Genomic DNA, 144179 nt, shown 5'->3' on the forward strand with positions numbered 1-144179 from the left:
CCCGGTCGCAGTTGCAGATGATTGAATTGCGATCCTCCCTACCAAATTCAGTGTCAATCGTCAATTTAGTTTGTTTGTTTGTTGTTTGTATATTTTTTGAAATATTATATATATTTTTATTGAAATAAATAGTAAGAAATAAATTATTGTAGTGACAATTTAAGAGAAATATAAATTGTATTAAAGGAAGAATACAAAATTAAAATTACAACAAAAATAACACAAACGAAAGTTACCATCAAAATAAAAGTGAAAATTTTTTTAATAAATAACTTTTAGAGTAAATTCGTTTATTTTTTTACATATATAGGAAGTTTTTTTTCTGAGTAATTTATAAAATATTAACATTCATATATTTTAAATATTTATTAAAATATTCAATCAAATCCCATCTAATAAATATCTATAAAAATATTTGTGAAACTAACCTAATAAAAATAGGATCATTAAATAATTTAGTGGGATGCATTTTATATAAATATTATAAAAATTCAATTCTAATAAAAAAAATCTTGGATAAGATTAAAATTTATTACTGCTCAGTTCATAAATACTAAATCTAAATACCAGTATGTAATTAATAACAAATCAAATCTACGTTTCTCACTTTCCAAATCAAATCAAATTTAAATATTAACATCTATTAATTAATAAGAAATCAAATCTTCACACTATCCAAATCTCTTCGGTGTTTAATACTCCTATAAAACATTCAAACCACTTCTCATAACATCACAACACAACCTTAACTTCAAAATCAATTCTGTTTCCATCTTTCTCTCCCATTTCTGTTTCAATCTAAATTCAAAATCGTATTCAACAAACACAACATGAGCAACTCGAAAGAAGTTATAATACGCGAGGTGTGGGCATTCAATGTCGATTATGAATTTAGTCTCATTCGCCAAACAATCTGTCAACACCATTTCATCTCAATGGATACGGAATTCCCCGGCGTTATTCATTCGCCTAAAACCGACCGACGTCGTCTCCAAGCCTGTGATCACTATCGTTATTTGAAAGCGAATGTTGACGAGCTTAAGCTCATTCAAGTGGGTCTTACCCTCTCGGATGGAAAGGGAAATCTTCCTGACTTTGGAAGTAACAAGAGCTACATATGGGAATTTAACTTCTGCGACTTTGATGTTAATCGTGATCCCTGCAACGAAGACTCCATTGATATGCTTCGCCGTCAAGGGATTAACTTTGAGCGCAATTTATATCACGGTGTGGATTCAAGGCGTTTCGCTCATCTGATGTTCTCCTCTATACTTGTTTTCAACAAATCAATCACTTGGGTCACGTTTAGTAGTGCTTATGATTTCGGATATCTGGTGAAGATATTGACCCGAATGAATTTACCCAACAAGTTAGAGGATTTTCTAAGTATTGTAGAGGTATTGTTTGGAAAAAGTGTTTATGATATGAAACACATGATGAAGTTCTGCAACTCTCTCTATGGTGGTCTCGAGCGAGTGGCTACGACCCTTAATGTGGGTCGGGCGGTTGGAAAGTCTCACCAAGCTGCATCGGATAGTCTGTTGACGTGGCATGCATTCAACAAAATGATGAAGACTTATTTCAAAAATGATGAAGCTCCCAAGCATGCAGGAGTGTTGTTTGGATTAGAAACTGCTGCTTAGGAATAGAATACAAGAGAATTGTAATGAAAATTGAAGTATATAAAATACTCATTCATTGTATATTTTCATTTCTTGTTTTAAAACTGTTTTACAAAACAATTAATTTTAAAAAAATTTGGATAATATTTGCTTTTAAGAAAATCGATTGTGTTGTTATAACTATCTTCCAATCATGTGTTGGATGACAAGTTCTTCATGGCTAAAGAGTAAATACTACAGCAGTTTAGCAGCTCCTCTGAATTATTTTGCATGACAAAATTTAAAAAACAGAAAACTAACATATGCAATGCCAATTCTGCAATTAGGACTTAATTCATAAATTTTTGAATCGACTGAAATGTATTATCTGCTAAACTTATCTTCCAAGATTCAAGCCACAATTTTTGAATCGACTTAATTCATAAACATATGTAAACTTAATTCAGCAATGAGTCTAAATACAGTGACACAAAATTTATCTTCCAAGATTCAAGCCACAATTGCAACCAACAATGCATATAATGGTAGACATGGCTAACTGGTCACACAAATCTGTTACGTGTATGTTACGCAAATGGTTGATAGGACACATCTTTGAAATAGTGGGAGCTTAAATCCCAGATTTAATTTGGCCATCTGCTTTACTAGATTGTCACAGTGTCTTTACTCATTCTCAAAGAAAAATATTAACCAGAAATGAATGCAAGGGATGTAATTCAAATGTATGGGCAAAGAAGAATTCAATTTAACCTAAAAATGCATGTCATAACCAGATTTAAACAAATCAATGCAAATAACGTAGTCATCAATACGCTCAAAAATTCGACCAACTATATGATGTCAGTGCCATCTGCAATGTGAACATATTCTATGACGCGTAACCGATATTCTAGTCAGCTTGAGTGAACTTAACTACTTTGAATATGAAAATATTATATATATAAATAAGCTAGAAATAGATCCATGATCTCTTTTTACATTTACTGAAATGAGACCACTATGAAATTTAATTACTCAAAGCAAGATGATAAAAAAATTTAATTACTCAAAGCTGAAATTTAAATACTGAGTTCACAAAAGTCTTCTTGTTTGAAAAGAAAGATGATGAAAAAATTTCTGCTTCTGCAGCTGCTTTTGGATTCAGTGGACAGCCAAGTGTAGGTCCTAATACAATATTCGTTACATAATTCATTGCAAAAGGGAATTGCAATTTCCAGTCAGCCAAACCTTTGCTTAACTGACTCGAGAATTCATAGAACAAACTTAAATGTGTATAGCAAGTATGCAGAAGTTAATAACCATATGATTGAATTGTCTCTTAGTTACTAGTAGTCTGTTGGTGCTAACTCACTAGTTTCCATAAAAGTAGAACAATCTCAGCTTCAACTAGTCAAATAAAATCACATTACTTAAAGGAAACACTTAAAGGAAACAACAGATTTTTGAATTTAGATGAGTAAAGCACCTGCTCCATAACGTAAGCTAGAGTGATGCCAATCCAATACTGAGTTAATTTTGGCTCTCCTGAAAAATATCAGTTGAATATCTGAAACATCAACATCGAAAGGCACTGAAACTAGTTGGAATTCAGATCGCGAAAAATTGTATGCCTTGCAGAACCAAGTTGAATTCAGAATGAATACAAGTCTTAAGTTAAATTGTCATCGTTATGCCCTTTCCTTCAGGGGTGTCTGATTGAAAGGGGAATTTTGGAGAGGAGGACTTGTTTTTCTTTCTTAAATTAAGCAAGCTATAAAGTGTTTCTAAAATGTATTCTTTCATTTTTTTTTTAATTTCAAACATATTAAAAATAGACCTAACCCTTCAAAATCTCGCTCCCTATTAAGCATTAGCATATAGAACCAACGTGTTATACTTAGCTTAGTTAATATTCAATTAGTTTTTTCTGTTACTAACTGTTATCTATTTCGGCTACAGTTAATTAGTAACAGTTATATTGGATATTTACAGCTTCCCTTTTGTATGAATTCATCGATCAATAATAGTAACAATTTTCTCCTTTCTTCTTGGAAATACTCTTTCTCTCATTTCAAATCTCTCCATCGATATGTTATCACGAGCTACAAAACTTTGTGTGCCATCTTCTTCTTCGATCGTTCTACTTTTTTTTGCGATTCTTCCTTCCCTTTCAATGGCACTGCAGAATTACTCTAATTTTCCACCAACTCTGTCTTCACCCCAACGAAAGCCCTTCGCTAATTCTTGTATCTCCATCTTTGGACAACAAAAACTATCACACCTGGGCTCGTTCTATGCAGATCGCTCTGATCTCAAAGAACAAGGACAAGTTCATCGATGGCTCGCTTTCAAAACCAGCAAGCACCGATTCTTAACATGGTTCAATGTAACCCGCTGATTCTTGCCTGGATCCATCGCTCCATCTCCGGATCAATCGCTCGCTCTGTCCTTTTGATTGACATTGCAGCGGGGGTTTGGAACAATTTGAATGTTTGATACTCACAGTGACATCTTCCGCTTCTTCGATATCTAAGAAGATTTATACAAATTTCGACAAGGTACCCTGGATGTTTGTGAATATTTTACTCAAATGAAGGTTCTTTCGAATGAACTTGAGAATTATCGTCCCCTTTCTCATTGTACTTGCGCCATTCACTGTTCATTTGGTGCAGTTGCTTCTGCTAAAACCTGCCGTGAACAAGATTACGTAATTAGGTTTTTGAAGGAGCTAAATGAAAAATTCTCACTCAAAGTCACAAATAATGATGATGAAACCTTTTCCCAGCATTGATCAAGCGTTTTCGCTTGTTATTCAACAAGAACGGGAATTGATTGGTAACAATCTTGGCTCTACACCTTATGATTCTAGATATGTCTCATGTGCAAACTTTGGGCTATTGGGTGTGAAATGATAAACTAAGTAATTGGGCCTAATAGTGTGTTAGGAAGAGAAAGGGTGGGGATAACAGTTAGTAAACCGTTTAAGAGAATTATATAGTCAGGGTTTAACCAAAACAAGAAAATAGAAAGTAAGAAAGAGAAGTGAAGTGAAGAAAAAAAAAAAAAGAAAAGATGAAAAGAAGAGAAAGGGAGAAGAGAAGAGGAACCCTAAGAGAAGATTTTATCTAAGATAAGGGTGGGGTTTTTATCTTATTATGGGATATATGATAATGAGTAATGGATAGTAACATGTGTAGGACTTTGGGATGTTCAATTTCTAGGTTTTGACATGTTAGGTTTTGATTTGAACCAATGAAGGTGATTTAATCATGTTTTTATGTTAGTAATTGATGCTATATGTTGAATACATGTTATTATGCTTCTATTCCATGAACTATGGTTGTTTGGATGTGTTTTGGGAAAGAAATTTGTGGGAAAACAGAACAGTCCCATAGTATATTTTTATGGTTTTTCGTGAGCGGGCAAAGCGCGTCTGCTTTGTGAAATTCTATATTTTTAGGAATTGAACTGGATCATGTATGCTATTGATTTATCATGAATTATGGTGAATTTTCTGAAAATGTTTGGATGGCTTTTGAGGCAATTCTTTGTATGAACATAATACTTGAATTTTTGGATATGTATATTATGAATTACAATTAGTTGAAATTAAAATTGTTGAGCTTTGTTTGCTACATGTTAATTGTGGTGTATTAGATTGGTGAATGTCATGTTTTTCATGTGTGATTGAAAACATGTTATGTGTATGTTTATGCAAATGTGAGGTGATTCATATGTGATGAATGGTGTGATATATGCTTGTATAATTAAGATTTAGGGATGGTCTTATTGCATATAATTGTTGGTATTTTGACGTATAGTCATTCAGTGGGAAAGAGGCGATGTCCGTTAGATTAGTGGAAACTAATGACTTGTCTCAAACCTACAGGATTGATTTGAAGCTTTAAAGACGGACTTAATTGGTGCTTATCTGTCTGAGAGGTGGACGCGGTGATACCACTAAGGATAACAATTTGTATCACATGCATATTGCATTGATTCGCATTGGAGTCACGTGTGTCGATCTGAAATGTGTTTTGGCTTGCTCATGTAATATTTGTGTGAATGGTACTTTGGTGATAATTGTGATTCGGTTACTTGTTACTTTAAGTCGTTAAAGTATGTTGTATATGTAAACATGTTAATTGTGTAAAGCACTAGTAGTGTTTAAATGCAAAACCATAATTTTTATGTTCATTAAGTGTCAATTAAAGAGGTAAATGTATATCACCAACCTCTATTTATTTAAGTTTTGGAAAAAACATTTCATTAACAACACAGATACAGTATACTTTTCTTTTCTTTTTCTTTTCCTAATTCATTTTTCAAAGCATATATGTACAATTTTTAGCACTTAAATTTTGCATATTTATTTATTATTTTTACATATAAGATATAGTATTTTAATTAATAAATTATTTCACTTATTTTATTTTTTTAATTAAAAATAAAAATAATTTTACAAAATTATATGTAATATTGCCCCCACTATTCAAATTTTTTAGTTCTGTCCTTGTCGGATGTATGTTGTTATGCATTACTTATTATTATATATTTTTATAATAACATGAATTATCACCCTTCGGTTGAAATGATGTTTCGTACGACATCGCTCAGATACCGAGAGTAAAGGTGCTTGCTTGCAAGGATTTAGTTGTGGAGCTATTGTTTTATTTACCGTTATTTCTAGGTAATGAGTCATGCTCTGGTTATGAACACGGGGATACGTTTGATTCATGTTGTTTGTAGAGATATTTGATACTCACTTTCTATTTTGGGGTATTTGAGATTATGTGATGATTGTCCTTTGGTGCCTATGCTTTTATGCATAACTTTATATTATGAGATTATATTATTGATATCATTTTGAAATGTTTAAATTACCCCGCTATGAAGTGCATATGGAACATAAATTTTAAATGTGCGTTATGAACATGAGATACATATGTGTTGATATGTGTTTATTTTCAATACATGTGAAGCCCTCTTTTGATATGCATGCTATTCTATGATGCATTATATTTTCCATGGGTTTTAGAGGGTGTTACATACTTAAATCCTCTGGTGTAATCGGCTTCGTACGAGCCACGTAAATGTAAACCTCTGGCCTAATTTAAATCCAGATGTACTTAAAGTCTCTAGTGTAATCGGCTTCGGTCGTACCACATAAATGTAAACCTCTGGCCTAATTTAGATCTAGGCGTACTTAAAGCCTCTGGTGTAATCGGCTTTGGCTAACCGGGTAACTTCCCGGCTGTATGGGTATGACTTTACCACTCTGTATCAAACCCATAGGGCTCTGAACATTGATCAACCTTGAGAAAAGCTATGGTATATTCCTTTGATCAATTGGGTAACTATCTGATAATAGGAAGAAGTCATTCCTTTGATCAATTGAGCAACTCCCTGGTCATTGGAAGAAGGCATTTCTATGATCGATTAGGTAACTCCCTAGTCATTAAGAAATAATCGACCCTTGGAATACAAGGTGATAGTCCGGTAGGCGTCGGCCATAAGGGGCTCTATAAACACTTGGCGCATGGGTAACTAAAAACTGGAACATAATCAATCTCAAATGTGTCGACGTGAGTCGGTGAATTTAAACCAACTACTTTGAGATACTCATTGAGGGCGACACCTTAAGCGATTTGCGAATTTAAAGGCATTGTCTCATGGGTATAAGGTTTGCAAGATACTTGAAGGCTTAAAATTAATTGTCCTAGAGCTCGTCCAATAATTGCATAAGCATTTGGTATTGGTGTTTCTGCTACAGTTTTAATAATATCTAACTAACGCTGAAATTCTTATAAAGCCGGAAAGGAAAAAGCGATTGTTATAGTTAAAAAGGGAATTACAAAATGAATCCAGCACGACATTAGAGATTTAGAGATTACAAAACGCATCAGATTGGTGACTAACAAAAGAAAGGATAAAAAGAACTACTCTTCGGGTTTGTCATCTTCACTTTTGTTGGCGTTTTCATCAACAAGGTCCTTCTGAGGCTGCCCGACAAAAGGTCGGCATCGGCTTCTTCCAAGTCTATAAGGCGCCCATCCAGCACCACCTTAAAATAATCCACCTCAGACAAATTCAATTCAGGTTAGAGGCACAACACTTGAGCTTTGGCCCTGTCAAAAGCTTCGTCGCCACTGGAGAGGACGTCAACTATAAATTTCTTGAGAGATTTTTTATCCTCATAATTGAAATCCTTGGCTACCTTCACTTCTTTAGTAAGTTTAAAGATTGTGATTTGGTCCTCTTAGGCCAAGCTTTCTCATTTCTATCTCTCCTCGGCTATAATATGATCCAAGTCGGCCACTTTATCGGAGTAGGCCCTGTTTCAATAGTTTGATTTCCTCCTTAAGTTTGATTTCAGTTTGTTCATAGTCATCCCCGAATTAGAAGAGACCTCTGTTCAAGCTTGATTTTTTTATAAATATTTAATTCGTATAAAAAAATCTTGGATAAGAATAAAATTTGTAACTACTCACTTCATAAATAATAAATCTAAATACCAGTATCTATTTAATTAATAACAAATCAAATCTTATCACTTTCCAAATATCATTCGTATTTAACGTTTGCTTAATTTTATTGGTTTATAATAAATTGTTATAGGTTAAGAATACTAAATATAGAGGGATAAAAGAGACTGGTAGTATATTGTTTTCTTTAGAAACTTTGCTGCTTCTTTTACATATACTACGAAGTGGTATTTATAGTGTCAAGTTTTTAGCATTTATTGTGCATGGCTACTGTGCAAAGTTGAAAAATTTCTATGAATGATAGACATGTACTATTCATTCCTATTTTAAAATAATAATAATAATAATAACAATAATTGTTTATTATTATAACATTCTCCCTTTTGAAATATTTGCCGCAGTGCTCCGTTGAAGTCTTGTTGAAACGAATCCTATGGAAACATAAGTTGTCTCGTTAAAAACCTTATTAGGAAAAACCTATTGGAATAAAAACCTTAGTAAGGGAAAAAGAGTACAACATTATGCTCCCCCTCAACAGAACACATATAGCTCTTCTTTAAAGATCTCGAAGGTGACGCATTCCAATACTTTGTACATGCTTCTTGAAAATTGATGTAGAAAGTGCCTTTGTAAAAAGATCTGTCACGTTATCACTTGAACGAATATACTGAATATCAACATCTTTGTTTCTTTCCAGTTCTTGTGTGAATGAGAAAAACTTTGGAGGGATATGCTTGGTTCTGTCACTTTTTATGTAACCTTCTTTCATCCGGGTAACACATGCCGCATTGTCTTCATACAAAATTGTGGGATTATTATCAATTGGTAAACCAGACGCTCCCTGGATATGTTGAGTTACTGATCATAACCATCTACACTCTTTGCTTGCTTCATGAAGGGGAATTACTTCTGCATGATTTGAAGAAGTTGCTACAATAGTTTGCTTTTGAGATCTCCATGATATTGCAGTATTGCCATATGTGAATATATATCCAGTTTGTGATTTAGCATTATGTGGGTCTGACAAATATCTTGCATCTGCATAACCAAGCAAAATTGGTTTTGTATTGTTAGAATAAAATAAACCAAGATCAGATGTACCTCGAAGATATCGAAATATATGCTTTATTCCTTTCCAATGTCTTTTAGTAGGGCATGAACTAAATTTTGCTAGTAAATTCACTGCAAAAGCTATATCGGATCTTGTATAGTTAGCAAGGTACATGAGTGCCCCAATGGCATTGAGGTATGGAACTTCTGCGCCAAGATCCTCTTCATTACTTTCCTTAGGCCTAAAATAATCCTTTTCAATATTAAGGGTTCTACCCATCATTGGACTACTCAAAGGATTTGCCTTGTTCATGTTGAACCTTCTCAATACCCTTTTTGTATAATTTGATTGGTGTACTAATATACCATTTTTAGTGTACTCAATCTGTAAACCAAGGCAGAATCTGGTTTTTCCCAAATCTTTCATTTCAAATTCTTTCTTTAAATAATTTCTTGCTTCTTTGATTTCTTTATTAGTCCCAATGATATTTAAATCATCAACATAAACAACAATTATTACAAATCCGGATATTGTTTTTCTTATAAAAACACAAGGACAAATAGGATTATCCTCATAGCCTTCTTTAAGTAAATATTCACTTAGTCTATTGTACCACATGTGTAACACCCGTATATTTTAATTTTTAATTTAAATGGAAATTTAATTAATAATTAGAATTATTGGTGGTTTGTGAGATATTAATTGGGAAAGGATGGTTATGGTGTTGGACCATGTGTGATGCTAAGGAATGAGAGGGTGTTATGTTAGTAAAGGCCCTATTCTAATTAAAAAGTTATTTTATAAAATAATAAGGAATTGAGAATAAGAGAAAGGGATGTGAAAAGAGTTTGGATCACAAAGAACGTGAAAGAGGAGCAATGGAGGGAGAGACCAATCAAGAACTCTTGACTAAGGTAAGGGGGGACTCTTCCGGTTAATTTCTATTATGTGATTATGGGTAATGGGATGGATTAACGTATGATTCGATTCAATTGGGTATATTGGGATTTGATATTATTAGGTATGTTATGATTTGGGATAATTGATGAATTTGTATAGATTGTTGGTTATTGATGTGTTGTTTTGATGTATAATGATGTGTGATGAGAAATTCGATGATTATATGCCTGTATGCGATGTCTGGAATCGTTTTTGGGTGAAAAGGATGTGAAATCGCAGAGTCTGAACGCAGACCCGTAATTCTGCAAAATCGCCAGGTCGCGCCGCGAACCTCTGTTTGCGCCGCGAACCGTTGGGCAGAAAACCAGGAAGTTGTGATACGCTCAGGTCGCGCCGCGTCCATGTGTTGGCGTCGCGAAGGCGTAACTTTTTCTCGTTTCGCGCCGCGAACCCGGTTGGCGCCGCGTGCTGTAGCGATAATTGTCTTCTTTGAAAAATGTAAAAATGTGTAACTTTCAAACCGTAAGTCCGTTTTAAACGCCGTTTTGGACGTCGTTTCTTAAATTGAATGTTCCACCATATAAAATAAATATAACAACAATAACTTGATTTTATTTTGAAAAGTATCGTTTTCTTCAAATCTGGTTTACTCTTGTTTTGCATAGTTGATGAGGTGCAATGATTGTTGTTTGCATAATGGAATATGTGCAATGGTGTGTGTTGTTATAATATGATTTCTCCTTCTTGTTATGCAAAATGGATGTTGTTCATGGTAAATATGGTTATCATGTGTTTTGATGAATGATGATGTAAATGCTCTGTTATTGTTGGGTTGATTTGTTGTACTTGGTACACGATTGTGAGGGGTGCTATTGTTGTTGCACTGTGTGGTGAATGTTTTATCTGTTATGATGTCATGGTTGTAACTGGTACTTGATATACATATATTGTTGATGTAAAATATGTATTTATTTGTAGTTGAGAAATAGCATAACTGTGTGTGGCTATTGATTATCGTGGTGGTTGATGATTATGACATTTGGTTGTTTAATGTTGATGGTGAGCATGTTATGGTTGATACATGCATTTCATAATCATGTTGTGGGTTGTATCCCTTATGGTGGTGGGACAGCGGTAGCTAATTCCCATTGTGTGGAATTGGTGAGAGAAGTAGCCGAATCTTTATGGTGGTGGATCGGTGAGATGGGTTATCCCATGTTTGGTACCACATGCATATAGTTGCATTTGCATTAGGTTGTTGTGTATAATTATAACATGAATGGAAGATTGTCCAATGTTATAATATTTGATGATGGTGTAATTGTTATGGTGTTGTCTTTTGGTAATGTATTCTATTATTGTGTGAATTGATGAATAATGGATGTGAATCTGAATATATGACAAATTGGGTGAATGATATATTATGATGTTTTGTTGCTTATGAATGCATAACATTGATTAATTAAGAATGAGACTCACCCTTACTTGTTGACAATTTTCAGATTAAGGAGTAGCGGCATTAGTGCTCGGTGAGGATGACTCGTAGAGTTTATCCGTTGTTTTGGGTCGTGTTGGTCATGCTCTGATCTTGTAACACTGGGGGACGATAGTTATAGAGATTTATGAGAATTCTCTATTTTATTTGGTGTTGGATTATGGTTCCAATTGGTTTTGTTGATGATGTTCTTTATTCCACTGTGATAAACATAATTGTGTCTTTGGTAAATCGTTTCCTAATAAAGCATGACTTGACCATGATTGGTTTATTTATTTTAAATAATTGTGACACCCTTGTGTTTATGTTTTACTCTGATATATTTATTTAATTTGCCGCGGGGTTTAGAAGGGTGTTACAATAGTGGTATCAGAGCATAGTCGGTCATGTGACCAGAGTCTTGTTGTTAATTTCTCCTTTCGGTATGCGACATGTGTGTGAAACACTGTCGGTACTCAATGTGTCCTAACTGTTTGCCTGCAGAATTGGGATTGAAACTAGTGGGGGAGAAGCTATGCTTCTCGGATATGTCTCAAATACAAGATGTTAGCGTGATGCGGAGGGCAGCAGTACGAGAGTGGGGAGTTATTGTTTTCTGAAGTGAAGGTGACATGGGCTGTAGACTGTGGTTGTTATTTCAGTTAGAGTGCCTCGGAGTAGATGGTGGTTATTTCTGGAAAATGGAATTTTGAAGTTGTGATGCTTCAAGTGCTACTGATGGATTGTGATGTTGTCGTGTGAGTAGCCCAATGTGAAAGGTCGCTGTTGAAGCGGTGATTAAAGGAAGTATTGTTGCAAACCTTGCCGTAGGATTTCTAGTAAGTAATTGTTGTGAAAAACGATACCAATAACAAAGTATAATAGGGAATTAGGGAAGAGAATAAGAACACAATAATTGGTTATAACTGCTATTCTTTTACTTTCTCTTAAAACAAGATTACAAGTTTACAAGAATAACAAATAACCTCTCTCACCCTAAATTAGGATTTGCAGCTTGGCAATGATGAGAGACTAGTATGCTATTTATAATAAAACCTAACATACTAACTAATGGGCTTTTTTAGCAAGGCCCATTACACAAGCCAACTTAATAAACAAGCTAACTTAACAAATTAGGGTTTAAACACTAAAACCTAATTTAACATGCTAACAACCCTAGCATCTTCGACATCTGCATGCTAGACCCATCTTCGACTACAGCATGCACACTTCGACACCAGCATGTGAACAATCCTTCGACTTCATGCTTAACTCTGTCGAACTGTCGAACCAAGAAGCTACCCTTCGACAATACTAGAGTTCGATCCAATATCTCACAAATCTCCACCTTGGACCTAACTCTACAACGTCAAGGAACAGACTAGCTTTCTTCATGCAGTTTTATCAACTGCATACAGTGGAAAAACTTGCAACTCGGCAATGTCTTGGTGATCATATCAGCAGCATTGTCTTCAGTCGAAACCTTTAGCACTTGGACTTCTCCACGCTCGATTACTCCTCTGACGAAATGCAGCCTCACATCAATGTGCTTAGTTCGCTCATGATAGGCTGAATTCTTTGACAGGTGTATTGCACTTTGACTATCACATTTAACAATGATACCTCGACCTTGAAGTTTCAGCTCCTTCGCAAAACCTTCAAGCCACAATGCTTCTTTCACAGCTTCAGTGAGAGCAATATATTCCGCTTCAGTGGTTGATAGAGCAACAACCTTCTGAAGAGTTGCTTTCCAACTAATTGCTGTGCCAAACATAGTGAAAACATATCCAGAAATAGACTTTCTAGAATCCATACAACCTGCATAATCAGAGTCGACATATCCTTCTATTGCTGCTTTACTATTTTCACCCAAGGCTCCACCATAAATTAAGACTCTGTTTAGAGATCCATTTATGTACCTTAGAATCCACTTCAATGCTTGCCAGTGAGCCTTTCCAGGATTCGCCATGTACCTGCTTACAAGACTTACTGCGTATGCTATGTCGGGTCTAGTACAGACCATAGCATACATCAAAGAACCAACTATATTAGCATATGGGATGCTATTCATATAGGCTCTTTCGACATCAGTACTGGGACACTGATCAATACTCAGCTTGAATTGAGGGTTTGTTGGAGTCACAACTGGCTTCGAATTCGACATACCAAACTTTTCAAGAATCTTCCGTAGATATGCCTCTTGAGATAGACATAACTTCGACTTCTTTCTATCTCTTCGAATGTCAATTCCAAGAATCCTGGAAGCAGCTCCCAGATCCTTCATATCGAACTCCTTATTGAGTTCAGCCTTCACCCTCATCACATCTTCAACATTGTTGCTTGCTATGAGAATATCATCCACATAAAGCAACAAAATAACAAATGAATTACCAGGTCGAAATCTGAAGTAAACGCAGTGGTCGAACTGACTTCTAATGAAACTTATGCGTGCCATGAACTTGTCGAATCTCCTATTCCACTGTCAAGGAGATTGTTTCAGCCCATACAAAGATCTCTTTAACTTGCACACATAATCTTCCTTCCCCTTTTCGACATACCCTTCAGGTTGCCTCATCAGGATCGTTTCATCTAGATCACCATACAAGAATGCAGTCTTCACATCCATCTGTTCCAGTTCAAGATCGAACTGTGCCACCATGGCAAGCAACATTCGAATGGACCTATGCTTCACAACAGGAGAAAACACATCATTGAAGTCGACACCTTCTTTCTGAGTGAAACCCCTTGCAACTAACCTTGCCTTGTATCTTTTTGACGTCACTCCTTCAATTCCTTCCTTAACTTTGAAAATCCATTTACAACTGACTAACCTTGCCCCAGCAGGTTTCTTGATCAGTTCCCAAGCATGATTATCATGAAGAGATTTCATCTCATCATCCATGGCCTTCAGCCATTCAGTCTTATTTCGACTCCTCATAACTTCCTTATAGTCTCTAGGTTCTTCGTCTAGAACCTCACTTGCAGAGATTAAGGCATAAGCTATAAGATCTGCATATCCAAGTCTTTGAGGTGGCTTGATGACTCTTCTCGACCTATCTCTCGACAATAGGTAGTCATCGTCAGTTTCCTCAACTTCAGCATCTTCTGCTTCTTCTTCGACTTCATCTGGGATATGCAATTCAGCATCAACATGCTCCACCTCAACAGGAATCTCTACCTGTTCCAGCTCTTCGTCAGATGTTTCTGTACTTCGACCAACATCATTAGTTTTCTTAAAAGCCATTTCAGCTTCATTGAAAACTACATCTCGACTGGTGATACACCTCCTGTGACCTGGCTCTAGGCACCATAGCCTATAAGCTTTGACTCCTTCAGGGTATCCCATGAACATGCATTTCAGAGCTCTAGGTTCGACCTTGTCTTGCCTAATGTGAGCATAGGCTACGCAGCCAAATACTCTCAGTTTGTCGAGATCTGGTGGATGTCCCGACCAAACTTCTTCAGGTGTCTTCATATCTAACGCTGTCGAAGGACATCTGTTTATCAGATATGTTGCTGTCGAAACAGCCTCAGCCCAGAACACCTTTGTTAACCCCGCACTAGTCAACATGCATCTGACTCTCTCCAAAATAGTTCGATTAAACCTTTCAGCCAAACCATTTTGCTGTGGAGTACCTGCAGTAGTTCTATGCCTTGCAATACCAAAGGCAGCACAAAAACTGTCGAATGCCTCATTGCAAAATTCAAGGCCATTGTCGGTTCTCAACCTCTTGACCTTTCTGCCAGTCTGATTTTCAACCAGAGTCTTCCAACTTTTGAAATTCTCAAAAGTTTCATCCTTAGTCTTCTGGATGAATACCCATAATTTTCTGGAATAATCATCTACTATGGATAGAAAATACCTTGCTCCTGAATGTGATGGACACCTTGCAGGCCCCCAAAGATCAGCATGGATGTAATCAAGGGATCCATGTGTTCTTTGTTTGCCTTTGTTGAACTTCACTCTGCAAGATTTTCCAAGTACACAGGGTTCACAAAACTTCAGCTTTTCGACTTTGTCTCCACCAAGCAGATTTTGTTTCCCTAATTCGACCAGACCCCTTTCACTGACATGGCCCAATCTCATGTGCCAGATTTCTGTTTTCGACAAAGGTTTCGTGGATGCAACATTTGTCGAACCACTTACAACTTCAGCCTCAAGGGTATACAAGCCTTGTTTCTTCACGCCTCTCAAGACTTCCTTCGAACCCTTCATGACTCTTAGGATACTTTTCTCTCCTTGGAAAACATATCCTTTCTTGTCGAATTCACCAAGAGAAAGCAGATTTCTCTTCAAATCAGGAACATACCTGACTTCAGTCAACAACCTTATTGACTCATCATGGAGCTTGAATCTCACAGATCCAACACCTGCAATCTTGCAAGCCTTGTTGTTTCCCAGCAATACTGATCCACCATCTTGATCACATAATTCCTCGAACAAGTCTTTGTTTGGAGTCATGTGCCAAGTGCAACCTGAATCCATAATCCACTCCTTCTTAGAGTCACTGCTTGAAACCACAAGAACATCAGATGATTCGAAATCATCTTGAACAATGGCAGCGTTGCCATTATCCTTACCTCCATGATATTTCAAGCGTTCAGGGCACACCTTTCTTGTGTGACCCTCCTTCTTACAATGGTAGCATCGAATGCCAGATGCTTCGCCACTGTAAGTCTTCGACTGGCTTTTGCCTTTCTTCTTGTCGAACTTACCATCCTTTCGTAAGAGTTTTCCTTTAACGGCCAAACCTTCGCCAACAGTCGAAGGTTTATGCTCCTTTCGTTCATTCAAGTCCTTAGAGTACAAGGCTGATTGAACTTCTTCAAACGTCAGGGACTCCCTTCCATACAAGAGAGTTTCTTTGAAGTGAGCATGTGATCGAGGCAAAGAACACAATAGTAACAGCGCTTGATCTTCATCATTGATCTTCACATCAATATTTTCAAGATCAAGAATCAGCTTGTTGAACATATCCAACTGCTCAGCCAATACTTTGTCTTCAATCATCTTGAATGAATACAAAGCTTGCTTCAGGTAGAGTCGATTTACCAGCGATTTGGTCATATACAAACTTTCAAGTTTCACCCATAACCCTGATGCCGTCGTCTCCTTTGATACCTGCCGGAGAACCTTATCACCAAGGCTCAACAAAATTGCGCTGTGTGCTTTCTCGATCATATTCGTCTTCTCCGCTGCCGTCAATTCTGCATTCATGGCTGCCTCTCCCTTCAACGCTTCCAAACAACCCTGCTGAACCAGTAGAGCTTTCATCTTCAAGCGCCACAGACCGAAATCATTCACTCCGGTGAACTTTTCAATCTCATACTTTGTTGAAGGCATCTTCTCCACGCTCACCGCACCAATTTGTTGTGAAAAACGATACCAATAACAAAGTATAATAGGGAATTAGGGAAGAGAATAAGAACACAATAATTGGTTATAACTGCTATTCTTTTACTTTCTCTTAAAACAAGATTACAAGTTTACAAGAATAACAAATAACCTCTCTCACCCTAAATTAGGATTTGCAGCTTGGCAATGATGAGAGACTAGTATGCTATTTATAATAAAACCTAACATACTAACTAATGGGCTTTTTCAGCAAGGCCCATTACACAAGCCAACTTAATAAACAAGCTAATTTAACAAATTAGGGTTTAAACACTAAAACCTAATTTAACATGCTAACAACTCTAGCATCTTCGACATCTGCATGCTAGACCCATCTTCGACTACAGCATGCACACTTCGACACCAGCATGTGAACAATCCTTCGACTTCATGCTTAACTCTGTCGAACTGTCGAACCAAGAAGCTACCCTTCGACAATACTAGAGTTCGATCCAATATCTCACAGTAATTGAGATGATGGTAGAGATTATCGATGTTGTTGAGAATGTTTTGACGTGCGAGTAATGCGAAGAGACGAGTATGATCTCAAGGATAAGAAGGTTGATGATGGCGTACATGAATTTAGTTTCGCGATGTTGCAGAAGACGAAATTTGGCGATGGGATGTGTTGTTCAAATTATAAGAATGTTTGGAAGTGAAGAGATATGATAAGGAGCTGTTTAGGACGTGATTGATTTGAAGATGATGAGTTTAGAGCGGAATTTCCGTAAGAAAAACGCAGGACAGTTGTTGAATCGTTATGAAACTTCGAAAATTCATAACTAGAGTTCTGGACATCCGATTTGAGTTCCGTTTGAAGCGTCGGAAAGCTAACGAGATGAACTTTGTTATAAAAATAGTTGCAGCAGCTGTAACATGATTAATTGTGACAGGATGACGTTGGAAAGAGGTGAAGTTGCGGTTGCTCTTGTTCTTATAACTAGACTTGTTTATTGGTACTGCACGGGATGTCAGTGTCAGTGTCGAACGGATTGAAGGAATAATTAGAAGGTTTGTTGAGAAGTAATTTTAAGAATTGGATGTACCATTCGAAGAGTTTTGGGAATACCGTATAGAGCGTCGCTGCATGATGTCGATGTTGCATTTCGGATAACGATTGGAAAATTCATATCTTGAGTTCCGAGTGTCGGATTAATGTGCCGTTTGAGCCTACGAAGAGGTGAAATTATGTTCTACCTTATGGGAGAGTTATAAATACAATAGATTGATCCTATAAGGAGATATTGTGAAGTCGGTTAAGGAAGTGTGAAACTTGTTGAATAGGAATGCCTACTATCATGATTGTTTGAAACAGAATTGAGTGGAATATGTTGTTGATGAGATTTTCGGTAATAAAGATGGTTTGAATACCGATGGGTTTTAGTGAGAAGTGAATTGGTAGAGAAGATGGAATAAACTTTAGAACTCTTGGAGTCGTATTTGTGATGGCAGAGTAACGATAAGTATAAAAGAAGAATTTTAGAGGATTTCTGACACCTATTGAATATGAGGAAGACTTTGTTGAGATGTCGAGTGGGATGATATTTGGGCATGAAGGATGTCATAGAATTTGGAGTAAAACCACGAGTTACGAGTGTTGTGTTACTGCGTTGCGTAGGAAGTCTTTAAATATGTCGGTGCTAATGGCGAAGGAGTTGGATTTAATGGGACAATTTAGAGACTTGAGTTAGTATGTGAAGGAACTCGCAATAGTGTTAGATTGGGTATGCTAGGAGATTACTAGTGGTATTCTTGACGAGATTAGAGAAGGTCAGAAAGATGATGTTGAGTTGATCGATAGGTTGACTTTGAATTACCAAGGTAAAGGCGTTGAATTCAGAATCGACGGGAATAATATAATGAGGTTGAGTGATTGGATTTGTGTTTCTGATGTTTTGAGCTTCGGAAGAATATTCTAGAAGAAGGACACCGTAGTGAATTATTGAACTATGACGATGTTAATGAGTTTGGGTGCAAACTCGGAAAGGACACTATTATGTAGTAACAACGGTTTATGCTTACATATGGATGACGACTATCTATTGACAAATTGAGGACTTGATCACCCTTAATCTCTTGTTGATAGTAGACGGAATCTTATAAATGAGATGAACTTGTTTTGTTACCTTAATGGTATAAGATGTGATGAGTGTGAAGCCGTGGGAATAATCACTCACTATGTTGTGTGAATTTATGAAGAGGTGGATATGAAAGAGTGCAACATGATGGACAAATGACTTAAGACGGGTAAATCAGAGTCGCACAGCGAAAGTGTGATGTGGAGTAGTGTTATGAGTACTACTGGTGGCAAGTGAGGAATTAATATGTCAGGAGCTTACATAGAGAATATGTGTTGATCTATATGTTGGATTTAGAATCCAGTGGAGGTAAGGATGTCGTGTCGAAGAATTATAACTCTTTTGAATAATTGCCGAGATGATGAATATGTTATTATGGTTGTACGTAGTTAACTAGTATGTATTCGGCGAAGTTAAGATGACGAGTTGATACTATATGATTCTATAATAATTTTGTTTTGTTGTTAAGTTGGTATTGTGGATTCCAGATATAATAAGGAATTATACTCTAAGAAGGATGAGGTTGATTTGATTCTTAGAGAAGAGCGAGACTTAATTTAAATTATTTTGTAAGAAATGGCGTATTGAGGCTGGCGAGTGTGATTACAATTACTTGTGTGTACTTGTTCTGATAGTTAGGATGTTTAAATAGAGGAAGTAAATCAGGAAATTGGTTTTCGCTGGATGCGAGTAAGGATTGCTGAGTAGTGAATTAGTACCATGGATGGTAAAGAATGATTCTTGAACAAATAAGTAAAGAGGGCCAGAGTTGGGCATAACTCGGAAGTCTAATTGGTATAGATGATTGTGATGAGTAATCAGAGTAGTGCGGAAAAAGAGGAATGTAAAGTGTTAGATAATTGATGGTTTGACTTAAGAGGAGTCAAATAATTGGAATCAATAGTATGGGAATATGAGTATTGAGTTTCTTGAAGGAAGCAGTTGGCAAAAAGTGTAAGTATTATTTTATCGCTCAGATGAAAGAGTGTGTCTAAGGTTGGTATATTTGGTAGATGGAATGCATTACTGCATTGTTGATCAAGTGTGATCATACTATGGATTGTGTAATTGTATTACTCAGCTGTTGAGCGTATTGTATAGGTGGTACCTCAATGTTCTGTTGTTGTTAACCTTTTGGAGATATAGCGAGTGGTATCCTTTTGGATGGTCAAATGCGACGTAAGAACTGGGATTTGGATGTATGAAACATGTTTCCTGTTGGTTATGTCAGATGGATTTTGAGGATTGACTAATGGTAATGTTAATTAGGAGTTGGAGAGTCAGGTGAAGGACTCTTGTAAGAGCTGGCTACTTGAGGTATGTTTTCGAGGACGAAAACTCTTTTAGTGGGGGAGAGTTGTAACACCCGTATATTTTAATTTTTAATTTAAATGGAAATTTAATTAATAATTAGAATTATTGGTGGTTTGTGGGATATTAATTGGGAAAGGATGGTTATGGTGTTGGACCATGTGTGATGCTAAGGAATGAGGGGGTGTTATGTTAGTAAAGGCCCTATTCTAATTAAAAAGTTATTTTATAAAATAATAAGGAATTGAGAATAAGAGAAAGGGATGTGAAAAGAGTTTGGAACACGAAGAACGTGAAAGAGGAGCAATGGAGGGAGAGACCAATCAAGAACTCTTGGCTAAGGTAAGGGGGACTCTTCTGGTTAATTTCTATTATGTGATTATGGGTAATGGGATGGATTAACGTATGATTCGATTCAATTGGGTATATTGGGATTTGATATTGTTAGGTATGTTATGATTTGGGATAATTGATGAATTTGTATAAATTGTTGGTTATTGATGTGTTGTTTTGATGTATAATGATGTGTGATGAGAAATTCGATGATTATATGCCTGTATGCGATGTCTGGAATCGTTTTTGGGTGAAAAGGATGTGAAATCGCAGAGTCTGAACGCAGACCCGTAATTCTGCAAAATCGCCAGGTCGCGCCACGAACCTCTGTTTGCGCCGCGAACCGTTGGGCAGAAAACCAGGAAGTTGTGATACGCTCAGGTCGCGCTGTGTCCATGTGTTGGCGCCGCGAAGGCGTAACTTTTTCTCTTTTCGCGCCGCGAACCCGGTTGGCGCCGCGTGCTGTAGCGATAATTGTCTTCTTTGAAAAATGTAAAAATGTGTAACTTTCAAACCGTAAGTCCGTTTTAAACGCCGTTTTGGACGTCGTTCCTTAAATTGAATGTTCCACCATATAAAATAAATATAACAACAATAACTTGATTTTATTTTGAAAAGTATCGTTTTCTTCAAATCTGGTTTACTCTTGTTTTGCATAGTTGATGAGGTGCAATGATTGTTGTTTGCATAATGGAATATGTGCAATGGTGTGTGTTGTTATGATATGATTGCTCCTGCTTGTTATGCAAAATGGATGTTGTTCATGGTAAATATGGTTATCATGTGTTTTGATGAATGATGATGTAAATGCTCTGTTATTGTTGGGTTGATTTATTGTACTTGGTACACGATTGTGAGGGGTGCTATTGTTGTTGCACTGTGTGGTGAATGTTTTATCTGTTATGATGTCATGGTTGTAACTGGTACTTGATATACATATATTGTTGATGTAAAATATGTATTTATTTGTAGTTGAGAAATAGCATAACTGTGTGTGGCTATTGATTATCGTGGTGGTTGATGATTATGACATTTGGTTGTTTAATGTTGATGGTGAGCATGTTATGGTTGATACATGCATTTCATAATCATGTTGTGGGCTGTATCCCTTATGGTGGTGGGACAGCGGTAGCTAATTCCCATTGTGTGGAATTGGTGAGAGAAGTAGCCGAATCTTTATGGTGGTGGATCGGTGAGATGGGTTATCCCATGTTTGGTACCACATGCATATAGTTGAATTTGCATTAGGTTGTTGTGTATAATTATAACATGAATGGAAGATTGTCCAATGTTATAATATTTGATGATGGTGTAATTGTTATGGTGTTGTCTTTTGGTAATGTATTCTATTATTGTGTGAATTGATGAATAATAGATGTGAATCTAAATATATGACAAATTGGGTGAATGATACATTATGATGTTTTGTTGCTTATGAATGCATAACATTGATTAATTGAGAATGAGACTCACCCTTACTTGTTGACAATTTTCAGATTAAGGAGTAGCGGCATTAGTGCTCGGTGAGGATGACTCGTAGAGTTTATCCGTTGTTTTGGGTCGTGTCGGTCATGCTCTGATCTTGTAACACTGGGGGACGATAGTTATAGAGATTTATGAGAATTCTCTATTTTATTTGGTGTTGGATTATGGTTCCAATTGGTTTTGTTGATGATGTTCTTTATTCCACTGTGATAAACATAATTGTGTCTTTGGTAAATCGTTTCCTAATAAAGCATGACTTGACCATGATTGGTTTATTTATTTTAAATAATTGTGACACCCTTGTGTTTATGTTTTACTCTGATATATTTATTTAATTTGCCGCGGGGTTTAGAAGGGTGTTACAACATGCGCCCGAATTGTTTTAACTCATACAATGACCTCTGCAACTTAATTGCATACATTTCTCTAGGTTTTGATGTCTCAGGAATTTTAAATCCTCCTAGGATTTTCATGTATATATTAGTATCAAGTGATCCATATAAATAAGCAGTAACAACATCCATAAGATACATATCAAGATTGTTAAATACTGATAAACCAATTAAATAACGAAAAGTAATGGCATCCATAACAGGAGAATATGTTACCTCATAATCAATTCCCGATCTTTGGTAAAAACCTTGTGCAACGAGACGAGCTTTGTATTTGACAATCTCATTTTTCTCATTTTGTTTTCTTAAAAAAATCCATTTATACCCAACAGGTTTCACACCTTTAGGTATAACCACAATAGAGCCAAATACTTTTCGATTATTAAGAAAATTTAACTCAGTATCTATAGCATCTTTCCAATTTTTCCAATCATGTCTATTTTGACATTCATTCATAGTTCGTGGTTCTGGATCATCATTAATAATTTCACATTGTAATACGGTGAACTGACTTTTTAGAAATGTTGCGGATAGCAAGAGTCGCCACCGACTTTTATTTTATCCAATTGGAAAGGCAAAAAGAACAGGAAAGACCTTTTGAAAGATTTTGAGTTCAGGGGGTAAGTTATACAAAGGGAAGATGTAAGGCACCCTTTGCATCCATGGTTTTCCATGGGCTCTTAATTGCTTAGCTCACTTTTGAATTGTTTGAAATGTTTGAAAAGTGTCGTGTGTGAATAGTAAAAAGATTTCGTTAAGGACTTTAGCTTGTAAATAAGCGTAGCCTTGTTTTGAATAGTTTTGAAAAGGAGGTGTGAAAAGTATTTTGAATTTGTTTGAATTGAGCAAGCAATTAAGAACTACCTACCCTAAATTCGTCTTTCTTGTTCTTTAAGTCTTTCGGACGAAAGGGTCTATCCATACCATGAGAGGGCAGGAAGTCTTTCAATTGGATGTGCGGGTCATCAAAGGGTCATCGAGAATATCGTTCACCACAAGACTATCCCTACCATAAAGAGGGAGGGTAGTCTAAGGGAAGGATATAATAGTCATTTAGGCAACAATAAGGATACCTTAGCATTCGAAGGGACTATCACCATTTTATCGAGGGACGAGATCATATTTATCGTAGGCAACTCGAAGGGACTATGATCTTTTATCGGAGGGACATGGTGACTTTGAATCGAAGGCAGCAAGCTAAGGTATCCCTATATCCAAGGGACTTGACTATTTTATCGAGAAGGCAGCACAAGAGGATGTTACCTTAGAGGTGAGTGTGTGTAGCAATCATGTGGTTAATTCAGATATATTTGATCTTGGATTAGTGAGCTAAGTTCAATTACTTGTTATCACTCCCTATTTACTAACCACGCAGTTAATATATTAACAGAAAATAAATTGCGGAAATTAAATCCTACGCTATTACAGAGCTTCGGGATTAGGGGGTACATAACCAAAAAATTGGGGGATGCAAAATAGAATCCTAATTACTATTACATCACAAAAATTGCAACCTATACACCTTCTAGAATTTAAATGACGGAAAGTAAATTAAATAATTAAATTAATAACGTAATTAAATAAAGGCACAATTTAAATAATGACGGAAATTAAATAAACAGAACTTAAATAGCAAATATTAAATCAAGCAGACAACCATGCGCCAATCATTGAGTATGAGGTGAGAAGAGAAGATCGCGAGGAAATTACGAGTTCAAAAAATAGGGTCAAAAGCCTTATGGCTAAAAATTTAAGGATAAAACCTAAACCTACAGTTTGATCATGGTTTGATAGACAATCCTTACATTACTAATAGTCACATGGTTTATAGTCACATGGTTTATTTAAGGATAAAACCTAAACCTACAGTTTGATCATGGTTTGATAGACAATCCTTACATTACTGATAGTCACATGGTTTATAGTCACATGGTTTATAGTCACATGGTTTATTGATTAAGGCTAAACTTAAAAATGATTACTAAACCCTGATTAAATCAAAAGTTAAGCCTAAATATTTTAATTAAATACAAACCTAAAATTAGTTAAAATTATTAAGCCTAAATTAACATAAAACCCTAATTTAATTAATTATTTAACCTAATTTAAATTAATAAACCTAATTTAAACTAAATTTAATTAAAGTTAATTTACTAACTTAAAAGTTGATTTTATTAATAAATAAATTTGTTATTAAAAAAGGTTAAGTTATATTAAAAAAAGTTTAGTTATTTTTAAAAGGGTTAATTAAAAATTTAATTAAAAAAAGATATAAAACAACAAAAAAAACAAGAAATATATAAAAAACAAATAAAGAACCTGGGCGTGTGATCAGGTGTTGGTGAGTCTTGAAGGTGTATGGTGCACCTGCCTTCTAGTCCTTCTGATCTGGCTTGAGTGGAATTTTGATGGTGACGATCGCGAGTGTATCGTGAGTATCCACTGGCCGGCTACGCTAGATTGGTGATCAAACGAGTGGAAAAAAAAACGTCACGCCTGGGGATCGAGCCCAGATTCCAATGGTTCAGAAGCCCTCACCAATACCAACCCTGCTGTATGTACAACTTGTCAATACATCCATCAACGAAAAATAAAAGGAAATTAATAGCATGAATGAAAAATTCAAAAGCAAAGTCAAGTGTGGGTCCTGGGTAGTGCGCGTGGACCAATGAAAAGAGAGAGAGAGAGAGAGAATTTGCTGAAGTTGACCACCCAATGGGATTAAGAGAGAGGGAGCCATTGACCAACGAGTAGGAAAGGAACGCGTGGAGACCAAGGTCATCGTGACTGTTCATCACCTTCCTCGCAGATTACCTGCGGATTTACTTGTGGGTTTTGTTGCGAAACTTCCTACGAATTTCCCATGAATGCATCTGCACCTTCGAAACCTACGAAATCAAACGTTAAACAAGAGATAAAGCGCCCAGATTGTCTAGACGGAGCCCTGCGACCTTCATGGGGGTATTTATTTCCCTCCAAACGCCCTGCACCATGGTACACGAAGCTTGCACATGCTAGTGCCCTAACAATGGCGATTTATGTTGCACACGTTAAAACTCCTTTCCAACGATTCAAACCTTCCTTAAACAATCCCAGGAACTCAAATACAGCATTAGTTTTCAATAAAATACGTTAACATGCAAAATATGAAAATCAAAACGTGAAGGAATATGATGAACAGAAACGACGTGTTTCAAGAGTCATGAGACATGGTTCTTGCTCCATTCTTACCTTCTATTACCTTGGGAGACGAATGGGATCATTGAAGGGCTTTGAAAACTCTTGGAGTGGTCTATACGAATTCTTCACTTTTCTTGATATTTTTTAAACTTAGAAGCCCTAGCTCTTGGTCTCTCAATCCTATTCTCTTTTGCTTTGTGCTTAACTGAAGAGTATATATAGAGGGTGCATTAGGGTTTGTAAAATATTGGAGAGAGCATGGGATTTGAGTGAAAATTATTTTCTTTGATTCTTGTATAAAATCTTTCCTTTTTTAGATTGAATCTATTTTCCAGCTTTTTCACGTGTTATTTGGCCTCCAATCTTGCTTTAAATTGATGAAAATATTTGGGGAATTAATCATGTGATCTTTTATTGTTAAATTATGATTTTATTTGGTTTATATTGAATTTAAATAAATAAATCCAAAAATAAATGAAATAAAACCATAATATAAATAAAAGTTAGTCCATGGGCCTTTTATGAACTTGTATTCACGTGGGGAACTTGAAATGTTAGGCCCACTACTAAAAAATACAAAATTCCTCACTTAGGCTTTCATGCATTTTCTCAAAATCGACCAACTTGCACAAAGCGTATCTCCCTCATTTTTAATCATATGAAGATGTTGTAGTACTTTTTGGAAAGCCCAAGATGTCTTCTGCAAGCCACTTTGGAACATATTTTTCATTTGGAGATTTTATCTTGATGATATCGCTCCTGACAAAAAACAGCTTTTTTGCAAGCTTCTAGAAGGACCTGTAATATTTTGGACCATATCTCTCAAATGAATCACTTTTAGACTTGTCATGTGAGAGACAAAATTGTATAGAATTCAATTTCCTTCAAAATGAGCTTTGGATGGGAAATTTTTGATGTTCCATGTGGGAGTTATGGCTGGTCAAAGTTCAGTTGACTTTCTCCTATGAAAACCCTAATTTAGAAACTTTTGGAATTGTTGATCTCTGATCTTTCCTTGATGAACCATGATCAATTCTTGATCAAATGGTGAATGATACTTCAATATAAGTATGTTGACCAAAAATCAGGAGTTTTGACTGTACTTTGACTACAGTTGACTTTTAGGTCAAACAGATCGACTGTTGACCATCTGAGTAGTTGACTAATCAACCCTTTGAATTGAGCCCTGAATTTTGTCATGGAGATAGTTTGAAACATCATAAGCCATATGAAATATATTGGAGCCTTTGATTCATTCATTTTCTTCAGAAGAACAAAAAAACCCTAGTTCTTTGAACCTTGCTTAGGAGAGGGTGTTTTTTGAACATTGTGCCTTGATTTGAATTTGAACAAGAGAAATAGTATGGGAAAATTTTGGGGTATGACACACATGCAATGGAAAATGAAAATATTTCATCTATATTCATACCTTTTCGGTTCCATAAATTTCCCGTATCAACATAATTAATTGAAATCTCAAGATCATTTTTATTTCTAGTTTCACTATCAATGATCTCATTTTCATCATCTTGTGCTTCTTCGAGAGCACGCTTTTCAATTTTGGACTTATCATTATCTAGTGTCTTTTCAAGATCACTTTCAATCATATTCTCCTTTTCTATTCCCTTTCTTTTTCGGGGATTTTTGTCTTTGGATCCCATAGGTCGGCCACGTTTCAAGTGTGCCTTAGATGTACTTGCTTCATTATTTTGATTTGAAATCTCAATCTTAGCTGGGACATTTATAGCCGGTACATGTGACTTTGTTACTCTTTTCAAATCAGTAAATGAATCTGGCAATTCATTTGCTAAATCTTGTAAGTGAACAATTTTCTTTACATTTTCTTCCCACGATCTATTATATGGGTCCAAATGTAATAAATGAGGTACATGTCATGTTATGTCATTTTCTGATTTTTTATTCTCTCTCCCTAGAGTTGGAAATATTGTTTTGTCAAAATCAATCAGCAAATCTTGCCTGAAAAACATCACATGTTAAAGGTTCAAGATATCTAATAATAGATGGTGATTCATATCCCACATATATATCTAACCTCCTTTGAGGACTCATCTTTGTTCTTTATGGTGGTGATATTTAGAGCTGTCAAAATGGGCCGAAGCCCATGGGCTGGCCCATCAGGCCCGAAAATAGTTAGGGCTTGGGCCTTAATTTTTTAGTCCATTTACATCCGGGCCTTTTTAAGCCCGACCCTAAAAAGCCCTAAAAAATATGGGTCGGCCCGTATGGGCCATGGGTAGCCCGCGAGCCCGAAAAAAATTAAATTTTTTAATATAACTAGAAATTATCCTTTCCTAATTCATAAAGGTATGCTATAAACAATTTGCGTATTATGTATTTTAATTTATTTTTGGTATTACAAAGGTATAAATATCAAATAAAAGTTGATGGTTTGACTTAATTTCAAACTAAAAGGTTTCATCCTAATATAATTATGTAGATAGTATTGAAAAGATAGCATGATATATTCTAATTAAAAATAAGGTTGAAATGAGATTTAAAAGGTTATGATGTAATTTTTCATGGTAGGATAGAGTTAGTACAAATCAAATATATAACAATTTGCTATAAAATACTATCGTATCAATCAAATTATAATTGTTATAAAATTTTATAACAGTTTGTTGTTATGATTGTTATAAAATTATAATTGTCATGAATATTTATATCTTAAAATTTGTTGGAACAAGTTTATAATTTTGTGTGCAAAATTAAATATAATTTAAGATGTATTTTGAATAATTGAAATTAAGTTAATATGTTATTTTACATTTTAATTGTAACTTATATAGATTATTTAGAAATCGTAATTTTAGATATGAAGATTGATATATATATATATATATATATATATATATATATATATATATATATATATATATATATATATATATATATATATATATATATATATATATTATTGCATGTAAGGGTGATCGCGGTGCGGTTTGGGCGGTTTTGACGAAAAAAATCATCCGAACCGCAAGAGAAAAAATCGTGCGGTTTGGTTTGGTTCGGTTGGCTTTTAAAAAAAATCCGAACCAAACCAAACCAACCTAATGCGGTTTGGTTCGGTGCGGTTGGTTCGGTTTTTTAAAAATATTTTATTGAACCATTCATATACATATAGATGATAACATAACTTTGTATTGAGACATTCATACACTATTAAATAACAACAAAACCCGTCATATTTTGACAATAATTTTCTATTTAATATGTAAAAATTAAATTTGACAAAAGTGGAATAATAAACATAAAATAATAGTATAAAACAATATAAAAATTATTAGAATGAAACAAAAAAATAGAAGATACGAGAGATTAGTGAAGGTGAAAAAGAAAAAACAAAAGAGTTGAGAGATTAGAGATTAGAGAAGAAGATGTGCGATAAAAACGAAACTGAAATAGGGAACATTTGCCTAAAAATGAGAAGGTGAAAAAGAAAGAATACAAGAGAGTATAGATTATAGAAAAAGAGGGAAGATGTATGTGGCAAAGAAGACGCGATAATGCTATTAGAGATTTGAGAAGATCGGGACTAAAATCATGTGTAAGGATGAGAAAATTGTTCGTAACATAAAGTTAAGGTATTATAGATTTAAGTTTGGGTTGAATGTGAGTTAAGTAAAAGTTAGGTTGTAACATAATGCGGTTTGATTCGGTTTGGTTCGGTTTTTAAAATACAAACCGCAAACCAAACCGAACCATGCGGTTTTGTTAAAAGATGACCCAAACTAATCCGAACCAAATGCGGTTTTTTGCGGTTTCGGTTCGGTTTGGTTTGGTTTGCGGTTTTCTATTGGGTTGGTTTGGTTTTGATCGCCTTTATTTGCATGCAATTGTATGGTTATTAAAAAAATAAGGGAAAAATTTTATTTTTTTAGAAATAGGCCCGTTTAGGGCCGAGGCCCATTTAGGCCGGATAGCCCACAACCAGACAGGGCTGGTCCTGGGTAGTAAAAATGGAGTCCATTTAAAAATGGACTTTTTGGGTCCGGCTCTGAAAAGCCCGAGGCCCGCATGGGTCGGCCCGGTTAGGGCCGGGTAGCTCATTTTGACAGCTCTAGTGATATTGGGACATATACTGCACACCCAAAAATCTTTAAATGAGAAATATTTAATTCCATTCCTATTTCAAAATAATAATAATAATTATTATTATTATTATTATTATTATTATTATTATTATTATTATTATTATTTATTTATTATTATAACATTATAGATATACTATTATTAAAAAATAAATTATTGTAGTAAAGAGAGAGCGCTAAATTGTATTAACGTTTCAAACTTTCCAAATCAAATCAAATCTAAATTTAATTAATAAGAAATCAAATCTAAATTGTAATTAATAAGAAATCAAATCTTCACACTATCCCAATCTCTTCGGTGTTTAATACTCCTATAAAACATTCAAACCACTTCTCATAACATCACAACACAACCTTAACTTCAAAATCAATTCTGTTTCCATCTTTCTCTCCCATTTCTGTTTCAATCTAAATTCAAAATCGTATTCAACAAACACAACATGAGCAACTCGAAAGAAGTTATAATACGCGAGGTGTGGGCATTCAATGTCGATTATGAATTTAGTCTCATTCGCCAAACAATCCGTCAACACCATTTCATCTCAATGGATACGGAATTCCCGGGCGTTATTCATTCGTCTAAAATCGACCGACGTTGTCTCCAAGCCTGTGATCACTATCGTTATTTGAAAGCGAATGTTGACGAGCTTAAGCTCATTCAAGTGGGTCTTACCCTCTCAGATGGAAAGGGAAATCTTCCTGACTTTGGAAGTAACAAGAGCTACATATGGGAATTTAACTTCTGCGACTTTGATGTTAATCGTGATCCCTGCAACGAAGACTCCATTGATATGCTTCGCCGTCAAGGGATTAACTTTGAGCGCAATTTATATCACGGTGTGGATTCAAGGCGTTTCGCTCATCTGATGTTCTCCTCTATACTTGTTTTCAACAAATCAATCACTTGGGTCACGTTTAGTAGTGCTTATGATTTCGGATATCTGGTGAAGATATTGACCCGAATGAATTTACCCAACAAGTTAGAGGATTTTCTAAGTATTGTAGAGGTATTGTTTGGAAAAAGTGTTTATGATATGAAACACATGATGAAGTTCTGCAACTCTCTCTATGGTGGTCTCGAGCGAGTGGCTACGACCCTTAATGTGGGTCGGGCGGTTGGAAAGTCTCACCAAGCTGCATCGGATAGTCTGTTGACGTGGCATGCATTCAACAAAATGATGAAGACTTATTTCAAAAATGATGAAGCTCCCAAGCATGCAGGAGTGTTGTTTGGATTAGAAACTGCAGCTTAGGAATAGAATACAAGAGAATCCAAACATGTTTCTAATCTACTTTTCTACTTTTCAATCACACGCTTAAATATAGAGCTTGATTGATTCCTTTCTTAAAAGCTGTAAGGAGTAAATATCAATTTATAATTATTAACCATCTAAAATAAGTATAGAGCTTGTTTGATTCCTTTCTTAAAACCTGATTTTTTAAAAGACAAATTGAAAAGCTTATTTGATTAATTTGTTCATAAAACTATTTTGCAAAACAATTAATTTAATTTAAAAAATCTGGATAATACTTGTTTTTAAAAATAAACAAAAAAACCGATTGTCTTGGTATACTTATCATCCAACAGATAAGTCTGCGTATACAAATTTTGTCATATTTCTTCATGGCTAAATATTAAATACTATACAGCAATTTACCAGCTCTTTTGAATTATTTTGCACGACAAACTTAAAATACAGACAAACTAACATATGTAATGCCAATTCCTCACTAAGGACTTGATTCATGAATCTTTGAATCGATTGAAATTTATTATCTGCTAAACTTAGCAATCTCAGTAATGAGTCTCATGCAGAGTCAAGCCACAATTGCAACCATCAATGTATAAAATGTTAGACATGGCTAATTGGTCACATAAAGCTGTCAAGTATGTTAAACACATGGTTGATATGTCACATCTTTGAAATTATGGGAGCTTTATTCCCAGATTTAATTTGGCCATCTGCTTTACTAGATTGCCGCACGGAAAGCCTCGCTTTGAGTTTATAGAGGACATTATGAACTTCATCAAAATGTGGTTTCGTTGCATTTTTTGTGCTCTCAATCCATTGTTGAACTTTCTTGTATGGGCCAATAATACGATCATGCTCTTTCTGGTCTAAAAGCTGCATCCAAAAAATATGTAATTATCAAACATACTATCAGCATTATGTTTGGATGTCACAATTCTAGCTAAACAGAATTTAATTAGATCAACATTAACTGTAGGAAATATTTCTTCCCGTTAGCCAAACCAAACTCAAATAGACGTGCCAGACTTCCCTTGTGTTTCTCGATTTTTCAACCATACAATGCAAATTGAACAAGAAAGACCTTTACAATTTATTTTCTTTGAATTCAAGGAAAAATCTCAATAAAAATTTCCTTAATGAATCATGGCACGAAGGTATATAGGAAATCCCCAATCCCCAGTTTACCTGTAATTGCATAATTTCACAGACAAGACTGAGATCTGCTATGGAAGGTCGGAAGCTGCCAAGCAAGAACGGTCCGTCACTCTTAAGCCAAATGTTCTCTATTGTGGACAGAGATGATACCAAAACTTTCTCAGCTTCAACAGCTGCTTGTGCATTTAGTGGTAGACCCAATAATGGAGCTAATACAGTATTTAGAACATATCCGGCTAGAGCAAAAACAAGTAGACTGGGTCATGAAAAGAGAGGAAGCAGAAGAAAATTTGCACGTAAAGGAAACAAGTGTCTTCTCTTATTCTCAAAGAAAAATATGAATCAGAAATTAATACAAAGAATGTAATTTAAATGTACATGCAAAGAAGAATGCAACTTAACCTAAAAATACATGGCATTGCCAGATTTATAACCATCAATGTGCTGAAAGAAAGACTCAACTATCCATATGCTGTCAGTGCCATCTGTAATTTGAACATTATCTATGAAGTGTAACCATGATTTTCTAGGTAGCTCGATTGAACATTACTACTTTGAAAATGAAAAGATTAAACTTGAAGTTGATCCTAATAGAAATTGATCCCTAATATATATGTTCACATTATAGAAATTGATCCCTAATATATATGTCCACGTTATAGAAATTGATCCCTAATATATATAAAAAAAAGGCCCCGGAATATAAAGATATCCAGGTCCAGCAATCAAGGAAAACTAGAAATTGATCCCTAATCTCTTCTTACATTTAAAAATTACTGAAAGGAGACCACTATGAAAATTGATTACTGAAAGCAAATAAACAAAAGGGTTATTTTTGTGCTATAACACACCTGCTCCGCGGCGCAAATTCAGGTGATGCCAATCTAACACTGAATGAATTTTAGCTTTCCTTGAAGCATCAGCTGGGTACCTAATGGAATGAGTAGTACAAAAAAATTCAAAAATAGGAGAACGAAGTGTATATCTGCAATGAAGGTGGAACAACATAGTGAAAACAGAAAGAAACCTGCACAATGTAATGACTAACATACACAAAGGTGAAACCTACTGGAGGATGCATGTCTTCTCTTTTAGTGACTATTAAGAGAAAGTGAATCTTACTGTAGGATGCCCATATAAATTAATTAAGTAAATAACATTAGTATCCAGAAAATTCCACTAACCAAGAAAATGCAAAAGTAGAAAGAGATGCAGAAAATTTCCCCGTGAATGTCATTGTGGAAAAGCGACGAGAGACAGGCAGATTCTTGCAAATTTCTTGGTATCAACAGACATTTTGATGGACATGGCGCGAGTATTGTGTCCGAATCGAGGGTGAAACTGACTATAACAACTACCAGAGAGAGATGGAATTCACTCGACTTGGACAACCTAGTGCCACAGCCGCCGAAACTGCCAGATCCTGCCAGTTCCTCGTTGAAGGGTGGATTTTCCTTTCGTTTGGTCGAACCGGCACTGTTAATGCATACTGCTGTCATGCTATGTTTTTGGCTCAAACATACCACTCAAAACAGAGTGTATGACCCATACATGAGTTATCATGTTTCACGCCTTGCTCTGTCATTCTACTTCATGTTATCGTACCCTAGTGGACACTTGTCTTTTCCTTCAATGTCACCTTGAGAACAAGGTGGATCTTTTTGGGGAAGTATTAGACCTTATAAGTTACTAGGAAACAAAAATATGAATGTGGCTGTTCTATTCTATCAAGCAATTACTTTTTTATTAGCAGTTACTGTTTTTAATATTAACCTTTAGTAGCAGTTATTTAGTAGTTATTTGGAATGTGTGAATAAAATGAGGATACCGTAGGTTAGATGGATCATCTGGGAAATTAGAAGAGGATATTTGGAAGGGAGAGACCAAGCTCTCGAATTCTAGAATTCTTGGAGGGGAGAGACCAAGACTCTAGAAAATCTTGGATAGGAATCCTTTATCTTTTATTCTATTTATGTCAAGACTGTGAGTGTTGTGTGCCTTTTTATTGAACTACCTATTCTATCATCAATAACAGTAAAATATTTCTATTATATTTCTCAATTTGGTACCAGTTTCTATCAACGGGTATCAGAGTAGTTCTGATCTGGGGCAAAAAATTCAAAGTAGGGGAAAATGGACATGCTGCAGTTTGACGGCAGCAGTTATGCCTATTGGTGGCCGATTTGCATTGATAAAAGCATTTTGATGTTGTGGAACACCGGAGAGTGAGAAGTTTCCAGAGACGGTGAAAGCCTTGAGAAACCGTGCTCTCATATGGTGGCAGACTGGCAGTGGTGGAGTTAATGCCATCTACAAGCGAGTTGGCGAACGTTTCATGTTGCACTACTTTTGCATTTTAAGAGTATAGAGACCTCCTATATCTGATGAAGAAGAAAAAATTGAACTGGAAATGGAGTTGTCGATGCCTCACACATTCAACCTTCAACAAGACGAAACAAACCAAGGAAAGTTCGCTCTCATGCAGATAACGGAAGAGAGAAACGAGGAAAAGGTAGAAATCGTAAAAGTAGAAGATGCCGAAAATTCCTCGGTGAATGTCATTGTGGAGAAGCAACAAGAGACAAAAGGAGATTTTCGTAAATTGCTTAGTATCAACAGAGACTTTGATTGACATGGTGTGTTTGAATCGACGACTGGACTGTCTCCAAACGTGTCTTTAGTGAAGGGTGAATTATTTATGTTTTAATCAAAATGGCATTATTAATGCCTACTCCTGTCTGTCAAGCTATGTTTTTGGGTCAAACATACCACCCAAAAGGCCAAAACAGTCTGTATGTAGTTATCATGTTTCATGCCTTGCTCTGTCCCTCTACTTCAAGTTGTGGGACCCTGGCGGACGCTTGGGTAACCTTCACCTAGAGGACAAACTTATTCAAAATGTGTATGAGATGAAAGATCAACACTGATTATATCAGTTGTGGGAAAATTACTATCAATTATGAGGCAGTTACTTTATGGGATAGTGACGGCTAGCTAACATGTGTTACTGCTGTGCTAGGGAGAGACATTGAACAGAAGGAGTTCATTGGAAGAATTATTGAATGGTTATTGGGAGAGCCCCCAACTCTAGAACATTTGGGAATGGGAGAGGCCAAGCTCTTGAATCTTGGTGTTTGTGTGTCCTATTGTTTTATATTATTTCCTATAATTATTGTAATGTGTTTATGTGTAATATTCTGGTTTTGAATCATTCTCCAGAATTACTAGCAATAAAGTATTAGTATTGTGCAATTACTTTATGTTCCCCTATCAGTTTCTTTCAGTTGCCCATGTAAATTGAGTAACTAACATTAGTATCCAGAAAATTCCACTAACCAAGATCGTTTTGTGGAGATACAATACACCATTTAGCTAATGAAAGTAATATCAAACACTTGCACAAGCAAATACCCTTCCTAGCATCTATTCATTCACGTGTCTTGAATTCATAAAAACTTAGCAAAAGAGGTAAACTACTAACCAATGGTTTGCAACTCCAGGAAATGCAGAAGCAATATAGATAAGAATTGCATGACTGCAAAGAAGAAAATAACACATAAATTTTAGCACCAAACTAATTATAATACCAGATTAAAATTATAGGAAGCATTTGGAATAACTTATATAATAAAGTTTATTTTTCTTTGTTGATAAGATAAACACTTATATTAGCCTGTGCTTTTCAAAATAAGCACTTAAGAAAAAGCTTGCATAAGCTATTTTTCTAACAAAAAATAAAATTAATTTAATTATTTTTGTGACATAAATTCTTTTCACAAGTTATCTTTAAGAACTTATATAAATAAGCTCAAAAAGTATGAATAATGCTATAATCTGTTTCAATAAGCTATTCTAAACAGTGTTACAAAACTTATGGCATAAGATAAACTCAAATAAGCCAATCCAATAAGACCTTAGGTGCTTCTAAATACTTAAAAGAAATATCAAGTGAGGCATTCATAAATTGTTTTTTTGCTTTTTTTCAATAAGCTCCTTATAATAGATTATCCTTTATAAGCACTTAACTAAACCTAACAGAATAATTATTAGTTAATCTACCTGAGGTAAATACAAAAATCAGAAATACAATAGCAAATGAAATGAAATTTGAATTACAGTAACGGTTCGAAGAATAATTGAAGTACCTCTCGAATAGCTTGTACCTTCCATCAACAATAACAGGAACTTTCTTGAGAGGGTTAATCTCTGAAAGAAAATCAAATCAATTGAACTGATTCCAAATGAAAAACAAACAAGATATTGAAAAATGCGGTGATTAGATATGAATTTGATTACCTTGAAATTCTGGAGATAGATGCTGGCGTTTGGAAAGTTCGATATGGATCTCCTCGAATTCTATCCCATTGACTCTATCGATTGCGAGTTTTTCAGAATCAGATTCAATTAGAGTATGCGTAGAGTGAATGGATTGAAATTGGGAAAAGAGAAGGAAAGTGAAAATACTTGCAAAAGATGAGAATCGCGCGGGATGGCTGGGACATGCGGTCAGCATACACTTTCAGCTTCATTTTTGTTTCTTCGCTACACACTTCACAACTATACACGTCTATTATGTGTTTTTATTCTTCCAAGTAGAAAATAAATTTGTCATATATAGCTCGGATAAAAGATAAGAGTTTTATTAGGCAGTTGAAAGTCAATTAATAGTTTGTTTAATTTTTATGACATGAATCAACTTTTTAATGTGAAGGTTAGGTTGTTGTTTGGAATCGTATGCCTCTACAATGTTAAAATATGTAAGGATTGTTTTATTTCATCTAGATGTAGTGAAAAATAAATAAGAATTTTTACATTTTCGTAAAATGGTGTAGATAGAGAAGTTTGTTCATAAGAGTAGGATTCATTTTGAAACATGGTAGATAGGCACATTTATTAGAAAACATATGGAAATAGACTATTTCAAATAGTAGACACTATGGTTAAGAAGAAGGTTAAATTCATGTGCCAACAAGAAACTAAATGGACAGGGAAAAGGCAAAAGAATTAGACAACCTAGAATTTAAGCTTTAATACATTGGGAAAATTAGAACAAAAATGGAGTAAGGATTATTGTAGACAAAGAGTGGAAACAGGATATTATGGATGTGAAATAGTATGAGATTGAATTGGAGCCTTAAAGTTTGTGTTGGAACAAGACACCTTGAATGTTATTAGTGCTTCTGCATCTCATATTGGGTTAATAAAACACCTTGAGATAAAAAAATTGGAAGATTTAGAAGGCTTATTTTAGGTTATATCTCAAGGAGAAACAATTTTTCTATGAGGGGATTTAAATGGATATATAAGGAGTGTGGCAGGAGGTTTTGAGGATCCGCATGGGAGGTATGGTCTTGGTGACGTAAATGCAGAAGGTAAATTCATCCTTGAAGTTTTTGTCGATTTTGAACCTTATTATAGCTAATAAATAGTTTAGGAAAATAGATGAGCATCTTATCACATATAAAAGTGTGATAATATTTTCTCAGATAGATTTCTTTTTTATTGGGAAGATTTTCTATGAGTGTAAAGTTATATCAGGAGAGAACTTGACTATCCAACATAGAGTATTGGTTATAAATGTAAGAATCAAGAGGAGAGCGGAGATAATAAGTCACATGTGAGCTCCACGGATCAAATGGTGGCATTTGAAGGGTGAAAAACAAGAAAGTTTTCAGCACAATATCTTTAGGGGGTGGGCATCCATAAGTAAATGCAAATGATATGTGGAATAAGATGGCCTAAGAGATTAGAAAACGAGCTAAAGAGACGTTGGGAGAATCAATAGGATTTGGACCTAGGTATAAAGAATCGTGGTGTAGAATGAAAATGTTTAGAGTAAAGTTAAAGTAAAAAATGTCGAAACTTGAGAAAAGTATATGAATGCTGAAAAAAGAGACTAATAAGGAGGCGAGTGAAGAAATGACACAAGCCTTTGACAAAAAATAGCAATCTTTAGAAATCAAAGACGTGGAAAAACCTATATATAGGCTTGCTAAGAGAAGATAAAGAAAAGAAAGAGATTTGGATCAAGTGAAATATTTTAAAGATAAAAGAAGACAAAGTCTTGATTCAGTAAAAGGATATAAAGGATAGATGGAAGACGTATTTCTATCATTTATTTAATGAAATGTATGATATCTCAAAGAATCAAAACTATAATTATTAATGTTGAATTCATAAAGAAGAGATAAAAAAGCATTGAAAAGGATAAGTAACGGTATGACGGTTGGACCAGACAATATACCTATTGAAATGTGGAAAATTCTCAGATATAGAGGCATTTAATAGCTCATCAAACTCTTTAACGAAATTATGAGGTTAATGTAAATGATAGATGAATGGAGAAAAGGCACTTTAGTTTCAATCCATAAGAAAAAAGGGATATACAAATTTATAGGGAGCAAAACTTTAATATCCCCGTGAAGATAATTATTAAGGTCCTCCTCATTGAGCGAATTGATAGGGAGGAGCGCGCCAAGGTAGATAAGGAGCTGAAGGTGAAACTCTCTAAGTATCAAGGTGATCTGGCTAAAAGGCACACTCTAATTCAGATTTGCGAGCAGAGAAAGTGATTCTTTTAGGAAAACTTCAGAAGGCGGATTCTAAATCCCATGAGTTTGGCACTAAAGAGAGGGAATTATGGGAATCCCTGGAGAAGGCCCTCAACGCTCATAAGAGATTAAAGGATGAGGTTTATGTCTTGAAGGAAAATTTGGTGGAGACCTCTGATATCTACTTTGAGAGGGTTAAGGAGCAGATAGCCTTCCTCCACCCTAGTATGGACTTGAGCCTCATGTACATGTTTAAGGTAGTTCATGATGGAAAGTTAGGGGATGTGTCAGCGATCTCTCAATTAGCATTCTCGTCTATCCCGAATATTCAAGTTGAGCCTGAAGGCGACAAGCCATATGGGGATGTCAATATGGTGATGCTTCCACTTGGGATGCTCTTAAAGAGAGCCTGACTCCTAAGGAGAGTCAATGACTAGAAGACTCGCCCTTCCTCTTATTATTAATAGTATTTTTTACCATCTCAGAAACTGCACTCCTGGAAATTTGTCTTAATGGCTTTTTATGTACCCTTGAACATTGCATGTCCTTAAGGGATTTTTAAGTATTATGCCTTTGTCCCTTTGTTATAATTTACTCATGGTTAAGATTTTTATGTTTGGGACCTCTCACCTTACCCTGAGGCGCGATATGTTCTTCCATGGAGCTAGTATTTGTCTCAACTTTTGTCGCAAGGATCCATTTATAGAGTTTTAGCAAGATTAATAGCCTTGGAAGGTGGCAAGAGCTCCCGCGTGAGGGTCCAACATATTAGTAGTCTTAAAAGACAACAAGGACTTTCTTGTAAGGATCTAACATGTTAAATAATCTTAAAAGGCGGGAAGGACTCCCACTTAAGGATTCAGCAAGTTAAGTAGCCTTAAGAGGCAACAAGGACTCCCACATAAGGATCCAACATGTTAAATAGCATTAAAAGGCGACAAGGACTCTCACATAACAATCAAGTATGATAAATAACCTTAAGAGGCAGCAAGGACTCCCACGTAAGGATCCAGCATATTAACTAGCCTTAAGAGGTGGCAAGGAATCCCACATAATAACCAACATGTTAAATATCCTTAAGAGGCACCTAGGACTCCCACGCAAGGATCAAACATGTTAAATAGCCTTGAGAGGTTGCAAGGACTCCCGCGCAAGGATCAAACATGTTAAATAGCCTTGAGAGGCGACCTCGGCCTAGATCTTTTTCTTTTTGAGATCATACGGGTAAACAAGTGAAAATCCAACACTCATATAAATAGAGATGGCCTCGTTAAAAACCAAGTGTTTATACAATAATGTCGAAAAACAGTGTCATCATGAAGAACAAAAATATCCTTATAGACATGGATGATATAATAACTCGCCTAAGCAAATAAACATAAACAAACTAAACTAATGGATGGGGATTTCCCCTGCGGAAAACTTGGCAATTTCTTCTTCTGGATTGGCGAGGATCCCCCGACAGAAGCTTCCTCCAAGTGTTTTATTCTTGCCTTCTGGCTCACTCATACCATAATTTATACATAATTTATACAGAAACTATATACTCATTACTTTTTAATTATTTTTTTCTCACTTTAAAATGTGTGCAGCACTAAAAGAAATATATACAGTATAAACTACAAGATGTAAGAAAACGGTGTACACATAGCATAGCTCTAAAATATAACTCTGCGTATTCCAAAATGTAATTCTTTGCATTCCGAAGATTTTAAAATAAATATAGGCAACCATAACACAATCTCTTATTTTCAAAAAAATAAATAGAAACAAAGAAACACAAAATTGCCTTATGTATTATATTTATTAATTGAAATTTTATTCTAATCCATGAATAGTATTTTTTTTCCTAAACACAAGTAAACAATAATATCATTAGTGCTTACAATGATTGTTTAATATGATTTTCATTTAATTCTTTGCAGCAACTTTTTTTCCTTTTCATTATTTACTTCTTTTAAATATAAAATTGTCACATTTATTTATTAAATTTTAAGTTTTGTTATTTGAACCACTATATTATTTATTCTTATTACTTTTGAAACATTTTTTAATTAAAAAATAAAATATAAAATTAAATACATTGATTATGAATATTTTAAAACATATCATTTATTTAATATATGACGATAATATCTTTATTTAATACATGAGACCAGTGTTTTAAAAATCGGACCGGACCGGCCGGATGGATCGGTCGAATCGGGAACCGGCCAGGTAATCGGTCTGATTCAATAGCTGAATCGGGAATATCTTTGAACCGGTCAAAACTGGTATAAACCGGGAAAAACCGGCAGTTTAAATGCATTTGTTTTTTTTTTTTATTTTTTTTTACTTTAAAAAATTAAAACAATGTCTTTTTGACTATTTTAATGAAAAATTAAAATAAAAAATAAAAAAATAAAACAAAAAATAAAAAATTTGTTCCAGATGCGGTTGATTTTATTACCAATAATTTAGATATTGAAGAAGGAGATCCCAATGTTGAAACAATTTTTTTATTGAAATTAAATTTAATAGACAATGGAATTATTTTGTTATAAATTATTCAATTAGATTATATTGTGATTAAACTTTCGTTTGCAATTATATTTTATAATTATGTTCTATTTTATTGTGTGTGATACTTATGTGTAAAATTTGAATTTAAACTATAAATTTTGTGAATTTATTTATAGTATGATATTTTCAAAAAATTTAAGTGCTAGTTATATTTTGTAGAGACTGAATCATCCGGTTCGACATATTTTATACCTATATAATTTTGTTATAACGACTGGTCTATTCAACCGAGTTATCCTATTTAACCCGGTTTAGTCATGCGGTTCGACTAGTGACTCGGTGGTTCGACCAATAAACCAGTGACCTAGTACCTTCACCGGTTTGATGTCCGGTCCGATTTTTAAAACACTGCATGAGACAATTATGACGTATGAAAAATACAATTTTCTTATAAAAAATTCAAATTTGTCGTTATTTTTATTTATTTTATTTTATTATATATTAAATATTTATAAGAAAGATGGATAAATTCATACTATATTTTTGCATATATAAATTCATAATATATAAATTTTATATTCATATGATATTTTTTACAATTTACTTATCACATTCCATTTTTCAAAAACTTTTTCTTCTAAGTTTTTCAACAATGATTATTTGTCCAAGATTTGTCAGAGATTGCTTATAAAATTTAACTGTGTTTATTTGTCACAGATTTGTCAGAGATTTATTTTCTATTAGATGATAAAATTATATAATATCAATAGAATCCATAAATTTACAATGCAAAAGAATTTAAAAATTATAGGTGTCCAACGGGCCTAACCTATTTTTCGGACGGGCCGACAAAATATTTACTTAAATTGAACAGATATTAGAGATCATATGTTTTAATGAATTATGAATTACTATAGCATATAACTTCTAAATTAGTACACAAATTTAACAAACATAATATTATTCAATTCAATAAATCTAATCAAATTATTAAACCAATATGTTTTTTTGGTGTATTATATGTTTTAATTTATAATATTGGTTAATTAAAATTGTAAAATTAAAATTATAAACAATTATAAAAATTTTAGGCAAGCCAGACGGGCCAAACCTGTTTTTCCACCATATATTTGGTTTAATAGAAATTACCAAATCTATGTATATCCTGACAACTACTACAACTTGATAAATTAAATTAATATTTGTATGACAATCAATATTGATTTTTTTCGGTAGATTTATATAAATTTTTATATACATTTTTTAACCATAACTATATAATATTTATTTAATATTTATATCGATTTTACGCGACCCGTGCGAACGCACGGGTCCTTTACTAGTATTAATAGTCTTAAAAGACAACAAGGACTTTCCTTGTAAGGATCTAACATGTTAAATAATCTTAAAAGGCGGGAAGGACTCCCACTTAAGGATCCAGCAAGTTAAGTAGCCTTAAGAGGCAACAAGGACTCCCACATAAGGATCCAACATGTTAAATAGCATTAAAAGGCGACAAGGACTCTCACATAACAATCAAGTATGATAAATAACCTTAAGAGGCAGCAAGGACTCCCGCGTAAGGATCCAGCATATTAACTAGCCTTAAGAGGTGGCAAGGAGTCCCACATAATAACCAACATGTTAAATATCCTTAAGAGGCACCTAGGACTCCCACGTAAGGATCAAACATGTTAAATAGCCTTGAGAGGTTGCAAGGACTCCCGCGCAAGGATCAAACATGTTAAATGGCCTTGAGAGGCGACCTCGGCCTAGATCTTTTTCTTTTTGAGATCATACGAGTAAACATGTGACAATCCAACACTCATATAAATAGAGATGGGCTCGTTAAAAACCAAGTGTTTATACAATAATGTCGAAAAATAGTGTCATCATGAAGAACAAAAATATCCTTATAGACATGGATGATATAATAACTCGCCTAAGCAAATAAACATAAACAAACTAAACTAATGGATGGGGATTTCCCCTGCGGAAAACTTGGCAATTTCTTCTTCTGGATTGGCGAGGATCCCCCCGACAGAAGCTTCCTCCAAGTGTTTTATTCTTGCCTTCGGGCTCACTTTGCTTGCGCGCACTATTTGACCCTATTTAATTTTAAGTTTTCCATATATCATTTTTTAGGGCTCACATTAATCTTTCTGGGCACACTTGGGGCCCACGGGCATTAAACTTTTTAGGCATAAAAATAGTAAAATTGTATGTAAAAACTAATGCACGCAAAAGCCCGCAAGAAAATGGGTCGGGGCGAACACATTAAAGAGGGCGGGCCTAAAATCTTGTCCCGCCTCGCAAAAAAATGCGGGGCAAAATGGGCTTTTCTCTGCGGACCGGGCTCGTTTTGCCACCCCTTACTAGAGTTGCATCGATGGGTACATCACTTGGTACTTCACGGTGTCACACCCCTACGTGATCTCCGCTGCAGCGGGATCACCACCCAGACCAGCTCATCAGGAGTTCTGCAGAATCATCAGTCTTAGTTGGACCACATTGACGATGTTATTCCTCGATGTTGTGAGATACTTGACATGGCGCGGGAAGACATTGTTGATGGTTTCTTCCCTGAGGGGTCTGATTAAAAGTGTATATTGTATGGTATCATTGGGGTGGCAGATGTGGTATTTTGTATTGTCCACATCGTGCCAGGACAGGTGGGGCACTTGACGGTAGAGACAGAGTAGCCAGCAGATGACGTGGTGGACGCAGAGGAGGAAGATGTTGTCCAACACACACAGTAGTGATGCCTATGATTTATGGATGTATGTATTTTGATTACATTTATGTACTTTATTTTGATTATGTATATGACACTATTTGGATGATTTATACGATGTATTCTTTTGGTGTATTATATTTCATTGCCTTTAAATTGCATTACTTTGATGTTCCATTTTTTTTATAAACATTGAGTTTTGAAGTGAAATGTAGTTGATTTAAAATATAACAGAATATTTCGTAAGTACATCCACGGACCACGCTATTTTTGACACCTTTCTTAGATATATCTACGAAAGATTTTCTGAACTGAATTAATTTGCATTTTTCCAACGTTCACGGTGGTTTTTACACTTCCGTAGATGCACCTCTAGAAAAAAATCAAATTTTATTTTAAAAAATATTTCCTGATATGTATCTATGGAATCATGGGACATAATTATAATTTCGTCATATAGCTAAGAGATTCAACAGGTGGATTGAGATATTGCCAAATTTTTATTAAGAATTTAAATTTAAAATTTATAAAATATGAATCATTAAAAAATTAACTCGTTCTTTTTAAATATATAGACAAAACATTAAAATAGTAAAATCTAATTAAATTAGTATAATTGTTTATATAAAAAATAATAATTGTTTATAGGTCAATTGGACATTAAATTTGATGGAAAACATTGAAATAATTCATAATTTAACATATTTTCTCCATAAAAAAATAATAATGACGTAAGCGGTGATGATGGAATGGAATGGTGAAAAAAAAGAAAAAATGATATACCCATCGAGCACCACCGGTGCACGTGGACACGAGAATAACCGTCCACGCGTAACCGTTATTCTCTTCACATTTACAGCTCTGTCGGTGACACTTCTATTAGATCAGACAACACGTAAGAAGAACGCTATAAATTTCAATATCCATTTTCTTCTCAATTCCCAATGCTTTGTACTTCAACTCGATTCCTCTTTTCAACTACAACAAAACTAGCTTTATCTTCTTCTTCTTCCTTTCACTTTTTCTCCACAACTTATCCATTCTCAGTTTCTTCTCTTCCAAACAAATCTTTTCTTAAACCTAAACCAATTCTTACAACTCCCCTAACCCCTTTGTTCTTCGCTCTCAGAACAAATCACGCCATGGCTTCCCCATCAAACCCCCAATCAATTCACGATTTCACCGTTAAGGTTAATATCTCTTAATCCTCTTCTCCATAAACCTAACAATTACTAGATTCATTCATTCGTTGATTGATTTTTATTTTTATTTTTTTTATGAATTTTGCAGGATGCTAAGGGTAATGATGTTAATCTTGGTCAATACAAAGGAAAGGCCCTTATCATTGTCAATGTTGCCTCACAATGGTATAATTTCATTTGGTTTCAGATCTAATTACTTTTATTTTTTTTCTTTTGTTGTGCTCTTAATTTACTTTTAGTCTAATTTGTTTTATTGTGCTTTGATGCAGTGGCTTGACTAACTCCAATTACACTGAGCTGAGTCAATTGTATGAGAAATACAAACAGAAAGGTTTCTTTTTTGCACTCTATCTTTTAGTTCTTTACCGATGATATCTTTGTTTTGTTCTGTTTGTCATGTTTCTTTCTTGTTGTCCATTTTATTTTTGTGTTATATATAATTCATTGTGCATCATTAAGATAAAAATATTTGTTATGAATTACTTAGGTGCATAAGCTCAGCAACCAAACCAAAATATTAGTCTATTTAGGGGTTGTTTTGATAAATTAAGTCTAAACAACTTTAGAGCCCTTGTGTGCTTATTAATGAATAAGCCATTTATATGTAACAAGGTAAAATTAATTTACTAGATATAACTTATTTTCTTAAGTAATTTTATGGACATGTGTTTCATAAGTTCAAATATGCCCAGGACCTAGGTGGGAGAACCCCTTTTACTTATAAGCCTCATTTTTAAGTGAAATGTCCAAACCCTAACTCAATTGAAGGTCCTTAATATTGGTTATTGTTTTTTACATTCTTTATAAATAATTTTTCACTCTAGATTAATTGGACAACTTGACTATATATACCAAACATTAACAAGATCCCTCTCTTTTCTAAGGTTGAAAGCCACTATATTATTATGGTGTTCTGTTATATTTCTTAATTTCTTTGTTGTCTTTATTCAAGTATTTCTTAATTATTTTGTTGTCTTTATTCAGGTTTGGAAATTCTGGCATTCCCATGCAATCAGTTTGGGGCACAGGAGCCTGGATCTCTTGAAGAGATACAAGACTTTGTCTGTACTCGCTTCAAAGCTGAGTTTCCTGTTTTTGACAAGGTAAAAACTTTGCCCATCTCTTGAATCCATGTTCATAGAAGAAAAGAAATGCTTTCATCATGACATTGGCACCTTCAATACCAACCTTATGGGGTATAGCTCAAATCATGTCTGTGAGGCACATGTGCTTTCTATGAATCTCCAATCTGGCTCCCTTATTCATATTCTGAATTATCACTACATCCTAGAGATAGAACATGTGATTCTTTCTATGATTTCCCAAATCTTTAAACTAGTTTCGGACCTTATATGATGAACTAAGCAGGGATGAATAAATTGGTCCCGGTTGATGTGGTTTCAATTTTCAAACGCTAGAACATGTTTGTGTTGTAGTGTTAAATGCATACTTATATGATGTTTATTTGGTTTTAATTAGGTTGATGTGAATGGTGCTGATGCTGCTCCAATCTACAAGTATCTAAAGTCAAGCAAAGGTGGACTCTTTGGGGACGGTATCAAATGGAACTTCTCCAAGTTCCTTGTTGATAAAAATGGCAATGTTGTAGAACGTTATGCACCCACAACATCACCTCTTAGCATTGAGGTAAGACAATTTGTATGATGCCACATAATATTGCCTAGTAGATGTCATGAATATTTTGCTCCAACTATGTTTCTTTTGTTGATTTCTGCAGAAGGACTTGTTGAAGTTGCTTGATGCATGAAGAGTTATGAATGTTGGAAGCTGGAATAAATGAATATGGATGATGAGTTTACTATTTTGTATGTGAATAAAGGAATGTATTGCATACAGATGTTGGTGCAATTTTCTCCATTTGGTATACTTACTCAAACAGTTGTTATGTATTGCTGATTTTAGTTCTTCTTCATGAGATTGTGTACTTAACTTATTACTAATGTATGAATGTAAAGTTAAGTTCCGTTTGGTCTTACACTATTTGTCTGTTTAAATTGTTGTTTACCGGTTAGATTTGATCAATTTACCCGTGATATGATATGGTAAAATGTGATGTCTGTGGCGTTTGTAAATGCTGAGAGAAAATTTAAATCCCATATCTCTTGAATTTATGTGCTTGATAGTGTATAAGATTCTTACAAATTGGGGGCTTAGGATAAGGTGTTTGAGTTTAAAATTCAAATTGGGATTTAAGACAAAGGGAATTTATTTTTAGACCTCCTGGTCTTAGATATTTCGGGGGAAAATTTCAAAATATTTCCGGAATTCGGAAATACATCATAAATATTATATCTGAAATAATTTTTCGAATGTGCATTTTAGAACAATTATAATTTAAATTTAGGGTTTTTATTTTGGAATTGGAGTTGTATATTCAAATCGTTAAAAATATAAATATAATTATTTTTATTTCATACAATTATTAATTTATTAATATTTATCATTAATTTTAAATTTATGAATGAAAATTAATAGATTAAATTAAAAAAAAATTCCGTAACTTATATAATATTAAAACTCAATTATTATTTATTTTAAGAAAAATATATAATATTAGTCAAGAAAATATTAATAAAATCTTATATTAATAAAATCTTTAATAATATTAAAATATGCATATATATAGTTTTGGTGAAGAAAAAATTATTATAAAAATTATTATTATTATAATAAACAATACTAATATCTATATTTATAGGAATAATAAAAATAATTATTATAAAAACAATAATAATTATAGTAAATAATAATAATAATATTAAAATAAAATGGGAATAATATTAACTATAATATCTCAGTTAGGAATAATATTAAAATCATTATTATTCTTATTATTATTATTATTATTATTATTATAAATATAATAATATAATAATATTTATATTTTTATAAAAATAATAATATTTATTTAATTTTGTTGAAAAATTGATAACAAAATTTATCTCCAAATTCATAAAAAAAAAAAAGTTTTAAAAAAATATGTATAGAATAAAGTGTTTGAATTAGGGTTTAGACTTAGGGGTTTAACTAGTAAAAGTTTAACTTTATGGTTGATGCAATTTCTAAGCATATAGCATTAAAATCCACTTCAAAACTACTCCCTCTCTCGCTGGTCCTTATTATACATCTTTGAGAAAATTTAGTTTGAGATTTATTAGTCTTTATTATACGAGAAAATTTATTTTTTAAGATTTATTAAATAACTAATATTTAAATTAATTATATTTATCTATCAAATAATGAATTTAAAAATTAATTTTTCATTTAAAACTAGACCCAAATTAAAATAGAGGTGAGGAAGGAAGGTAAAATAATAGATTAAAGAAAGTTGATAGTATGGTGTTTGTTCAAGAACTTCCACACAGTTCTACTAAAAAAAGCTAACTTAAAAAAGAGGGAAGTCCACAAACGTGAAACTCTTCAATCCAAGTTTTGGATCATACAATTTTTCAAGGCCAACAAGATTATGGGCATCCAAGTAACAAACTCTACTTAGGAACATAATTGAACTTATCCTGAAACTAGCAAGTAGTTGTCTACAATCAGAGGCAAGAAAATCCAGGTTAACATTAGGAGCAAGCAATACAGTCCACTCCACCGCAACCAAAGTATTAGATTGGTTGGACTTTTGCTAGTGCCTAGTTGCAAACTCCATCTTATGGCCAATGGCCAAAGTTTCTACAACTTCTGTTAGAGGTTGAAATAAAGATAAATTTCAGATGCAAATTCAAAATAAAAACACAAAAATAATTTTTGAAAGTTTGAGAGAAAAGTCATTGTGTTTGCTATGATTCTCAAAATCATATGCATGTTATGGGATGGATTTAGAAAAAGTGATTTATATATGTGTTGGCGTAATTTACGAAGCACACACTCTGACTTGGACCCTACGACACAACACAGATACTCTGACACCGATAATGTCAAAAACATAGGACACCGACACCGCTACAGCCTACGTATAAGATAACATTTTAGTTTCATTTATTCATATATTATTAAAATAGTTAAAAATATTCTAATTATAGTTAACGTCTTAATTCTTTATTGATAAGATTGCTTTACTATATGTTTAACATTTTTAGATGTGTAAGATTTGTCGAAAAAATATACAAATGTGTGTTGAAGTAATTAAAAAAAACAGTTTTTTGCTTGAAATATTTGTCTAAGTTGTCTGACATTATGGTATGAGTGTATACGAGTGTCGGACAGTGATTAAAGGAGTGTCGAAGCAAAGAAAAAAAACCAACTTGTGGACACTTGTCAGCTTTTTTCGACACTTGTTTACTTTTCTGACACATGCCATATTGATGTCATACAAGTGTCGGACACCGCGACACGCTAAATTCTAGAGGTGTATGTGCTTCATAGGGAGTAATACACAAAAATAAGAGAAAAATTCTCACTTGATTCGAGTCAAAAGAAAATTGTATGGTTAGAGTCGAGTGATTAAATGATTTAAATCAAGAATTAAAAACTAAGAAAACTACTTTGTGATTTGAATGAGACTATTTCACGATTCGAGGCATTGATTCAGGTTAAAGAAATCCAAGATTCTATCATAAATACATAATCAAAATTCAAAATTTTTGCATCCAAATTCTTATTTGATTCGAGCAATATTGTGATTTGAATAAGAAATGCAAAAATAGAGAGATAAAATTGTTTTTTTAGATTTAATTTTCTATTAGGCTCACCTTTTATCATGATGTGAATCAGAAATATATAATCAATTTTTGATTTTCACATTCAATTCTTCATTTGAGTAAGTTAATTCTCTCATTTGAATCACGCTTCTAAAAATTTAAATTTTAACAAAAATAAAGTGTTTATTAAATTGAGATTTGACATTATTTGAATCATGTTTTCATGTATTTTTTGATTCAAAATTATGATCAATTGACTAGAACTATATTGCATCTAGGGTCGGTCTTCTGAATTTGGGTGTCTTGGGCGAATCAAAAAAGTGGTGTCCCTATATTTTTTTTAACAATAAATAAATACATAAGGAAAAAGAAATAATTAGATAAAAAACACATTTTGATTTGACATTGTGCAAAAATAATACAAGTATGGATCTTTGAATCAATGTTTATACTACATCAAAATATAAACCACTATAAAGAGACTTATTCTCCTTCTTCTTGATCTGATCTTTTTTCCTATAAAAAATTGATCAAACCTTTAAAATTATTTAAATATCATCCTCTTAGCATTTTTTTGCTGCAGATCATTAATAATTTGGTCATAATGAAGGGACTTATTCTCCTTCTTCTTGATCTGATCTTTTTTCCTATAAAAAATTGATCAAACCTTTAAAATTATTTAAATATCATCCTCTTAGCATTTTTTTGCTGCAGATCATTAATAATTTGATCATAATGAAGGTTCTTTAAAAAATTATTTTCAATTGAAATCAACGCACGACTATTTAATCTATCTTGTGACATAATAGATCTCAAATAAGATTTTAATAATTTTAATTTAGAAAAACTTCATTCATCAGATGCAACGGAATAGTCAATATTATTCTATAAGCTATCCATGCATTAGGAAAACAATTAAAAATCTTTAAAGAACTTAATATCATATAGCTTGATTTTCATTCAAGTGTTAAAACTTCTCTAATAACTTTCAATTCTTCAAACAAAATTTCATCATCAAGATCAACAGCTTAATCCAAATTTGACACGGTTAGAAGATTGCTAACCTATCATATAACATTATCAATAATATAAAATATTCTCTATATCATTATTTTAATTTTAGTGCCTCAATTAAATTCTTTAGTTGTTAAAATTATGGATATATTAATTGATTTTATTTTAGGGGAATTAATTGATCTTACTCTACTCTATATTTTATTTATGGAAAATTACATTCTTTTATTAATTTTGACTTCATAGTGTCCCTATAATTTTGTTTGCCAGTATTTTTTTAAAAAAATTCTAACAAGTTTTTTATTATAGAAAATTTTCTTTTAATATATATAGGAGTCCTGGGCTCCCGCCCCGCAAGTCCATCAGTTTAATTTATGAATGCATTATAAACGATTTAGCACTCAATTCTAAAATACTCTTTTTTTTTTTTTTTTAAAAGCCAATTAAATTAAAATGAACTAACAAGGCAAAAGTCATGCCTTTAGAAGACAATCCAAAAAAAACGTATTGAGTTGTGAAAAAATTGATAGGAGAATTTGAGTATTTAATTTGGTTTGGTTGTTCTAATTCTAAACTCCGATCCTAACAGGACCTAGTCTCTTATTTTGCTGACCTCCATCCACCAGACCACCACAACACTCACCACGCTACACAAGATGACCACCGAAACCAACAAGGACCCAAAATCTGTCTACGATTTCACTCTCAAGGTTGCCTACCTCCTCTATCTATCTCTTTCATTTCCGCTTTCACTTAACTACAACTCTTTGTTTTAAAACAGTTATTGTTGTTTTTTTTACTTGCAGGATGGTAAGGGAAATGATGTAGATCTTGCTACATACAAGGGAAAAGTCCTTCTCATTGTTAATGTTGCTTCCAAATGGTATATTCATTCACTTTTATTCATTTCATTTTAAACCCTCAAATTTGTTGGCGCAACATCGGGGGAGTCGAGTTCGGGAGCATTGATAATCACGGGACATTCCTTCGAGCAATACATCTTTGTGGGAGAGACACCACTTCTCCACCTAAAACCTTAAGGTAATAGGTGAGTGGGTTCTCCCACTTATATATACTCAAGTTACCACACACTTTTCCAATGTGGGACTATTATCCACACTCACACTTGCCCTCCCCCGATGTTGTTCCAACATTTGGTATCATGAGCCTTTGGTTCGAGAAAGGGACCCCCTCCCCCGATGTTGTTCCAACATTTGGTATCATGAGCGGATACAAGTGTATGTGGAAGTGGAGTTTCCACATGGAGGGGGAGCATTGTAGACTCACACTTGAGGGGGAGTGTTTAAGGTTTTAGGTGAGTGGGTTCTCCCACTTATATATGCTCAAGTCACCACACACTTTTCCAATGTGGGACTATTATCCACACCCACACACTTTTCCAATGTGGGACTATTATCCACACTCACACTTGCATTATTCTCAACACTCCCCCGAGTGGGTTCTCCCACTTATATATGCTCAAGTCACCACACACTTTTCCAATGTGGGACTATTATCCACACTCACACTTGCATTATTCTAAACACTCCCCCGAGTGGGTTCTCCCACTTATATATGCTCAAGTCACCACACACTTTTCCAATGTGGGACTATTATCCACACTCACACTTGCATTATTCTCAACAAAATTATACTAATTTCACCACACTAGTTTTCCGAGTTCCTGCGTAACTTTACTATGATTTAACTTTGGAAAAACAAATAGTTACAATTTAGTCGTAACAAATATTTTGTGAGATATTTTTTAGCCACGGTTTAACTATGAAAAATTTTAGTCTCAGTGCGGTTGTCCGCCTTACACACCCTCAAATACAGTCTGATAGGCTCTATATATAATATTAAAACTTTGTTTGTTTTGTATTGATTTGAATGAGGCAGTGGCATGACCAATTCAAATTATGTGGAGTTGAATCAACTGTATGACAAGTACAGACACAAAGGTTTGTTACTATAACACTAAATTCTTGTTTTGAAGAGTGATGGTAACATGTTACATTTATTTCTTTCTCAATGAGATGACTGAATTGGTAACTTAATAATTAGGTTTTGAGATTCTGGCATTTCCAAGTAATCAATTTGGTGAGGAAGAACCTGGAACCAATGATCAAATATTGGACTTCGTCTGCACTCGCTTCAAATCAGAATTCCCCATCTTTGATAAGGTACTTGTTTGGTGAGGAAGAATCTATAACCAATTTGGTATAGAGATGCCTATGTTGAAGATTAAATTAAATACTAGAGAGTAGATATTTTCTGTCTCTGCATTATGTTTGGTCATATGATTTATGCTTTGCATTGTCATCTATCTATTATCAATGTCAATCCTAAGCCCTTCCCTGTGTATGATGATTTATAATAAGTTAATACAAAATACAGGCACATCGACACTTCGACACTAATAACAAATTTAGAAAATAGAATAATTGAGTGTAACCACATGTGTATGTGTCGGACATGGTTTCAATAAAAAAGTGTTGGTGGTGCTACATAGAGCACTAGTAACGAAATCCTTGAACTTCATCCACTTTATAAACTATAGTTCCACTGCTACTATGTGAACAGTAGTGATGAACTTAAAATGTTGCCTGACTAGTTGTTAGTTGGATAAAGATTATAAGATTACTGATATTCTGCATTGACTTCTGCTAAAAACTTTGAATTGAAGAACTGATATTCTGCATTGACTTCTGCTAAATACTTTAAATTAAAGAACTGATATCATTACGCATAACCTTACAAGTTCATCTTCATGGTTGTGCTAGATTGAAGTAAATGGAGAGAACTCTGCTCCCTTGTATAAATTCTTGAAGTCGGGTAAATGGGGAATTTTTGGGGATGATATTCAGTGGAACTTTGCCAAGTTTCTAGTTGACAAGGATGGCCAGGTGGTGGATCGCTATTATCCCACAACCTCTCCTCTTAGCCTTGAGGTACATGGAGTATTATTATTCTAGAAATTCATGTTTCAAATTTTTATATATCAATATCAGTTTATATGGTTTGTGTTGCAGAGAGACATCTCCAAACTACTTGGTGTTGAATGAATGCATACATGAATTCAGCTTGGAAGAGAGGATTTTTGTCTTCTTGAATGTTAAAGCATCACCTTGTTGACTTTATATAATGTTTTCTTTTTGAATTCGTAATGTTTTGTAAAATGGATTGGTTTCTGACAAACTGAACAAGACTTGAATATCCTTGCATTCTTCCTTCCCTTCCCTTTAACTAAGATTTAAGTGCTTTCATAGTAACTTCCATTGTATTCTTCCTCCCCTTTATACTAATTTTGATTAAAAAGAGAAGTTAATAATTAAGACTATAAAATGTCAAAGACTTTCTTGTTTTATTTATAATTTAACTGATCACATAAGGTCTAACCATCTAAAATTTTGATCAATCATATTGAATCGGTACATGTATGTTATTGGCAGTACCTTATAGAAAATGTACAAAAATTATTATCACAATCCACATTGTGTAATTTACCCTCTAATAAATTGTTCTTTGTATCCTTAGAAATATCTTTTCATTCAATCAATATCAAAAAGTTAGACTAGTCATACTTCCCTCTCACTTTAAAAAACCAAAAATTAGGAGAAACTATAGACAAGTGTGATTTTTATGAACAAAGAGTAAAAGTGTTTGAATTGAGCATTTTATCAAGAGATAATAATTTTTTGAAAGAATTGAAAACGACTTGATCAAAATCTATTGTGTGGATGAAAAATATGAAGAATTATTAAAATAATGTATTTTATTCAAATTAAATATAAGAAATTTCAAATTACCTCAAAAAGTAAAGAATTTGAAATTCCTCCTTCACTCTCTATATAATGTAAATATTAAATTTTTTATTATTAATTTTTTAAAATTTGTAAGATGGTCCTCATATTTTATAACAAATTCAAATTCATCCACAAAAATTTCTAAAAATTGCAAAAAGTCCTTAATAATTTTCAAAATTTACAAATTGGTCCTTATTTTTCATTTTTAAAATTTAGCCTGAAATTTTTAAAATTTATGAAAATGATCTTAAAAATTTAACAATGAATCATTTTAATATTTCATCTAAACAAATGAATTTGAAAATGAATAGATTTCAATTAAATCATTTGAGCTATTTAAAATTTTAAATTCCTTAAAATTTATCAATTAGATCATTTAAACACACTCTAATAGTGTGTTTGGACAAAGCATTTTAAGGAGAGAAAGTAATTTTTTGAAGAAATTTAAAATGACTTGAGCAAAATTCATTATTTGGATAAAAAATATAGATAATTGTTAAAATGATATAAATTTATGAAGTATTTTATTCAAGTCAAATTTAAGGAATTTTAAATGACACCAAAAAGTAAGTGTGTTTTGATGAAGCATTTTAAGAAAGGAAAGTAGATTTTTTGAAGAAATTTAAAACGACTGGGGCAAAATCTATTGTTTGGATAAAAAATATAGAGAATTATTAAAATGATGTAAATTTATGAAATATTTTATTTAAGTCAAATTTAAAAAATTCAAATAACACACTCTAAAAAATTTAAAGTTGCTCCATAATTTGAAAGGGTTAAAGATAATTGCATACAAGTTGGATAATTATGGTTCATCCCCACCCAACTATAAGGTGATGCACTATTCAGCACCAAGTTCATAACCACTTTAAATTACAACAAATGGGATGAATCAAGATACTTGCATTAATATATGGTAGGGGTGATGAACCCAACCAATCAAGTATGACAAACAAGTTGGTTTAGAAATTGGATAGAAAGAACATTGTTTTGTTCTCAAATTTCATAGAAGGAACATATCATTAACAGTACTCTAGAGGGTAACACTAAGTAGTAGTAGATGATAAGAAATAGGTATCAAACAAATGCCATAGCCAATCACTATCTGCAGTCACTAAAGTAGGATCTCAGAACTCAATGAACTCAAGACAATGTTGGATGAATCAATAATGGAATCCTAAATGATTCTTTTGTTTCAGCATGTTAGTGGAAACTTGTCACCCTGCAATGGAGATAACAAGCTAAGCCACACAATGCTCACAAACTCAAGCTAATTTACAACAGCATGTATATACAAAACTGCCATCTCTTCAATTTCACCCTCGCGTCAAGTCAATGCCGGTATGTGCGGGCACACTTTTCAGGTCCGATGGTTGTGATCCCGGCCACATGCTTGTTGGTGAAGAGATGTAGTTTTGACCAGGTGGAGCACTGGCTGGAGAACCTAGGTTATCATTATGAGGCTCAGAACTCTCCCCATTGGTAACCGTTCCTTGCTTGGTCTTTACCTTCGAGCCACCACCATATACGAAACTGCACACAACCAACTGCACATCGAGCAATAAAGCACTTAAACATTAGCATCTCTGTCAATAATCCATTCCGTAAGACCTTGCAGTTGTTTCGGCATATTGTTTTAGTATTAACAACATGAATAAGCCATGCAAAAAGAAGAATAACCAATAATTTCGAAGTTCTAGTGTAGATTTTAGACAATCAAGAATGTACCTGCACCGGGCTTCCAGCAATAAGCACAGCAACACTGCCACCAATAACATGACCATCACGGCTAGAAAGAGAAACACTTATGCCACCCGTTCTGTTGGTTGGTCCACCCTCTTCAGCAACCAAATAAGAACCGGATAAGCTTAATATTTGGAATTTTCCCTGCAAAAGATAAAAATGACGGTTCTAAGTAAACCATAAAATCAAATATTGAGCACTTTATGTTGTACAGTAGTAGTTTGTGATTTAACCTCATAAGTTACACCGGCATTGGTAGAAGCGGGCTGTCGTAGAGTAACTTGAGAAGCTATCCCAGTGCCTGACAAGATACACAGAGCCCTTGGTCTCTGCTGTGATAAAGACAATAGTTTTGCTGCAATGTCCTGAAAAACATCAAAATATATCATCAAGGAACATATTGACGTGCAGTGATAGGTATAAAAGTAACTACACTACCCTCGTTATCTATCATCAGTATTGCATGTAATCATCAAAAGATAGAAAATCAAATTGTTTATAACAGGAAGAATATAACAACCTCGCCAGCTGCAATGGTGATAACATGAGGCGAAAAAGCCAACCCTGCGGAACTGGTCATCCAATCACCTACGAAAGTGATGAAGAAGATGTTAATAGTCCCACGTATTTTATGCAAAAATAAATAAATAAATAAATAAAGTTACATGAGTGGAAAAGGGGAAAGGTGCAAAACTTTGTCCAATTTTTTTATGAATTATGGACTGAATTTATCAAAGTTAGCACACAAGTCCAACATCAGAAAACATTATGATGGCAGTTTGTTTCAATACATCTCCCCAAAATCCAATTATTTCATCTATGTTTACTTAGATTTTCAAAGTAGAATTTATTACCAACAAGTAAACCATGAAACACAACAATAACCTGGCTTAGGGTAAACCCGAACATAGAAGAAAATTGTAGCAAATTAAAGGGGAAATAGTCAAAGATAAAATCATAAGTAAAACATATTTCACCATTAATGTGTATAGAACTAGAGATGGAAAAAGTTAGAAGAACACAAAAGAATGCACTTATAACAGATTTTACCGATATAAATACACAAGCCATCACACATCTTTAGTTCTTTAGTAGACAAACATACTAACGACGACGACAATAACAACAACAGCAACAACAACATGACTCTTAACAAGATATTTATCAGATATTTGAATTGCCATAAATGCACTAAAATTATCATTCTCATAAACAAATTGCAAATCCAATCAACAAGAAATTATCAAATATCAAACACAAATATACCTAATGCAGCCAGCTGTTGCTTCCTTCCAGATCCACGAGGCCGTCCTCTACCCCGTTTCTCAGAAGGTGTACCCAAATCTTGAGTGGAATTAGCGGGGGCAGACATTGGAGTCAGTTTCAAAGAAACCGATCCATCAGGTCCATATTTCCTCGGTCTCCCTCTTTTCTTTTTCACAGGCTCAGTCAAAGGCACCCCGGAAGATGCACCAACGCTAACATCATGATTAAAATCAGCCTGAGACTGAGGCTCCGACGAAAACATAGAACTAGTATCACCATTACCACCCTGAGCCCTAACATTTTGCTGACCTATAATACCATTGTTTGGCAAAGCTCTAAATCCAGGAGGTACTTGGAACCCACCAGAGCCAGACCCTGCAGCCTCAACCCCTCCTCTATGCATGTAATACGAACCAGGACCACCAGGGAATGCCATAGCCTCTCTACCATCCATGCATTTACTATGAGAATAGTACCTATGCAATTATGTTAAAACTTAAAACCCTCTTCAATCTTCTAAAACCTAACTTCTTAAATACACGGATAATAAAAAGGGCTAAACTAGATTTACTCCTAATAATGAGGTAAAGACGAAAAAGATTGAATTTTTAACCAAAAATCAACTAAAAATTAGGGGATCTAAATTATAAAACCTAATATCACTACAAATCCAACAACCCCACAAAAATCAAACTTACCCAGAAGAAGGGGAAGAAAAAAAATCGTTTTTTTAGAACTGAAGCATTGCAGCTACAGAAAATCAACTATAGATGTAACTAAAAATGTAGAAAAATCAGAAAACAAAACCCCAGATTTGAAATCTAGGGTTTAGTTGTTAGATAGAGGAATGTAGGAGTAAGAGGAGTTAAAGGGGAACAGAGAAAAAAAAGGAAAAGACAAAGTTTGAGTTTGATTTTGAGTTGGGAAATGGGAAGAGGAAGAAAAAAATTGAATTATAAAAAAAAAAGGGCTTTTTAAAAGGGGTAAGTGAAGTGTATTGTGTGTGAAACAGATGGGTGCAGTTAGAGTAAAAGAGTGTTGCTTTAATGGTTTTTGTTTGTGTTTGAAAGTCACAAGTGAGTAGTCATAACTCACAAGTGAGAATGGAGTGGTGTGGTGTGGTGTGGAAGTATCTTCTGACCAAGAAGGCAGAAGATTTAATTAAGGAGGAAAAAGTAAAGATAGCAACAAAAGAAGACTAGCAGGGACGGCAGAATAGTGGGCAATGGAGGGAAATTGTGGCCTACCAAACTACCAAAATTTATCTCCTTTTCAAAAGTACTATAGGTTTTCAACTTTTTGTTATTTGCATATTTTAGAATTAGGTTATTTGAATATCAAAATTTAGATACCGTATTTGATGCCGTATATCATTCATTCGTATACTATTGTGTTCATCTCTTTTCTACTTTCTAATATGATACATTTGTACGAATTTATTTGACACCTAATTTCGAGTGTAAAAATATCATTTCTTCATATTTTATTTGTGTTGGGAGATAAGTTGGTGTGTAGTATAAATGAGGTGAAATGGAAATTAAGTTACAAGGCTAATTACACTTCAATGGATATCCATGAAAATGAGATGAAATCGAATAAATTTATATTCAATTATTTGAATGAATTCAAAAATAAATAAAATGGAGCAAAATTTGATGGAATGTATTCCATTTTTTTTCCTTATCTTTTTGGACACTCTGATTTGTACATAATGGCAAAAAGTTATTCGATTCCAACACAAAAGACCAAACAATATAATGATATCTTTATTTCGTTGTGCTCAGTTTAATTTTGGTTCATTATGTTCTATTACATTCGTTTATAACATCCAAATATAGTTTTAACTTATATTTAAATGTTTTAAAAAAGAATAGAGTGAAATGGAATAAAGCGGAAAGGACTGATTGAAATAGATATTTCATTTTATTGTTTAGATATTTTAAAATAGAATTAAACAAAATTGTTATTTTATCCAAATCGAAAGGTACAAAAATGAGTGTAAGTGATTAAATTAAATGAAATATATTATGTCATATTCTACTCCATTTAATTATTATTATTATTTTTATCAATTGAAACAATGAAATATAAAATTGTTCTATTTCATTCAATCTCATATCATCATATTCCATCAATCCAAATAATTTTGCACAATAAAATAAAATTTAAATATATGTTGGCTCAACCACCTTTTGCGCTTGACATGTTTTGGGCTATGAATGTGATTACTATTGATTGGATTGGAATTCTCATTGAGATTCTTTTCAACAAGTGCACTATCCTTTATGAACATATTAGAGCTAAGCAAATGCAATGTTTCATGGAGGTCATCAGCAGCTACTTCGGCAACCTCATAAAAGTGTTTGCATAATTTGTCAAACCTGTTCATTTTTGGCTTCAATTCTATTACACCATAACTAGTCATTATAAATGAGTGCTTCCTTTTAATATATTTTTTTCCATCTCATTAAAACGTACTTATCTGGAAGGCTTGTAATCCTCTCCTGACTACACACGGATAACACATGGCAACACACAATATCTCTAAACTCAAACAATGAGCATTCGCATTTGAAATCATGATTTTCCTTATTAAGCACAACTTTTAAGACTCGCTCTTTACGTATCTCTCCAACTAATATCTCCTCCAACACATGATACGTAGCAAAGCAACCTTCCACGCCTTTCAATGAGGTAGAACAATTCATTTTAGATCTGAATTCCACTTGAATTTCCTTGAATTTGGCATGAGTATACTCATTTTGGAATTGCTTCACAATGGTCGAGGTTGACCCATATGGAATTGTTGTACCATCGAATTAAAATCAGCTTCAAATTCCTTTTCGGCCCGACTTCTAAGAGCAATATCATATTGTTTCTAAGGCATGTATGCTCTCACTACGCTACGTAGTTGACATACCAGTCCAAAAATATTTCCTTAACAGGGTTGGTGCCCACCGACGACGCTCAATATACAACCCTCCCAACCAATCATTCTCTTGGAGATTAAATTTTTCTATGAAATAACACCATTTTTGTTCAAAACTATCTGTTATGAATGTATCATAGACCGCTTCTTTCATTGCATACTTGATCCTTTTGTGTTCACCATATCCGCTAAGCTTTTCTGGAATTTTTTTCATTATATGCCATAAACACCACCTATGACGAGTTATATGAAAGACTAACTCAATAGTATTTTTCATAGCCTTACATTGATCGGTCACAATACCCATAGGTGGTTTTTCTAACATACAACGAAGCCATGACTTGAAAAGCCACACAAAATAATCTGTGTCTTCACCTGATAGTAATCCACAACCAAGTAATGTTGATTGACCATGGTGATTCACACCCACAAATGCAGAAAAAGGCATGTCATACTTGTTAGTCAAGTATGTTGTGTCAAAAGTTACAACATCGCCAAAATATTCGTAAGCGGCTTTACTTCTTGCATCCGCCCAAAATACATTCCTCACATGAAAATCAGCATCCAAATATATGTCATAGAAGAAATTTGTATTTTGTTCCCTAATTTTACAAAAATAACTTATGAAAGCCTTACCATCACCTTCTTTTCCAATTGCACGACATTCTTTGTTAATATAATTCCTCACGTCTTTTTCACAAAACGAAATATTTTCATGTCCGCCTGCATCTTTAACTAGCGATTGAAAAGTCTTGTTGATCCTTACTCCCGCATCATCATTGATTTGGATTGTTCTTCTCACGTGTAAGTTCATTTTCTTGTTGGCCTTGAACAATCTTGCTTTCGTAGGGCTAGTTTCATGAGAATGGTTAGATTCAAATTGTGTAATGTACCACAAACCATCTTCTTTCATTTTAACACAAATCTTGGCAGGACAATTTTTTGCTCTAGATGGTAGTGTCTTTAATGTGCATGAAATTTTTGAAACAGTTGACCCCCCTCTTGAACATGAAAGTATTAGGTAGTAGAGCTCCTAGTCGTCTCCCTTTTTCGATGATCTAATCCTCCATGCGAAACCCTTTTTCAAAGCATATTGTTGATAATATGTTTTAACTTCCTCTACACAAGAAAAACACATCCCAATTTCGGGAGCCCAACGTGAATCATCATCATCACCGTCACCGTGATCAACTTCTACATATTCCCTTTGACTATCTCCACAATCTATCAAAATGTTTGAGCTATCCATTACGACACACAAACTGCACATAATTTGCCAATTAGATGCATAATATAAATTTATAACAAAGTTGGTTAATAATGTTCAAAAAGATGGTTAATATTGTGTATAACTTGGTTAATAAACTCCCAGACTTGACTACAAATTTATCACATTCTTTATGATAAAGTTGGTTAATACTGTGACACAAGTTGGTCAATACAGTTCCAAAAATGGTTAATGAACCAACATGAGTAAATACATAAAATCGTTCAACAGTAAATAAACGTGATTAACGATGTGAACAAAGTCGGTGAATAAAGTTTAGAACTTGGTTAATGAACAATCATGAATAAATATGAAATTAATAACGTTATGTACTAATCTTTCATTATAAACAGTACAAATATGATTAAAATGATATTACAAATAAGAATACCTAGAAGCTTAATGACTTAAATCTTCATCTTCATTGCTTAATCATGTCAAAGAAATTTCTTTTTTTCTTCATCTAACATGGATTTGATTGAGTTTGGTTGGAGATGGTAATGAAAAAACTGATGGTAGAAGAAAAATGGCGCATGGAAGAGAAAGTGAAGAAAGTAGGTGTGATATGTGTGGCCCAAAGTGAAGAGAGACAATATAGAAGCATGGTCCACGCATTTCCAAAAAAGAAAAGATGAACATTATTTAATTCATTATTTTTGTATAAATGAACATGGTTTATACGGTGTAGTGTAATAGGCTGGTGTATGCATAGTATTTCTGTTTAGAATTAGAATATTTGAATATCAAAATTTAGATACCGTATATCATTCATTCGTATACTATTGTGTCCATCTCTTTTCTACTTTCTAATATAATACATTTGTACGAATTTATTTGACACCTAATTTCGAGTGTAAAAATATCATTTCTTCATATTTTATTTGTGTTGGGAGATTAGTTGGTGTGTAGTATAAATGAGGTGAAATGGAAATTAAGTTACAAGGCTAATTACACTTCAATGGATATCCATGAAAATTAGATGAAATCGAATAAATTTATATTTAATTATTTGAATGAATTCAAAAATAAATAAAATGGAGCAAAATTTGATGGAATGTATTCCATTTTTTTCTTATCTTTTTGGACTCTCTGATTTGTACATAATGGCAAAAAGTTGTTCGATTCCAACACAAAAGACCAAACAATATAATGATATCTTTATTTCGTTATGCTCAGTTTAATTTTGGAATAGATATTTCATTTTATTGTTTAGATGTTTTAAGATAGAATGAAACAAAATTGTTATTTTATCCAAATCGAAAGGTACAAAAATGAGTGTAAGTGATTGAATTAAATGAAATGTATTCTGTCATATTCTACTCCATTTAATTATTATTTTTATCAATTGAAACAATGAAATATAAAATTGTTCTATTTCATTCAATCTCATATCATCATATTCCATCAATCCAAAAGATTTTGCACAATAAAATAAAATTTAAATATATGTTGGCTTAATCACCTTTTCGGTCTCATATGTTGTACTCGAGATTCATTTTGATCTTATAACTTTAAAATTGAACAATTTGGATACCTTAATTGTTAAAAGTGTATCAAGTTAATCATTTTTAATCAATTCCCTCAAACGAAGATAAAAAAATTCATGTGTAATCAGTTGCATTTTGATTGTTTTTCAAGAGTAGTTTATCTTCAATTCTTAAGTAATTTAATCTCTATTTAGTGCATTTTACTTATGCATCTTTGTTTTTCTTTGTTTCAAATGAAAGAGAACGAGACAAGACAAGTTGAAGTTGAACCAGAATAGAATGCATGAAGACTGCACAAGGAGGAAATTTCTATAGTGAGAACCAAAGGGCATTATGGCCCACCCGTGGCCTGCACTACGACTATAGTGCACCTGGAGTCAGCCTCGAATTCAATTTTTCTCAACTGTAGTTTTTATGCCTTTTCATTTCTCAGTTGTTGCAAATGTTTTCTTTTCAGCTTTAAGACATAATGTAATGCGACTTAATTATTATCTTTACGGATTCATGCCTATATAAAGACTTGTAACATTGTGAAAAAGACACCACCAAGTTATTTTTACATATTAGTCCTCTTAAGCTTTAATTTTTTTTCTTCTGCATTTCACTTTCTTACAAGCTCATTGTTGTTGTTACTGGATAAGTCTCCAAGGAGCAATCTTGTATCGAGTTTTTTCACGACAGTTTCATATTTTATTTCCTTCTTTATATTATAGATATGTTTGTGTTCAATTTTTTTATCGAATTTAATTTAAGTCTAAGCATGTCTGAGTAGAATCCTTTAGGATTTGAGACATGAGAATTGCGCAAATGATAGATCTCATGCAAGTTATCTGATGAATGTTAAATAACGTGAATTTTCATTTTGTTTCAAATTTTCTATTTTAATTGATCAAGCTTGCTACAAAAGTAGGAACGACTTGGGAATTGATTATACACTGAAAGGTTATAATTGATGTTTGACTTAGAAATTTTGGACAATTGAACTAGAGGCTACGAAGTGTCTCAAGGTAAATTGAGAAATGATCTACCATTTTAATAGTTGTATTTTAAAGGATTCTAAGCGAACAAGATATGTTGCAAAAATAGGTAAATCGTTAGTTTAGGACATGATAATGCGCCGATGAAAGAATGCATTACCGATAATTTCTATTATTTTTCTACAAATAAATTTCTCGTTATTAACTGGAATCAAAAGGTGTATGAGTAAGTCTTAGACATGAATTAATTCCTAAATCCTTATTTAAAAACTGATAAAAACAAATTTCAATTATTTGCAAACTAATCTCTAAAACGATAGTCTTAGATAAACTTATGAGTAGTGGAATTTGGTAGTCGATTTGGTCTCTTTTTATTACTTCGATATAGTCGTACGCTTGCGGCGGGTCAAGTTTTTGGCGTCGTTGTCGGGGACCAATTTTGATATTGATATTGATATTCATTATTCCGTCGTCTAGACTAAGACACCTTTTCTTTTTCTATTTTTCTAAATATTTTATCTTTTTCAAATGTATGCGAAGAAAATCGGAGTTTATGGAACCTCATTGAATCGATTAAAGAAATCGAATGCTATTTTTTATAAAAGGTGTCGATTGCAACAAAGATCTTTAGTGATGGATGCACCTGCATCATATTTCCCTTAAAGGATTATGTTATTCCCATGAACAAGGAACCTCATTCGAGCATAGTTTGTTCCATTATATAAGGTAACAACTTCTAGTTAAAGCCTTATTTTCTATCCATGGTACATCAAAACCAGCTTCCGGTTCACTGACAGATCTCAATTTGCATCTGTCTATTTTCATCGAATTCCATGATACTATTAAGATGAAGGAAGTAGACTCAATCACAATTCAATTATGTCTTTTTGTTTTCCTTACGGAATAGAGCCATAGGGTGGCTAGGTTTTCTACCATCAAATTTCATTACGATGTGGAATAAACTAAAAGTTGTGTTCCACGGCTGATACTTTCTGCCAAGCAGAATGACACAAATAAGGAACTAAATATCTTGCTTCTAGCAATCTGATGGTGAATCACTCTTTGAAACTTGGGTGTGATTCCAGGAAATGATTATGTTGTGTCCACACCATGGAATAAAAAAGGGCTTATAGTCCATGTATTTTATAATGATTTTCTCTATTTAACGAGAATGTCGTTAGATGTTGCTTCGGGGGAGGGAGAATTAACGAATAAATATTATGACAAGGTCTATGCCCTTAATGAGGATGAAACATAACTAATAATAGTGAGGAAACGAATATGTTCCTATAGAAAGAGCCCCTCAAAAAGGAGGATTACATGAAGTTAGTGGTTTTGACCAAATTGACGTTAAGGTAGATCCATGATTCAAAAATTTGATTATCTCAACATTGATGTTGTAGCCCTTGCCACCCAAACCTGTGAAATATGTGGAGTAGTTAGTCACATTGGTATTGCATCCCAAGTGGTGACCATGGGAGGAACTAGCCAAAACAATGCTAATTATACTAGCGGTAACCAAAGAGGTAGCCCTTATTCCAACACTTATTACCCTGGATGGAGAGACCACCCCTCTGGGCTTTCAAGGACATATGGGCGCCACTGCTTCCAAAAAGTACAACCTCGAGATGCTAATGGAAGATTTCACTATAGCTTAAACCAAGTAAAATGTGGAATTCAAAAATCAAATCTTGCACACAAATAAAATCCTTAGATGATTGGTGTAACAACCTAGTTTTCGTTTGATTAATTGATTATATTATTTTGAGCATTTATAGGATTATATGTTTTATCTGAAGTAATTGAATAATTGTCTTATGATATGTGGGGTGTAGAGAGAATAATTATAAATAATGGTATTTTATTTTATTAAATAAAATGAAGATAGAAATATAATATTATTATAATTTATTATTTTATTATTTTATTAATAAGGTTAAAATAATAAGAATATAATTAGTTAAAATAGAAAATAAAAGGAGGAAGGGGAATATTGGATTTTTGTGAGTAAGTGATAGGCAAGAGAATAAAAGTGAAATGAATGGAATTGTTTTTAGGGTGAATAAATATAATATTAAGGGAGTTATTCTACTTATACGTAGAATTCTGGGAGAAAAAGAGGAAAATGAAGGTTACGGCAGGAGAGAGTGCAAGAGAAGGCTTGAAGAGAAAAGTTCAAGGTTCAATCAACTTTTGCTGGAAAATTAAGGTAAAGGAGAGAATGGCCTTAATAAAGGGGTAGGGTAAACGAGTCCTTAGCCTCAAATATGGTTGGTATGAATGAGTATGTGTTGTTGTGTTATCATATGAATCTGAAAATTTGCAATTCATTGATGTTATAATCTGTTTTTAATGATGAAATTTGTGTACCATTTACCATGAAATTATACTAGGTATATGTGTTGCTGAATTGGAATGATGAACATGAAATTGTATGGTTTAATTCATGAACATTTGATTAAATTGTCGTTATAGATTTATGTATATGTGTGGTTGTCTATTTTAATTTGTATACCATGGTTGTAATCAAAATTTGGAGGAATGGGATCCAAAAATCGGAGCTTGAAGGTGCTCCATGATAGATAACTTGATTTTTGCCTTTTGGTTCTAGGTGACGGGTTACCAACGTGACGGATAGACCGTCATGCACTTAGAACTGATGACAAGCGATATTCATTGTGGGATTTTCTTTTACAATATATCCTCTTTCTTGAGTGTCATATATAATTCGAAACAAAATTTGTTAGTGTATACACTTCCATAGGTTATGATTTTTATGATTTTTTGTGTGTGCAAATATCATGTGTTTGTGGTGCACTTCATTCTTTGCTCATCAAACATGAAATTCACACATCATTAACCTATTTTTCCTAAGTGTTTCTCTTTTTAAGTTTTCTTTAATTCATAACTTGTTTAGGCATTTCATCGGGCAGTTAACATACATATTTTTAAAACTATGCTCTACAAGTGATAAGTTTATTCAAACTTTCAAAATTTTTAATATGTAACATACTATAAGCATTACCAACTATTGATTTCACATGTATCAAAATTAACAACGTAATTACCAAATATACTCACGTTGTTAAGATGACGAGAAAGTAATTGATGAATGAAATAATATTACCTACTTGCTTGATTTATTTGATGTTTTATGTAAGTAGTTAAAATATAATAATGATATAATATCTACAGATAAGATTAATCCTAGAATCAATTTTGAAAATAAGTGTTTTTTAACAAATTCTTTTTTATAGGGGTTTTCTTGGTGATATATAGAGTTTAAAATAAACTTTGAGCATATGTGCTCAATCTGGTGCTTATAATATTATATTGTACTACTTTTAAACTTATTAATTCTATAGTTCAAACTATTTAAAAACATAAAAAAATATCAAATTATAAGCAAAATTATAAGTAACAAGTACATCATTATAATTATTCGGCATTTTAAAAATGTATAAAATGAACAATGAAATTGAGAAGTTTTCTCAACTTTTTAAACATTTTAATACAAATTTAAGTTTATATTTTTTATTATATTTTTTATTCACGACTGAATATTTACGTATTCATTCTTAATCAGGATTTAATATTGTTTAGTCGTTAATCAAAATAATACATAATTATTCAAATATTTATTATTCATATTTAAAAAAATATGATTCTAAATATTTTTTTTTAAAAATATTACAATTGTAATAAAAACATAATTTCATCTATTTTTTATCAAAATTCATTTTTTTAAAATTAAATTGATTTATATTAACTTAAAGTAAATAATAAAATCTATGCATTTTAAAATAGAATACGAAATACTACTCAAAATGTGTATAAAAATATTAAAGTTTAAATAACAATAATGACTACGTAATTATTTAGTCGTTGATAAAAAAAATAAAATATAAAATATAAACTTAAATTTGTATAAAAATATTTAAAAAGTAGAGAAAACATATCAATTTCACTGTACACTTTATACATTTTTTTTAATTGGATAAATAATAATTATAATAATAATAATATACTCGTTATATATAATTTGATATTTTTTAAATAGTTTGAACTATAAAATTAATAAGTTTATAAGTACTACAAAATAGGTGTGGTCTAAGGCGAGGGCTTAATTAAGTCCCTCACCGGTGAAGCATTGAAATATTACCGTTAGATTTAATCAATGGTTAGATTTATTTGAAAACAAAATAAAAAAAATTTACACATGCCACATAGAATGTTGCCTCTACCTCTTCTCTATATGAGTCTTCTTCCATTCAAAAAAAATCTGCAAAAATATTATTGACTGTAAATTAAAAAAAATATTATTGACTGTAAATTAAAAAAATTACGACAAATTCTTTGGATCATTAATTTATACATATACATACACACCTTCACTAATTTAGATACAAAAATATTAAGCATCCATATACCAATCCAATTTTCCCCATTGCCGACAAGCTTATTACGTAGATATCATAAATGAGCTTAAAGAATGGGATTAAATTGATAATGTCAAGAAGATTTTAGTGAGAATCTTTTGTGAAGAACCAACAACTGAAGTTGAAAGAGAAGAAGTTCGACAAGAAGAAGTCAGAGGTAATGCAGGTTCAAGCAGACCTCAAAGAACTTGACACATGCCTGCAAGATTGTAAGAATGTGTAATTACATTAGATGATGTGGTCGATGTAGATGGTGAGCTGGTACACTATGCTTTCTACGCAGATGTCAAACCCGTCAATGCAGTTGAGGCATTGAAGGATTCAAAGTGAATGAAAGCAATAAATGAGGAATTGAAGTTCGTCTAAGACAACAACACTTGGTCACTTGTCGAATTGCATCAAGGTAAGAAGGTAATTGATTTGAATTGGGTATATCAGATTAAGTGTGATCCCAAAGGAGAACTGAATCGATACAAGGCAAGGCTTATGGCGAAATGATTTCTCAGAAGGATGGATTCGACCTCGATGAAGTTTTTGCACCTGTTACCAGAATCCAAATAATCAGGTTGGTTGTTGGTTTGGCGAACATGAACAATTGGCATATGTGTCAGATGGATGTTAAATGTGCATTCCTGAATGACCCATTAAACGAAGAAGTATATGTTTCACAACTAGTTGGGTTTGTGAAACATGGCAAAGAGAGAAAGGTGTACAAGTTGCATAAAGCCCTGTATGGACTTAACCAAGCTCCAAAAGCTAGTAATAAGAAGATTGAAAGTTTCCTAAGGGAGAAGGTATTTGTGAAGTGCACAATAGTGAATTGCTTATACTATGTCACTATATCGATGACTTGTTGATAACATGTAGCTTCAAGAAAGAGATCGAAGATTTCAAAGGTGATCTTAGCAAGGAGTTCGAAGTGTCTGATCTGGGCGACATTTCATATTTCCTTGGCATGGAATTCTACAAGAGCAATAGAGGCTTGATGATGCATCAAAGAAGATATGCTAGTGAAATTCTCAAGAGATTTGAGATGGGAGAATGCAACTCGACTTCGACATCTGCAGAACAAAGACTACAACTGTCAAAAGAATCAGATAAAGATGATGTCGATCCAACCCACTATAGAAAATTATTAGGTCATCAAGATACCTTTGTCACACAAGGCCCTATCTAGCATACAATGTGGGTATGATGAGTAAATTTATGAGGAAGCCAAAGGTATCCTACCTAGCAGCTACGAAGAGGATACTAAGGTATCTCAAAGGAACTCTCGACTATGTATTTTTTCCTAAAGTTGATGAGAGAAAAGAATGTAAACTAGTGGGTTACACTGACACAAGTTGGTGTAATGATGTTGAGGATTGAAAATCCACACCAGGTTATGTGTTTATGCTAGGTGGAGCACCAATTTCTTGGAGTTCGAGAAGATAACGAGTAGTGACACTATCGTCGTGTGAAGCAGAGTACACAACTATATCTCTATGTGCATATCAAGCAACATGGATGGTGAATCTGGTCGAAGAGATTACATCAGAAGATCATAGAGCAATTACCATGAAGATTGACAGCATGTCAACTATCAATATGGCGAAGAATCTGATAGCACATGACAGAAGCAATCACATCGAAATGAGGCTCCACTATCTTGGAGAGCACGTAGCAAAAGGGAAGATAAATCTAGAACACTGCATAAGTGGGAATCAGATTGCAAATATCATGACGAAGGGTGTTCATGTCGAAGTGTTCAGAAGACTAAGAGTTATGATGAATGTAGATAACTTAGTCACAATGAATTAGGTGGTGTGTTGAGATTGTAATTCCTTGTGTCGAAGAAGGTTGCTCGACAGAAGGAATGTTGTGTCGAAATAGTCTAGTATAGTGTGTGTCGAAATGTTGAAGGAGTTGCCTTAACATAAATTTTGACTTAGGCCTAATTTTGTAATGTTAGTAGAATTAGGTATTCTGGGCTTTTGTAGTTTCGGGCTTTGGTTTAGGGAGAAAGAAACCTAAAACTATAAATAGAGGGAGTAACCCCTATTTTGGCAATACACTTGTATTCACGTAATTTTGCAATTGCAAAGTGAATAAGATTTTCCACAGTTTGTGGCCAGTGAGAAACTTTGTAGAAAATATGCTTCTCCCTCTTATTCTTTCAAACTCTAATTCACCTTTCTTCCCAAATTTTCTTTTTTGTTTTTTCATTTTCATTTTCATTGTGTAGCGATAAAGAATTACTAAATGTTTAAGTTTAATTCCAACAATTTCTTCAATATTTAAGGGAGAGATATTTTGATAATCTAAATCCATTTAAGTGCTAAGAAAAAAAAAATATTTACATTTTAATTTAAAGATCTATTTTACATACTTATAGTCGATAGTATGATTTTGAACTTAATATAAAATTATTATATTTTAAATTAAAAAATTTAAGTGTTATGAATACAAATATTATTAATATATTATTAAGTTTAAATATTATATTATTATTTTGATATTAGATAAATCACACACAGTTGATTTTCTTACATTTTCATAAATTAACCATGACTCTTGAAGTCACGTGCATTTCAATCACAAAAACTATCACGTAACTATATACATAACACCATAAATATATCATATATCTTTCGAGGTAATACTTCATCTCTCATTTTTTTTATGTATTAATTATGACTCTTGAAGTCATGCATGTCGTAAAAATAAATATTATATAGGTTAAAAATAAAAAATAGCGATAAATTACCATTATTATATTTATGTATTATATATTTATTATTTATTAAAAAAATTATTTTTTAAAAATAATCGTATAAAATCCATTATATGGTTGATTTTAAACCAAAAAATATTATCAACATTAGTAATTTATTTGGCCTCTCATTTATTTTTCAATTTTTTTTTTTTTACCTTTTCTTCTCTTTCTCTTTGTTTGCACCCACATGTATAAATAAATGTACAAGTAATTGATATTCCTATGATGTTATCTTTGTTTGTCCGGAATGGTTGACTTAGTCATTCATTTCAACCATGTTTTGTGTCATCAGTCAATGGTGTTATTTTTTAATTTTTGGTGAAATGATTTATGATTCATATTTAACTTGACCATGTTTTGTATCATCATTCAATGGTGTTATCCTTTTAATTTTTTTGTGAAAAAAGCCTTATAATTCATATTTAACTTGAAAGCAAATGTAATTTAAATTGAAAAGTAAGTTCCACACAATATTGAAATAAGCAAACAAAAGAAATTTGAATTCTCGCTACCTATTTTCCTTGAAGTTTAATTTACTAACCACTTGAATTTTATAGTTTATTTAAATTTATTTATGAGTGTAGAGTAATTTATAGAGTTCCTAGAGTCACAAGAGAGAAAAATAGTCCATCTTATTTTGTTATTATAAACACAAGATCTTATCTCATCTAATGGAAACAGATAACATATCTCATATACATTTAAGATTGATTATTTAAAATACTAATCTAATGGTTGGATACCAAGACATAGAAAGGTAGACATTTTAGATGATACATTGAGTCAACTCAATTTTTATATACACAAAAGTCATCAAGGTTACAAAGTAGTCAATTTCTTTTCATAGCAACCATTGTTGATAGTCCTCACCCTTTTCATAAAAGTTCAAGTCAAATTTTAAAACTTTTTCAATTATTTAACTTTTGATTAAATTATAAAAGACATAAATATATTTTTAATCCTTTATTTTAACTAAAATTAATTTCTACCACATATTTAAAATAGAAATTTTTGTGTCTATTTTACTATCTTTAAAATTTTCATATGACTTTATTTTTCCAACTTCTCAAATAATTTGTATGACATAACTCAACACAAAAATAAATTATATTTAATCGAATTCGAGCTTAAAAAAAGCACACTCTTATTACTCAAACTTTGACCACTAAACCAACTCTTAAATATTAAATCTAATAAACTCAATTTTGCAAAGACAACTTAATTTTTCTTAAAAATTTTAAATCACTACATCATTTAAAATAAATGAGACAAAAGAATATTTAAACATTATAAAATAAAAACAAAAACTTCACCTTAAAAATAAAGGCTAAAAATCACTTTTAGTCAAAATAAAAAACAAAAAAAAATCCAAAAAAAACTCCTATTATTATATTATTATACCGTCTATATCATTCAAAATAAAGAAGACAAAAGAATATTTAAACATTATAAAACATAAATTAAAACTCAACTTTGAAAATAAAGACTAAAAATCACTTTTAGTCAAAATAAAAAACAAAAAAAAATCCAAAAATGATCTTCTATTATTATATTATTATACCGACCAGTAACTTTCAATTTTCAGAACCATAAACGTGTATAATTTGGCATTCGCCATTGTTGCGGTAAAAGACCAAAGTTGAATAAAACTCTACATTTTGTGTTACTTTCTATTTATTAAACCTTCATAATTATTAATTAAAGATGTTAGTTAAAGTAATGTGTTGCATTAATTAACATAATTATATAAAAAGTGTGTGTATATATATAACAAGTGGAAGAAAAATCAGAAGAAGAAATAGCAGAAAGTCCTTTCACTTTCTTTGTCTCTTTTGAGTTTTTGACTGTTTACAATCCCTTTCTTCTCTAAGGTTAATGCTTCTTTTCTTATCCTTTTTCTTCTTCAATTTCTCTTTATTCTTCTTTATGATCTTTGATTTTTTGGTTTACTTGTTTTTGCTTCATTACTTGATTTTGTGTTCTTTTAATGCATTTTTTTGCTGTAATTATTGTTTTAAAGTTTAATTTATTGTTGATTTGATTGTTCTGTTTTGGCAATTTGAAGAATAGCTTTGAATTAAATTGATTCAGCACTGCACAGATTCGCCACTGAAATTGAAAAGAAAAGTTTGATTTTGCTATGTGCTGGTTGAATATTCTGCTTATTTGGTCGGTGATTATTTGATTTCTGTATTTTTTTGATAGGTTTGTTCAAACTAGCTTCTGTGTAGCTTTCAATTGTCAATTATTGTGATTCTTTTATAGTATTTTTTTGTTAATTGATGTGAATTGTGTTGGGTATTGGAAAATGAAATCCAAATTTGGTAATAGAATCTATGCCAATCATGTTTTAATGAAATTTTGTGGGTTAATGGGTATTGGGTAATGGTGCATGTTCAATTGAAGGTTTCTCTAGGTTGAGGGAGCAATGATTTTAAGCTATGTAACACTGACACCTCTCAGCCGTGTCTGTGTTGACCTTTATGCAGAAGGGACTGAATTTGTGATAAATTTGAGAATTTTTTGGATTGACAAGTTTTGTTGTTTTTTTTTTCCAATGTTTTATATAGGTTGGCATGGGTTGTAAGTTTTCAAAATATTCAACATGCTGTTGGGGTAGTGAGCAAAGTGGTGGTGGTGGTGGTGTTCAGGTTCCCGGGGCGAATATTGATGGTAAGTTATTGACTTATGTTCTCATTTATGTTGTTGCTGCTCTGAAAATGATTGTTAATTATGTGATTATATTTTTTGTTTAGAAAATGAAAACAATAATATTGAGGGAAATGGCTCGCTGTCGTTTCGTGAATATACGATTGATCAGCTTAGGAAGGCCACCTCTGGGTTTGCGGTAGATAATATTGTTTCTGAGCATGGAGAAAAGGCTCCAAATGTTGTTTTTAAAGGGAAACTTGAAAATCAAACGCGAATTGCCATCAAACGGTTCAATAAATCAGCCTGGCCAGACGCCCATCAATTTTTGGTAAGAATGCAGAAACTTATGTGTGAAATTCGTGTACATATGATATTTTGAATGTTTGTTATAAGTGTTAGTCGTGCTCTTTCTTGCAAGCTTCTGTATTTTAATGCACAATTTGTTGTTTGTTCTGCTGGATTTTGGTCGGTTTTAGCGAGTGATCTAATTAGTGTTTTGTTTTATATGCGAGTCTGTTCCGTAGAGGTCACGAGAAGTCATATGAGGATCATGAGAATGACTGAATCAATCATTAGTTTGTTGTATACAAGCTTGTTTGTTGTTTTTGCGTATTTGTGATACTTTATCTATGATAAACAAATATGGACAGTTTAAATGTAAGCGCCTTTTCATGGTTTAAAGCCCTCCTAATCACGTTTTGAGGCCTTAATGACATCATTTTCCTTATTTTAATTGCCGCCTTTCATGCATTTCTGCATTTTAATAAAGACTATCTCGTGTTGGTTTTACTGTAGTTTTGTCGTTATCTTAGTGACAGCGCAATGACTTGTCGGTCTACACACCTTTGTTGTTTTTCAACTGCTGAATTAATTTGTGTTTTATTTAATGCACTCGAGTCTGTTCTGCGAGAACACACATGTTTTTTGTGTTGCTGTATGTATAATAATTACATGTACAACGGTCCAGTTCAAGTGTTTTACATGCTTTTATGTCTCCTAACTCCTAAGTCATGTGTGGCTTTAATGACAATTATATATATATATTTATTTATTTAGTCTTTTATATTGGCATTTTATGCATCATAATAATTTTGTTCAAATAATTACGGTGTGGAATTTATATTTAGGTTTACTTGCCAATGAAAGTATGCTCAACTAATAATATGAATTTATGGCATTTGAATGTGCTTTTCATTATTAGCATGATATGAAACCTTCTGCAATCACTTCTTTCAGGAAGAGGCCAAAGCTGTTGGTCAGCTAAGGAGCCCAAAATTGGCAAATCTGCTTGGATGTTGCTCTGAAGGTGATGAGAGGTTGCTTGTATCAGAATATATGTCCAATGATACTTTGGCAAAGCACTTGTTCCATTGTGAGTACATAGCTAAGTTGTAATGCATTGGCTTTGCTATTTTTTTTGTTATTGTTCAGATACAACTCCTATCCTAGCAGTGACTGAAACTTATCATTTATTGAACTTCATATAGCTAGACAGATTTTCAAAGAAATTCTTCGCTCTAACTCTTTTTTTTTTTTTTAATCTTTTCAATGCTACTTGGGCGAACTTTAGTTGTGATTACTTGTTGCTGTCACTCTTTTTCAGGGGAAACTCAGCCCATGAAATGGGCAATGCGACTTAGAGTTGCTTTATACCTTGCCCAAGCTCTAGAGTACTGTACCAACAAAGGACGGGCTCTATATCATGATCTAAATGCTTACAGAGTTCTTTTTGATGATGTAAGTTCATTTCTTGTATTTGCGGTGAGATCTATTGCTCAAAGTGATGGATGGTGCTTAAAAGTTTGCAATCTTAGAAAGCTTCATTATCTAAAGCTAATCCTTTATTTTGCATAAAATTAATAAATATCATATAACATTGACAACTCAATTCCCACAACCTGAATAGTTGTCCAAGCCCGAATAGTAAATGTCAATATGCTTATATTCTTTTTTCTTATTATTCAGGACTTCAATCCTAAACTTTCATGCTTCGGTTTGATGAAAAACAGTCGAGATGGGAAAAGTTATAGTACGAATTTGGCATTTACACCACCTGAATACCTCAGGACAGGTACTTCCTCAAATTGACAAAAGAAAATAATTCTCCTACGCAATGATTCAATCACAGTATTCATTTTATATCTTATGTCATAATTATAAATACATGACGGCAATGATTCTGCCTTCCATTTGGGTGTCGATGCAGGTAGAGTGACCCCAGAGAGTGTAACTTATAGCTTTGGGACCCTTTTGCTTGACCTTCTCAGTGGAAAACATATTCCTCCAAGCCATGTAAGTCTATTTCCTTCATAGAAAGTTACACAAACCATGCTTAGTGGCCCCCCTTTTTTTATGGACATACTAGCCTCTCGAGATTGAAGTTTTTTTATTATAACTTTGTATAAACTCTGATTTTCTTATATATCTGACATGCATTTCATACATTTTTTTTTTGCAGGCCCTTGACCTGATCAGGGACAGGAACCTTCAGAGTCTAACAGACTCATGTTTAGAAGGACAATTTTCAGATGACGAGGGGACTGAATTAGTTCGTCTAGCCTCACGATGTTTACAATCTGAACCGCGAGAGCGTCCTAATCCAAGGTCACTGGTCACTGCTCTAATACCTTTACAAAAGGATTCTGAGGTTAGCTGTCTAAGATGTGGTTCCGCATTTTCTGACACTCAATGATAGCTGGACTTAATAATTTGAATAAGGATAGATTAGGCTGGTTTTTGTAGGATTCTCGAATTGTTTGAAATTAGCTATAATGAGAATATTAAGATGTGGTTCCGCATTTTCTGACACTCAATGATAGCGATACTTAGCTTATGTACTTGATCAGGCAACAATAGTTTGCTTTTTGCTCTTTCATGATATCAAATTTCTACCAATAAAAACTCAATAACCCGATGTAGGGTGTCTATCACTTGCATCTCCTTCCCAATCAGCAGCTGAATATCCATTGATATTAGTGTTACTTGCCCAATCAATAGTTGAATATCCAATGATACCAGTGTTGCTTCTATCACAAAAAACAAGCCCTTTTCCAGGCGATCCTTTGATGTACTTAAGGACAGTGTTATCAAATTGCCTCGCCATGGCCGCTATACATGGTGGTTTTTGGGCTCGCTGCAATGGTAAATATCGGCCGCTATTGCGGGTTTTTTCGCCATAATCCGCAATAACGGCGCCGCAAAGTGGCCGGTATGGCGGGATTTTGGCTCTCCGCCATGGACCTCCATCCGCCATTGACACCACTGCTTAAGGATTTGAATAACAACATCTCAATGGTTGTTACAAGGAGAATTGAGGAATTGACTTACTACATTGACTGGAAAAGATATGTAGGATTTAGTCATGGTAAGATAATTCAACTTTCTCACAAGTCTTTGGTAATAACTAGTATATGGCTCCCCTTGTTTAGGAAGAAGCTTTACATTAGGATCCATAGGAGTCTCAACTGGTTTGCAATTTGTAAGACATGTTTTCTTCAAAATATGAAGAACATACTTCCTTTGAGAGATAATAGTACATGGCTTTGATTGAGTCACCTCAACCACAAGAAAGAGAAAGTAATGAAGATGACCAAAGTCCTTAGTCTGAAAGTTCTGTAAATAAGTTTTGTTTTAAAGCATTGGTAGCCACAGAGTCATCACCTGTAATCACAACCTGTAATCACAATGTCGTCAACATACACCACTAGATAAATGTATTTCTTTAAGGAGGAGCATTTGGTAAAAACAGAGTGATCCGATTCACAACGGGTCATCCTAAATTGTTGCAACACTCTGTTAAATTTTCCAAAGCACGCTCGAGGTGATTGTTACAAAGACTTGTGCAATTTGCATACTTGATTACACCCCCCCGAGCAATAACTCTCCCCTTCCAAGTAAATCTCTTCTTCCAAGTCACCAAGCAAGAATGCATTCTTAATATCTAATAGAAATAGAGGTCAATGTTTCACATCAGCCATGACCAGAGAGAGACGAACAAATGCGATCTTTGCAACAAGAGAACAATTATCACTGTAATCTTGACCATGGACTTCAGTATATATCCCTTTACCGGCTAGTTAGGACACACCTTAACATTAAATATTCACATGCAACCAACAACATATTTCCCTGAAGAAAGAGGAACAAACTCCTAAGAATGATTAGTTTCTAAAGCTGACATTTCATCCAGTATTATCTGTCTCCACTCTCCACCCTCCTGGATGAGATAGTGCTTCTTAAATAGTTTTAGAAATAGAAGCAAATGCAAGTGTAGAAACTAAAGCACATAAGGCTAGGCACACAATTATAAATAGGATAAGGGTTTCAGGTTGAACGATTGCCTCTACGGATGGCAATGGGCAAAATCGGGAGATAGAGCCGGAGCAGGGGTGGAGGCGTTTGGAATAGGAGCTGAATCACGTGGTCCAAACTTTCTCTCATAGGTAATGCCATATCAATTCAACAGTGGTGGAGAACGAGTTGAAGAGGACGAATCTATCACAGCTAATGGACTAGAAGATAAGGGAGTGGACTAAACCGACTCAAAATAGGGAATATGCAAGACTTGATCAAATCAATTGTAAGAACATCTGAGTTGGGAAAGTATGGTATGTGCTCAAAGAATGTAACATTTGCAAACATGTAGAAGCAATGTGTAGAAGGAGAGTAACACCAATATCCCTGAGAGTAACACCAATATCCCATTGGGACACGAGAGTAACTCAGGAAAACACATTTGATAGCACAAACAAACATCTTATCACGACCTGGAGACAAATCATGAACAAAGCAAGTACAACCAAAGACACGAGGTGAAACAACATATGAAGGGTCTTTAGAATGCAACAGGGAATGAGGAACCTTTTCATTCAACACAAAGGATGGCATCCAGTTAATTAAATACCCGACAATAAGAAGAATATTACCCCAAAACTTCGGAGGTACACTGGCATTTAGCACAGTGTCAACAATGTGTCTATGTTTTCTTTCAATGACACCATTTTATGAGGTGTATGAGGACAACTTGATTGATGTAAGATGTCTTTGGAGTGCATGAAAGAGTTGGAAGAATCAAGAGATATATTCTTTTTCATTGTCACTGTGTAAAATGCCAATACCAATGGTTTTGCCAAACTGTGTCTTAATTTCATTAAAAATACCTAAGTACATCTTGAGAAATCATCGATAAAAGTATCATAATACTTATACCCTAAGACAGAAATAATATACATATCTTATTTTTGCCCGTCAGTGGCTTTTTGTGTGTGCTAGAACTGAAACAATATTTTGGTAAGCTGGAATGGACTGTAAATATTCTTATTTTATAGGTCCCTTCTCATGTGCTGATGGGTATACCTGATGCCGATGGTAGTGCCGCTTTTCCCCTTACTCCACTTGGGGAAGCTTGTCTACGCAGGGATCTGACATCCCTACACGAGGTGCTGGAGAAAATAGGGTATAAAGATGACGAGGGTGCAGCTACGGAGGTTTGTTTCTAATTTGTAAATATGATTAGTTTTACTGAACCTTAAACTAATCATTTTTGTTTTTTATTACCGAACCTTAGATTTTATATTTTTATTAACCACTAATTTATGTATTTATTTACATCTATTTCTATCGAGCAGCTTTCGTTCCAAATGTGGACCAACCAGATGCAGCAAACATTAGACTCGAAGAAGAAAGGAGATGCCGCTTTTCGGCAGAAGGACTTCAAAAATGCAATCGATGGCTACACCCAGGTGAGTAACCTTTCTGTTTTTTAAGTAGGTTATGTAAAATACATTCAATCACTTGCTGTTACTGCTGTTGCTGATGGTTTTGCTATGTAATGTAGTTTATTGAAGTTGGAAGCATGACTTCTCCAACAATTTACGCGCGCCGTAGTCTGTCGTATCTCTTCAGCAACATGCCAAATGAAGCACTTGGTGATGCAATGCAGGTGCAAATGATATCTCCTATTTGGCACCTCGCATTTTATTTACAAGCTGTTGCTCTTTTGGCACTGGGAAGGAAGAATGAAGCCCAAGTGGCACTTAAAGAAGGTTCTTCACTTGAAACTAATAAGAGCACAAATTAATTGAGGTGGTTTGGTTACCCGAATCTTGAATATAACTTTTACATAGAAAAAAGCTGTTGGTTTTTCTCAATGTTTGTGCGCAAATGTACATTGTGGTTATTAAGGTTTATTTATACTTGTGCATGCTTAGAAGCATTCTTTTGCACAGACTAGAGTCACCTCCCAGAGTCATATATTTGCAGTAGGATTCTTGTTTAGCCACCTCTATGTTAGTAGAAGCATAAAGATGGAACATATCGTCGTCGATTATGAGCTGAAGAGTGAAAGCAACTTTTAGAAGAGAGGTGTGTTTGTAAAGGGTTCATCTGTCTGTTTATGTTGGGGAAATATTGTTATGCTTGTAATTTATTGTACAGAAGAACAATTTGGTTATGACATGACTTTTGTGATATTGATATATTCATTTTCCTTCTAATAAATTATTTACTTTTTGTAAATATCTCTTATATATTGGTTTTCAACTTCACTATAGATGCAAAACATTGTCTTTGCAAAGTTTTGTTATGGTAGACATAACTCTTATATATTGGTTTTCAACTTCACTATAGATGCAAAACATTGTCTTGCAAAGTTTTGTTATGGTGACATAACTCTTATATATTGGTCTTCAACTTCACTAAAGCTTCTTGGTTGCTGTTGCGGCTGACATTACCACATCTCACCATTGTGAAACAACGTTTAGGGAAACAAATATTTTAAATGAAAGTGTGGTTCGAGTTAATTTTACCATCTTCTATGGTGGACGCCAATTGTACTTGTGGCGAGTATAATAGAGATCAACATGTCAACAATAAGGTGCACACAAAGGTTTTTTGTGTTCTTGGATGTAAAGAGTGAATGAATTATCCAGCTATCTAGCCAATATATTAATAGACTCGATTACTTGATCTAATAGCTATTGTGAAGACCCATTCCGGTGCTTATGAATTCGGCCACACATCCCATAGCTTTGACCCAACAATGGGGTGAGTGTGGTAAGTCATTCATCATAATAGTAAGTTATGGTTAACCTATGAGACTTGTGATTACTTAAGTTATTCCTCTAACATGTGGATTGGTCTGAAATGGATCACGTGCTCACCACCTGACCTTAATCCCTCACGCCAATTTACCTTATGTGTTATTTATAGGTTCATATAGTTGATGGACCGAGTTATTTATGGCTCAACCAAATTTATTTCATTCGGATATAAGTTTAAATGTAGTGAAAATACAACAAAATAGGTTTTAAATTATAAATTCGAAACATATTTTAACATATTTTTAAATAAAAGTTCTGTTTGTAAAAATTCATTTTAAAAAAAAATCTATTTTAACAAATATTATAAATAACGAGTTTAAGTAAAATAGTTTAGCGAGAAAATATCAACACAAAAAATGTATAATGATCGATAATTAGTTCAATCCCCTTTAATCAAAATTACTTGTATTTGTACTTGCATTAAGTACAACAATGACTAAGTGAATTCCACTAACTTTCCAATACTCCCTTAACACATTACTCTATAAAAAAAAACCTAATTGGGTATGCGGCGAGCTTTCCCACATGCCTACTACGTGTCGGAGGCAAAAATCGTGGGATCACAACGAGGGGGCATTCTATTTGGGACGCACCTTTGTGAGAGACACACCACATACTCACCCAAAACTTTAAGGTGATAGGTATCTGAGTTCTCTCACTTATAAAGTGTTCATTCTCCCCTTTTCTAACCAATGTGAGACTTCTTCCTCACACTTAATTTTCAACACTACGTACCTTGCCGTTTGACCTCACATGTGATTGGTTCGAGTTTGCATGCATTATTTTGAGTATTTGCTAGGAGCATAGAGAGTTATAACACTAGAGGGCTATTGAGTATGACTTATAGGTAATATCATGGGGGAAAGGGCAAGAGCCGCGGTGCGGCGACAAACCTTGTCCTTGTGTTAGACCCAAGTATTTGTTGGTTAGAGGTACGACTGGGGTGTGTGGGGGGTGATACCGCGTCTTGACCTCACATAAATTGATTTTTTTACAAAGATCAAATTCGCCTTTTCTAATAAATTTTTAAAAAACTTCAGAGTTCATCACAAAGCTCGATTTCTTTAAATTCGTTTTTCATAGTTCATCCAAAAAAAAATCAATTTCTACAAAAGAATAATTTTAAACTCAACAAAATAAAAAATAAAAAAAACTAACTTCGATCACATAACATCAGTATTAACATCAAACTGACACATATTACACAATACACAAACAATTGCATATAGTTAACATCAATCTATACAAAATTAACATAAATATTCAACATGTTATCATCAACGACATACATACATAACCATCCAATTGGGAAAAACATCCTAAGATATTATCTACTCGAACAAACACATAATCTTAATTTTGCAATATCCGCAATTGTCTAAACACAACACTAGCGACAGTGCAAGCTAGAGATCATGTGACAGACATCCTTATCTAATAAACCTATCATCACCTGTTATATTCAAAGATTAAATCTCTTCATTCTTTAACCGATGATCCAATATTATATGAATTGGTTGACATGATAATGCTTTCAAACATCATGTTGTTTGAGTTTTGTAATGAATTTTCACAAAACATATTCAATAACTCTCTTCTTTTGGCGTGTAATAGAAGCAAAAAACAATCATTATTCAACGGTTACTAGCAGCACTAAAGATAGTTAATAATGTATAGAAATTTAACAAATCCAAAAAACATAATTTGATAGGGCCCAACCGGGTTCGAACCGGTGACCTCTTGATCTGCAGTCAAATGCTCTACCACTGAGCTATGGACCCATCTTGTTGTTAACATGTTGAAAACATGAATTATTACAATTTCCTTCGATTATTACATGCAAGTTTTAATTCGGACCAATCTATATATCACACTCTCTATAATGGACCATCTTTTGATATTTTAATCATGTCAGTGTAAACTTTTTCTTAAAAGTTATTTGTATATTGAAAATCAAACTATTTTGATTAGATCATGCTTACAAGTTACAATATGGTAGAAGTTATGCACACAAAGACTGCAGCAAAAAAACAAGAATGAGGCCTCGTTTCTTGAGATTGTCATCAGTTACTAGGTTGTTCTGGAGGAGTTTCCAAAAAATAAGAGATTTGGTTGGTGGAATAAAGGGTTGTCAAATGAGTTTACTCTAGCTTATATCATTATGAGTAGGGATGCCATGATCATAAGCATATTTGAAGGTGAAAGTGTTATTATTAGATTTGCACCAGTTGAGAGTGAATCATATTTGAAGGTGAAAGTGTCATTATTAGATTTGCACCAGTTGAGAGTGTCACCGTGTACAATCGAGTTAAGGAGTGTAATGTTCAAGATGTAGCAGATGGTTGAATATATCAAGCATATTCCAAGTGCAATTATTGTTAGAGGTGAAAAGTTCTTTAATAGAATTTATGACTTGTTGATCAATATCATATTTTTTTTTGTCTTCAATGAAACAGTCGCCAATTCTAAGTCTAGTGATCCTGTTAGGGGTTTCTCTCATTTTGGTAAGATTGTAAAAATAGCCAGTGTTTATGTCGCCATCCATGAACCACTTGTTTCTATCCTTTTAATTCAAGTTAATATTAAGAATGATTTGAATAAAGTATGTTGGGTAACTTATATGTTTTAAGTTACTTATAAATTGAGGAAATTGAGAGAGATTTGAGAGTAATTAATAGATTCAAATATTATTAGAATGGAATTAGATCACACATACAAAGAGAGAACTACTTATATGGTTATGGTTAAGAAAGAATTAACCAACTAACTAACCAAAAACTTAAAAACCGTGACACTTTTTTTGTGTTGCAACTTGCAAGTTACATTATTACTGTCATTAACAATCATATACAAAACTGAATTAATTCCTAATACCCTTACGGATTCATATTTTCAAAGCTCCTTATTTCCATTAACCCTTTAAGTAATTCAAATCTTGTATGATTCAAGGTTTTTGTCTAGATGTCATTCAATTGCAACTGTGTCTTGTAATACTCGATGCTCAACCTCCATTTACTAACTTGACCCTTAAAGAAATGGTACATTCTTTCTATGTGCTTTCTCCTACCATGATTTATAGGATGATTTTTTAAATAAATTAGTGAGTATTGTCCACTAACAACTTGATTTGCACAAAATTGCTCACATTCAACTCTTCAAATATCTCTAACCAAAGTGTTTGACATGCAACATAGGAGGCTGCAACATACTCTTCCTCACATGAACATAAAGACATAATTCATTGATTCTTTAAACTCCATGATATTGGTGTTAATCTAAGAATGAGCAAGTAACAACTTATGCTCTTTATATCATCTTAAACACCATTGTAATATGAATCAGAATAACAATACACCTTCGCTTTCTTCATTATTGTGTTTTGTTGATTTGACAGGAGTAATTCATTGTCAGTTGTACCTCCAATGTACCTTAGAATCCTCTTTGCTTCAAGTAGATGACATAACCTTTGTTTTTCATGAATGTACTAACCAATTCCACACTATGACAAATAATAGGCCTTGTATTGCAAATATACCTCAATGAGTCAATGATATGCTTCTACAAAGTGTTATCCACTAGTTCATCTTCTGACTCCTTCTTCAATTTGATGTTGGTGTCCATAGGTGTGTGCAGAATTGCAATAACTTGTCTTGAACTTCTTTGAGATGTCTTCTACATGTTTCTTCTTATGCAAGAAAACTCTATGCTTTGTGTTAACAATTTCCATTCCTAGGAATCAGGCCAAATTTTCTTAGTCTAACATCTCAAACTCATTTTTAATGTTTACCTTGAACTTTGTCAATTCATCTTTATTAAAAATTTTGTTCAATAGATCATCCACAAAGAGATATAGGATTCATTGGTCTTGTTCACATGAGCCTTTCATATACAATCCATGTTCTGATGTGCACTTATTAAAATCTAGCTTGATCAAGAATCTATCAGTCCTCTTGTTCATGCCCTCGGTGATTGCTTAAATCCATACAAAGCTTTTCTCAACATGTACATCATATTCTTTTGCCATTTCACCTTAAAAACTAGTGGGAGCTTCATTTAAACTTCTTCTTCTCGAAATTTATTGAGGAAGGTCGACTTTACATCAAGTTGGTGCATATTCCAACCTCTATATAAGAGAGAAGAAGTGAATTTCAATAATGTATTCTTTCCTATTGTGAAACAAATATCCATTATAATGCTCATTGCTATGGTGACTAGGTTCGACCTAAAATTGGAGCAGATGGATGTAAAGACTGCTTTTTTATATGGTGACCTAGACGAAACAATTCTGATGAAACAACATGAAAGGTGTGAAGAAAAAGGTAAGGATGATTATATGAGCAAGCTGAACATGTCACTATATGACCTGAAACAATCTCCGGGGCAAAGGAACATGATATTCGACATGTTCATTGCTGGCATAGGTTTCACAAGGAGCAACTTCGTTTATTGTGTTTATTTCAGGTTCTCACTTAAAAATTCACTTGTCATCTTATTGATCTATGTGGATGACATCTTCATAACAAGCAACATCGTCAAAGATGTAATGAGAGTGAAGACTGAACTTAACCAAGAATTCGAAATGAAGGACCTTGGAGATGGAAATAGGATTTTAGGTATCGATATCAAGAGAGATAGAAATCAGTCAAAATTATGCTTATCTCAAGAGTCATAACTAAGGAAGATTCTCAACAAGTTTGGTATGTCGAACTCAAAACCTATTATAACACCAACAACTCAGCAATTCAAGCTGAGCATAACTCAAAGTCCTAGTACCGAGGTCGAAAGAGCCTATATGGATAACATACCATATGCAAGGCGCATGATAAGCATGGAAATGGATCCAAAGGTACATAAAAGGATTTATGAGCAGAGTCATGAGTTACGGTGGAGCTAAAGGTGATGATAACAAAGTTGAGGTCAAAGGATGTGCTAACTCTGATTATGCAGGAAGTATGGATACCAGGAAATCTTCTTCTGGATATGTTTTCGCTATGTTTGGTACAAAAATAATTTAGAAAGCAACACTTCAGAAGGTTATGGCCTTATCAACCATTGAAGCTGAATATATTTCTCTCGCTAAAACTGTAAAAGAAACATTTTGGCTTGAAAAGTTTGCTAAGGAACAGAAACTTCAAAGTCAAGCAATCATTGTTAAATGTGATGGTCAAAGTGCCATACATTTGTCCAAGAATTCAGCCTATCATGTGAGAACCAAGCAGATTGATGTTAGGTTACATTTTGTCAGGGAGGAAATCAAAAGAGGAGAAGTCAAAATGATGAAAGTTTTAATTGATACCAATGTTGCTAATATGTTCACTAAGTCATTGCCAAGTAGCTAGTTCTTCCATTGTATGCAGTTGATAAAACTGCATGATACTGACTAGTTTGTTTCCATGGGGGTTTTGGAGTTTCTTCCAAGGTGGAGATTTGTAGCTTTGTAGTCATAAGCTAAGTATTGGATCGAACTCCAAACTTAAAGGGGTAGCTTCATTATTCGTCAGGGTCGAATTAGCATGCTATAGTCAAAGTTTGTTCAAGTATGCAATAGTCGAAAATAGCTAACGTGTGATGTTATATAGTAGCTATGTATGTCATGTATTAGTGTTATCATTATACATTAGATACATATGTTAGTAGTATATAAATACGTTGCTTTCTCACTTTTTTAAGAGAGAGGTTGGTTGTTATTATTTACTTGTAATTATTTAACGCTCATTGAAAAAGTGAATTGAATGATCACGCTGTCTCTCTCCTCTCTCTCTCACAATTAAACGACTTTTTGTTTAATAAAGAAACTCTCTTTCCCACTGTTTTACTTTATTCCTTAACAACGAATTCTCTAACACTTAAAAAATTATAAAAAGTTCTAGTATAATATATAAAAATAAATAATCCCTATTTTGTATTTCTTTCCTTGAAAAACTAAAATATTCTCTTAATTTATTTGAGACTAAAATGAGTTCTAAATGTAGAATGAGTCTTCTTTCATAAGTGTAATCCTTTAGAAGACAAGAAGCATATCCATAGACCGACAAAAGACATGGAATTGGGTTCTAAATCTTATGGTTTTAACTCTATCCGCTAAAGAAGAATCTATATTTTCTACTTTATACGAAGGCTACAAATTTATTCTCACAAAGTGCATTGCCATTTTATTTGGCTTTCAGTATCATATATTGAAAAGCACCATTTGCATATAAGACACTAGCAACTAATATTCAATAATATAGGACATTAGGAAAACATTTTAGGATAAGCAAAAAAACATACTTAATTAGAACTGCATTAGTATGTGGAATCATTTAGAATACATATAAATAGCATTACCATCTTTAGACTTTGTTGCTGCTAGTGCTCCAACCATTACCATGGCTACTATCTTTGCAGTCGCTTCCTCCTCCGCTCCTCCTCTAAGCCACCATGCAATACGGAAAACTTCAGTTTCTAATAGTTTCTGTTTCTTGTCAACTAGTTTTGACAGGAGAATTGTTGGTTACCGTAGATTGACTGTTGCTGCTAGTCCTGCGTCTGAAAGTACTGTGGTTGATACTGAACCGCTTACAAAACAGGATCTTATTGATTACCTTGCATCTGGTTGTAAACCCAAGGATAAATGGAGGTGCATCTTCACTTCTCTTTACGCTTCTTGTTGTTTTTTATTGGATGTTTCAATACATGCAGACAGTTTTTGCCTTTGGTTTTTTGTTGTATTTAAATATTTGTTTTGAAGGATGTAAGTGTACCCGGGTCTGGTGTCGTTGAGGATAAATCATAAGTTGTTACAGTTTTCATAGTGTTATTCTTGATATTTTTCTCTATGCTGGTTTTGATTTTTTTCCAACAACTGCTATTAGAGCTTTTGTTATATCCGGGTATTGAAAAGGTGGTGTTGTGAAAGAGATGATGAGGTGCAGCCACAAATGAAATTCTTGGAGTGCTTTAGTTTTAACTGAAATATATTTTTAATGATATAGTATATAATTGTTGGTGATGACGATGTGAAATTTCTTGAAATGGTTTAGCTATAAATGAAATATATTCTTCTTGGTAGAATATGATAGTTTTTGAACTATAATTATAGATAATCTAAATTTTTTTGAAGTGGTTAATTTCAAGTGACTATATTCTTTATAGTGGATAGTTCTTTTAAACTGTGATTGTCGGTAAAGACAATGGAAGTGGGTGTATATTTTCAATTGTTGGAAATTTTAGGTTGATTGAAAATATGCATGTTGAGGTTCTTTCTTACAAAATGCCACATGTTGAAGTTCTTTATTACAAAATGCCACATGTTGAAGTTCTTTATTACAAAATGCCATATGTTTAAAGTTCTTTATTACAAAATGCCACATGTTGAAGTTCTTTATTACAAAATGCCACATGTTGAAGTTCTTTATTACAAAATGCCATGTTGAAGTTCTTTATTACAAAATGCACCGTTCAAAAGCACTTTAAATTTGTATTTAATATGAGATTTGATTTGTCTCTTATGTTTGTCATGTTTGTTTGCATGCAGTTAATTATTTATGTTCTCTTGCAGAATAGGTACTGAACATGAAAAGTTTGGTTTTGAGCTTGGAAGCTTGCGTCCGTTGAAATATGAACAAATAGCAGAATTGCTGAATGGCATTGCCGAGAGATTTAACTGGGAAAAATTAATGGAAGGTGGTAACATTATTGGACTCAAACAGGTAAGCTAATATTTTTCACGAACAAGAGAAGCTATCATTTTTGTTTGAGATTTACATTCTGATCTAGTATATGAAATACTTCCTGATTATGCCTTGTTACTGTCGGAGAATCAAAGTGTAATTTTTTGGAACATTATGTGAACCAGGGAAAGCAAAGCATATCATTGGAGCCAGGTGGTCAGTTTGAACTTAGTGGAGCCCCTCTTGAAACCCTGCATCAAACTTGTGCTGAAATTAATTCGCACCTCGATCAAGTTAGTCTTACGCACTAGTTTTGGATTATATGATAAAAGAATCTGTTTCTTTATTTCAATTAGCAATCATATTCCCTTCATAATAGCCATCACATTGATAGTCATTTAACTTTTGTATGTTGTATGTTCTGACATAATAGACGATGACTAAATTTTGGCACTAGCTCGCCATTTTTTATTTTTTTGTAATCTGACTAGCCACCAAGATGTTTTATTCAGCTCTGTTAATTATTTCTGTATATATTTCTATTTATAGGTTAGAGCTGTTACTAAGGAAATGGGAATCGGATTTTTGGGGATTGGTTTCCAGCCAAAGTCTGAGCGTAAAGACATACCTTTGATGCCAAAGGTAGTTCTTTTCCGCCCTCCTCAATTTTCAAATCCTTGAACTGGTTGTGCATAACCAGCACGGTAATATAGTATCAGTTAACACAGACAATTTTATAATTATCACAATATTTTCATCATCATCATCATCAATAAAACTCATTCATCATTTTTTCTGTGTATTAACTCGCTCTACCACAATTTTTAATATCTTTTTGTAATCAACCGAATAAGACATGTCATGTCTGGGAAGGTCTGATAGCAGCCTCTATTCCATTTAGTAACTGAACAGTGACAGTGCTTCTTTCTCTTACTTTTAGTGGTTCAATACAATTACATGCTATATCTGACTTTGTGTTGTGGCTCAGGAAAGATATGAGATTATGAATAACTACATGCCCAAAGTTGGTTCTCTTGGGCATGACCAGATGTTCAGGACATGCACTGTACAGGTGAGTCGTGTGATGTTTTGTGAGGTGACATCTAATCAGTTATCATGGTGGATATTAACATAAACTCTTACAGGTCAATCTGGACTTTAGTTCTGAAGCTGACATGATCAGGAAATTTCGTGCTGGTCTAGCTTTGCAGCCGGTAAGTTACGTGATATTTTTCTGTTCTATTTACTAAGGAACTTTTTCAGTGATGTATGATGTAATTATTGTTACCTTAATAACAGATAGCGACAGCTCTTTTTGCAAATTCACCTTTCACCGAGGGAAAGCCCAATGGGTTTGTCAGTATGAGAAGGTACATCGATCTTCTCACGCAGTTGTTTCCTCTCTAAGTTTGTTTTATTAAGGTGTCTTATCCCATTTTCATAAATTTGAAACAGTCATATTTGGACTGATACTGACCCGGACCGCACAGGCATGCTGCCTTTTGTTTTTGAGGACTCTTTCGGGTAAGAGATAATTTTTGAATCGCAAATCATTATTACTTAAGACAGTTAGTTCTTTGCTGATTCAGCGAACCTTCATATAACATGTACTTGGAAATATACACATTTTGCTTTGTTTTTTTTTCAAAACAAAGCAATGTTGTTGATGGTGGAAAAGGGATAAAGACCTAAATTCCACCATATAAACATGCCATTGCGGCTATGGTGCCGCCATTGCTGGCTTTTCTTCACATATTGGCTATGGTTGTTATCAAAAAATCTGCCACGCCATGACTGCCATTTAACAACAATGAAACAAAGTTTTCTCAATGTTATTTCATGCAATGTTTTAGTTAATATTTTTTCCACTTATTTTATTTTCGAACTCTTTGATTGCAGGTTTGAGCAGTACGTTGATTATGCTCTAGATGTTCCAATGTATTTTGCATATCGGAAAAAGAGATATATCGACTGTACTAGAAATACCTTCCGGGTTCCCATCTATCCTTAATATTCTTGTCATCTTAGGCTATATAATGTATCCCTGCCGTTCTTTATTGTGAAACTTACATTGCTTATCACAGAGTTCATGTAGCCTTGGCTTTCTTAAGCATAGAGACCTGACTGTATTTTTCATTGCAGGACTTTATGGCAGGAAAGCTTCATAGTATTCCTGGTGAATTACCGACTCTTAATGATTGGGAGAATCATTTGACCACTATATTTCCCGAGGTTTGTTTGTGTTGGTTTCACTATTTTACTGGTATCTGTTGATTTTTCCATTGTTTTGCAGCAAGTTTTTAGTTGTTTTACTATAAAACTTTTACATTACTCTTTTCAGGTCAGGCTAAAGAGGTATTTGGAAATGAGAGGGGCTGACGGAGGACCTCGGGAAAGGTTGTATGCTTTACCAGCATTTTGGGTGAGTGGCGGCCTTCTACTTGTGCATAATATCTGTAGTGCAGTCACACTTTGTCCTTGAGAAAGTCACATAACGTATTCAAAAGGAATAATGTTTTTAATAATAATTTTTTGAAACTATATATTTTTTATTCTAACATTTTTTGCACGTCCTTCTATGACTTGCTTCAATTTGGTAAAATAAGCTCAATGTAATTTTCTTGATTGTGTCAGGTAGGTTTATTGTACGATGAGGTTTCTTTGCAACGTGTTTCGGATTTGATAGCAGATTGGACTTTAGAAGAAAGACAAATGCTAAGGAATAAGGTAACATGGGCTAACCGATGATAAACACTTGAACAAATTGCGTTGAACCTGTCTTAGAGCTTAAGTTACTTGCAGAGCTTAGAAAAGGATGAAACGGAACTATTTCAATTCTTATTTGTTAGCATCTTGGATTTCAGACTGATTAATATGATTTGAAACCTGGATGATGAAATATATTCGTTCTCTCTCTCACACTTACAACTGGAGTCTCTTTGGCAGGTCCCTGTAACTGGTCTAAAGACACCGTTTCGAGATGGTTTGCTGAAGCGTGTCGCTGAAGTGGTTCTAGAGTTGGCAAAGGTAAGGTGTAATTTTTTTGTTATTGCTATTATCATCAATGTTGCTAAGGGCGTGGATTGGTATGTATCTACAGGATGGCTTGGAAAGAAGAGGCTTTAATGAATCCAGATATTTAGATCCGCTAGCTGAGGTGGTTAGAACAGGTAATGAATTTTAAAATTATATACCTATTAACGAAGCATCTCCGACTATTATTACAATCGTCAGGTAGGCCTATTCCATTTCATAACAACTTGGTTTATTTAAATATGCATATTCATAAGGTGCCAATCTTAACATACTTACACTTTCAATATCTTGCTTGCTGTAGATTGCAAATTAACTAACACAATCATTGGTAGCTTTTGTCAAAAGTTTAATCTGTTTTCTTGTGTTGGCAGGTGTGACTCCAGCTGAGAGGCTTTTGGAATCGTATCATAGAAAGTGGGAGCAATCTATAGATCATGTATTTGAGGAGTTGCTTTATTAAGGTTCTTTCTGTGGAAGTTTAATTGTGTATACCACCTTTTTTTGGGGTCGAATCGCGTGTAAAACTTTGGCTATAGTCCTATTATCTCTCTCGGGATCCGCTTTCAGATATATGGAATAATATGTGATGTAATTTTTTGCCTTGTGAGGCTTATATGCTTGGAAACGTGGTCAGACCAAACTGGTATTAATTCATGTCGGAAGTTTGAAAGTCACATCATCCTAATAATTTTCACTGTACTATCTTAATCCTGTTTTTAGTGAGTTAGAATTGATTGATAGACTACCTTATTTACCTCATGATAGCTATGTCAGTTTTATGCAATAATTTACTCAGTAACTTGTGCATTAAAAAAGTCAAAACATATTTGCATGTGCAAAAGCATGTAATTTAATTTGTATCATATCACAAACCTATAATATTAAATACTAAGCATGATTTGTCCAACAAATGAGGTGAAAAATCGCTGTCAAGTTACTAATCAAAACCAGTATTATGCCACTATGACCAAATCATATTTGACAGATAGGATATCAAATGGTAGGAAGAACATATAATTCACAAATCAATAATACAATTGCAACTTCTTGTCACCTTCTATTTTCCAGCTCATTCATCTTATTCAGACTTTGACATGCCCCCCCTCCCAACAGACCCACATTAACTTATTCATTAAATTTTATTTTTTATTTTTTTATTTTTCTTTCCATTTTACATAAATAGAAATATACCAATTTCATCAATATTATCACCCTATCTTTTCTTGTATATTATTCTACCTACAAAAGCCTATTCATACCCCCACTTTCATTCATTCCATCTCAGTTTTCCAGTTTTGAAATCATCAAAAACTTCATCATGAGAGAAATCCTTCATGTGCAAGCTGGTCAATGTGGAAACCAAATTGGTGGAAAGTTTTGGGAGGTTATGTGTGATGAACATGGGATTGACCCTTCTGGAAGTTATGTAGGAAACTCACCCCTTCAGCTTGAGAGGGTGAATGTTTACTACAATGAAGCTAGTGGTGGAAGATATGTTCCTAGAGCTGTTCTTATGGATCTTGAACCAGGTACTATGGACAGTTTGCGTTGCGGTCCGTTCGGAAAAATATTTAGGCCTGATAACTTTGTGTTTGGACAAAATGGAGCTGGTAATAATTGGGCTAAAGGACATTATACCGAAGGAGCCGAGCTTATTGATTCCGTTCTCGATGTTGTCCGTAAAGAAGCCGAGAATTGTGATTGCTTGCAAGGTACTTCACTCACTCAGTTCTTAGTGTTGTTTTGCATAAGCATAGGTAGATCTAGACTGCGATCGCGATTGAAGTTGCGTCTGAAAGTTTAAATTCCGGTCGCGATTTAATATTGTCGATATACTTTTTGACAGGTTTTCAAATTTGTCATTCATTGGGAGGTGGAACTGGATCAGGAATGGGGACTTTGCTCATTTCAAAGATCAGAGAAGAGTATCCCGATCGAATGATGTTGACTTTCTCGGTGTTTCCTTCTCCGAAGGTCTCTGATACAGTGGTGGAACCTTACAATGCAACTCTTTCTGTTCATCAACTAGTTGAGAATGCTGATGAATGCATGGTTCTTGATAATGAAGCACTCTACGATATCTGTTTCCGAACTCTCAAGCTCACTAATCCAAGTTGTAAGTGTTTTCGTGAAATTTCACAGTTCATATGAAACACTCGACTATATCTGGATCGATTCATTTGAACTTATATACTAGTATAGCCCCTCGTAACATGTTCATAAGTTGTTTTCAGCTTATTTTCATCGTGATAAGTGATTATGCAATAAGCTGCAAATTATGTTGTTTATATGATTGAGTAGCAGATTAATGTATGCATATTTTGTTGGTGTAGTTGGTGATTTGAACCATTTGATTTCAACAACAATGAGTGGAGTAACATGTTGCCTCCGATTTCCCGGCCAACTCAACTCGGATCTTCGAAAACTAGCAGTTAATCTCATTCCTTTCCCACGTCTACACTTTTTCATGGTTGGTTTTGCACCCTTAACATCAAGGGGTTCTCAACAATACAGTTCCCTCACAATTCCAGAACTGACACAACAAATGTGGGATGCAAGAAACATGATGTGTGCAGCAGATCCACGGCACGGCAGATACTTAACAGCCTCGGCCATGTTCCGCGGCAAAATGAGCACGAAAGAGGTCGATCAACAGATGATAAATGTTCAGAACAAGAACTCGTCTTACTTTGTCGAATGGATACCGAACAATGTGAAATCGAGTGTCTGTGACATTCCTCCGACAGGACTGTCGATGTCTTCGACGTTTATGGGGAATTCGACATCGATTCAAGAGATGTTTAGGCGTGTTTCGGAACAGTTTACTGTTATGTTTAAGAGAAAGGCTTTCTTGCATTGGTATACTGCTGAAGGGATGGATGAGATGGAGTTTACTGAGGCTGAGAGTAATATGAATGATTTGGTTGCTGAGTATCAACAATATCAAGATGCTGCTGCAATGGAAGATGGTGAGGTTGATGAAGAGGAAGATGAGGAGGAAATTGCTTAGTTGCAGTGACATTAATTAAGGATCATTCATCATGTTATGGAAAATACACATATAGTAAGAAGAACTTTGTGTTTGTGTGTGTTTTACACATATTATGGTTTGAAAGGTACATATGATATGACTCTCAATCCTAATGGGAGTAATGTTTTTAAGAATTTTGTTTTGAATTGTTTTGGTTCTTGTTCTTTGTGGGGGTTACTTTAGAGTTTAGGTGTGGGACTTGGTTGTTTGTGAATGTACACCATGTATTTTTTGGTTTGTTTTCACTTGTCATTTGTTGTTTTATATCTTATCTTTATTAATAAATGTTAATAGTTGGTATGATCAATTGTATAGTCGGTGGAATAAATACTTGTTGAATTATTAATCTCATTGATATCATCATGGTTAAGGAGATACATCATCGCATCCTTGTTGAAAGATTCAGGTTCCAAGAGGTAGCGGTGTTAATTGGTTCAGGCAAATCCAAACTAAATCGGAATTCAAACCAAACCACATTGTTTGGTTCGGACAAAAATTGAACCAAATCAACGAAACTCGATATTAATTGGTTCGAGCATCGAATTTTCAAAACTCTACCCGTGTATCCGTTTATCCGAATTAACCATAATTAATTTGGATAGTTTATATCATAATTATCATAAAAACTAGTATAAAGTATTCAACTTCAAGAAGAAGAAAAATGAGATTCCATTTGTGACATTTATAATTTATAAGGAAAAAAATTAGAAATTTTATATTATTATTGAAATTTAGTTGAGCTAAGTTATTTATTTTTAATAAATATTTATGCATATTTATTTTTAGTTTATCTGATCAATCCAACCCAAACCAACCTGTTATTTATCGGTTTGATTTGGTTTGGGCTTTATCGCAAAAATGTGCAAATTCAATTAAAACTAATTCATATATTTTTGATCGATTTGGACATCAGATTCTCTCAAAACAGAATCAAACGGGCCCACGAACACCCCTTCCAAGAGGTGATTCCACTTGAAATTGCTCATAGGGTTATCGAATGCAATTAGAGTGTTTTATTACTTGTCTTTTAAATTTATTATATTGAATTTTCCACACAATAAATTTGCACTTGCACTTTTTAAAAAATGACTTTTGCATGCGTCAGTGAAGTTGCGTCGAATCAAGAAAATGTATGATTCAAATTAAGTACTTTGGTTCAGTATGACTCAAATCATGAAATGTCTTAAATTGAATCATGATTAATTATGTTTCTCAAAAATTGGATTAATGAAACATGATTTGATTCACGGTTTTACCTTAATTGAATCATGGACATCTTTTTGCCAATTGAATTTCATTCAGGAAACATGATTTGATTCACGATTTTATCTAAATCGAATCATGATTGTATTTTTTATTGAATTCAGTTTGGGAAACACGACCCGATTCATGGATTAGTGTGACTTGAACTACTTGACTCGAATCATGATTCGAATCATAACTCAAAATTTCTAATTTTTTTGTTACTTGATTCAAATCACTTCATTACTTTATTAGGAATTAATTTTGTTTTGTATACGACTATTAGTGAAAGTTAGAAAGTGTTACATGTGTAACTTGTAACACAAACAAAGTGTCACAGTTTTTAGTTTTTTGTTTGGTTAAATGATTAATGTTTTTTAACCATATAAGTAGCTCTTGTTATCTAATTTCATTTTAATAATACTTCTCTCACTCAATTGCTCTTAATTCTCTCTTAATTTCTCAATTTCCAAGTAACTTAGAACATAAGTTATCTAACAAATTGGCATCTAGAGCACCGATTCGATCCTGAATCTCCATCAATGGCAAATGGAAGTACAACCTCCAATCAATTTTCATCCAATCTACCAGTTTTCAAAGGAGAACATTATGATAGATGGTGTGTGTAAATGAAAGTCATATTCAAATTTCAAGATGTGCTTGAAATTGTGAATGTTGGTTTCTTGACATTAGAGGAAAATCACTTAACGTGAATTGAACAAGAAAGATGGAAAAAACTGGTTCTTGGCCTATTAGTAGGTGGATTCAAATATCTTTGAGAAGATAATTGAGCAAGAAACAACCAAAGATGTGTGTGATACTCTCATGAAGTTATATAGTGGGGATGAGAAACTAAAGAAAAACAAATTGGAACCCTTGAGGAAACCATGTGAGAATTTGCAGATGGATGATGGTGAAACAATTGTTGGGTTCTTCTCAGAATTAGTGGTTTTGACCAATCAAATGAAGTCGTGTGGAGAGAAGATTTCTGAATTGCACAAAGTGGAGAAGGTTCTAAGAGTTATTCTTTCTAGGTTTGATCACATTGTTTTGGCAATTGAGGAGTTCAAAGACTTTTCAAAAATTAAGCTTTAAAGAATTACAAGCATCACTTGAAGCTTATGAGTTGGGGTTGAAACAAATCAATTCAGAGAAGGTGTCTGAACATCTTTGCAAGTCAAATTCTCCAAGAAAAGGAAAAAAGACCTTCTCAAATAACAACACATGCAAAGAAAAATGGAATAAAAAGTAGAAAGAAAGTGATGGTGCAGACAAGAACTCAATAAGTCAGAGCAAGACAAACAAGAATGGTGCTTTTCACAATCAGAATTTAAAAAGATGGTGGAGATGAAGGAAGTCTAATGTTATTGTTTCCAAAAACTTGGACATTGTGCTTGGGATTATTACTTCAATAAATAATCGATGGAAAATGTCAAGGGTGTAACAAAATTTTCTTATGTTGGAATTATTGACTCAGAAGAGGTCATTTTAATGGCTGATACACAATTGGTTCCAGAATAAACCAATGTTTGGTACGTACCTTGACACAAGGTGTAGAAATCATATGACAGGTAATAAAAATGGGCTCATTAAGCTTGATGAGTCAATGAGGAACTCCATTAGATTTTCAAACAACAACATGGTCATGTCAAAATAAATGGGAAACATTCTTGTGAAGAAGAAGGATGGACAATAAGCTATCATATGTAATGTGTTGTATATTCCTTCTATGGTAATAAACTTGATCATCTTGGGTCAATTGCTTGAGAAAGACTACATAATCAGGCAAGAAGATAAAATGCTCAAGGTGTTTGATGGAAGTTACAAGATAATCTTAAAGGCACCCTTGTCAACCTACAAAAAATTCAATATTATGATCAACATTCTAGACCATCAGTGTCTTGCATCAAACTACAGTTGGAGATCAAAATTGGACTTGGCATCTGAGGTTTGACCATCTCAATTTTAGAAGTCCCAGATTGATGTACATGAATAAGATGGTGTATGGACTTCCCAATATCATAATGCTAAAGAAATTATATGAGTAGTGTGGCACTACCAAGCAAGCAAGAAGGTCATTTAAATATGAATTACCAAAAAGTCATTGTAGAAATTGAAAATTGTGCACTCATATGTGTGTGGTCCCTTTGAAGTGAAGCCACTAGGAGGTAATTGTTAGTTCTTAACATTAATAGATGACTTTACAAGATACACGTGGATTTATCTGTTGGAGAAGAAAAATGAGGTATTCACTAATTTCAAGAGATTAAAGCTGCTAGTTAAGAAGCGAGTTGAATGTGTAATCGAAGGTTGAGAAACTATGGTAGCGGTGAATACACCTCAATTGAATTTGCTCAATTTTGTGAAAAGGAATGGGTTAAGCATAATGTTATAACACCTTACACACCTAATGGCATTGCCGAGAGAAAGAATAAAAGTATTTTGAACATGGCAAGAAGCATGCTCAAGGTAAGGCAAATGTCAAACCATTTTTGGAGTGAGGGTACTTTTATTGTTGTTTATATTATTAATAGATGTCCAACAAAGAAGTTGAACAATAAGACACCTTATGAAGCTTGGTTTGACCTAAAACCTAGTGTTAGACACTTCGAGATTTTTGGCTTATTGAATTGCAGATATGTATCAGAGCAACTGATACGGAAGCTAGATGGTAGAGGCTAAATCATGATTTTGATTGGCTACCATGCATTCCACGAGTGCATTCAAGTTCTTCTCACCAATTGAGAACAAGGTGGTGATTAGTAGGGATGTGGAATTTTAAGAAAGTAAAGGATGAAACTTACTTAACTCAATGTAGGAGGGTGAAGGCTCAAGTTACATTAGAATCATTATTCAATATGATGAACGAGAATGTAGGAGGGTGAAGGTTCAAGTCATGAAATATGAGAATTGACCCTGTGCAATGAATGATGAGTTATAGAAAATTGAAAAGAAAAAAAATAGAAATTCATGTAACAAGTTACTAAAGGAATCACTCATATAATATTGTGGAATTTACTAAGTAAGCTCACACGAGCTTATTATAGGATTAATGTACACTAGTATAGGCTTGTAATTAACTTCCAGTTAAAGCTAGAACAGACCTAACGAATTGTAACTAACTGACTGACAAGTGTCAGTTAACCCTAGGCATTACCTGCTATAGCAAGTCATCAACTAGATCTAAACCAGTGTAACTAACTTTTCAATGAAATCACAATTCAATTTTCTCCATTAATTATAAGAGAATCATGACTAATATTCAAAACTCTAACATGGTATCAACTGAGTCTCATAACGATCCAGTCACATCACCCGACAACCCAAATCCACCACGTGCAATCTCCCCAATTGTAGATCCGTCACAAGCACCGCCTCTCAACATCTCCTCTTCGTCTTTGAATTCTTCATTTTCGTAATTTGAGAAATTAGATGTAGAAATTATCTTCTCGGGATTCAAAAAGTTGAATCAGTCATCAAAGCTCAGGAGATTCATCACTTTCTAGTCAATTGGAAAAGTCCTCCTATGTATGCAACAATTGTAGACTTTGAATCAAATTCCATCTCAAAAGAATTTGAAATCTGGGAGAAACAAGATCAACTCTTGATTTCTTTGCTTCAATCAAACATCTCTAAGGAGATGTTGAGATGTGTTATTGGTTGTAAGAATTCATGGAAACTATAGGATAAAATTCATGCTTATTTTAAACAGCATGTCAATGCTAAATTGTATCAATTAAGATTTGAATTCAAAAATGCATGACTAGAAGGCTCCACTATTTCAAAATTCCTTCTTGAAATTAATTCCATCACCTAAGGATGTACATGGATCGGTTTGGGTTGAATTTGGCCAAACCCAATACCCAATCCATATAAGATACTCCAGATTGGGTGAAATAAATTAACCATCCACTACACTAATAATAGATCGGTTTGGACAAACCCACTAATCTTTGGGTTGGGTTGAATTGGGTAGTGGGTTGCCCAAATGATTTTTTATTTTTTATTAATATTAAATGATTAAATTATGAGTCATCATATTTTTTCATTAAAATTATTCAACTTTTTTATCTTCTTACAAAAATTAGATAACTTATCTTTGCTATTTCTTAGCATCATAAAATAATAAATGAAAACATCAGCTAATAAAAATTCATAAAATGCTAAAATTGCAACAACTAAGTTATTATTCATCAAAATTTTAAGTAACATAATTGATTAATAACGTACATTTTTGTGATTAATACAACTGTGAAATTTTTGTGGTTAATACAATTGTGAGGTTGGTTAATAACACAATTTTATATTTATGCTATAATATAAATTTAAAAAATTAAATATTTTTTAAAAAATAATATTATTTTATTAAAATCAATGTTCACCATATAGATTCGATAAATAATATATTCGGTGGTGTAAGTTTTGGTGTCAAGGTAGTGTAGCCATGGGCGGAGCTACAGCCCAGCGAGCCCGGACACGCGCCCGGGCTCAACCCCTCATTTCGTTATATACTCCCCACCTAATAGTCGATTTTTAGACAACATCAAGGGCTAAATTAAGAATTTTTATAAAAAATAAAGGGCAAAATTAGTAAAAAAATGGTGTGAAATTTTTGGACAAAATCAAGGGCAGAATTTTTACACAAAATCTAGGACAAAATTAGTAGAAACCGAGTGTAAAATTAATAAAAACAGGATGTAATATTTTTGCTCAGACTTCCTAAACTTTCTGGCTCCGCCACTGAGTGTATCTGAAGAAATAATCATGTGAATGATATGCGCTGCTAGAGATTTCTGTTTTAAATACAAATTACAGGCTTTTTGATAATGTTTTTTGACATGCTGTGTGTTATGGTATATACTCTGCCAAGCAGTAGTTAACTATTAAACCAAAAAAGAAAAGAGTTGTATCTATAAGTTTATATATAAGAAAATGAATAGCAAAGCAAGTAGATTTATTACACGTCAATTTGCCCATAGTGACATGAAACATACTTGCAAGTAAACATAGGTTTCATGAGGTAGAAACTAGAGACAAGCTGTTGGACAAATGGTTTTCGAGATACAGGACGAAGTAAATAAGGTAGTCTATCAATCAATTCTAACTTACTAAAACAGTACATTTTAACAACTCCAACTACCTACTAGTTTCATTCTCCAATCGCATGCACTTTAGGACATTCATGTTCCATGCTCTTTGGGAAACCCTCCTGTCTTTAGAAGAATTGCTTGTAATGCTGAAATGTCTATCTACTTAGATAACAGGACTAAAGGTGGTTTACACTATTAATTCCTCCCACAGAAAGAACCTTAATAAAGCAATTCCTCAAATACATGATCTATAGATTGCTCCCACTTTCCATGATACAACTCCAAAAGCCTCTCAGCTGGAGTCACACCTGCCACCACAACAAAACAGATTAATCATTTCACAAATGCTACCAATGATTCTATTGATTAATTTGCAATCAACAGCAACATATTGAAAGTGCAAGTATGTTAAGATTGACACCTTATGAATATGCACATTTAACTAAACCAAGTTGTTATAATTTAAAAATTCATTACCTGTTCTAACCACCTCAGCTACCGGATCTAAATATCCGGATTCTTTAAAGCCTCTTCTTTCCAAGCCATCCTGTAGATACATACCAATCCATGCCCTTAGCAACATTGATGGTAATACCAATAACAAAAATAATTACACCTTACCTTTGCCAACTCTAGAACCTCTTCGGCGACATGCTTCAGCAAACCATCTCGAAATGGCGTCTTCAGACCAGTTACAGGGACCTGTCAAAGAGACTCCAGTTGTCAGTGAGAGAGAGAGAGAGAGAGAGAGAGAGAACGAATATATTTCCCTTTCAAGTTTCAGATCATACTAATCAGTCTGAAACCCAAGATGCTAACAAGTAAAAATTGAAATAGTTCAGTTTCATCCTTTTGTAAGCTCTGCAAGTAACTTAAGCTCTAAGACAGGTTCAACGCCATTTTGTTCAAGATTGAAATAGATTTTGCATGAAGGGGGCATGTTGAAGATTTAATAAAAGGAAAAATCACCCAAAATATTGCAAGGATAATACCTTATTCCTTAGCATTTGTCTTTCTTCTAAAGTCCAATCTGCTATCAAATCAGAAACACGCTGCAAAGAAACCTCATCGTACAATAAACCTACCTGGCACAATCAATAAAATTACATTGAGCTTATGTTACCAAATTGAAGCAAGTCATAGAAGGACGTGCAAAAATATATAGTTTCAAAAAATTATTAAAAACATTATTCCTTTTGAATATGTTATGAGACTTTCTCAAAGACAAAGTGGGACTACACTACAGATATTATGCACAAATAGAAGGTTGCCACTCACCCAAAATGCTGGTAAAGCATACAACCTTTCCCGAGGTCCTCCGTCAGCCCCTCTCATCTCCAAATACCTCTTTAGCCTGACCTGAAATGAGTAATGTTTAAGTTTTTAGTAAAACAGCTAAAAACACGCTGCAAAACAATGGAAAAATCAACAAAAATTTTGAAACCAATAAAAAGAAACCTCGGGAAATATAGTGGTCAAATGATTCTCCCAATCATTAAGAGTCGGTAATTCACCAGGAATACTAAGAAGCTTTCCTGCCATAAAGTCCTGCAATGAAAAATACAGTCAGGTCTCTATGCTTAAGAAAGCCAAGGCTACATGAACTCTGTGGTAAGGAAATTAAGTTTCACAATAAAGAACAGCAGGGATACTTTATATATAGCCTAAGATGAAAAGAATATTAAGGATAGATGGGAACCCTGAAGGTATTTCTAGTACAGTCGATATATCTCTTTTTCCGATATGCAAAATACATTGGAACATCAAGAGCATAATCAACGTACTGCTCAAACCTGCAATCAGAGAGTTCCAAAATAAAATAAGTGGAAAAATATTTACTAAAACATTGCATGATATAAACATTGAGAAAACTTTGTTTCATTGTTGTTAAATGGCAGCCATGGCGTGGAAGATTTTTTTTATAACAACCATAGTCAATATGTGAAGGAAAGCCAGCCATGGCGGCATCATAGCCACAATGGCATGTTTATATGGTGGAATTTAGGTCTTTATCCCTTTTCCACCATCCACGATCAACAACATTGGTTTTTTTATAAAAAAAAAAACAAAGCAAAATGTGTATATTTTCCAAGTACAGGTTATATGAATGTTCGCCGAATCAGTAAAGAATTGAAAGATCTAGGAAAGGATCAGAGCTAACTGTTTTAAGTAATAATGCTTTGCGATTCTAAAATTATCTCTTACCCGAAAGAGTCATTGAAAACAAAAGGCAGCATGCCTGTGCGGTCGTTGTCAGTATCCGTCCAAATATGACTGTTTCAAGTTTATGAAAATGGGATAAGACACCTTAATAAAGCAAAGTAAGAGAGGAAACAACTGCATGAGAAGTTACATGTACCTTCTCATACTGACAAACCCATTGGGCTTTCCCTCTATGAAAGGTGAATTTGCAAAAAGAGCTGTCGCTAACTGTTGTTAATTAAGGTAACAATAATTACATCACTGAAAAAGTTCCTTAATAAATATAACATCAAAATATCGCATTTCTTACAGGCTGCAAAGCTAGGCCAACACGAAATTTCCGGATCATGTCAGCTTCAGAACTAAAGTCCAGATTGACCTGTAAGAGTTTAAGTTAATATCCAACATGATAGATGATTAGATGTCAGCTAACAAAAATTCACACACTCACCTGTACAGTGCATGTCCTGTACATCTGCTCATGCCCAAGAGAACCAACTTTGGGCATGTAGTTATTCATAATCTCATATCTTTCCTGAGCCATAATACAGAGTCAAATATAGCATGTAATTGAACTGAACCACAAAAAGTAAAAGAAAGAAGTGCTGTCACTGTTCAATTACTAAGTGGAATAGAGGCCGCTAATAGACCTTCCCAGACATGACCTATGCCGTTGATATCACAAAGATATTAAAAATTATGATAGAGCAAAGTAAATACACCAAAAATGTGATGAATGAATTTTATTGATGATGATGAAAATAGTGTGATAACTATAAAATTGTCTATGCTAACTGATACTATTGATTATGCTCAACCAGTTCAAAGATTTGAAAATTGAGGAGAGAGAAAAAGAACTACCTTTGGCATCAAAGGTATGTCTTTGCGCTCCGACTTTGGCTGGAAACCAATCCCCAAAAATCCGATTCCCATTTCCTTAGTAACAGCTTTAACCTATAAATAGAAATATATACAGAAATAATTAACAGATCTGAATTAAACATCTTGGTGGCTAGTCAGATTACATAAAATCCAACATGAGCTAGTACCGAAATTTAGTCATCGTCTATCATGTCAAAACACACAACATACAGAAGCTTTATGACTATAATTGTGATGGCGATGCATATTGACTTATGAAGGGAATATGATTGCTAATTGAAAACAAAAAACAGATACTTTTATCATATAATTCAAAACTAGTACGTAAGACTAACTTGATTGAGGTGCGAATTAATTTCAGCACAAGTTTGATGCAGGGTTTCAAGAGGAGCTCCACTAAGTTCAAACTGACCACCTGGCTCCAATGATATGCTTTGGTTTCCCTGGTTCACATAATGTTCGAAAAAAGTACACTTTGAGATCTCCAACAGTAAACAAGGCATAATCAGGAAGTATTTCATAGACTAGATCAAAATGTAAATCTGAAACAAAAATGATAACTTTTCTTGTGCATAAAAAATATTAGCTTACCTGTTTGAGTCCAATAATGTTATCACCTTCAATTAATTTTTCCCAGTTAAACCTCTCGGCAATGCCATTCAGCAATTCTGCTATTTGTTCATATTTCAAAGGCCGCAAGCTTCCAAGCTCAAAACCGAACTTTTCATGTTCAGTACCTATTCTGCAAGAGAACGTAAATAATTAACTTTATGCATATAAACAAGTTATGACAAACATAAGAGACAGATCAAATTTCATACATCAAATATAAATTCAAAGTGTTTTTGACTAATGCATTTTGTAACGAAGAATTTCAACATATATATTTTCAATCAATCCCAAATTTCCAACAATCTCCACCTTAATTGAAAATAATACACCAGCTTCCATTGTCTTTACCGACAATCATAATTTAAAAGAACCATCATATTCCACCATAAAGAGTATAGTCACTTGAAGCTAACCACTTCAAAAAAAATTAGATTGTCTTGACAATCATAATTCAAAAAATATCATACTTTCATAAAGAATATATTTCACTTATAGCTAAACCACTTCAAGAATTTCACAATGTCATCATCAACAATTATATACTCTATCATTAAGAATATATTTCTCTTGAAACTAAACCACTCCAAAATTTTATTTGTGGCTGCAGCTCAAAAACTCATTCAAAACACCACCTTTTCAATACCTAAATAGAACAAAAGCTTACCGGTTGTTGGGAAAAAACCAAGATAGAGAGAAAAAGAATAGACTCGAGAAAAAAACCACAGTCGATGTCAAATAACAACCAAAAAATAACATTATACCAAAATTGATACAATTTATAATTTACTCTCAACCACTTTAGATCCTCCAGATCTGAGTAGGGGTGTAACCAAATCATAAAAAATGAATTAAACCGATAACCCAAACCAAACTAAAACGAAAAAAACGGATTGTTTCTGGTTTGGTTTCAAAATCGAAACGAACCAATGAAAATCGACGGAGTTTGGTTCCATTCTTGGTTTCAGTTTTTATGAAGCGCAAAATTGATGAACCGAACCATTAGCTATAATTAAGCTTTAAATCTTTTACTCCACCTCAAATTTTGTATAGGTCCAACCATTCTCCATCTTTGGTTACACTTCTTTCTTTCAAAAAAACATACTCTTGGAACCAAACTCCGAACATGAAAAGTAAAAATCATAAGTCATAAAAACTTGCTCTTACTAAACTGTTGCTCTCTTCACCTGCCACCATCGTTACTCTCTACAGTTGTTTTGATATGATATGGTCGCTTATTGTGTTCAAGTTCTCTTCGTTAGTTTTAATTTTTAACTTTGTTTTTTTGTTCTTCTTCAATCAAATTCCTCTTGTTACAAAATATTTTTTTTTCATGTGTGTTTGATATATGATACATGTTAATCTATGTGTATTGAAATATTTTATTTTTATTATTGTATTTTATTTATTAAGCTTTCAAATCTCTTCTCAACCTTATGATATCAAGTGTCAACTTTTTTATTTAAAAGTGAACTTATTTCATGACGAATGAAAATTATATGACTATTTTGTATGAATTAATAACAACTTATAAATTGTTTTAAAAAATAAAGCACAAAATAAATTATATAAAATTATTATTTAAAAATTATTAGCATAAAATATACCAAAAAAATAGATAGTACAAAATACTACACAATAAAACATGAAATAAATTATATAAAATTATTAGCATATAATATACCAAAAATAAGATAGTGCAAAATACTACACAATAAAACATGAAATACATTATATAAAATTATTATTTAAAAATTATTAGCATAAAATATACCAAAAATATAAGATAGTGCAAAATACTACACAAATAAATATAATATTTTAAAAAAATATAGTAAATCAATCAAATCAAACGGATTAATTTGATTCAGTTTTATTTTTGAAAAATACTAAAAACCTAACTAAACCAAATTAAATTAAATTAATGAAGATATCATCTGTCCGAATATTTTTTTGACAAAAAAATTGATTCAAATAGAACTGATTACACCGCTAAATCCAAATCCAAATATGCTCATAACTTTTCAAAATAAATATTTAAATATATTCTATTATAATAGTATAAGAAAACAAATAAAAGTCATTATGTTATTAAAGTGTCAATATCTAGTATATTTTGTAACGAAAAACTTAAATCTATGTTATTAAAGTGTCTTTATCTAGTGTATTTTGTAACGAAAAACTTAAATCTTTTCGTTAAATTTGGATTAATCTTTCTTTACAAAACTAAACGGATGTGAGACTTATTCAAAATTTATATTTTCAATCAACCCCAACAATAAATAAATAAATCAAAAACAATAAGTGTCTACATGTATTGAAACTTCTGGTAAAAAATAACAAGAAGCGTAAATCACGTAATAAAGAGAAGTGAAGATGCACCTCCATTTATCCTTGGGCTTACAACCAGATGCAAGGTAATCAACAAGATCCTGTTTGGTAAGCGGTGCAGTATCAACCACAACACTTTCAGTCGCAGGACTAGCAGCAACACTCAATCTACCGCCACTACCGGATCTAACAACTCTCCTGTCAGAACAAACTGACAAGAAATACAAACTATTCGAAACTGAAGTTTTCCGTAGAGGAAAGTTATTCGGTATTGCGCGGTGGCTTAGAGGAGGAGCAGAAGAAGAAGCGACTGTGAATATAGCAGCCATGATAATGGTAACGGTTGGAGTAGCAGCAGCAAGAATCAATCTACGGCCGCCGGAACTAACAACTCTCCTGTCAAACCAAATTGACTAGAAATAGAAACTGTTAGAACATTCCTATAGTTTTGTAATGGATGTTATTTTATTATAATAATAATCACTGTCTATAGCAGTAGTAAGCCACGTGAATTAATTAATGGAAACATGCATACAGCTGTATACAATTTTTAGTAAATTATTATTTCTTGAAGGACAGCACTAACACAATGTCTCTCCTTGGGGAATAAAATAATCAAGTACGATGATACCGATGAATGAATTATTAGATCTCCTAATTTAATATGCAATCATCCTATGCATTCCACTAAAATCTGAGTTTATTATTAAATGTTAATTTAGGATTCGGCCATGTGCCTATTCTGGCTTTGATTAATATGCATAAGGATTTTCTTATGCACCATGCATAAGCTTATATAAGTCATTGAAAATTCAGTATTGAGTATTGAGTAATAACAATTGATGTATACAATTTCATCTAAAGATCTATAATAATTTATGCATGGTGCATAAATTTTTATCTACGATAACCGCACCCGCCTATTCTTATCCTTCTTGCATAAATTACTTCCTACCAAACCTCATTAATATTATAATATATTTTATTATTGATTACACATTAAGTTAAACCAAATATTACTTTTGTTAATAATATATAAAAATGTCAGGTCCGGCCTTTCACAAAATGTAGGATGCGGCAGAAATCTTAGAGTCCACTTTTTTTTATAAAAAAATAAAAAAATATTAAAAGTAAATAAAATATTAAAAATATAAATTTATATAAAAAAATTAATAATTATAATGCTTTAAATTTTTGAGTTAAAAGGTAGTGCACTGACAGTGTAAAATAATTTTACACTGTCATCTAATAGAAAATTATAAATGTTCCATGTCATTAAGTTTTTTTTAAATAAAAAAATGGTTTAATTGGATACATGGGTGGTGATTGGTTGACAGTGTAAAAATATTTTACACTGTCAGTGCATCATCCCTTTTCTCTAAATTTTTTAGTGTTTTATTTGATTAACATATAATTATATTTCTAAATATTAAAATTGATTTTATTTTAAAAAAATAGACTTATTGTTTAAACTAAAACAGAGCCCCTAAATATATTGGACCGACCCTGCAAAATATAAGTTATATTTATGAAATATAAAATATATTGAGATCACCAAAACTCAACAAAATTAAAAAAATATCATTAGATAAAAATTTACATTATGCAAAAAATAATAATAATAATAATAATAATAATTAAGTATCAAAGTGCTATGCTACTAAGTTATAAAGGTAAGATATATAACAATTTAAACTATTTCTTTTAAAACTTGAAATTTATGACAAGATAACTCTTTCTATTATGGAAATTGGCTTTGTTAGCATTCGAATTATGCAATTCCGGATTAAATAGAAGCTCATTGAAAAGAAGATGGTATACTTTTAAGATGAAATAACTGGCATGAAAAATGAAAATGCGTACCTCAATATTAAGGAGGAATTATCTCATATTTCACTACACAACCAATAATAAAAAGGCAGGAAAAAAATTATATTATCCATGACCGTAGAAATGGAACTGCACCTACATAATAGAGAAAGAGAGAAAGAGACAGCATCAAAAATAACGTGTTTAGCAAATAATAGTAGAAATGAAAATCGAACTAGAGAAAGAGAGGGCATAAAAAATAATGAAATTTGCTGACATTAATGCTTATACGAGTAATAGAGAGAGAGAGAAAAAAAACTTGGGAAATCGTGGGACATGCAGTGGAAGTGCAGATGATTGTGACAAGTGTAGAATGATTGTGGCAATGAGAAGCGGTTTTGAAAATGAGACATTTAAGTAAAAAAAAGTTACCAAAATAGGTAACAAATTTATTCTGTTTATCATTATTCATCTTCAAATATGTACTACTCCTACTAAAATTATTAAAGTTACCAAAATAGGTAACAAATTTATTTCTTTATATATTCATAAGCGTGTCTCTGGTACATTTTTCTCTATCTTAACCACCAGTTCACCACTATTCTTCTTATGCTATGTTTGGATAAACGGTACAAACTTGCGTCTAGCCATAAACGTGCATCTGGCTAGAAGTTATAACACACGTCTAGCTATGGCAAACGTGTATTCAAATATGCACTTATTCATTCATCTTCAAATGTACACAATTATGAAAGTGACCATTTGAACTTAGTATTTTTCTAAACCTTCTTTCTTTATTAGAAATTCGTTTATCATTCGAACTCAAATGTTTGGTTTGATACATTCTTATTTAACTATTTATACCAACCCAATAATTTGAAAATTTCTTTACCCACCTCCCTATGGGTGGTCACCTCCTGCGAAAAACCAAAACTACCCCTGCTTCGGAAGTTCATTTTCGAAAGCGTGTTTTTTTAAAAAAACTGACTTACTTCGGAAGTTCATTTCCGAAACAATTATTTCGGAAGTTCACTTCCGAAATACTGCGATTTCTGCAGATTTATCAAAACACTCCCCCTCCCCCAATCATTTACCCTAAATCAAAACAAAAAGTGGCAGAGGCGAAAATTTGTGCAAACAGAATTCCAAAGCTGCATCAAGGCTCCAATCACACTGCTAAACAACATTCAAAAGCCCTCAATCCTAACACTTTGTAAGTTTTGAAATTTTTAGATCTATTATTCAAATGCATGTTATTTAGGGTTTTAATTGCATAAATGATATATGGTTAGGTTGTTAGTAGTATTTAGGTTGTTTAGAAGCATTTTGATTTGGTTTGAAGTTTGGTTTAGGGGTCTGCCATGGAAGTTGCAGAAAACTCCATCGCAGGGGTGTTTCGGAAGTTCATTTCCGAAAACACCTCCATCCCAGTTTTCGGAAATGAACTTCCGAAATGTATCAGAAGTTCAAATTTTTTTGTTTTTTATTTTGTCTCGCATATTAATCGATTTCAATTGTTTACATGAACATGTCTTCTAGAGAGGGCGCTAAGGGAAGAAAGGATTCTTCAAAGAAAGAGGTGAAAGAGGTGAAGGAGATGAAGGAGGTGAAGGAGGTGAAGGAGAAGAAGAAGGTTTCGACCGGCTCTACTTCTCGTTCCCAGGGGGCCCGGGGCCCGGATGCTCAAGCTCAATCTTCAGGCGTGAGAGTCGTGATCAACGCTGATGGTTCTGAGACTGAGTGGGATGAGGATTGGTATAATTATCTTCATTCGGAGGAGTTCGCTCGTCGGGAAGAATAACGTGTTTTTTTTTGTTTGATGTGTATTTTGTAACGCTCGTCGGGCAGAATAACATGTTTTTGTTTTGTTTTGTTCTGATTTCGGATTGTATCGCACAGTGTATTTGTATTGGATTTATCATGTTAGTTTTTGGAAGTGGTAACCGGGGTCGGAACATATGACGGATGAGGTGGATGTCTGGAGGAAGTAGAACTGGAGATACGTCCACCACGAGACAAAGTAGCCAATCAATGTAAGCTATAGTTTATGATTATCATCTGGGGAGGTCATTTCTAAAAAATCAAGATTAAAAATAATAAGATTTTTTTTCCAATTTTTTGTAATGACGTCCCCTGATGATAATGATAAATTATAGCTTACATTGATTGGCTCCTTTGTCTCGCGGTGGACGTACCTCCGGGTCTTCTTCCTCCGGACATCCACCTCCTCCGTCATATGTTTCGGCTCCGGTTACACCTCCTCCGTCATTTGTTACTTTCAGTTGTACGTATTTTTATTAAAATAATAAATAAACCTTTTGAAATTTGGAAGCCTTTTTTTCTCCCCACCACTCTCTCATCCCCACCTACCCGTGTTTAACAATATGTAACTTTAATTTTATGTAATATTATCGTTGTAATTTTCACCCGATTAAATAAAGCGAATTGTTCATTTTCTTCTGTCCAGACCTATTTTTGGAAGTGCATTTCCGAATTCCTCCAAGGGGGGTGCGCTCGGAGATGAACTTCCGAAACACCACATTTTCTGAAAAGTGACTTTATTTCGGAGATGCATCTCCGAAATCAATATTTTATATTAAAAAAAACACGTTTTCGGAAGTTCATTTCCGAAAACACCTTTTTTCCAAAAAAAAGTACCGTTTCGGAAATGAACTTCCGAAACAAGGGGTATTGTGGTAAATTCACCGGAGGTGGCCAAGAAGGTTGGGAGGTGGGTGAAGAAATTCTCAATAATTTTGTGTAAATAATATTTACTAGATAATACTTTTAGTTATTTGTAAATTTATTTCAAATATATTAATTGTAGTTTTTATTTCCAATTCAATTTTTTTTATGAGAAATGCATGCTTTCACTATTTTTAAATGGCAAAAGAAGAAAGGAAAACATGCATATTTATAATTACACTCGCTGCTATTTTTTCTTATTGTTGGCCTAATAAATATAATTTAGTATGCTGGTAAATTAATTTAATTTTTTTTTGAAATTTGTTAACACCAACAAATATTTTCGATTGATATGTTTGTAAGATAAATGATGTAGGAAAAGATTAACCGAGTGTTTCGATGAATACATGTGTAACCTCAGTTGTGAGTGCTGCAAGATAAGAGTTATGTCTTGATAAAGGGTTATGCGATTTTAGTCCAATATCTTGATAATATGTAATGTCTTAAGTTGTTAAAGTTGGGATGCAAGTCCGGTGTTGATATGATATTATGGTGTGCTGCGAGTGACCGTGTTAATAACTCGAGGTTTAATAATAACAAGTGTTGCTAGTGTTAATTTTAGAGAGAACTGGTGTGTAGCCCAGTGGGCGGTGATTTTTAGGTTCATGAGAACCGGCATTAGCCTTAACTGGAAGCATTGCATTTGCTTGTCATTATCATGCATCATATATGTTGGAGTTAGGTTAGGACTTTGATCTGACAATTTTAGGACTTCGGTCTGGCGATTTAGGATTTCACTCCAGGGATTTAGGATTCTCAATATCATAACTCTAAAATCTGGTGATGGTACCACATGTATGGGAATAGAGGAGATGAGCATTACATTTGCATTATTAAACTTATTATGATATTATTGTGTGTCGTGCTTACGAATGTATATGTATTTTGAACTATCCTAGATGTTATTATGCCAATGATAATTATTGAATGTATTCTTACCCCTTCCTTGTTTCTTATGATGTTATGCATACGAATCTACGCATGTAACTCTCGGGTTGAGTTTGAGGAGTGACATAGCAGCTATTAGTATAAGATGTTCGTTTTGCTTTAGGTTATTTCATGTTTTGCCGAGCCTCAAGCTGACTATTTGTTTTAACTCGCTCATAACTCTGATATTGTAACATCGGGCAGGGATCTTTGTTTAATCATTTTCCTCGCAATTGAATTGAATTCTTATGTTTTATTAATATCCTGAATTAAATGTTGAGTATTAGTATGTAATGCCCTTAATGTTTATATTATCTTCGTGATTGTTTTACGAAATAGAAATGAACATTTTATCAATGTTTTAAGGTGTTTACACCATTAGCTCGGCATGAAGGATGTTGTAATAGCCAATATCATTCGCAAAACCCTAAACCCAAGCAGCAACATCATTTCGAATCAATCCTTTAAAACTCGAGATGTCAGGATTACCAAGGCTACTGCCATTAACATTCAAAGTCATATTACTATCTTTTTGTGCATTCCACGTGATTGTTCTCATTGTATGAGTCATATTATGCTTGAGAAAATATTTAGCTATAAATTAGCATAATTAATAGTGATGAGTTTAACAGTATAGAAAGATATAACTTCATCCGCAAGATACAATTTTTTCCTAGCCTCCACAACCACCAGCAAGCATCCAAAAAGATAATAGATTTCAAGAAGAAGAATAAGTCCAAGAAGCTAATAGATTTCCAAAAGCGAGTAGCAAATTCACAGTCTCTCAAGCAGTGCATATTCGTCTAAACATCCTGATTGCATCTAAGACAGATATTCGTTTGGAGCATACCACGATGACACAATATTGATCTTGTAGAAACGGACTAATGTAAAATCGTCCAAAGGAAGAATTTCACCTTAGGAGTATGAATATGCCACAAACACTTCTAAGAGTGATTGTCTGTAATATTATGAACAAAGTCAAGTCTGTTGAGCTAGTTATAACATTCCCAAGCAGTATAAATATCGTCTAAATTGCCTTTCCAAGTTAACCAATCTGAAACCAGAGAATTCAAACAAATGGGAAGCGCTTTTAGGCTGTCACAAAAAACCGTAGGAATATTAGTATATAATGAGTTGAAGTTCCAATTTGTATCCAAGTAAACATTATTCACTCGCATTTTCATATCATAGATATTCACATAGAGAACCTGCTCCGCTAACTTCCTACCCTAGACCAATTAGAAAACCAGAAAGAGGAGTTCTCATCCTCCAATCTAAATTCAAATTCATCTTTAAGAGTTGGGAGAGCTTTCATTATTGCATTCCATGTAACTAGTCCCATTTTCTTTTTCATTTTAAGAAATGTTTCCTCACTGATGTACTTATGCTTCAAAACTTGGACCTATAAGAAATCACAATGTCGGTGGAGATCTCAAACCAACTTACCCAACATAGAGCTATTGGCCTTGCTTTCTGAATCACAAGACCACCTAGCTTTTTGGGCTTCGTAATTTTATTCCAGCCAACGAGATGTACATTAGAGTTTGAATTAGCTTTCTAAAAAAATTTCTAGTCTTCCTATTAATAAAATCACAAGTTGACTGAGGTCTTTATCAATTGAAGGTTGCAAATATCATTAGAGTATTTTAATTTAGATGTTTAAGTGTAAATGCATGGGAAAGTTATATATATATATATATATATATATATATATATATATATATATATATATATTTCAAAATGGTTTTTAAAAACTAAAAATTAAAACCCTTTCAAACAAACCGTTAGTAGCTTGAAAATTTGAATGATTTATTTTGTAAATATAGATGGGAATAGGTTAGGTCGTCCTATAACCTAATCTATTTAAGCTTATAACCTAACTTATTTAGTTAAGACAAAGTCATGTCAAGCCTATTTAATAAAAATGTTAGGCTTAGTCTTTTTTAAAAGCATATTTAATTAAATATATTAGACTTAGGCTATTAAAAAGGTCTATGAAGCTTTATAGGTCAGCTTATGTATATTAAAAATATTTTAAATAGGTTGACCTATAAATGCATATATATTAGAAAAATGTTGTATGGATTGGCCTATATATGTATATATATTATAAGAAATGTTAAATAGGTTAGTTTATATATGTATATATAGGTCAGTCTATAAGGCTTCTTAAGTATTATCGAATAATTGAAAACCTTAATGAGAAACAGGCTTTTAAATAAGCTTTCAGACCAAATTTTTAAAAATGTCAGGTCAAGCCAAAAAAAATCTATAATAGATCATAGACAAAGCTCAGACCTTTTAATTTTATCATAGGTCAGACTCAGGTTTTCTAAAGCCTAGTCTAAACTAATATATTTTCACCCCTATTTATAAGTCAATGCATCGCATGAATACAGAGACTGATCATTAGAGATGAAAACTAATACTTCATTCTCTGATCAATCAAAATGAATAACGATGATAATGAAATAATGTTACTTTTATGACCTGGTGAATTAAAGAACACATTTTCTCTATTTTCCACCCCATATTTGTAAACCAATGCATCGCATGAATACAGATACTGATCATTAGAAATGAAAACTAATACTTCATTCTTTGATTAATCAAAAGGAATAAAGATGATAATGAAATAATGGGAGTTTTAAGAACTGGTGAATTAAAGAACACATTTTCTCTATTTTCCACCCCTATTTGTAAACCAATGCATCGCATGAATACAGATACTAATCATTAGAGATGAAAACTAATACTTCATTCTTTGATCAATCAAAATGAATAACGATGATAATGAAATAATTTTATTTTTAAGAACGGGTGAATTAAAGAACACATTTTCTCGTAACAGGGTAGCAAGTTCATCTAATCTACGGTGACCTGCAACATGCTTGCAAGTAAGCATAGCTTTCATGAATTAGAGATCAGAGACAAGCTGTTGGACAGATGGTTTTCGAGATACAGGCCAAAGTAAATAAGACACTCTATCAATCAATTCTAACTCATTAAAATCAGGCAGGTTACAAAAGTGGACACTATTTTGGTTAATTAAGATGTATTTTCGAATACAGTCAAGAGATACGCTGAACAATAAAGTAAATAGTAGTGCTGCAAAAAAAACAGTGTTATCAACATTAATGAATAGAATTTGGTATCCAGTCTGGAATTAGAGAAAATGAGAGTTCGTTCAAACAACATTTGCATCTACCACATACCATTAAATATCACAACACTACAGTGAAAATTATTAGGCTGATGTGACTTTCAAACTTCCGACATGAATAAATACCAGTTTCATCTGACCACGTTTCCAAACTTATAAGCCTCACAGGGCAAAAAATTACATCACATATTATTTCCTATATCTAACCCAAGAGAGATAACAAGACTATAGCCAAAGTTTTACACACGATTCTAAACAAAAAAGGTGGTTTACACTATTGACCTCCCACAGAAAGAACCTTAATAAAGCAATTCCTCAAACACATGATCTACAGATTGCTCCCACTTTCCATGATACAATTCCAAAAGCCTCTCAGCTGGAGTGACACCTGCCACCACAAGAAAACAGAAAACATTTCACAAAAGCTACCAATGATTGTATTAATTAATTTGCAATCTACAGCAAGCAAGATATTGAAAGTGTAAGTATGTTAAGCTAGACACCTTGGATCCTGACTCTCAATATATTTTAACAGAGAGAAAAAAAAAGCCAAAAAATAATAACTTTGACCCATAGATCAACCACACAATCTCAACGTTATCAGTACTACACATAAAATTACAAGTATAGAAGTAAAAAAACAATCTTGGCAATTTTGCATTGGTTCAAACTTGCATTGCATTATAACATGAAAACAGAAGACTTTAAGTAGTTTTAATATGATGTAATATAGAGTCTGGTACCTATCCGGCCGGCCATTATAGAGATATATGTACTAACATGATAAGCAATTATATGAAGAGCTTCTATAACCACTAGAAGTCAGTTTGGAACGAAGACTACATAACTCATCACTAGAACAGAAATCAGAAGAATGTTTAATGAGAGACCAGAACATTGGCCAGTGCTTTGAAGATGACTCTAGCTAAAACAAGGGCCTACTATATATAAATTCTGAATAGACACATTTAATTAAACCAAGTTGTTTTGAAATGGAACACGCCCATCTGGCGCATGTAAGAATAATCAGAGATGCTTCGTTGATAGGTATATAATCTAACAATTCATTACCTGTTCTAACCACCTCAGCTACCGCATTTAAAAATCCTGATTCCTTAAAGCCTCTTCTTTCCAAGCCATCCTGTACCAATCCATGCCCTTAGCAACATTGATGGTAATAGCAATAACAAAAATAATTACACCTTACCTTTGCCAACTCTAGAACCTCTTCAGCGACATGCTTCAGCAAACCATCTCGAAATGGTGTCTTTAGACCAGTTACAGTAACCTGCCAGAAAGACTCCAGTTGTCAGTGTGTGTGAGAGAGAAGGAATATATTTTTTCATCCAGGTTTCAAATCATATTAATCTGTCTGGAACTCAAGAGGCTAACAAGTAAAAATTGAAATTGTTCTGCTTCATCCTTTTGTAAGCTCTGTAAGTAACTTAAGCTCTAAGATGGGTTCAACACCATTTTGTTCAAGTGTTAATCCCCAGTTACATTTTTCTAGTACAACAAGATGGGGCTTACCCCATGCTTCGAGCCCAAATAGATTTTGCATGAAGGGACATGTTAAAGATTTAATGAAAAGAAAAATCATTTCTGGGTTGAACAATACAAATGAAAAATATTGCAAGAATGATACCTTATTCCTTAGCATTTCTCTTTCTTCTAAAGTCCAATCTGCTGTCAAATCCAAAACACGTTGCAAAGAAACCTCATCGTACAATAAACCTACCTGGCACAATCAAGAAAATTACAGTGAGCTTATGTTACCAAATTGAAACAAGTCATAGAAGAACGTGCAAAAAAGTGCTTGAAAAAAATATATAGATTCAAAAAATCATTATTAAAAACATTATTCCTTTTGAATATGTTATGTGACTTTCTCAAGGACAAAGTGTGACCACACTACAGATATCATGCAGAGGTAGAAGGCCGCCACTCACCCAAAATGCTGGTAAAGCACACAACCTTCTCCAAGGTCCTCCGTCAGCCCCTCTCATCTCCAAATACCTCTTTAACCTGACCTGAAAAGAGTAATGTTTAAGTTTTATAGTAAAACAACTAAAAACAATGGAAAAATCAACAGATACCAGTAAAATAGTGAAACCAACAAAAACAAACCTCGGGAAATATAGTGGTCAAATGATTCTCCCAATCATTAAGAGTCGGTAATTCACCAGGAATACAAGGAAGCTTTCCTGCCAAAAAGTCCTGCAATGAAAAAAACAGTCAAGTCTATATGCTTAAGAAAGCAAGACTACATGAATTCTGTGGTAAGGAAAGTAAGTTTCACAATAAAGAATTGCAGGGATACATTATATAGCCTAAGATGACAAGAATATTAAGGATAGATGGGAACCCTGAAGGTCATTCCAGTGCAGTCAATATATTTCTTATTCCGATAGGCAAAATACATTGGAACATCAAGAGCATAATCAACGTACTGCTCAAACCTGCAATTAGAGAGTTCGAAAACAAAATAAGTGGAAAAAGATTAACTAAAACATTGCATGAAATAACACTGAGAAAACTTTGTTTCATTGTTGTTAAATGGCAGTCACGGTGTGGAAGATTTTTTGACAACGGCCATAGCCAATATGTGAAGGAATGCCCGCCGCCATGGCAGCACCATAGCCGCAATGGCGTGTTTATATGGCAGAATTTTGGTCTTTGGCCATATTCAACCATCAACAACATTGCTTTGTTTTTTTCAAAAAAGATGTAAGATAATTCATCATGTAAGATAACACAACACAATAGTAATTTTAACTATTACAGAAAATAACACAGCCATCACAATTCTAACTTCCTATGAATGACTTCCTAAAGAAAGATATATTAAAGTTAAATATTTATTGAAATCTTCTTCTTAATAAATATGTAGTTTTTATGAATGCCAACTGTTGATATTGCCCAGCCATTCAATGGGTATATTTTCCAAAGTACATATGAAGTTGCGTTGAATCGGCAAAGAAATGAAAGATCTTAGAAAGGCCATGAAGCCTAAAACTAGAAGGCATAGAAATAACTGTTAAGTAATTATGCTTCACGATTAAAAAATGATCTATTACCCGAAAGAGTCGTCGAAAACAAAAGGCAGCATGCCTGTGCGGTCCTTGTCAGTATCAGTCCAAATATGACTGTTTCAAGATTATGAAAATGGGATAAGACACCTTAATAAAGCAAAGTTAGAGAGGAAACAACTGCATCAGAAGTTCCATGTACCTTCTCATACTGACAAACCCATTGGGCTTTCCCTCTGTGAAAGGTGAATTTGCAAAAAGAGCTGTTGCTATCTGTTGTTAAGGTAACAATAATTACATCATACATCACTGAAAAAGTTCTTTCATAAATAGAATAGAAAAATATCAACGTTTCTTACAGGCTGCAAAGCTAGGCCAGCACGAAATTTCCTGATCATGTCAGCTTCAGAACTAAAGTCCAGATTGACCTGTGAGAGTTTAAGTTAATATCCACCACGATAGTCGAATAAATGTCAGCTAACAACTTCACACGGCTCACCTGTACAGTGCATGTCCTGAACATCATGTCAAGCCCAAGAGAACCAACCGTGGGCATGTATTTTTTCATAATCTCATATCTTCCCTGAACACAACACAAAGTCAGATATAGTATGAAATTGAATAGAACCACTAAAGTAAAAGAAAGAAGCACTGTAACTGATCAGTTACTAAGTAGAATAGACTATAGAGTCTGCTATCAGACCTTCCCAGGCATGACTTGCTTCGTAGATTACAAAAGATATTAAAAATTGTGATAGTGCAGAGTTAATACTACAGAAAATCTGATGAATGAATTTTATTGATGATGATGAAAATAGAGTGATAACTGTAAAACAGTTCCAGAGCATAAGCTCCACTGTACAGAGAAAAGGAAATTCTCTCACTGCCTAACCGTAACGGCAAAAGTAAATGGTGGGGGTGTCAGTTGAAGAACACCCAAAGTGAGAAAATGATAGATTTGTATTATTGATACGAGTCCAGGGTCAAGAGAAAAAGTCCTCTTACGAGGCACCCCTTACAAGAGTGCCCTAATTCTGACAAATTTCTTTCACACGCCCTTTCCTCACGTCTCTACCTTATTTGATTACTAATTTCCTGGGTGATATTTTAAGTGCTTGTAACTAAATCCCTGGCCTTCTATACTATTCATTCATTCCTTCTAGAATATAACCTAACTTAGTTTTCCCTGTTGTTAGGAATTGGCTCGTGCCTAACCCTATCGCCCGTAGAAGAGACCCCTGAGGTTGCCCTCAAGGTTGAAGTTTAGAAATTGGTCTCAAATGCTAGATACCCCTTTAAACACTCTAGGGTTTTTCCTGCCTAACAGGTTATCTGTCACTTGTTAAGATGTGCAACAATAAACTCAGGTACAGCCATATTTATGGTGAAATCAGAAGTATATAGATAAAGCTTAAGACACCAACCAATGCAACTGAAATTTGTAATTTTAAAATGAAAGCCAGAATCAGAAAATAAAGTGACATCATTTCTACATCTATTACACAATGTTATGTAACAAGAGGCAACAGTATGGCCGGCGTAAATTGCTGTCCACCCACTCACCAGTCCAACAAGAAAAAAAACCCAAGAGAAGGACTTTTGTTCAAGTGCAAAATAAACTACCAATCTTTGTAGACAAATTCTGGCGACAAAATATCATATTTTACACTAGTATCATCCAAATTCCAGATGTCATTCCTGTCAAACTCAGATGTGACTGACAAAAAGTCGTTGCAATAATATCAGGTCACTATGGTTAGTGAATAGATGGGCTGTCAAATTTGACAACTATTTAATCCTTTTTTTTGTCTTAACAGCTATTTTAAACCTGAAGTCACGAAATCAAACCAAAATAACAGACTAAAAACAGAGGGATTTTATCCATTTATAAAACTGTCTACATTAACTGATTGTATTACCATGCTGATTATGCTCAACTAGTTCAAAGATTTGAAAAATGATGAGAGGAAAAAACTACCTTTGGCATCATAGGTATGTCTTTACGCTCCCACTTTGGCTGGAAACCAATCCCCAGAAATCCAATTCCCATTTCCTCAGTAACAGCTTTTACCTGAAAATAGAAATATACGGAAATTATTAACAGATCTGAATGAAATATCTTGGTCTCTACTCAGATTACAAAAAATCAAACATGGTGAACTAGTACCAAAATTTAGTCATCATCAATTATGTCAGAACACACAACATACAAAGGTTATATTAATATAACTGTGATGACGACGCATATTTACTTTTCTTGGGAATATGATTACAAATTGAAAAGAAAAAAAAAAACAGATTCTTATATCATATAATTCAAAACTAGTATGCAAGACTAACTTGATAGAGGTGCGAATTAACTTCAGCACAAGTTTGATGCAGGGTTTCAAGAGGGGCTCCACTAAGTTCAAACTGACCACCTGGCTCCAATGATATGCTTTGCTTCCCCTGGTTCACATAATGTTTGAAACAATTACACTTTGATTCTCCAACACTAACAAGGCATAATTAGGATGTATTTCATAGACCAGATCAAAATGTAAATCTCAAACAAAAATGATAGCTTTTCTTGTTTATAAAAAACATTAGCTCTTACCTGTTTGAGTCCAATAATGTTATCACCTTCCATTATTTTCTCCCAGTCAAATCTCTCAGCAATACCATTCAGCAATTCTGCTATTTGTTCATACTTCACAGGACGCAAGCTTCCAAGCTCAAAGCCAAACTTTTCATGTTCAGTACCTATTCTGCAAGAGAACGTGAATAATTAACTGCATGCATACAACAAGTTATGACAAACATAAGAGACAGTACAAAATTCAAATTCCATGCATCAAAGAAAAGTATTCAGTTGCTACAAGTTATGACAAAACTTTATAATACAAAAAGACACGTCGTCAAATGTAAATACAAGACCTAGAAAAATGTGCCCTTTGTCCACTTTTGTCTATCACTTCAGAAAAGTATACTTGTCTCAGTTTGATTTGTTGCTTTACAAAACAACAACTCATTTTTTTCGAACTTTATCCTAAGCATTGATCAGCGAGACAGTGATGTTTATAATAACTGACAGTAATATGAGGACTACTACATCACAATTGATAATTTGAAATGAGACTCGCACAAACTGAATAAATCACCAATTGAATCCCTAAACTATCACTGCTTCTTCAATTTATTCCACAAGCTATATAAATTTAATTTAGTACTAAATTCACGAATCAGATACACACTGTAACTGCAGTTCTCCAACAATTTACAGAGAAAGAGCAAAAACAAAAACTCTCTGCATGTATTAAACTAAAAAACTAAAGTGATATATATTTCACTAAAAAACAACAAGAAGCGTAAATCAGATAACAAAGAACTAAAAAACTAAAGTAATATATATTCCACTAAAAAACAACAAGAAGCGTAAATCAGATAACAAAGAGAGCGAAACACGCACCTCCATCTATCCTTAGGTTTACAACCAGAGGCGAGATAATCGATGAGATCCTGTTTCGTAAGCGGTTCAGTAGCCACGACAGCATCTTCAGTAGGAGGACTAGCAGCAACAATCAATCTACGGCCACCGGAGCTAACAATTCTCCTGTCAGAACAAATTGACGGGAAAGAGAAAGCGTTAGGAACGGCAGTTTTCCGTAGACGGTAGTTATGCGGCGGAGGAGGAGCGGTGGAGGAGGACGCGACTCGGAAGATAGTAGCCATGGAAATGGTCGATTAGTTACTACAGAAGAAGAAGAATTGAAATTGAATTGAGAAATTTAGGAAGAGAAAGAATAATTAGGGTTAAGGAATTGCGTGAGGGAGGAGGAAGAGAAAGGGAAATGGTATTTCCTTTGTTTCTTTCTTTCTTGTTGGTTTGATTCACTCCCTCAGTTACATAGAGAACTCAGAGACACTGTCACCGTTAGCCTTCGGTTGTTAATGCTGTTTATATACTCTATATTAGTAATTCATTTTTTTATTTTTTTTATTTTTTTGTAATGTTCAAACATAAAAAGTGTGATCCGACGATTAATTTAAAAAAGTGTTTAATTAAAATACAGTAGTAAGAGAGAGCACTTTGGAAAAGCCTATTGCAACTGTCACGCATTACATCACATTTCCACTTGAAATTCAGAGATACTCTCAATTTAGAACACTGCTTCATTTTAAAATATTACTACTATTATTTTTGAAATTAAAGTGTCCATTGAATTAAAGGATTCTTAATTGCCCACTCCTCTTTTTCATTCATGCACTTTGAGCCATCCTTTTAACTTTATTTTTGACCAAAATTATTTTGACATTTAATACACGCAATTTAAAATAAGTGTCGTTTTAAAGAGAAAAATCATTAACTTCAAGGAACATACCCTTGAGATTCAAGCATCCTCCCACTAGGTCAACCCTCTCAGATTCTTTTTAATATAGAGATGATTTTATTTTTTCAATTGTATATTTTAATTATACATTATACACTACCTCCAATACATTACTAAAATTAATTTAATAAAAATATAATATTTTATGACATTATTATCCTGTACCTTAATTTATATGCGAAAACACACTCATTTTTAAACTACATAGAGTAGGTTGTAGACTTATAGTTGTTACATTGTATATCGGTCACCCTAAAACATTTCTAAGTTAGTGTTTTCTTTTTCAAAAGAGGGATTTTAAAAAATTAATAAATAAAACCTTACTATTCTTTATATTAGTTGTCACTTTAACACTTTTAGGGTGTGTTTGGTTTAAAAGACAAGTTGTGAAGAGGGAAATAGATAAAAGAGAGTATAAGAAGAGAGAATAATGTGAGAAATAGAGTAGATTTGAGATATTGATTGGTTTAAGAGAAAGAGAGAAGAAATAGAGAAGAGAGAAGTGTTGCATATTTTTAAAAGTACTATAATGCCCCTATAATAAATAAGATTTTCAATCTAATTAATTAAATCTTTTAATTTAGATTTAATTAATTAATTATTCATATCTTTTAATAAAAAATACTAATAATTATTTTAATTAAAATGGTAAAAAAAATTAAAAAATAAATAATTTTTATCATTGTAAATAGTTAAAATATTAATTAATTTAAAAAATATTAAAAAAAATTAAATATAAAAGAAATTTAAGAGGTGATACACACTCTCCCCTTCATTTCTTCCCTAGTGAGAAGAGAAAAGATTTTTTGTGGGACCCACATGCTTTTTACCCTCTCTTTCCTATTTCTCTTCTGTATCAAGCAAGGTAAGTTGGCATTTCTCCTCAACTTCTCTCCTCTACTTCTCTCTCTCCCCTACTTCTCTTATACCAAACAGACCTTAGTACTTTACTACTCTTCGTTTTTAATTAGTTGTCACTTTAACATTTTTAGTATACTAAAACAGATATTATTCCTTTTAATATTGTACTTTAATGAGATTCATTTAGCCCCCTTAAGATAAAAGTATTTTAACTCTTTAAATTATATAATATTAATTTTTTTAATTAATAGACTAAATTCGTTAATTAGATAAAAATGATTAACATAATATTTGTAAAGAATTAAAAGATCAATATAATATTTTTTAATTAAAAATAAAAATAAGACAAAAAAATATTAAATATAATAATTTTTTTATAAAAATAAGTAATGATATATTTATAAAATATCATTTATTAATAAATATTAGCCTTAAATGACATATAGTCAAGTGTAATGTCATTAAATATCTTAATAAAATTGAGTTAAATGAATTTAGTTAGACTCTTACACTGAATTTAATAAAGATAATCAATAGTTTCATAGTGATTGACGCTGAATTAATATTTTTTACAACCATTTCATATGGAAAAAAATTACGAAAATCATTATAGGTAAAAGTTTAAAAATACAAGACAAGATATGATATTGTGTTATAAACTTTCTTTTATTGTAGGTGGAAAACAAGTTTTTTTTTTTTTACATGCAAACTAGATACTTTTTCTATCCTAATTTATAAATAAAAATATTAATGACAAGCCAGCTCGGGATTGGGTAATGAGACCCACTATCAGCGGCTTCTAAAAAATAGAGACCTCAAAATTCTTTTATAAATTATAAATTTGAAATTAATAAATTAATATTAGTGGTTCAATTTAATATACAATATAAGCGTAATGATGAAGAAATTTGTTTTTGGCTCAAAGATCAATGATTTGATCCATGAAGCCCGTGTTTTTACTATTTAAATATATTGTTTTACGCACACAAGAATATCAAAATGTAATATTATTTCTCTATCTTCTTTTTTATTCGGGTCAGTTTTTAAAATTAGCATAGGTCTTCTAAACTGTCGGGGACGGCCCTAATTAATGACATGTTTGAAACTTTAAATTAAGTTAAAAATTTAAAAAAACAAGAATTTTTGAAATTTTAAATTGAATTAAATAACTTTAGTAGTATACTTTTGCATATATTTAAAACATATATAGATGTATTTTTATTTAAAAAATAATGCATTTACCACTTTTATAATTTGATTTGAATATTTTAGAAGTGCGTATTTTTTTTCAAGTATTTAATGTGTGGAAGTGTGTTCCATCTTGAGTCGTGTGAAGACTATCCCTTATCTTGTACTATTAGTTTGACTTTAATATATTTTTTGTTTTTATTTTAGATTTAAATATAATTTTGATCTTTTTATTTTTTAATATGTAATTTTGGTTCTCTTTTTTTTTAATTTCACATTTTTGTCCTCTAATTTAGATGTTTGGCCTCATCCATCAATTTGATGAGGTATAAAAAATTTGGCCTCATCCATCATGTCATTACAATTGTTAATGAAATTAAGTTAATTATCTCTAGTATATTTTTGTGTGTAAGTTAAATTTTAACAATGTATTTTTACCATAACCAATAATGTATAGGCCATTTTTACAATCCGATGACTTTTGTATATTTATAAGATAGATGAATATTTAAAATATATTATATTTATAAAAAAAAAAGGATAAAACTAACATGTGCCCCAATGACACATGTTAATAAACCTAAAGATAGAAAATTTATATTGAAAAAACGTAATAAACATATTAATTATCAATTTTTAATTAAAACAATGCAAAATTTAAAAAAAAAAAATTCCACATTTAACTCTTAACATGTGCCCCACATGTTAGCATTACCCTTTAAAAAAATATTGCACTACATTGTGGAGAGAATATTAGTTATAAAGTACAAAAATATATGTACATATTTCAAGTATTTATTGTGTGTAGGTGAGCTCGCTCAAAGTCAAGTGTAGATTCCCTTGTACTTAGTAATTTCATCTTAATGGGTTTTTGTTTTTAATGTTAGGCTTAAATACAATTTTGGTCTTTCTATTTAATTTAGTATATAATTTTGGTTCTCATTTTTTAATTTAAATATTTTAATTCCTGTATTTTTTTAAAATCGAATATTTAGTCTTATTGGTATATCAAGTGTGAGTATGAGTCTCACATCAGATAAAAAAGTGAATGTTAAACATTTTATAAGTGAGAAGACTCATATACTCAATGTCATAAGGTTGTGGGTTAATATGTGGTATATTTCTCACTTTGGAGGTTTCTCCAAAAGCCCGATGTGATGATCCATGAATCCTCTCATGATCGAACAATGGTTTCAGAATCCGGTTCGACCTGAGCTCTTGTATTAAAAGTCTTCCTGACAAGGGGTGTTCAGGCAGCGTGTTTTTTTAAGGTCATCCAACAGCGGTGCAAGTAGATATGGATGAAAATTTCAATTTTAGGGGCAGCATACCCATAAGAATTAATGGACTTACACTCGAAGGGGACATTATTAGTATATCAAGTGTGAGTATGAGTTTCACATCAAATGGAAAAGTGAATGTTGAATACTTTATAAGTGAAAAGATCTGTAGACTCAATGTCTTAAGATTTTGGGTTAATATGTGGTGTCTTTTTCACTTGCGTGGTTGCTCCTAATGCCCAATGTGATGATCCCCAAACCCTCTCATGACCCAACAAGTCTCGTTTATCAATTTAACTATTCTGATTACATGTAAAAAAAATTGGATGGTGTGACATTTAATGAAACTCAATTTGCAATTATGTGATTACATAATTAACAAAATTTAGTTAAATGAACTCTATTTTGTTTTTGTCAATATTTTTAAATTTAACAATGTATTTTTATCACAAACATTAAAATATTGACCATTAATCTCGTGTGAGCCCAAAGTGTTCACTGTTGGACTAATGGATTCATATTCAAAAGTGAGAGGTATTGTAGGGTTCGAAAGTGTGTACCTGAATAAGGCATGTGTTAAGCTTTATAGTTCAATTATGAGGTTTGAAATTCTTAAAACCTTCTATATTGGGAAACATGTCTTTAGTTGGTTAATATTTCGTTGATATCTCACCTTGATCCAACGGTCCCTGACCTTCGACGTTGTTTTAACCTTACTCATTATGGGCCAACACTTTTAATTGGCCGTTACATTGGACTTATTGACACATAAAGAAATAATAGCCTCCCTAGTTTGACCCGCTTACAAAACACAATTAGTTAAAGACCGCAAAAAGGAACGACCCAAATTGCAAACATGTCTTGTTATCTAAATCTTTTGCATTCTTCCTTTACCTTGTCAAGATGTAATGAAACTCATCAAGATTTGTCTCCATTATTTCATACCATGTGTCGTTTATGGTAAGTAGGGTGATGGCCTATCAATTGGTGTGGTATAATTGTTGTCTAGAAACCATAATCATTATTATGATTTTGATGACGTGGCACCCTTCCATTGGTGAATATGCAATTTATACTGGTCAAAAAGTACGATTATACATGGTATCCCAACAAGGGTATGGGATACTCAAAGGCCTTAATGGATTAATAATAATTGAGGATGGTTAGGGCTTACCCACGGCGGTGAGAAGCCTTGTATGGTGATGTTATAGTGGTTTTAGAGGACATGCTCACGTGAAATGAGAGGCTCTGTATATTAGTGTGGTGCTTAGGTATAAGCGTATGAATTATGGTATATCCCTCTCCCACTAGGTAAAAGTATATATATAATGTTTTGTTCTAAAACCACAAATATATAGAGTTATGGAAGTTGCGGCAGAGAAGAGCTTCTGAAGCGACGGAGCGGGAGTGTACCTGCAATTTACCATTATGACGCTTAAGTCAGTATGTGATTGTTGAGAAATTATTCAAATTTTGTTTGAAATTTGTTACATGAAAAGGCGTCATCCCGTATTTAAGGAAGAGGAATAAGTGCCTCGCTGTCCTTTTAGTGTCGAATACTAAGAACCGTTGGATGCATTGGAGGCACATATCCCCTGCTTTTAGGTCTCTAATAGTCCAATGATCAGGAGAATATTTTAGAAGTTTGGCAAATACCTAATTTGGATTCGGAGCATCTTCGACTTATGGCGGTCGAATCCATGGAGGCATGGTCAGATCGAGGTAGATATGTTTGGCCCAGAATAGTTGCTTTCAAGCCCTCGTGTTTGGAAATAAGCGCCAGTGTTTTAAGGATTATAGGTATCTCTTATCATCCTTACTTTCCTTTGCTTCCTCTATTTTGTAACTCCATATGTCTTTTGGACGAGTAATTATGATATTTCTAGGGAACCGAAATACTCAAGTATTGATAGATGTCACTCTTGATAAGACACCTTTTGTTTCATATGGTCAGTTCATAAATGTAGGAAGAACTAGAGTCATTTTCCTTCTAGATTTTTCTTCCTCCTCTTTCTCGAACGGTTACTTCTTTTTTCCCCTTTGAAATATTTATTTCTTGCTCTTGAATTTGTTAGAGCGATGTGGAAAAAAGATCTCGGAAGACCGTGAAAATAAATCTAATAAACCCATCGACCCCGTGGAAAGGTTCCAGATATTCTTTGACTGTCTCAATCTTCACCGTATAGGGAAACTTAAATGGAGCCTTTTCTGATGTGGGTTGTAGATGTTTTCATATTTGCTGCATTTTATGGTAAAACATTCATGTGTGTTATGATGTCTTGACTAATGTCATGACATGCTATGTGTAGTGTTCTGCAAGTTTTGTATGTTTGAGCTAATACAAGAGTTAGTTGGATGTCATGCTCGATGTCATGACATCAGTAATTGACAGCAGTGGCTGTTATGTTTCCTTATTTATCTCAGGCTACATTTTAGGAAACTAAATATTTAGTGTTGTATGTTTTACTTTAGAAAATCTCGTCTACAACATATGAGTTAACACCCTGATGATGTGGAAATTAGGTTAACTTGGTTAACCCTAATGTATGTTTAGAAGGCACAAGGCCTAAGTGCTGCTTATAAGAAGATTTCCAATCCTATTTTCAAATGTAGAGATTTTATTTGTGAAGAACGTGCTTGCTGCGACCTGTGTGTTCTGTGTTATTTGTTCGTAGTGTTTTGCAACCCATGTTACGGAGCAAGATTGTTTGTTATATGAAGTTATATAAAGATGTGACGCCCTTGTGGTTTATTTGTTTTATTTATCGTAAAAATACATGCAAAAATATATGTGGGTTAGAAGGGTGTTACACGACCAATGCACTTAACCAGTTAAAGATGCAAACCATGAGTTTGATAAAAGGATTAACAAAGGTTAAAACATCAATACAGTTTTAGAAAAAGGAAAACAAATAGATTATATCTAAAGCATCAAAATAAATCTCAGAGCAAATGTCTACACAAAAGAATCTATCAGACAAGGCTTAGTAGAGTCGATCTCCAAATTTAGTAAGTGAGTGAAACTTTTATAAAAGCAAAAGTTCTTTCGCTGTAGAAGTAGATGGCTATAAGCACACATACTTAAAATATTTTTATAAAGTTTTTTGAAAATAATAAATCTTGAAAAGTATATATAGAAGTTGCATAGAAAATGTTGGGAGCATTTAAAAAGTCAGAAAATATTTTTTGACTGAATCTAATCAATTAGATTGACTCGTTTTTTAGGAACAAGGCAATTTGAATACCGGGATACAGTCCCTTCACAAAAAGTTTATTCCAGGAAGCCCAATATCGGTAGCGGAATAATTAGACTTGTGTAAGCCTGAGGCCTGGACCAGAAAATACACTCAATCGATTAGCAATGGATATATATATATATATATATATATATATATATATATATATATATATATATACACACACATATCACTTCCTACCTATTTTGGATCGCATAGTCGTAACATCTAAATAATCTAATCGATTGACCTAATCGATTAATAACAGTCATTTTTTATTTAATGATGTTTCCTCTTTTGGATGATTTCAAGCCTATAAATATGTCTTATTTCTCGTTTCATTTCATCCAGGATTTGATTTTTGTATTGAGTGTCTCTCTCTCTCAGTTTTCATTTTTCACTTTATTTCACTAGCTCTTATAGTCAAATGCTTTTACGAGGAAAGATATTTTATGAGTGAGATGTCTTCGTAATTCTGGATGGGTAGCATTGTATAAGTTTTCCAAGAATGTTGTTTATGCATCTTGGAAGAACACGAACCATTTAGTGATAAAAATATGTGGTTGGAAGCTAAACCTGTCAAAAAAATTGGTTGGGGATTGTGTGGTTAGTTCCAAATATTTATTTAGATTGGAGATCCTTAATATTATTGAACTTCCCTTAAGACTATTGGAAAGCCTTGTTCATTTGAAGGATGAAGTTTCTCAATTTTGATGAACTTACCATTAGGTTCATGGTTAGCCCGTGTAAAATTATAGGTTAGAAGATTAACCGGTTAAAATCTCTAGAGGTTATTGGTTATCATGTTAAACTAATTAAGCTCTGATATTTTATGGAGAGAATACTTATCGCTTCAATCTACCGTTGGGAAGGAAGCTTGGTCACTTCAGTATCTGCATTTTAATGGAGAAGACGCAAATGATCATATTTTCCTTCTTGTATTATCATGGTTGTAGGACAACCACCATTTCCTTGTATAAGGGGCCCGTGAGCTTCACTTACTAAAAACTCTTAAGTATTTAACAGTAATTCTCTAGATCAATTCTTGGAGAGAGAAGTAGGCCCTTTTGATTTTACCGAACCTTAATAATTCTCAGTGTTTTTCTTCTTCCTTTAACTATTTTATTTTTCGCACTTTATTTTTATATTCCGCTGCATAGATATAGAAAAACGTTTATCAAACTCCAATTTTAATCTCAAAATTTTTTCAAAATCATGTTTTCTCAAATCACACAATTCAATCGCCTTCTCTTTTTTGTGTGTGAAGCCTCAAGTTCAACAAGTGGCATGAGATAAATAATTTATAAGGGGACAACTTCTCTACCCATCACAAAAAGTTGGATAGTGTACATCCAACCAACCACATGATTCCATCTAATTTAATACATTTAATTATTTATTAAAATACTACAAATGTTTGTTATTTTCAAAGCATTTTATAAAGGAGGTAACCTTACCCAACTTTTTGAGTCGGGTAGATAAGAATTCACCTTTTTATAATTGTGATAGTTGAATATTATATTATTATTAATTTTTTATTATTTGTATTAGCTAAATATTATATTATTATATATTATTATATATTGTTTATATTATTATTATTAATAATAGTGGTGGTTGAATATTATATTATTATTAATTTTAATGTATAGTTAAATTAATAAATAATATAATTAAGATTTTTGTCAAGAATTACTATCATGAGAACACAAATTGTCTTCATAACAATTTTGAATTTATATTAAGTAGATTAAGTGTGATACACTATTTTTTTATAAGAATAAAATACAAATAAAAAGAGTATCTAATCTTATTTTTTAATTAAGAAAAACCAATCTATTAATATTTTATTTTCGAAGAAGCAACTATTCTAAAATAAATATTTTATGTAGTAATTGTGAAATAATTTACTCAAAGACAAACTAAAATTCTCCTTCAGATAATTTACAAAATCGAATAAGGGGCGTATGAGTTTATTTAGATAAAAAGTTTATTTAGAGTTTATAAATAGATTATTATCAAAATATGCATTTAATTGTATAAACTATTTTTATAGCAAATAAATAATTAAATTATTTTTTTATGTGTTATAACTTATTTTTAATAATTTATAAAAATAAAATTAAAGAAATTATGAAAAATATCATAAAGTGTTTTAACTTGATAAGATCTTCTAAACATTATCATAAAACTTATATGACTGAATAAACTCAAATAATCGCGAGAAAGAAAAAAGAAAAAAAAAAACTCAAATAAATAATCCTAAAGATCCTTTTGTCATTTTCAATTTTATCTTAAAAAGCTTATAACAATGAATCCCAATGTATGAATTGAACACCTGCAGAGTGACAGTCAACAAAGTGAACAAAGTAACGCTGAAATCTGAATAATGATATCATTGGTATTACTAATCCATGCAACCGTTCTATAATACCCATACTTAACTTGACAGGAGCCAGCTCCTTACTTACCAGTGTTGTCCATGGCAGAGAACCAAAATCCCGCCATACCGGCCGCTTGGCGGCACCGATATTGCGGATTATGGCAGAAAAACCTGCAATGGCGGCCGATATTTATCATTGCGGCAAACCCAAAAACCATGTACATCCGCCATAGCCGCCATGGCACCGCAATTTGATAACACGGGTCCTTACCGACTCCCATCGTCTCAAAACAAGTAGTGGCATCAGCTTCCAAATTGCCACCACTACCAGCAAGTAGATCCAATTTCAAGCAACTAGCAAATCTTCCTTAATTCACTATAAAACCTCATCTATTGCTCCATCATCGCCTCTTTTCCATGAATGGCAGCCTCACCTCCTCAGCACCACCTCCCAAAACAACCTAGCACCCTGAAGTCTCTTGACATTTGATCGTTGACCCCTCTCACGACCCCTCTCACGACGACAACCTCATCCTCCTTATATTCACCTCCCAAACACAGCTTCCCCCCCAACTACCTCTAGCCCTTTGAAGTTCAACTCCCTCCCTCCATCAGAATTCAAGTGCAGCAAACATGCCACAACAAACAGGGAGAAGAAAAATGTAGAACTGTGCTGCTAAAACTTATAAATAAAAGTTAACTAAGATTCAATAATACACACATGGACCACCATAATAGCCACCCTTTAAACAAACAATCTCTCAATTTTTGCAATTATCCCCTTAATCTGATTAATAGTGGGGAGGAAAAATAGTTTTAAATAGTCTTATATTTTACCTTATGCAAGAAAACGCAAGCAAATCAAATATGAAAATCTAATGCATGTATGAACAAAATATACACTAGTAGTAGTAAGTAGTAACATCATTGTTCAATACAGACCACTTTTGACAATTTTTTTCATTATTCTATTTAGTGTTACCATATACACATGTAACTAATCTGTAACTAATATCATCAAGAATCAGATGAAGTTCAATCAACTATACATTTATACGATTTACCAGAAACTGTCGTCATCCGATGATATATCATCATCCTCTTCCAACTCCATCTGAGGCTGTGGAGACCCAAATTCAGATGTTTCAATGTCTGCCAATTTCTTCAAATCAACCACTGAAAGCTCATCCAAACGCCTCACAACCAAGTCTGCAGCCCTAAGCTCATACACAGGATGCTTGCTAGCAACCGCAACACACTTCATCTGTGCATCATGCGCAGCCTCCACTGTTAAATTTGAGTTTCCAAACACAATGCACCTTTCAGGTATGAAGTTCAAAAGCTGCGCTGCATATGCAAACATTTCTGGATCAGGCTTTCCCCTGTGAACATCCTCGGCCGCAACAATAACATTGAAATTTCCAACAATACCAATCTCCCCCATAGCAGACTCGATAATTTTTCTAGGTCGTGTAGAAACCAAAGCCATCGGTATCTTATAATGCATCAAAACACCGACAAACTCTTTAGATCCAGGCATGAAACTATATATCCCACCTTGTAAAGCTTGGTAGATTTCTTCCTTTCTATTCGCCATTCTTCTCAGCTCAGTCCGGTCCCTAGACCAACACAACACTTCAGAAATTGCCTGCTCACTCTTCATACCTTCAATTCTCTTGATCACAAAAGCCATAGGTGATGGTTTTCCTTCCTCTTGCGCAAGCGCAAGCCAAGCCTGCTTCTCTAAATCCGGATTATCTTCAATAAGAACCCCCTCCCACTCAAATATAGCCCCCAGCCAACCACATCCCATCCTCTCTTGTCGAAGCAACGGGTTCCTAAGTGAAGGCTTATCCGCTCGATTCTCCGGTGGCCACATATCAGGCCTCCGATCAAACCCACCGTCAATCTTACTATTCCCTTTCTTCGGCAATCTATCCTCCCTATAGGCATACGCTTCTCTCGTAAGCTCCACCGCAAGAGCCTTAATCGGCGAAGACAACAAGAACCCGTCTCGCTTCGACTTAACCAAAGGCAGTGAAACAACAACCTTCCCACCAAGAAACTCAGCTGGTGGAAAAAAACGGCAAGTGTTGAAAGATTTCCTCTTTCCATTCACATCCCTAATCAAATTTCCACCGCAAACCGGACCGTACCCGAGAATCGAAGTTGCAGCAATTGAATCAACCATTTCTAACAACAAATACACCTCAAACCCTAACCAAATTGAATCAAAAATCAAATTTTGATGACAACACAAGAAGACCCTTCAAGGGTCACAGTGAATTCCACAAAAGGAAAAAAATCAATTTCACTCAATTAAACGAAAATCCCAATACGCGATTCCTGTCCAGAAACTAGATTCTTGAAAACGACACCATCTTGGAAGCAAAACGACAACGACAATCAGAGTTTCACCATAAAATCGCAACTTTATCGTAAACTAAACCCCCTTCAATAAAAAAAAAAAAATCAAAATCATCAATCGAATAACAAAAAAAAAACGCACAGAATTAAATAGTTTAAATTGTAAAAAAAAATAAATTATAAATGAAAAAATAGAAAAATGCAAAGAAATTAGTGATGGAAAGGAAAGTGATGAAGAAAAAGTAACCTGAAAGTGAAAGAGGATCAGAGAGTTGAACACATGAATCGATTCTCTGTGCTTTTATGGAGAAGCTTTTTTTAATACGTTTCTTTGTTTTATTTATTATTATTAGTTTGATTTATTTATTTTTTAAGGGAGAAAAAAAGTGTGGTTTAAAAAAGATGATGGAAAAAGAAGACGGAGAGAACAAACATACGCAACGTGTAACTGTACACGATGGCCAAGTGTAAGGTGATCTTGTTTTCCTTCATTTGTCACTGCTGGTCATTTTATCATGCAACTTTTTTCTTTGTTAATTTTTGTCTCGATTACATTATAGATTTTTAATTTACTCTTTCATCCTATTTATAAAAAAATATATATATTTTTAGATACATTGAGTAATTAATGTATCTAAACAATATATGAGTCAGATAGATTGTTTTTTCAATGAATTTAAAAAATAAAGTTTTTCTTATTATAAATAAGACTAGAGAGAGTAATTTGTAGATCAACATTCAAATTTCTTGTACCACTGCCTTGAAATTTTTTTCGACCCATATAAACTTTTTTTCAATCTACACGCATGATTTTTTTTTTTGCCTTTAACTTGAAAGCCATCAGATTGTTTCATTTAGATCTCTTCCTCCAAATCACTATGGAGGAAAGTCGTTTACACATTCATTTGCTCAACCTCTAAATTAAGAGTATCAATCAAACTCAACACGAATCTAATTGATGACATCTTTATAACAAGTGAGAAATTCTCAATAAAATCAACATCCTTACTTTGACGGAAACCTTACACCACTAATATGGCTTTATACCTTGAAGACTTATAGTTACTCTCATGTTTAACTATATAAATCCACTTGTTTTCCAAAGCCCATTTGCCTTTAGGAACTTCACTAAATTATAAGTGTGATTATCATGCAATGATTTCATCTCATCATGCATAACATTTGACTACTTTTGATTTCCATCACTTTCCATGGTCTCTTGAAAACACTCAAGTTCACCCTCATCAGTCAAGCTCACATATTATTTAGAATTATACCTTGTAGATGGCTGTCTCTACACTCGGGTACACCCTCATTAGTCAAGCTCATCCTGTGACATATCATTCTCCCTTTCTTCATCATTAGTTGGAATATTAACCTCATCTCCAACTTGTTGATCATCAACATGATCATTTGGCTCACCATTTTAATCATTAACGTCAATAGTGTCCACTTTATGAACATGTAGTCGAATTGGATCAGTATTAGACAAATTGATATCTTTCTTGGGTGTAGTCTTCCCCACCTTATCAATGTCTTCAATAGTTTGACCTTCTATTAACACCATATTGCGTCTTCTGATAAGTTTTCCCCCTATAGGATCATACAACCTATAACCAAACTCCTCTTGCCCATAGCCGAGGAAGATCCATTGTTTTGACTTTGCATCTAACTTGGATCTTTCATCCTTTTGAATATGCACAAAAGTCTTACAACCAAATACTCTCAAATGATCATACTTGGAATTCTTTCTAAACTAAATTTTGTTTGGAATTTCAGTGTTCAAATCAATAGTAAGAGTGAGATTAAGAGCATGCACCTCCATGCAAAGTGCCTCACCTTATTAATGATTAGGCAACTCAACTTCAAAGAGCATTCACCTTACTCTCTCAATTAATATTCGATTCATCATTTGTCTAACACATTTAATTGAGGAGTTTTAGAAGGAGTATTTTCATTTGCGTTACCATATTGCTCGCAATATGCATCAAACGGTCCATAATACTCTCCACCATTGTTAGAACAAACACATTTTAGCTTCTCGCATGTATGCCTATCATCCAAAGCATAAAATTCTCTAAACTTCTCTAACACTTGGTCTTTTGTCTTCAAGGCATAAACTCATGGCTTCCTGGAATAGTCATCAATAAAGGTAACATAATAAAATGCACCACCAAAGGATTTTACCTTTAATGGACCCACAAACATCAAAATGTATCAATCAAAGCAACTTTGACTTTATTGAGGGAGTGTGTCTCTTGAAAGATACTATAGTTTATTTACCAGCCATACAATGAGAACGCTACGTCAAATATGCATTCTTTAATCCTAAAAGAACATCTTTTTTGGCCAAAACATTCATTCACCTTTTCACTACTATGACTAAGTCTTCGGTGCCACAAAGATGTTTTTATGTCGATAACATTCACAGTGACTCTAAAACCAAAGCTTTTGTCTAATATAGTTTAGAAATTTCCTCCCCTGTAGCCACAATCAAGTCACTTTTATTGAGTTTCCACTTTTCAGAACCAAAATGATTGTCATAACCACAATCACCAAGCATGTGCACCGAGATCAAATTAAAGCGGACATTTATAGCATGTTTGACACCTTTAAGCAACAATTTCATTTCCATGTTGATTTTCAAACAGACATCGCCAATACCAATTAACTTATATACACCATCATTACCCATCTTCAATATTCTAGAGTCACCAAAAGTATAAGATGAAAGGAAATTCTTCCTTGGTGTAACATGCAATGTAGCACCATTGCCAACTATCTATATGCTCTCGTTTGATATGAGATTAACATACTCATAATCACATAGAATAACAAGATCATTAATAGTAGCAGTAGTAACACATCCATCATCGTGATATCCATGATCTATTTATTTAGACTTGCCCTTCTTGCCTTTGTTAACCCTTTTCCACTAATAAAAATAATTTTGTACATGTATTGTTTTGTGACAATAATGACACTACAGATTCTTATATCGCAACTTGGACTTGCATTTTCTATTCTCTCTACCATCCTTCGGTTTCTTTTTCTGGCTTTTCCCCTAATTTCAGTGACAAGTACCTCAAATTGAGATGAAGAACCACGTGTCTTCATTCTCATATCCTTGTCGAGAATACCATATCTACTCGCTTACAAAGAAACAAAATCTCTAGTCCCAAAAGTTCATTTTCAAAATAAATACCCATTCCTAACATCTCATCAAGGAGTCCTTGAAACTCACTCAATTTATCTAAAATATAAATCCCTTCCTAATACTTCAAATTTATGAAGTTGTTTGATGATATTCTATCATTGCATGTATTTTACCGAAGAAACGGAGAAAAACAAGTTAAAGGTCACCAAATTTAATGAACAATGGCCAAAGAATGAAGCAAAAATGTCCAAGTATGAATAAATAAGGACTTGAGGAAAATTGGTTGAAAAAGAGAGCAAAATGAGTTGCCCTTTTTCTAGGAAATTGTTAAAGTTACATCATGCAGACTTGTTAAAGTTGCATCATGCGGGCGATGTTTCCCTTTTTCTAGGAAATTTTTTATGCGATCAGATTGTTTCCTGAAAGCTTTAAATGGGTATTTTTTGTATTTTTTTACTGGAAGTGACTAATCGCGACTTTACGTGTCTATTAATCTGATGACTGCAAGTGCACAGTCGTGTCGTGTAGTTTTAAAAGATATCGAATCCATAGGGACTATGAATCGACCCACCGTTATCTAAGGTTACTATGTAAAGCTAAGGCTAAGAATACTTTGGTTGTTTCTAACGGGAAAATTAAAATCTTAATTCTAAGAATATAATAATAAACGGATATCAGTATGTATTTCGTTTAACTTAGGTGATCCGAAAGTCCATTGGCTATGGTTCTTATTTAATTAAAAATCTCTATTAATTGTGTTGTTTAAAAGTCCTCCTCTCAAACTCTCGCTCTGTTGATTTAGACTACCATCCTAACTCATAATGTACGCTCTCGCCATCCCATTAGATTTAGAAAAGCTTTTTGAAAACATCTTAGTTGATAAAATGCTCATTTCATGAAGAGGTTATTTACTTAAATCTCCTAGTCTCAAACTCTCGCTCTGTTGACTCGGATCATGCTAGTATTCCCTAACGTACGCTCTCACTGTCCCGCGTCGGGTTTAAAAACACATTTTGAAAATAGATAAATTTTTATCAGTTTTAATACGCTTTTGCCATCCTTAAAACTAATGTTTTATGTCTATTATCCAGTTAAAGATCTCAAACTCTCGCTCTATTGATTTTAACTTTTATCAGTTCTAAAATCTCAAACTCTCGCTCTATTGATTTTACAACTTTAGCATATTTAATTAGACACAAAACCATAAACGAGTGATATTTAATAAAACATATTTAAGCCAACTTATTTCGGATCCCTACGGTTAAATTACTTTACATACCGATATCTTAATTAAATTAGCCAAACATATTAATACGGTTAAAAATGCATAAATAGATTTGGTTCATAATAATAGGCATGTTAAATGTCATACAATATATCATGCAACAATAATTAAAGCGGTAAATAGAAATCTGAATAATAAAAATCTGGATTAAATAAACTTGAAATCTTCGAGTGCTTGAACTTCCACCACAGGTCGGTTGGATCGTTCTTCAGAAATTATTCGGCGTAAATAACAAAATAAGGAATAAAAATTAAATTTAACGTAAGGCTAGATCTATTAAAGGTTCACAACAATTTCTGGTGTAGAAATTATTGTGAGAAAAGAAAAAGCAGGAATTAAATTGCAAAGGAAATAATGAATGCAGGAAATAAAATCGGCAGAGTTTCTTTGCAGAATTTTGGACCCTTTTCAAGTGTTATGCATTTGGTATTTATAGGACTAGGTTTTGCAACGTACTTCTTCTGAATTGAGTCCCCACGTTCCCTTCTATTTCTCCGTGAATATAGTGGCGCTTTTGAAACAGAAATAGAAACCAAAGCACGTCTTTGAGACGTGCGTCTTAAGTGCCTAAGAATGTGGAGACGGGCGTCTCCATGATGACTTTGTTGGTGGGGTGTGAGACGGGCGTCTCACTTGGCTTTGGAGTGGAGACGGCCCATTGGACCTTGGAGACGAGCATCTCCTTGTGATTGTGGGACGGATGGTTCACTTGCTTGTGGGCCACGTGCTCACTCCTTTGGGCTGGGCCAGTTGCTCTTTGCACCTCCATTCTTTACTAATTCTTCACCTCCATCTTTACTTGTCTTTTAAGTTGATTTTTCTCTATTTCTTCTTCTTTTTACAAATAGTTCTCAACACGAACACAATACCTGAAACATCGAAAATACCCGCATAATACCATAATAAAACAATATAATTAAATGAAAATGCTAATAATATTTATGGAATTTAAGCTAAATATATGATATAAATTCGTGTTATCAAACTCCCCATACTTGAACCTTTGCTTGTCCTCAAGCAAATAATCAAATTAAAATAGGTGGACAATGAAAACTAAATGCAGGATCGCCACGTTGTTCGAATTGTACTTAGCCATGAAGTGTTTTTCTGTTGGAAACCTATGAGATAAATCCTAACAATAAAATTATAATGGCGACACTAAACAGCTCCCAACATGCATACCAATCTGAATCATGCTATTATAGCTCAACCTTATTCTTGTCGTTTTGTTTTACCCATTTCATTCACGCGCAATCACATTAAGCCCATTATCTTTACACGCACATAGCAGAGCTGCTGGTTAGTAACTATGATCTTTAAGTTTGGAGTTCTGGCACAATTATGTGGTATACTCCTTTAACGCTCAGTTATGGAATGTGGGAAATCGAACTGTAGTCCAAGTTCAGTACCAGATATCTTCTGAACCAACCAACAGTGAGTTTATTGAATATTTAAGATTTGTAACCGTTCAGTTAAATGAATGTGTGAGGGTCACCTTACTTAGTTGTTACATTTCCATTGGCAATTAAGCATACAATTTTTTTTTATTTTGTGGATCATACACTTATATTCATCGACTCTCTGCGTAGTTTGTGTCTCAGACGGTGTCGACTGCTAGATAAACTAATAAGGGTTACTTCAAAACTAAATTCTATGGTTTCGGTATAATGGTTACACAAATCGGTGACACATACTTGGGGGTTTTCGAGTGACGAGATGGTAATAGTATTGTCTCGAATTTTACTCTAGTTTCCTATATATCTTATAAGTAAGCGGCTTCGCACTTTCGAACGTGTGGAGTTATGCATTTATCGTTTGAAATTTTTGTTATGGCTCAAGAAAATGTAAGAATTCTAGTAGACACGAAAATATGCATATAAGACTTAAAGGCACATAAATATGCTTTTATTTGGAGGAGGTTGATGAGCATCGTGTTGTGGATCATTAAAAGCGTTATTCGCTTGGTCGAACTCGTGTTCCATTTCATCAACCGGTTCATTATGTGGTTCAGCTTGGTTTCCTTGAGGTTCTTCAAAATTAAAGCGCCAACACTGAATATATCGGATGTTAATTTGTTCAGGACACAATAAGATGACATTGGGAATCATAGCTTTATTGACGACCAGGGTGTAGCGACTGTTAGATCGTGGTGACACAATGTGTGAGTCACGACAGTATGTGAGATCCAGGAACTGAGCATGCATCATATATTGTGCGAGTGAAAGAATTTCATCTGCGAGGCCCAAGGAGTGTGCTAAGGTGGTAACTATACCGCCAAAACAGAAAGGGTTTGTAGCGGGAGAGTTGACGCATCCTTGGATGTGTTGGAGCATAAAAGGTGCGGCATTAATTTGTTGGTTATTAAGCGCACAGAACAAAAAGAATAACTCATTCTGATTCACCTTATGGTTATTGGTTCTTGCAAAAATAGTGTGTCCCAACATACGTTGAAAATAACGTATAGCGGGATTTTGAATATGAGAAGCTAAAAGATTCCTCCAACCAGTAGCATGTTCGCCAGTTAAATTAAACCATAGGTTAAAACCAAGTTGTTCCCAGGGTTGGCCATCGAGTTGTTCAAAAATACTGTGATGAGCATTAAGACCATGAGAAAAATTCAAATATGCAGCTACTACATCTTGATCTAAATTATATTCGCGATTAAACATCCGGAATTGGATGTTACCAGTTAAGAGTGGTAGATCAGCAGGAGTGTTGTAGTTGAAGGAGCTCAAAAATTCTAAGACGAGCGGCTCAAAATTTGGAGCGGATTCAGTATAGAGGCGGAGTAAGTGGGATTTTGTGAGGAGGCGATTCACACCATCTGCTAATCCTAAGGTTTGTAAACATTCAGTGTCTACATATCTTATAGGGACAACTGAACGTTCATAGAAAGCTAAATATTTGGTACGTTGAGCGTCGTCGTCATCTTCTCTGAAAATTATTCTGGATAGGTCGGGGGGTGGTCTCTCAGGTCGCACATTTCGGATGATTGATCATGGAGGCATGGTGTATGTTTGGAAGAAGGAATAAGATGTGTGGAGAAAATAGGGAATAAAAGGTGGTGAGGGTGTGAAGAAGGGAATGATGGTGGTATGAATTTATATGGTGGTTTGTAGAAGTTGGAATGGTGGTAGAAATAAGTGTGAGTTATGGTAGTGGTGAAGTTTGAAAGAATAGAAAATGGGAATGGTGTAGTAATGAAATGAATGTATGGAGTTTGTGGGATTTAAATGAAAGAAATAAATGGAGAGAGAGAAGAATTTTGAAGGATGAATTTGAAATTCAAAATTCAAAATGGGGAATATTTGGTGAAATGCACGTGACTGAATCAATGCATGGTCAATACTGCACCCCTTGGGAGAAGGGCGTCTCATGTGGCAGTCTGCAGCAGCATCATGTGCATGGGTGGAGACGGGCGTCTCCAGTCAGTACCATGCAGGGACGTGGTCCCACATGAGAGGAGACAGGCGTCTCCTATGTAGGGTAGGTGGTTTCGTCCCCTTTTCTCTTCTAGGAACGTGTGACAGACAATGCATGTAAGCATTTAAATATTATGAAACAGTGTGACACAATTAACACTATAAATAGCAAACAGTAGGTGACATAATGCAATATAATTTATGCAGTTAACTAGATATAGCAGTTAAAATGACAACATAAAATATAATAAAGCAGAATCAGGTACTAAATAATAGATTGCATTATGAATGAAAGTACTGATTGCTGATTGTTATAGCAGAAAAATAAAAGTTGCAGAAAATAAATGCTAGGCTTAAATAGAAATACTAATAAATCTAAAAACTAAAAACTAAACATTAATCTTCTAATGATCAACATCTCTAGCCACGTTTTTGGTTTTGCAAATTAGGAGCAATCGAGTAAATGTGCTTTAACACTTCATCGAATTGTGCATTCACAGTGTCCATGAATCCGAAGAAATGCATTTGTAGAGAATGAACTTCTTCTCGCATATGTTGTAGCTCATGTTGCAGCGCATCAATAGCTTAGCCATGGGTAATCAGGTGATAAGCGTACTCAATTCTTTGAGGAGCATTTCTCGGAGCTACAGATTCAGCAGATGCAACTGGGTGTGCTAAAGGAGCATGAGGGGGATTTTGTGGCGCAGGCTCAACTTCGGTCATATCCTCAGATTGATCTTCTTGCGAACCAGAAGGTGTTTCAGGTTCATATTCAGGTACATCTTCATCCTCAGGCATAGGTTCGTACTCAGTTACATCTTCTTCTTCAAGCATAGGTTCATATTCAGGAGGATCCATGTCATGATATCCAGGAGGAGTTTCAGGCTCAGATTCTGATTCTGCTTCAGGCATGTCATCATCTAAATGTGTTCATAAGCTTGTGGAGTTTCAGGAGATGATTCTCTGTCGGGAATCTGATCATAATAAAGTTAATTGGCTGGGTTATGCACACTCGTCCTTGGATTAGGCAGGGTGAACTGATCCAAAACTTGGTTATCAATAAGGAGCTCAAACTGATCAAGACCAAGGTTTCCTATGATACCTCTATTAAAACAGAAGCGAGCGTCCATGGAGTTATAAGTACCAAGCGGTGTCAATCCAAGAAGCGGTTGTCTCAGCCCTATAGCATTTGCAATCATGGTGACTAATCCTTCGATCAGAATAGGTGAAACTTCGTCTTGCGTGATGCGCTCAGAGTTTGCTAGCATATAAGTAACAACATTGACCGGACGATTCTGAGAAGCACAAAACATGATGAACAGTTCTTCTCTAGATACTTCGGTGATGTTCTCAGGCTTACCAAAAATGAAATGAGCTAAAATCTTGTGGAAGTATCTGAAGGCAGGATTGTGGATATTCTCAGAATGAAATTCATGCTCTTCAGGATCATCATTTCCAGTAATACTTCCCCAAAAGCGCCCGAGCTCGCGGTAGGCAAATAATTTTTCTTAAACCACAGTAAATGCATCCATTCCATTGGGAAGTCCAACATAGCAGCACAATTTCGGATACAATACTGA

At 33.6% G+C, this 144179-nt stretch overlaps 13 protein-coding genes and 2 non-coding genes across 21 annotated transcripts; 7 read left to right on the plus strand and 8 right to left on the minus strand.

Moving 5' to 3' along the window:
• Positions 1-830: 830 nt before the first annotated feature.
• Positions 831-1643, plus strand: LOC131605914 (probable CCR4-associated factor 1 homolog 11). The gene has a single exon (XM_058878203.1). The coding sequence runs from the start codon at positions 831-833 to the stop codon at positions 1641-1643; it is 813 nt and encodes a 270-aa protein (XP_058734186.1).
• A 6999-nt stretch (positions 1644-8642) lies between these two features.
• Positions 8643-9449, minus strand: LOC131605915 (secreted RxLR effector protein 161-like). Its single transcript, XM_058878204.1, has 2 exons — positions 8963-9449; positions 8643-8878 (listed from the first exon to the last, which is right to left on the minus strand). The coding sequence occupies exons 1-2, from the start codon at positions 9447-9449 to the stop codon at positions 8643-8645; spliced, it is 723 nt and encodes a 240-aa protein (XP_058734187.1).
• A 20776-nt stretch (positions 9450-30225) lies between these two features.
• On the plus strand, positions 30226-31053 carry LOC131605917 (probable CCR4-associated factor 1 homolog 11; the record flags this gene model as incomplete). Its single annotated transcript, XM_058878205.1, has 1 exon — positions 30226-31053. A coding segment is annotated over one exon (828 nt), but the record flags the coding sequence as incomplete, so codon positions are not given.
• A 500-nt stretch (positions 31054-31553) lies between these two features.
• Positions 31554-36823, minus strand: LOC131603625 (glutathione S-transferase T1). The gene is made up of 7 exons (XM_058876017.1): positions 36673-36823; positions 36505-36578; positions 36354-36414; positions 35690-35743; positions 33060-33139; positions 32239-32444; positions 31554-31926 (listed from the first exon to the last, which is right to left on the minus strand). Exons 1-7 carry the CDS (start codon positions 36735-36737, stop codon positions 31714-31716), a joined length of 753 nt encoding a protein of 250 aa, XP_058732000.1. The 5' UTR covers positions 36738-36823; the 3' UTR covers positions 31554-31713.
• An 8091-nt stretch (positions 36824-44914) lies between these two features.
• LOC131603626 (probable phospholipid hydroperoxide glutathione peroxidase) lies at positions 44915-47193 on the plus strand. Its single transcript, XM_058876018.1, has 6 exons — positions 44915-45185; positions 45286-45362; positions 45467-45528; positions 46182-46300; positions 46677-46844; positions 46936-47193. The coding sequence occupies exons 1-6, from the start codon at positions 44940-44942 to the stop codon at positions 46963-46965; spliced, it is 702 nt and encodes a 233-aa protein (XP_058732001.1). The 5' UTR covers positions 44915-44939; the 3' UTR covers positions 46966-47193.
• Positions 47194-51357: 4164 nt separating this feature from the next.
• LOC131608056 (probable glutathione peroxidase 8) lies at positions 51358-54094 on the plus strand. The gene is made up of 6 exons (XM_058879995.1): positions 51358-51588; positions 51685-51761; positions 52778-52839; positions 52943-53061; positions 53662-53829; positions 53911-54094. Exons 1-6 carry the CDS (start codon positions 51535-51537, stop codon positions 53941-53943), a joined length of 513 nt encoding a protein of 170 aa, XP_058735978.1. The 5' UTR covers positions 51358-51534; the 3' UTR covers positions 53944-54094.
• Positions 54095-55718: 1624 nt separating this feature from the next.
• Positions 55719-58927, minus strand: LOC131603627 (AT-hook motif nuclear-localized protein 5-like). 2 transcript variants are annotated; one of them, XM_058876020.1, is made up of 6 exons: positions 58392-58927; positions 57694-58169; positions 56948-57015; positions 56661-56792; positions 56413-56571; positions 55719-56231 (listed from the first exon to the last, which is right to left on the minus strand). In XM_058876020.1, the coding sequence occupies exons 2-6, from the start codon at positions 58145-58147 to the stop codon at positions 56001-56003; spliced, it is 1044 nt and encodes a 347-aa protein (XP_058732003.1). In that variant the 5' UTR covers positions 58148-58169; positions 58392-58927; the 3' UTR covers positions 55719-56000. The 2 variants fall into 2 exon arrangements, with proteins under 2 accessions (XP_058732003.1, XP_058732002.1); XM_058876019.1 differs by having other exon boundaries at positions 57694-58926.
• A 1669-nt stretch (positions 58928-60596) lies between these two features.
• Positions 60597-61535, minus strand: LOC131605918 (protein FAR-RED IMPAIRED RESPONSE 1-like). Its single transcript, XM_058878206.1, has one exon. The coding sequence runs from the start codon at positions 61533-61535 to the stop codon at positions 60597-60599; it is 939 nt and encodes a 312-aa protein (XP_058734189.1).
• Positions 61536-65365: 3830 nt separating this feature from the next.
• LOC131608418 (small nucleolar RNA R71) lies at positions 65366-65470 on the minus strand. Its single transcript, XR_009285680.1, has one exon. It is a non-coding gene; the product is annotated as a small nucleolar RNA R71 (small nucleolar RNA).
• Positions 65471-73266: 7796 nt separating this feature from the next.
• LOC131603628 (serine/threonine-protein kinase BSK7-like) lies at positions 73267-80715 on the plus strand. The gene is made up of 11 exons (XM_058876021.1): positions 73267-73418; positions 74118-74220; positions 74304-74527; positions 75436-75571; positions 75803-75936; positions 76165-76270; positions 76406-76491; positions 76658-76846; positions 79527-79685; positions 79827-79940; positions 80036-80715. Exons 2-11 carry the CDS (start codon positions 74124-74126, stop codon positions 80276-80278), a joined length of 1488 nt encoding a protein of 495 aa, XP_058732004.1. The 5' UTR covers positions 73267-73418; positions 74118-74123; the 3' UTR covers positions 80279-80715.
• A 2293-nt stretch (positions 80716-83008) lies between these two features.
• On the minus strand, positions 83009-83080 carry TRNAC-GCA (transfer RNA cysteine (anticodon GCA)). The gene has a single exon. It is a non-coding gene; the product is annotated as a tRNA-Cys (tRNA).
• A 4466-nt stretch (positions 83081-87546) lies between these two features.
• Positions 87547-92661, plus strand: LOC131603629 (glutamate--cysteine ligase, chloroplastic-like). 3 transcript variants are annotated; one of them, XM_058876023.1, is made up of 15 exons: positions 87552-87918; positions 88840-88990; positions 89137-89244; positions 89501-89593; positions 89940-90023; positions 90097-90165; positions 90251-90321; positions 90407-90475; positions 90851-90944; positions 91094-91183; positions 91293-91373; positions 91586-91678; positions 91898-91978; positions 92052-92121; positions 92359-92661. In XM_058876023.1, exons 1-15 carry the CDS (start codon positions 87668-87670, stop codon positions 92445-92447), a joined length of 1494 nt encoding a protein of 497 aa, XP_058732006.1. In that variant the 5' UTR covers positions 87552-87667; the 3' UTR covers positions 92448-92661. The 3 variants fall into 3 exon arrangements, 2 of the variants coding, with proteins under 2 accessions (XP_058732006.1, XP_058732007.1); XM_058876024.1 differs by having other exon boundaries at positions 87781-87918; positions 88845-88990; XR_009284471.1 differs by lacking the exon at positions 92359-92661 and having other exon boundaries at positions 87547-87918; positions 91590-91678; positions 92052-92108.
• Positions 92662-93190: 529 nt separating this feature from the next.
• On the plus strand, positions 93191-95325 carry LOC131603631 (tubulin beta-1 chain). Its single transcript, XM_058876025.1, has 3 exons — positions 93191-93699; positions 93834-94103; positions 94321-95325. Exons 1-3 carry the CDS (start codon positions 93306-93308, stop codon positions 94995-94997), a joined length of 1341 nt encoding a protein of 446 aa, XP_058732008.1. The 5' UTR covers positions 93191-93305; the 3' UTR covers positions 94998-95325.
• Positions 95326-101193: 5868 nt separating this feature from the next.
• LOC131603632 (glutamate--cysteine ligase, chloroplastic) lies at positions 101194-122977 on the minus strand. 3 transcript variants are annotated; one of them, XM_058876026.1, is made up of 16 exons: positions 109238-109359; positions 107426-107787; positions 105026-105176; positions 104770-104877; positions 104414-104506; positions 104004-104087; positions 103863-103931; positions 103710-103780; positions 103556-103624; positions 103050-103143; positions 102809-102898; positions 102629-102709; positions 102343-102435; positions 101972-102052; positions 101828-101897; positions 101194-101658 (listed from the first exon to the last, which is right to left on the minus strand). In XM_058876026.1, the coding sequence occupies exons 2-16, from the start codon at positions 107701-107703 to the stop codon at positions 101570-101572; spliced, it is 1521 nt and encodes a 506-aa protein (XP_058732009.1). In that variant the 5' UTR covers positions 107704-107787; positions 109238-109359; the 3' UTR covers positions 101194-101569. The 3 variants fall into 3 exon arrangements, with proteins under 3 accessions (XP_058732009.1, XP_058732012.1, XP_058732011.1); XM_058876029.1 differs by lacking the exons at positions 101972-102052; positions 102343-102435; positions 102629-102709; ... (9 more) ...; positions 107426-107787; positions 109238-109359 and adding exons at positions 117229-117309; positions 117667-117759; positions 117971-118051; ... (8 more) ...; positions 121647-121797; positions 122499-122977; XM_058876028.1 differs by lacking the exons at positions 101194-101658; positions 101828-101897; positions 101972-102052; ... (11 more) ...; positions 107426-107787; positions 109238-109359 and adding exons at positions 116041-116409; positions 117093-117162; positions 117229-117309; ... (10 more) ...; positions 121647-121797; positions 122499-122976.
• A 10259-nt stretch (positions 122978-133236) lies between these two features.
• LOC131603633 (5-amino-6-(5-phospho-D-ribitylamino)uracil phosphatase, chloroplastic) lies at positions 133237-135131 on the minus strand. 2 transcript variants are annotated; one of them, XM_058876030.1, is made up of 2 exons: positions 134983-135131; positions 133237-134820 (listed from the first exon to the last, which is right to left on the minus strand). In XM_058876030.1, exon 2 carries the CDS (start codon positions 134557-134559, stop codon positions 133429-133431), a length of 1131 nt encoding a protein of 376 aa, XP_058732013.1. In that variant the 5' UTR covers positions 134560-134820; positions 134983-135131; the 3' UTR covers positions 133237-133428. The 2 variants fall into 2 exon arrangements, with proteins under 2 accessions (XP_058732013.1, XP_058732014.1); XM_058876031.1 differs by having other exon boundaries at positions 133237-134811; positions 134983-135081.
• Positions 135132-144179: the final 9048 nt, after the last annotated feature.

Source organism: Vicia villosa, linkage group LG5 (genome assembly GCF_029867415.1).
Source record: "Vicia villosa cultivar HV-30 ecotype Madison, WI linkage group LG5, Vvil1.0, whole genome shotgun sequence".
Classification (NCBI taxonomy): domain Eukaryota; kingdom Viridiplantae; phylum Streptophyta; class Magnoliopsida; order Fabales; family Fabaceae; genus Vicia; species Vicia villosa.

What these genes read in the sequence shown, in the direction of transcription:
- LOC131605914 (XM_058878203.1), top strand. Translation starts at nt 831, where the DNA reads ATGAGCAACTCGAAAGAAGTTATAATACGCGAGGTGTGGGCATTCAAT.
- LOC131605915 (XM_058878204.1), bottom strand. Translation starts at nt 9,449, where the DNA reads ATGAACAAGGCAAATCCTTTGAGTAGTCCAATGATGGGTAGAACCCTT. An exon ending in TCATGAAGCAAGCAAAGAGT is followed by an intron (nt 8,879 to 8,962) that starts GTAGATGGTTAT and finishes TTTTGTATGAAG; the next exon opens with ACAATGCGGCATGTGTTACC.
- LOC131603625 (XM_058876017.1), bottom strand. Translation starts at nt 36,737, where the DNA reads ATGAAGCTGAAAGTGTATGCTGACCGCATGTCCCAGCCATCCCGCGCG. An exon ending in GCGATTCTCATCTTTTGCAA is followed by an intron (nt 36,579 to 36,672) that starts GTATTTTCACTT and finishes CGCAATCGATAG; the next exon opens with AGTCAATGGGATAGAATTCG. An exon ending in GTGAAATTATGCAATTACAG is followed by an intron (nt 31,927 to 32,238) that starts GTAAACTGGGGA and finishes TTTTGGATGCAG; the next exon opens with CTTTTAGACCAGAAAGAGCA.
- LOC131603626 (XM_058876018.1), top strand. Translation starts at nt 44,940, where the DNA reads ATGCTTTGTACTTCAACTCGATTCCTCTTTTCAACTACAACAAAACTA. An exon ending in GTCAATGTTGCCTCACAATG is followed by an intron (nt 45,363 to 45,466) that starts GTATAATTTCAT and finishes GCTTTGATGCAG; the next exon opens with TGGCTTGACTAACTCCAATT. An exon ending in AGTTTCCTGTTTTTGACAAG is followed by an intron (nt 46,301 to 46,676) that starts GTAAAAACTTTG and finishes GGTTTTAATTAG; the next exon opens with GTTGATGTGAATGGTGCTGA.
- LOC131608056 (XM_058879995.1), top strand. Translation starts at nt 51,535, where the DNA reads ATGACCACCGAAACCAACAAGGACCCAAAATCTGTCTACGATTTCACT. An exon ending in GTTAATGTTGCTTCCAAATG is followed by an intron (nt 51,762 to 52,777) that starts GTATATTCATTC and finishes TGAATGAGGCAG; the next exon opens with TGGCATGACCAATTCAAATT. An exon ending in CCTCTCCTCTTAGCCTTGAG is followed by an intron (nt 53,830 to 53,910) that starts GTACATGGAGTA and finishes TTTGTGTTGCAG; the next exon opens with AGAGACATCTCCAAACTACT.
- LOC131603627 (XM_058876020.1), bottom strand. Translation starts at nt 58,147, where the DNA reads ATGGATGGTAGAGAGGCTATGGCATTCCCTGGTGGTCCTGGTTCGTAT. An exon ending in GCAACAGCTGGCTGCATTAG is followed by an intron (nt 57,016 to 57,693) that starts GTATATTTGTGT and finishes TCACTTTCGTAG; the next exon opens with GTGATTGGATGACCAGTTCC. An exon ending in ATGCCGGTGTAACTTATGAG is followed by an intron (nt 56,572 to 56,660) that starts GTTAAATCACAA and finishes TATCTTTTGCAG; the next exon opens with GGAAAATTCCAAATATTAAG.
- LOC131605918 (XM_058878206.1), bottom strand. Translation starts at nt 61,535, where the DNA reads ATGAAAGAAGATGGTTTGTGGTACATTACACAATTTGAATCTAACCAT.
- LOC131603628 (XM_058876021.1), top strand. Translation starts at nt 74,124, where the DNA reads ATGGGTTGTAAGTTTTCAAAATATTCAACATGCTGTTGGGGTAGTGAG. An exon ending in TCCCGGGGCGAATATTGATG is followed by an intron (nt 74,221 to 74,303) that starts GTAAGTTATTGA and finishes TTTTTTGTTTAG; the next exon opens with AAAATGAAAACAATAATATT. An exon ending in ACCTGAATACCTCAGGACAG is followed by an intron (nt 76,271 to 76,405) that starts GTACTTCCTCAA and finishes GTGTCGATGCAG; the next exon opens with GTAGAGTGACCCCAGAGAGT.
- LOC131603629 (XM_058876023.1), top strand. Translation starts at nt 87,668, where the DNA reads ATGGCTACTATCTTTGCAGTCGCTTCCTCCTCCGCTCCTCCTCTAAGC. An exon ending in TCAGGACATGCACTGTACAG is followed by an intron (nt 90,024 to 90,096) that starts GTGAGTCGTGTG and finishes AAACTCTTACAG; the next exon opens with GTCAATCTGGACTTTAGTTC. An exon ending in GTTTTTGAGGACTCTTTCGG is followed by an intron (nt 90,476 to 90,850) that starts GTAAGAGATAAT and finishes CTTTGATTGCAG; the next exon opens with GTTTGAGCAGTACGTTGATT.
- LOC131603631 (XM_058876025.1), top strand. Translation starts at nt 93,306, where the DNA reads ATGAGAGAAATCCTTCATGTGCAAGCTGGTCAATGTGGAAACCAAATT. An exon ending in GAATTGTGATTGCTTGCAAG is followed by an intron (nt 93,700 to 93,833) that starts GTACTTCACTCA and finishes ACTTTTTGACAG; the next exon opens with GTTTTCAAATTTGTCATTCA. An exon ending in CAAGCTCACTAATCCAAGTT is followed by an intron (nt 94,104 to 94,320) that starts GTAAGTGTTTTC and finishes TTGTTGGTGTAG; the next exon opens with TTGGTGATTTGAACCATTTG.
- LOC131603632 (XM_058876026.1), bottom strand. Translation starts at nt 107,703, where the DNA reads ATGGCTGCTATATTCACAGTCGCTTCTTCTTCTGCTCCTCCTCTAAGC. An exon ending in ACATACCTTTGATGCCAAAG is followed by an intron (nt 104,088 to 104,413) that starts GTAGTTCTTTTT and finishes ATTATGGCTCAG; the next exon opens with GAAAGATATGAGATTATGAA. An exon ending in ATGCTTTACCAGCATTTTGG is followed by an intron (nt 102,436 to 102,628) that starts GTGAGTGGCAAC and finishes TGATTGTGCCAG; the next exon opens with GTAGGTTTATTGTACGATGA.
- LOC131603633 (XM_058876030.1), bottom strand. Translation starts at nt 134,559, where the DNA reads ATGGTTGATTCAATTGCTGCAACTTCGATTCTCGGGTACGGTCCGGTT.